Source organism: Lithobates pipiens, unplaced genomic scaffold (assembly GCF_037356315.1).
Source record: "Lithobates pipiens isolate NorthernLeopardFrog02 unplaced genomic scaffold, aLitPip1_a1.2 Scaffold_28, whole genome shotgun sequence".
In the NCBI taxonomy this organism is placed as follows: Eukaryota; Metazoa; Chordata; class Amphibia; order Anura; family Ranidae; genus Lithobates; species Lithobates pipiens.
The window spans coordinates 39623348-39767526 of NW_027507789.1; the positions used below are offsets into that span (position 1 = coordinate 39623348).

General features: G+C 44.8%; 1 protein-coding gene across 2 annotated transcripts; it reads left to right on the forward strand.

Annotated features, from left to right (window-relative positions):
- The first annotated feature begins 7424 nt into the window (after nucleotides 1-7424).
- Nucleotides 7425-73882, forward strand: DHX35 (DEAH-box helicase 35). 2 transcript variants are annotated; one of them, XM_077459124.1, is made up of 22 exons: nucleotides 7426-7693; nucleotides 15641-15768; nucleotides 17715-17807; nucleotides 22719-22796; nucleotides 26053-26157; nucleotides 29462-29523; nucleotides 33013-33082; nucleotides 33958-34017; nucleotides 38090-38202; nucleotides 38300-38396; nucleotides 44002-44160; nucleotides 47974-48184; nucleotides 55014-55138; nucleotides 56757-56811; nucleotides 60073-60168; nucleotides 62225-62319; nucleotides 64661-64738; nucleotides 66621-66750; nucleotides 69408-69489; nucleotides 70764-70835; nucleotides 71292-71403; nucleotides 73156-73882. In XM_077459124.1, exons 1-22 carry the CDS (start codon nucleotides 7507-7509, stop codon nucleotides 73198-73200), a joined length of 2253 nt encoding a protein of 750 aa, XP_077315250.1. In that variant the 5' UTR covers nucleotides 7426-7506; the 3' UTR covers nucleotides 73201-73882. The 2 variants fall into 2 exon arrangements, 1 of the variants encoding a protein (XP_077315250.1); XR_013263494.1 differs by lacking the exon at nucleotides 73156-73882 and having other exon boundaries at nucleotides 7425-7693; nucleotides 70769-70835.
- The last annotated feature ends 70297 nt before the right edge of the window (nucleotides 73883-144179 follow it).

The window sequence follows — 144179 nt, forward strand, 5'->3', positions numbered from 1 at the left end:
AATTTGGAAGATAAATGTTTTCAAGAGTAAAGGTCTGAGAATAAATTCCCTTTCAGGAGCAGGAATCTACCCTCCTGATCATGGTATTCATCAAGGAATTGCCAGGGAAGGGATTTGGATATAAGGATACTCGTCCCTTTAGATTTAGAGGATGAGGATGGACTATGTTAGGCCGTCGGAAAGTATTTGTTTAATAGTTTGGGTATTTTGTCTGCCCTAAAATGTGTCTCTTGGAGAAATGTAGTTTGTACCCTGTGTCTCTAAAGCTTGGCTAGATAACTAGTGCGCTTCCCCACGGAATTCAACCCCTTAATATTCCAAGAGAGGATCTTAACAGACATACTGCCATCTGCTACTGGGGTGTGAGAGGGGGTAGATAAGGGAAAGAAAAAAAAAGGAAGGGGGAGGGGAGAGGAGGCCCCTTCCCAGGGTAGGGATGAGATGCTGAAGGTGAAAAGAAGAAAGGGCCTAGGTACAAACTCTGCAGAGGAGAGCTACTGCCACCAGGGAAGAGTATGACCAGTGTGGGAAGCAGTAAGGCATGGATAAGCACATTCCCAGCATTACCTGGGAATGTAAGGTGGTAATTTTAAACCGACAAACAAAAACAGATTGAATAAGTTAGCATTAAACTGGGGAAGTAATTGCAGTTAGATAATTTGGTCAGTGAGTTCAGAATTAGAAGATTGTAAGGTTTGCACTGATTGAGACACTGCACTCTGTTCTTGCTCCACTACAGTAACACGAGTATCCAACTCAGACGTTGGCCCGGTCTTCTGTCGCTGTCGCTTTCTTCTCTTCTTCCTTGCGATGTTGACACAACACTCTCTCTGGCCACGCGTTGTGCAGCGACTTATATAGGGTCAAGGGGCGGGGTTACTGGGTGATGTCACAGTCCCAGCATCCTCCGGCCCTGCGGCCCCCCTTCCCCAAAGCACCCCCCCATGTTGAGGGCATGTGGCCTGGTACGGCTCAGGAGGGGGGGGGGCGCTCGCTTGTCCCCACCCCCTTTCCTGACTGGCCAGGCTACGTGCTCGGATAAGGGTCTGATATGGACTTTGCGGGGGACCCCACGCCGTTATTTGGGGGTAGGGTTTCCCCTTTAAGTCCATACCAGGTGACGGGGCCAGCAAGGTGTCAATCTCACCGATGGAGGCAGCGACATTGACTTCCTATGCTAATCCAGTCTACCTGGAGCCGCGTTCAAAATGAACAGACTTTTCTCCGTGTGTGGGCAAGTCTGTTCATTTCAAAAGTCCAGTCGTGTGTGGGCAGATCCGCTCGGGGGAAGTCCGGTGGCCCTCCGCTGCAAAGTCTGGCGGGTTGTCCGGCGGACTTCCGATCGTGTGCACGAGGCATAAGCATATCATTAGATCTGTTCTGTTTTCAGACTACACAAGGCCAATTTTTCTAGCCTTCTATTAGAGATCAGAAGTGAGACCTTCCATTCTTTCTATTATTAATTTTGATTCCTCTGTTCTCTCTTCCATGCCCTTCTTACACAGTCTGCCCAAAACTGTACCGTGCTTTTAAGACGCAGCTTTATAAATTATTTATATAAATACAATACCAAACCTGCATCACGTGTTCTATCTTATACATGCATTCCAAGATTTTATTTGTTTTTGCATTTCTGAAAGGGTATAGATTGGTATTATGGATGAACCAGCCCAAACCAGTCTGTCACCATACGAGTGAATCATAAACTAATTATCGATTGTTTCTTCAAGCAGAACTTCAATCTCCTGGCTTGGTGTGATGTTTACCATTAAGGGTGGTCATAAACATTCCAACCCTGCCGCCAATCCATTGTACAATAAAAGACTAGTGCCATTCAGGGATATCCTTGTGAATGAAGAGCGTTTCTGACCAATCAAAACCCTACCTAAACATCAGAAAAGATTTCCAAAATTTTGGCAAATATCTGAGCTTACCCTTTAGCCTCGGTTCACACTTGCTGGTCCACACCGATGTGAACCTGATAGGATTTAGATGGGTTCCAAAAAGCATAGATTTGCATGTCATCAGAATTAACATTGTTTTCAATGACTGTCGTTCACATCCATGCGCTGCGATTACGATGGGGTTAAAAAAAGGGCCCTGTGAGTGTTTAGTGCGATGCGGTGTGATTTTCATCTCCATAGACTGAAACCTAGGGAAACCCTGTGATCCGTGTTCATTTCTCGCACTGCATTCAAATCACACTGCCCTTGCGATTTACAGCGGGTGTCAGTGCAATCTTAACGACACCCCAAATGTAGTGACTTTGCCCACACAGGATCGCATGGTACAAAAGTACTATGCAATGATTGCAGTTTGGTTCCACAATTGGTACATGCATGAGTTTGGTGCAATTTGAGCTCATTTAAAAAGAATGGGCTCAAATCAGGCCTCACTGACTCGCATGTGAATTCAACAGGAATGTGGTGTGGTCCCTCTGAGATTCACGTGCGGTTCAGCAAGCAGCCTCTACATTTTCAGTAAATCAAACAGATGTGGGTGCAGATGTACCAAAGGCCCAGCCTTTGGACTTGGCAGAGACCTGCAGCACATCTGCGCATGCATGTACATAAAAAACGCACATGCGCAGCTGTGCCGAAGGTGGCCAGAGATATTTAGCACATCCGCAAAAGTGAATGCGAGCACTTCATCTTTTATCAGTCAAAAGCACTTAAAAAAAAAAAAAATAATCTAATTGTAAGAGAGGAAGGGGACTGGAGCCAGATGCAAATAATTTGTTTTTTGGGATAATGGTCTGCTTTAAGTGCAACTTCAAGAAAGCAGGGCTTTAACAGTTGAATCTGAAGTAGCTCAGGAATGACAGCCAGCCAGATTGATAAAAGCAATTAAGTAATTTATTTGAGAAACAGATAAACAAAAAAGCTTTCTTCAGCCATAATTGGTACATGAAACTCTACAGCAGGCTCACCGCCAATCTGTTGTTCCCACACTGAGGTAGGTTAGTGCTCCTCTATGGCAGGGTTGCTAGACAGGTCACAAAAGGGTTAGCAAACAATGGTTGCGATTTACTAAAGTTGGTACACACAGAATTGGGTGTAGCTCTGCATAGAAACCAATCAGCTTCCAGGTTTTATTGACAAAGCTTAATTGAACAAACTGAAGTTAGAAGCTGATTGGTTACTAGCAGTGGCGGCTGGTGGTAAATTTTTGGGGGGGCAAACACTGCACCCACAGGCAGTTAGTTGGGTCACCCGGAAACCCCCCCGGTCCGGTCGGTTGCATTATCTGCACAACCAGCCCCCCAACCCCCCCATGCTCTGCGCCCTGAGCCCACCCTTTTTTGAAGCCTATTAGAGCTTCTGGCTCAAATCACGTGCTTCAAAAAAGAAGAAAAACTCAGACTGGAATTCATGCGTCCGGTGCCCTGCATGTAGATTAGGGGCTGGACGCATGGATAGGATGGGCTGCACTCGTGCGCCATGCATTACGAGCCGACACTGGTTACTTGGCACAGCTGCACCTGATTCTGAGTGTAACAGTTTTAGCAAATCTCCCCCAATGTCTTAAGCCTCGTACACACAATCGGATTGTTGGCCAACAAAACCGAGGAATTTTGTTTGAAGGGTGTTGGCTCAAACTTGTCTTGCATACACACGGCCACACAATTACGAACACAGTGACATACTAGACACACTACGTGGTTTTTCAGCACTTTAGCGCCACCCTTTGGGCTCCTTCTGCTAATTTCGTGTTAGTAGAAGTTTGGTGAGTGTTGATTTGCGTTTTTCATTTCACACTTTTAGGTTAGTTTCTGAACAGCCGTTCGTCAACCAGACATGTTGCGGAATCGGAGGAGATAACGTGTTATTTATTATTGGCCTTGGAGTTATTGCTTTGACATTATTTTTTGGTTGAATAATGCTTTGATTTGGTATATTTTCTATATTTTTGGATGCATAGAATGCACATTTTGGTTAAGTTCTATTGCCAGATACCATGTCTAATTTTATTTGTTTTCTTTTTTTAATGCACAATAACCTAGTACATGAGCTCCCACTTCTGGGTAGGGTTCGCGCACGTGCCGCTGCTGGTCCGCTCCCGCTGTGATTATACACAGCAGGAGCTGATCTACAGGTACTGCAGACTCAATGTCCGCCAGCACCCACTGATCATTCGGTACATGGGCAGAACGGCAGTCTGCCTATGTAAACAAGGCAGATTGTCGTTCTGTCAGTGGGGAAGGCATGGATTCCTGCAAAGCAAGGACAAGTATCCATGGCTTCCCCTGGTAAAATCACCTCCCACACTGTACAAAAACGCTGGCTATCCACACAGTTAACTCTTTAATCGCCCCTGATGCTAACCCCTTCCCAGCCATTCATTAGTATAGTGACAGTGCATACTTTTAGCACTAATCACTGGTTCCCAAAAAAGTGTCAGTTAGTGTCCGATTTGTCCATCGCAACATTGCAGTCCTGCTATAAGTCGCCGATCCCCACCATTACTAGTAAAAAATAAATAAAAATTCTATAAATATAGGCTATAGTTTGTAGATGCTCTAACATTTGTGCAAACCAATCAGTATACGCTGATTGGGATTTTTTTTTACCAAAAATATGTAGCAGAATACATATTGGCCTAAATTGATGAAGTAATTAGATATTTTACATTTTTTTTATTGGACATGTTTTATAGCAGAAAGTAAAAAATATTGTTCTTTTTTTTTTTTTTTTATTGTTGGTTGTCCTTTGCTTATAGCGCAAAAAAAAAAAAAAAAAAAAGCAGCGGTGATCAAATACCACCAAAAGAAGGCTCTATTTGTGGGAAAAAAAGGACATACATTTTATTTTGGTACAGTGTCACACGACCGTGCAATTGTCAGTTGAAGTAACGGAGTGCTGTATCGCAAAAAATGACCAGGTCTGTAAGGGTGGGGGGGGGGGGGGGGGGTGTAAACCTTCCGGAGGTGAAGGTGAAGGGACCACAACCTAAATATCAGGGTTGTGGTCCTGCACACACTCCCGGTGTCCCGTAACACTCTCCCGGTGTCCCGTACACACTCTCTGTGTCCCGTACACACTCTCTGTGTCAGGTACACACTCTCTGTGTCAGGTACACACTCCCGGTGTCCTGTACACACTCCCGGTGACCTGTACACACTCTCTGTGACCTGTACACACTCTCTGTGACCTGTACACACTCTCTGTGACCTGTACACACTCCCGGTGACCTGTACACACTCCCGGTGACCTGTACACACTCTCTGTGACCTGTACACACTCTCTGTGACCTGTACACACTCCCGGTGACCTGTACACACTCCCGGTGACCTGTACACACTCCCGGTGACCTGTACACACTCTCTGTGACCTGTACACACTCTCTGTGACCTGTACACACTCTCTGTGACCTGTACACACTCCCGGTGACCTGTACACACTCCCGGTGACCTGTACACACTCCCGGTGACCTGTACACACTCTCTGTGACCTGTACACACTCTCTGTGACCTGTACACACTCTCTGTGACCTGTACACACTCTCTGTGACCTGTACACACTCCCGGTGTCCTGTACACACTCCCGGTGTCCTGTACACAATACTACACTACAGCTTCTTGCCAGTTCTATGCCATGCAAACTTTTTACAACTGCCATGAGAAATGGGGCCAATTTGGGCTGAGAGTTATTTCCTTATAATAATAATTATTATTTAAAAAAATGTTAATTAATAATGGGTGTTCCTATTTAGATATCTAATATGTTTATGTTTTCACATGTGCAGATCCAGGAATTCTGGATACCCTGCCCTTCAAATTGACATGCTTAGGATTTCCTATCTCACACGCTTGGAATGAGGGCAGCGGAATGCTCCAGAGTGTTATTCTTGTTGGTGGCTCAGTGCTTTCTCCACATAGAGCTTGAAGATAAACATTTCAGGTATCCACATCACCATCTATTGGTTTACTGCTGGCCAGTGGCGGCTGGTGGTCATTTTTTATTTGGGGTGGGGGGGTAGCAAACAGTGCCCTCCACATCTCCCCTCGGTACACTTACCTCAACCACAGGTGGCTTCCCCGACTCTCCTCCACGGGCATCACGAACGGGCAACTCCTTCCCCTACTCTGCGGCTTCCGCCTCCTCCTCGGCAGCCAATCAGAACGCTTCTCCTTTCAGCTAATCGGGAAACGTATCTCACACCCACACTTCCTGATTGGCGGAGAGGCAATTCAGTTAGACCCCTTTCACACTGGGGCGTTTTTCAGACGCTTTAGCATTAAAAAAAGCGCCTGTAAGAAGCCTCATCTGCAATCCCAAATGTGAAAGCCCGATTGCTTTCACACTCAGGTGCTGCGCTGGCAAGGCGTCAAAAAAAGTCCTGCAAGCAGCTTCTTTGCAGCGCTTTTGGAGCGGTGAATACACCAACAGGTGGTCCCGCGGAGTCGATGTCTACGGGGATAACTGCGATCGCCTCACAGAGAGGGAGAACGGGGAGATGATAATGTAAACAAGCATCTCCCCGTTCTGCCTAGTGACAGCGTCACTGATCTCTGCTCCCTGTGATCGGGAGCAGTGATCACTGTTGTGTCACACACAGCCCCTCCCCTCACAATTAGAGTCACTCCCTAGGGCACACTTAACCCCACCTAGTGTTAACCCCTTCACTGCCAGTCACATTTACACAGTAATCAATGCATTTTTAATCGCACTGATTGCTGTACAAATGACAATGGTTCCAAAATAGTGCCAAAAGTGTCTGATATGTCCGCCATAATGTCGCAGTCATGATAAAAATCGCAGATCGCCATTACTAGTAAAAAAATAAATAAAAAATTAATAAAAATGCCATAAATCTATCCCCTATTTTGTAGATGCTATAACTTTTGCGCAAACCAATCAATAAAGGCTTATTGTGATTTTTTTTAAACAAAAAATATGTCGAAGAATACGTATCGGCCTAAACTGAGGGAAAAAATGTTTTTTTATATATAATTTTTGGGGATATTTATTATAGCAAAAATTTAAAAATAATGCGTTTTTTTTCAAAATTGTCGCTCTATTTTTGTTTATAGTGCAAAAAATAAAAACCGCAGAGGTGATCAAATACTACCAAAAGAAAGCTCTATTTGTGGGGAAAAAAGGACGTCAAATTTGTTTGGGAGCCACGTCGCACGGCCGCGCAATTGTCAGTTAAACCAACGCAGTGCCGAATCGCAAAAAGTGCTCTGGTCTTTGGCCAGCCAAATCCTCCGGGGGGCTGAAGTGATTAAAGTGGGGGGTCACACAAAAATGGAACCTCCGCAGAACCCTGGGGGGGGGGGGGGCAGCACCAGACTACATAGACTCATAGACTACACAGTCGGTGATGGTCAGTGACGGTCGGTTGTCGGACACCTGATGATGGTGATCCCCGGAAATCCTCTCCCTCCCATGATGACCTCCCCCTTACATCACCATCCACTCCCCTCCCCCTCCTCCTCCTCCCGGCAGCCCTGTGCCCCTCTCCTCCCTCCTTCTCCCCCATCACCCCGCTGTGTACACCCCTATGCCTCGCACTCTGTCCGCTCTGCTGCTCGGCTATTGCATCTGCGATCTCTCCGACAAGCCGGAAGGAAACCATGGCGACTGTCCGTCACTCTCCTCCACGGCCTCCGCGCATGCTCACTTCCTCCGCCGTGCTCCCTCAACAAAGATGGCGGCGCCCGTGGGGCCGATCCGCTTCTGGAAGCCGGGTAAGAGAATGGCGGGCGAGGTGCGGGGAGGGATGAGCGGGGTGCCAGGTCTGGTGTGCGGGGAGCTCGGGGCTGAGCTGGAACCATCGTTATTGTCAGTCTGGAAGTACGTTATAGCACATTGCTGAGAAACAGTTCACAAGGGCTGAGGGGATCACTCAGCCAGATACTGGGGCAAATACTGCTTCCGGCTCCTGCCTGTGCTGCTCACTACAAGAGAACTGTGTACATTGTATGGTGGGAACTGAGGTTCATATCACCGCCATATCCTGACCGATCGCCACCACTGCCGCCCGCATCCTGACCGATCGTCACCACCAAGTCATGACTACTCGCTACGTCCTGACCAGTCGTCACCGCCTCCACGTCCTGACCAGTCGTCACCGCCTCCACGTCCTGACCAGTCGTCACCGCCTCCACGTCCTGACCAGTCGTCACCGCCTCCACATTTTGACCACTCGTCCTCACCGCCACGTCCTGACCAATCGTCACCGCCTCCACGTCCTGACCAATCGTCACCGCCTCCACGTCCTGACCAATCGTCACCGCCTCCACGTCCTGACCAATCGTCACCACCGCCACGTCCTGACCAATCGGCGTCACCGCAGCGTCCTGACCAGTCGTCACCGCCTCCACATTTTGACCACTCGTCGTCACTGCCACGTCCTGACCAATTGTCGCTACCGCCACGTCCTGACCAATTGGCGTCACCGCAGCGTCCTGACCAGTCGTCACCGCCTCCACATTTTGACCAATTGTCGCTACCGCCACATCCTGACCAATCGTCACCGCCTCCACGTTCTGACCAATGGTCACCACCGCCACGTCCTGACCAATCGGCGTCACCGCAGCGTCCTGACCAGTCGTCACCGCCTCCACATTTTGACCACTCGTCGTCACTGCCACGTCCTGACCAATTGTCGCTACCGTCACGTCCTGACCAATTGTCGCTACCGTCACGTCCTGACCAATTGGCGTCACCGCAGCGTCCTGACCAGTCGTCACCGCCTCCACATTTTGACCAATTGTCGCTACCGCCACATCCTGACCAATCGTCACCGCCTCCACGTTCTGACCAATGGTCACCACCGCCACGTCCTGACCAATCGGCTTCACCGCAGCGTCCTGGCCAATCGTCACCGCCAGCGCGTCCTGACCAATCGCCACCGTCGGCGCGTCCTGACCAGTCGTCACCTCCACTGCCACGTCCTGACCGCTTATCACCGACAAGTCCTGACCAATCACCACCCCCACTGCCACGTCCTGATCAATCGCCGCCACATCCTGACCAATTGTCATCACCGGCGCGCCCTGACCAGTCGTCACCGGTGCGCCGTGACCAGTCGCCACCCCCACTGCCACGTCCTGACCAGTCGTCACCGGCGCCGCGTCCTGACCAGTCGTCACCGGCGCCGCGTCCTGACCAGTCATCACCGGCGACGACTGGTCAGGACGCGGCGCCGGTGCCTCCACATTTTGACCACTCGTCGTCACCGCCATGTCCTGACCACTCGTCACCCCCACTGCCACGTCCTGACTGCTCGTCGCCAAATCCTGACTAGTTGTCACCCCCACTGCCACGACCTGACCACTAGTCGTCACCACCATGTCATGACCAGTCGCCACCCCCATTACCACATCCTGACCGCTCACCACCGATACGTTCTGACCAATCGCCACCCTCACTGCCACGTCCTGACCAATCGCCGGCGCGTCCTGACCAATCGTCACCGCCGGCGCGTCCTGACCAGTCGTCACCTCCACTGCCACGTCCTGACCATTTACCACCCCCACTGCCACGTCCTGATCAATCGCCGCCACGTCCTGACCAATTGTCAACACCGCCGCGCCCTGACCAGTCGTCACTGGCGCCGCGCCCTGACCAGTCGTCACTGGCGCCGCGCCCTGACCAGTCGTCACTGGCGCCGCGCCCTGACCAGTCGTCACTGGCGGCGCGTCCTGACCAGTCGTCACTGGCGCCGCGTCCTGACCAGTCGTCACTGGCGCCGCGTCCTGACCGCTCGTCGTCACCGCCGCGTCCTGACCAGTCGTCACTGGCGCCGCATCCTGACCGCTCGTCGTCACCGCCTCGTCCTGACCACTTGTCGTCACGTCTTGACCACTTGTCACCCCCACTGCTATGTCCTGATCAATCGTCACCCCCACTGCCACGTCCTAACCACTTATCGTCACCACCATGTCCTGAACAGTCGTCACCCTCACTACCACGTCCTGACCGTTCGTCGCCGCCAAGTCCTGACCAATCTCCATCCCCACTGCCACGTGCTGACCAATTGTCACCACCGGCGCGTCCTGACCAGTCGTCACCGCTGCGTCCTGACCAATCTCCGCCCCCACTGCCGCGTCCTGACCACTCGTCACCGCCACCGCGTCCTGACCACCGGTCGCCGCGTCCTGACCACCGGTCGCCGCGTCCTGACCACTTGTCGCCGCGCCACGTTCTGACCAATCCCCACCGCGTCCTGACCACTCGTTGACGCCCCCACATCTTGACCACTCGTCGTCGCCGCCACGTCCTGACCGCTTGTCGTCGCCGCCACGTCCTGACCACTCGTCACCTCCACTGCCACGTCCTGACCACTCATCGTCGCCACCATGTCCTGACCAGTGGTCACCCCCACTGCCACGTCCTGACCACTCGTCTCTGCCAAGTCGTGACCAATGGTCACCGCCTCCGTGTCCTGACCAGTGGTCACCGCCTCCGCGTCCTGACCAATGGTCACCTCCACCGCCGCATCCTGACCGCTCGTCACCGCCACGTCCTGACTGCTTGTCACCAATCATAAATGTGATCCTCAACCTTGTTACACAGCCTGCAAGGGCTGTTTATTCCCAGGACTGGATGGCCATAACTATGTATCATTTGGTAGGTACGGCAGCTTCTATACAGTGAGGGAAAAAAATATTTGATCCCCTGCTGATTTTGTAGGTTTTCCCACTGACAAAGAAATGCTTATTTAATGCTTGTCTATAATTTTACTGGTAGGTTTATTTTAACATTGAGAGACAGGATAACAACAAAAATATCCATCCAAACTCATTTCAAAAAAATTATAAATTGATTTGCATAATGAATGAAAGAAGTATTTGATCTAGCAATCTGCAAAGTTTCTGGCTCCCAGGTGTCTTCTATACAGGTAACAAGCTGAGATTAGGAGCACTGTCTTAAAGGGTGTGCTCCTAATCTCAGCTTTTTATCTGTATAAAAGACACCTCTCCACAGAAGCAATCGGTCATTTAGATTCCAATCTCTCCACCATGGCCAAGACCAAAGAGCTGTCCAAGGATGTCGGGGATGAGATTGTAGACCAAGGCTGGAATGACAGAGTGTGACAACAGTTGGTGTGATTGTTCGCAAATGTAAGAAACACAAAATAACTGTCAATCTCCCTCGATCTGGGGCTCTATGCAAGATCTCACCTCGTGGAGCTCAGTGATCATGAGAATGATGAGGAATCAGCCCAGAACTACACGGCAGAATCTTGTCAATGATCTCAAGGCAGCTGGGACCATAGTCACGAGAAGACAATTGGTAACACACTACGCAGCGAAGAACTGAAATTCTGCAGCAAGGTCCCCCTGCTGAAAAAGCACATGTACAGGCCCATCTGAAGTCTGCTAATGAACATCTGAATGATTCAGAGGAGAACTGGGTTAACAGTGTTGTGCTCAGATGAGACCAAAATCAAACTCTTTGGCATCAACTCGTGTTTGGAGGAGGGGGAATGCTGCCTATGACCCCAAGAACATCATCCCCACCATCATACATGGAGGTGGAAACATTATGCTTTGGGAGTGTTTACTGCTAAGGGGAAGGGAAAACTTTGCCACATCAAAGGGACGATGGACGCGACCGCGTACCGTCAAATCTTTGGTGAGAACCTCCTTCCCTCAGTTAGGGCATTGAAAATGGGTCATGATGGATATTCCAGCATGACAATGACCCAAAACGCACAGCCAAGGCAACAGCCAAGGAGTGGCTAAAGAAGAAGCACATTAAGGTCCTGGAGTGGCCTAGCCAGTCTCCAGACTTTAATCCCATAGAAAATATGTGGAGGGAGCTGAAGGTTCGAGTTACCAAACATCAGCCTCAAATCCTTAATGACTTGGAGAGGATCTGCAAAGAGGAGTGGGACAAAATCCCACCTGAGATGTGTGCAAACCCTGGGGGCCAACTACAAGAAACGTCTGACCTCTGTGATTGCCAACAAGAGTTTCTCCACCAAGTATTAAGTCATGTTTTGTGAAGGGGTCAAATACTTATTTCACTCATTAAAATGCAAATCAATTCATAACTTCTTGTTTTTTTTTGTTATTAAGTGATCTTGCATAGCAAGACCACTTACTGTTTTTTATATTTATATATATATATATATATATATATATATATATATATATATATATATATATATATATTCTTATTATAGCCAAATTTACCAACATAACTCCTCCCACAGCTTTTGCACTACATAGACAGTAATATACTGAAATGTGCGGATTGTTCCCGATTGGTGTGCTATTACATTGCGGAACGTTTCGTAGAATGGTTGACGAAATATTGTCGTTTTTGCGGTGAAATTTGTCCCATAGGAATGAATGGTGAAATGTTCGAAACCTAGAGTGGGAGGTGATAAAAGCTGACAACCCCATGATCAGCCAAAACATTATGACCACCCCATGATCAGCCAAAACATTATGACCACCACATAATCAGCCAAATAATTTATGACCACCCCATTATAAGCCAAAACATTATAATCACAACATGATCAGCCAAAATATTATGACCTCCCCCCAAGATCAGCCAAAACATTATGACCACCCCATGAAAAAAAATAATTGAAAAAAAATTTTTTACAAAAATAAATAAAAATTTTTGGAAAAAAAATATTTTTTACTACTATTTATACTTTTTTTTTTTTTTTTTTTTTTTAAATATTAAGCTTTTTAACACTTTTCACAGTTACTCCAGCCACTCCAACCACAGAAAAGTTACCCAAGCCACTCCACCCAGTTACTCCGCCCACTCCAGTAGGTGGAGGCAAGAACACTTCACACAATTTCCCCAGAAATTTTAGCTTTTCTAGTTCTATCTATAACTGTTAAAATAAACCTACCATTAAAAGTATAGACTGATCGTTTCTTTGTCAGTGGGCAAATGTACAAAATCAGCAGGGGATCAAATACCTTTCCCCCCCCCCCCCCCCCCCCCTCACTGTAGAATATGTGTATTTCACTTGGAGTTCAACTTTAAGCTCCTGAGCTTTTTAAAGATAATTTAAAGAAAACCCATCAGGATGCTTGAAAAGAAAAAAAATCTGTCATTAGAGAAATTCAAGTGTTGCAATTGCTGACCTGCTTGTGAAAATGCTAATTGCCTGGCTGTTATGTTAAAGGATACGTTCACCGTTAAAAAAATAAAAATAAATGCACTTCCATGTAAAAAAAAAATGCATTTTACTATTTTTTTTTTTTTTCTTAGGAGCCTGGAACACCTCACAACTGCGATCAGCAAATCGCAGGTGCAATGTCAGGCTCCTACAGATTGTCAGAGTAGCTGTGGGTATGGGCAGACACTTCAGCCTAGGAAGCTAAGTGAACTACGAGAGTGCTCACCAGCAGTTCATTGAGAACTACTAGCCGTCAGCTGAGGCATTTATTCAAAGTACTCTGTAATTGAATGATGCGGTCATGTGGGTGGGTGCAGAGATCCACAGCTCAGGTGGAAGATTCTGTCCACAGGACAACTATTAGTTGTGCACTTTACAAATCTGGCCTTTATGAAACCGTGGCAAGAAGAAAGCAATTGTTGAAAGAAATCCATAAGAAGTCATGTGGGGGACACAGCAAACATGTGGAAGAAGATGCTCTAGTCAGATGAGACCAAAATTGAACTTTTTGGCCTAAAAGCAAAACGCTATGTGTGGAGAAAAACTAACACTGCAAATCACCCTGAACACACCACCACCACTGTGAAACATGGTGGTGGCAGTATCCTGTTGTGGGGATGCTTTTCTTCAGCAGGGGCAGGGAAGTTGATGGGAAGATGGATGGAGCAAAATGCAGGGCAATCTTGGAAGAAAACCTGTTGAGAGTCTGGAAAAGACTTCAGACTGAGGCGGAGATTCACCTTCCAGCAGGACAACGACCCTAAACATACAGCTAGAGCTACAATGGAATGGTTTAGATCAAAACATATTCATGTGTTATGCCACGTACACACGATCGGACTTTCCAGAAGACTAGGTCCAACGGTCTTCCCAACGGAATTTCGGCGAAGGTCCGACGGACTTTCAGAATGAACAGACTTGCCTACACACGGACTAAAATCTGTTCATTTTGAACGTGACTTCAGGTACTACGGGACTAGAAAGGGAAGTCGATCTCACCACTTTCATCGGCGAGATTGACACCTTGCGAGCCCCGTCGCTTGGTATCGATTTTAAGGAAAACCCCCTACACTGAAAAACGGCGTGGGGGTCCCCCCAAAGTCCATACCAGACCCTTATCCGAGCACGCAGCTCGACCTATCAGGAAAGGGGGTGGGGGCGAGTGAGCGCCACCCCCCCCAAACCGTACCAGGCCGCATGCCCTCAACATGGAGGGGGGTGGTGATTTGGGGAAGGGGGACACCCTTCGGCCCTCTCCACCCCAAAGCATCTTGTCCCCATGTTGATGAGGACAAGGGCCTCTTCCCGACAACCCTGGCCGCTGGTTGGGGTCTGCGGGGGGCTTATTGGAATCTGGGAGCCCCCTTTAATAAGGGGGGCCCCAGATCCCGGGCCCCCACCCTATGTGAATAAGTATGGGGTATATCATACCCATTCCCCTGGGGGAAAAAGTTTCAATAAAAAAAACACACTACACAGGTTTTTAAAGTAGTTTTATTAGGCAGCTCTGGGGGTCTTCTTCCGACTTTGGGGGTCTTCTTCCGACTTTGGGGGTCTCTTCCAACTTCTCAGCGATTTCCAGTTCTTCTCCTGCTCTCCGATTCTTCTGCTGGGCTCCTCCGCTATCATTCTCACGGGCAGGTGCTGTAGCTGCCCTTGCATCATATTTTGGTTCACTGGACCAGCATACAGATGAACAAGCTTCCCGATAGGAACTGGGTTCGGCGGGAAGATTTAAAACATGTTTTATTTCTAGGTCCATCAGACTTTTGGGAAGAAGAACTCTGACGGAGCCCACACACTATGAAATTGTCCGACGGATTCCGGTCTGCCATACCAAGTCTGCCGGAAAGTCCGATCGTGTGTACGGGGCCCAGTCCACAATTAAATCCAACTGAGAATCTGTGGCAAGACATGAAAATTGCTGTTCAGACGCTCTCCATCCAATCTGACAGAGCTTGAGCTATTTTGCAAAGAAGAATGGACAAACATTTCACTCTAGATGTGCAAAGCTGGTAGAGACATCCCCAAAAAGACTTGCAGCTGTAATTGCAGCAAAAGGCGGTTCTACAAAGTATTGACTCAGGGGGGCTGAATACAAATGTACCCCACACTTTTCACATATTTATTGTAAAAAAATTTGAAAAACCATTTATCATCTTCCTTCCACTTCACAATTATGTGCCACTTTGTGTTGGTCTATCACATAAAATCCCAATAAAATACATTTACGTTTTTGGTTGTAATATGACAAAATGTGGAACATTTCAAGGGGTATGAATACTTTTCAAGGCATTGTATTCTACTGCGTTTTTAGCACCACTCACCTAGCTGGCGAGGGGGTGATACGCAGAGTCAAGTGAGTATGTTCTGTGCAGTTTTCTTGTCGCTAACAAGCTCATGGCAGCGTCAGGATTGCTGGTGTGATATGACCCTAATTAATCCCAAGAACAGGACAAAGTCTCCCCTTTTTTTTCTATTTAAAAAAGCTACTAAGGGTCCATCTATTTGACAATTGTGTGTGTTGTGTTTACAGGTACAGAGGGTCCTGGTGCCAACCTCGCTGAGGAGAGGCAAAGCAATGCTGAAGTGACTTCAGTTGTCTACAACCCACATGCCTCCCTTTCAATAGAACAACAAAGACAGAAGCTGCCCGTTTTTAAGGTAAAACAAAAATGTTGATTATGTATCTGAGCACCTTTAATTATTTTGAATGTACTCCCCCTCTAGTTAATGCGGGCTGTGGTCTAATCCTGTATGCTGTAAATTTGTACATGCTGCTGTCAAGGGGTACTTGGCATGTTCAGATGCCTGTGACCCTACCACATGTGGTTACTTCTTCTGATCGCTACATTACTACAGGACATGGCATTAGTGTAGGGGTCAGAGGATGGAGCCTAATGCCACGTACACACAACCAGACTTTCCGGCAGACTAGGTCCGAAGGGATTAGTCCGTTGGACAATCCGATCGTGTGTGGGCTAGTCCAATCGTTTTTCGAAACAAAATAAAATAAATCAGACGGACCTAGAAATAGAACATGTTTCAAATCTGTCCGACGGACTAAAATCTACCGTTCGTCTGTATGCTGGTCCAACGGACCAAATATGATGCAAGGGAAGCTATTGGCTACTGGCTATTGAACTTCCTTGTTTAATCCAGTTTACGTCATCACGTTCAAAACTAGCGGACTTTCGTGGCCAAGTCCGTTCGTTCGGAAGTCTGTCGAAAGTCCGTCGGACCTAGTCTGCTGGAAAGTGTGCGGTGGAGGACACAGGCATCTGACATTTACGGAATTGTTGAATGCTCTAGAGTCTTGTGCCCCATACACACGATCGGACTTTCTGCCAACAAAACCGTGGATTTTTGTTCGAAGTTTGTTGGCTCAAACTTGTCTTGCATACACACGGTCACACAAATGTTGGCCAACAATTCCCAACATGGGAACGTGGTGACATACAAGACATACGATGAGCCGAGAAAAAGGAAGTTCAATAGCCAGTGCGGCTCCTTCTGCTTGATTCCGAGCATGCGTGAACTTTTGTGCAACGGACTTGTGTACACATGATCTGACTTTCCGACAACAAAGTTTTGTTGGTGGAAAATTTGAGAACCTGCTTTCAAACATTTGTTGGCGGAAAGTCCGACAGCAAATGTTCAATGGAGCATACACATGTCCAAAAAAAAACGCATTAAAAAGGTTAGAAAAATTTGTGTGTAAAAAGCACTGAAGGAATGGATCAAAAGCAAACTGCATAGGTGTGACCCAATCCTTAGGCTGGCTGTGCGGGCAATGCATTGTGGGTGCGGGAATCGCATTGATACCCACAGCCGAATAGCACTGCTCTTGCAAGATGCACAGGGCTGCCATTCATTCTCAATGGCACCCCCCACGCATCTCAGCCCACAGTGCATTCGCGGGTGCAGGAACCGCATTGTCAAAAAGACCATGCGATTTCCCTCTGGCCACATTTTACAAGATGCATGCACCTTTTTTGTATATTCAAATGAACTGGCTGCCATGCCCGAGCAATCGTGGGATGCATAGCCCGCACTAGTGTAAATGGAACCTACGGAGGGATGATAAGAGACACAGGCTCCCAGAGAGATGAGAACAATACCTATGTGCGTCCTGCGTTTGCTCTGGCATGGCAGCTCATTCATTCCAATGGGCTGCTGTGCCACGTGAAATGCACAAAAAAAGTGCATGCATCTTTTTGACCATGTGGTTTCCCTGTGGGCTGAGATGCGTAGGGGTGCCATTCAAAATGAACAGCAGCCCCGCGCGTCTCGCCAAGAGAAGCGTGATTTGAGCGCGGGTATCAATGCGGTAACCGGAACGCACCGTGTGGGCTACTGTGGACCGACACTTATTGCAGACGTGCCATTGGTATTTTTTTAGGTACTTACGTTGTCTCTATTTAAGTAAGAAAACTTACTTAGACAGAGATTATTTTAACGTCAGCCAGCCTCCGGATGTTAATGCTTACACAGTATGTTTCCTAAATTTCCATCACCCAAAACAAAATAACTTTTTTTCTCTTTAAATTTCAGGAGTTCAGCAGCTGTTAGCTTTATGATGACCATGTTTTTTGTTTTTTACCTTGCAGCTCAGAAATCACATCCTTTACTTACTGGAGAATTACCAAACTGTGGTGATAATTGGAGAAACAGGATGTGGAAAAAGTACACAAATTCCCCAGGTACTTGCTTCATTATACAAATTTTGTGGATAAACTTTCAATTCAAAATGACCCAGGTGGTGCCATTTGGTACCACTTTGAAGGGAGAAAGGTTTAGATACATAGGCTGCTGAAAGAAAGAATTACCGTCTATTCACACAGGTGCAACATGACTTGCAGCGCGACTTTGGGAGGCAACTTGGACACGACTTGAGTATGAATCACAGCGCGACTTACAACACGACTTCAAGTCGCCCCCAGGCCAGGCGACTTTGGCCAATCACAGAAAAATCAGCTCTCGTGGGGGAACTCCATGCCAGATTTTAAATAAAAAACCAGCATGTGTTCCCCTCCAAGAGCATACCAGGCACATAGGTCTCGTATGGATTTTAAGGGGAACCCCCTACGCTGAAAAAACTGTGTGGAGGACCCCCCAAGATCCATACCAGACCGTTATCCGAGCACGCAGCCCGGCCGGTCAGGAAAGGGGGTGGGGATGAGTGAGCGCCCCCCCCTCCTGAACCGTACCAGGCCGCATGCCCTCAACATGGGGGGGTGGGTTCTTTGGTGAAGGGGGCACCCCGCTGCCCCCCCCACCCCAAAGCACCTTGTACCCATGTTGATGAGGACAAGGGCCTCTTCCCGACAACCCTGGCCGTTGGTTGTCAGAGTCTGCGGGCGGAGGGCTTATCGGAATCTGGGAGTCCCCTTTAAGAAGTGGGGGCCCCCCAGATCCCCGCTCCCCCACCCTATGTGAATGAGTATGAGGTACATCGTACCCCTACCCATTCACCTGAGGGAAAAAAAGTGTTAAAGTGGTTGTATACCCACATTTTTAACTTTTACCTACAGGAAAGCCTATAATAAGGCTTACCTGTAGGTAAAAAAAATATCTCCTAAACCTGTACGGTTTAGGAGATATTCCCCTCGGTATGCGCCGCTGACTGCAGCGGCGCATGCGCACAAGGGGTTTCTCGCCGTCAAAATCCGGCAGCAGCCGAGCGGCCGGACTGAAATCTCCCGCGCGCATGCACGGGAATGACGATATCGCGGCTCCGGCCACTCACAGCGCCGGAGCCGCGATACCCGGAAGAAACGCCGAGGGAGCATGTCAGCTCCCACGGTGTGGATCGGGCCAGATGTCGGGGCCTCGTTCTAAGGTAAGTATTTCATAATGAGCTAGTATGCGGTGCATACTAGCTCATTATGCCTTTTGCTTTGCAGGTTCAAAAAAAAAAAAAAAAATGTGCGAGTTTACTACCGCTTTAATAAAAAACACACTAGACAGGTTTTTAAAGTAATTTATTAGGCAGCTCTGGGGGTCTTCCTTTTCCGGCTTTGGGGGTCTCTTCTGACTTCTCCGCTTTCTTAGGCCTCTTCTCCCGGTGTCTGGTTCTTCTTCTCCTGCTCTCCGGCCTCTTCTTCAGGTCTCCGGTTCTTCTGCCGAACTCCTCCCACTATCTTCTGCTCTTTTGCTGCTCTTTTGCTAGCGGTGGCCCGGTCTTCTCTGTCGTCCTTGATCCCTCTTCTCTTCTTCCGATGTTGACACGACGTTCTCTCCTGCTGTAATGCCGTGTGCTAGTTGCGCAACGACTTATATAGGCATGGGGCGTGGTCACGGGTGATGTCACCCAGTGACCCCGCCCCTTATGAGGTCACAGTCCTGAGGCATGTTGGCCCCCCACCGCTGGCCAGTGGGAGCATGCGTGCTCCCAGAGGTGATGGAGCCCATTGTACACCTACGGCGATTCGCGCAGCCAAGCCAACCTGCAGCGGCTGGTCAGCAAGTGGTTGCATACCACCAAAAGAAAGCTCTATTTATGTGAGCAAAATTATTTTCATTTCATATGAGTACAGCGCTGCGTGACCGCCCAATTATAATTCGAGGTGTGACAGCGCTGAAAGCTGAAAATTGGCCTGGGCTGGAAGGGGGTGACTGTGTCTGGTGTTGAGGTGGTTAAATACATAAAATTGATAAAATTTTTTTTACATTTCAACGATTTAATCCGCGATTTTAATAAAGTGTATAATAAAATTGTATAGCTTTGCTTGAAGCAGCCATTCTCTTATTCCAAGGCTGAATACTTGAGTAAAGCTGAACCATTTCAAATGAATCTGTCATGGATGAAATATTTGCTTTGACATTCCTATTACCCTTTATAAATCCTAGATGACTGGCTGTCATACTGATGCTCCATCTTCACTGCTTGGGGAATAATTAGTTCCAACCACACTGGTTGCACATTTTGCTTGAGGTCAGTGACACGCTGGGAAGTAAATGCAACATCTCAGCAGCTGGCTGAGCAGCTAACACTTTTCTTTATAGTCTTTACCAAACGAATTGAGGCTCCCGCCAATAATTAAACACAGACGCACATTAATGGATCAGAAACCACCCAGCTATATATTAGGCTCCTTTCACACTGCTCAGTTGAATAAATACATCAAAAGCCTATATGCATTTTTGATGCGTTTCCGGTTGCCTGACTCCCAGCATGCACCTATGAAACATAGACATGACGGATGTGAATGTATAATACCGTATACCCTCACCGGCCACTTTATTGGGTACACCTGCTCAATTGCTTGGTAACACAAATTGCTAATCAGCCAATCGCATGGCAGCAACTCAATGCATTTAGGCATCTAGACGTGGTGAAGACGGCTTGCTGAAGTTCAAACCGAGCTTCAGAATGGTGAAGAAAGGGGATTAAAGCGACTTTAAAAGTGGGATGGTTGCTGGTGCCAGACAGGCTGGAGTATTTTAAAAACTACTGAATTACTGGAATTTTCACACACAACCATCTCTAGGGTGTAAAGAGAATGGTCCGATAAAGAGAAAATATCCAGTGAGCGGCAGTTGTGTGGAGGAAAATGTCTTGTTGATGTCAGAGGAGAATGGACAGACTGGCTCGAGATGATAGATAGGGAACAGTAAATCAAATAACCTCCTGCTACAACCAAGGTATGCAGAATACCATGTCTGAACTCGCAGCACATCGAACCTTGAAGCAAATGGGCTACAGCAGCAGAAGACCACACCGCGTGCCACTCCTGTCAGCTAAGAACAGGAAACTGAGGCTACAATTCACACAGGATCACCAAAATTGGACAATAGAAGATTAGAATAACGTTGCCTGGCCTGATCAGTCTGAATTTGGTGTAAACAACATGAAAGCATGGATCCTGCCTTGTATCAGCGGTTCAGGCTGGTGGTGTAATGGTGTGGGGGATATTTTCTTGGAACACTTTGGACCCCTTAGTACCAATTGAACATCATTTAAACACCAAGGCCTACCTGAGTATTGTTGCTGACCATGTCCATCCCTTTATGACTACAGTGTCCCCATCTTCTGATGGCTCCTTCCAGCAGGATAATGCACCATGTCACAAAGCGCCAATCATCTCACCACTGGTTTCTAGAACATCGCTGTCCTACAATGGCCTCCACAGTCACCAGATCTCATCCAGTAGAGCACCTTTGGGATGTGGTGGAATGGAAGATCTGCATCATGGATGTGTAGCCGTCAAATCTGCAGCAACTGCGTGATGCTACCATGTCACTATGGACCAAAATCTCTCAGGAATGTTTCCAACACCTTGTTGAATCTATGCCACGAAGAATTGAAGCAGTACTGAAGGCAAAAGGGTCCAAGCTGGTACTAGCAAGGTGTACCTAATAAAGTGGCCGGTGAGTGTATATGTAAAGCACAACAGTAAAGTTAGTCCAATTCTTTTGTATAATGTGACAGATGATGTTACGCCGAGTAAATGGATACCTTTTAAAATTGCGCACACTCATGGAATGGAGCCAAACTTCGGTACTTAAAAATCTACATAGGTGACGCTTTAAAAATGTTTACAGGTTACCCGTTTAGAGTTACAGAGGGGGTCTAGGGCTAGAATTATTGCTCTTGTTCTAACGTTTGTGGTGATATCTCATGTGTGTGCTTTGAACGTCGTTTACATATGCGTACGCGACCTACGTATGCGTTCACTTCTGTTTGTGCGCACACGGGGGGCGCTTAAATTTTCTATTATTTTTTTTTTTTTTTTTTTTTTACACTTTCCCTTTTAAAAAAAATAAAATAAAATAAAAAAAGAATCACTTTTATTGCTTTTACAAAGAATGTAAACATCCCTTGTAATAGGAATAGTGCATGACAGGTCCTCTTTATGGAGAGATCAAAAAAAAAAAAAAACAATCTCAGGCTTTCCAGCCGAGTCCCCAGCATTGTTTACTTCTGCCGGCCCTGACGTGACATGATAACCTGTGAGAGTCATAGAGACTATCGGGACCATATGGCCCTTGATTTGCTCTATGGCTAACTTCCTTCCCCCGGCTCGCCGACCGTCGGTAGAAGCGTGGGGGCCTCCTGTCACCTGTAAAAACGATCAAGTGGCTGAACAGCCACTATGATTGTTTTAATGGTGCAGGGAATCACTGGCTGAAACTAATTATATCTGAATGATCCCCACTGAAAGCCCAGGACGTCATATGACATTCAGCGGTATGGAAGTGATTAAGAAACGCAAATAACAGGTATGAAGGGTTCCATAGGATTTAAAGGGATGCATTTTTCTTCCACCCCCCCCCCCCCTTTTTTTTTTTTTCACCAAAAAATTGATCAGGGTGAAAGGACCATAAAGCAGAATAAAATATCTATAATTAAGCCCTGAACACATCAGTAGGTGGTGCTGGCTGGAAGCATCCTGGCAGCACCAGGATCAGAAAGGGTCAGACATTGCAGCCCTGGTGTTTACTACATTCTGGGCAGGAAGCTGACATGAGACATACAGTCCGGAGGAAGGTAATTGCAGCTTCCATCTGAAGCTTCTTACACAGGTACTTCACTTTATCTTTAGGCCCACAAATACTCCCTTTTGTAAAATGTATCTTTTTTTTTCTTTCTTTTTTTTCCTCTTATACAGTACCTTGCAGAAGCTGGGTGGACAGCAGAAGGGAAAGTAGTTGGAGTAACACAACCCCGGAGGGTGGCTGCAGTTTCGGTAAGCCAGATAGAAATGTATATTACAATTTAACCAAAGTTTTTTTTTTTTTTTTTTTTTTTTTTTTTTTTGTTCCAGGTTTTGTATTGAATTTGTTATAAATATTACATTTGGCAGTTTTCTGTTAATGCTCAAATAAGTATTCACAGATCTCTGTGAATGAATGGCCCAGCTGTGTGGGTGGAGCTTTGCAGGGCCATGTTCTTTTCAAATTGGGACAGCAGGTGCAGGGAGAAGATCCCCAATCACTGTCACAATGGGGGGGGGGGGGGGGGGGAGAATTGGTGAGAGGCTGCAGGAGTAGAAATATATTACTAAAAACAGGTGGTGTAACGTGTTCCCAAAGGTGGACGTATCCTTGAAGGATGTGCATTTGTACATGTTTCATTGATGGTGACACTTTAAAGCGGAGGTCCACCCTAAAGTGGACCTTCCGCTCATCGGAACCCTCCCCCCCTCCGGCGCCACAATTGCCACCTTTCAGGGGGGAGGGGGGTGCAGGTACCTGTACAGTACAGGTATCTGCACCCACTTCCGGGATAGCTCTCTGCAGAAAGGGGCGTAGATTACGCCCCTTTCCGAAAGTCCCCCGCTGCCTGCTGGGAAACACACAGATCCCAGAGGCAGCGGGTCCATCCTTATCGCGCAGAGCGACTCGCGCATGCGCAGTAGGGAACCAGGAAATGAAGCCAAAAGGCTCCACTTCCTGATTCCCATACCCAAGATGGCGGCGGCAGCACCCGAGAGACGATCGAGAGATCGGCTTCGGGTGCCGACATCACGGGCGCGCTGGACAGGTAAGTGTCACTATTTTAAAAGTCAGCAGCTGCAGTATTTGTAGCTGCTGGCTTTAAAAAAAAAAAAAAAAATGCGGAGTCCCGGCGGACTCCCGCTTTAATAAAAAATTGATCTGCTATCAGGTGTAAGGATGAGCTCTGACGTGTTGGCCTGGACCACATGCAGAGCCCGCCAGGAAGTCAGTGCAGCGCTGCGCTAATCACAGGCAGTGAGACATTGCCCCGATGTGCAGCTGATGATCGGGCAATGTCTCACTGCCTGTGATTAGCGCTGCAGCGAATTCCTGGCAGACTCTGAACGTTGACCATGTGAACACGCCTGAGCTCATCCAGTGGTGCCTTGCAAAAGTATTCACCCCCTTGCAATTTTTCGTGTTTTGTTGCCTCACAACCTGAAATTAACATGGATTGTTTTAGGATTTGCATCATTTAATTTACAGAACATGGGGATTTTTTTAAATTTTTTTTTTATTGTGAAGCAAAGCAAAAAATAGGACAAAATAACAGAAAAGGTCAATGTGCACAACTATTCACCCCACTAAGGTCAATACTTTGTAGAGCCACCTTTTGTGGCTATCACAGCTCCAAGTCACTTTGGATACGTCTCTATGAGCTTGCCAAATCTTACCACTGAGATTTTTGCCCACTCCTCCTTGCAAAACTGCTCCAGATCCTTCAAGTTGGATGAACAGTAATCTTTAAGTCTGGCCACAGATTTTCTATTGGATTGAGGTCTGGGCTTTGACTAGGCCATTCCAACACATTTACATGTTTCCCCTTAAACCACTCAAGTGTTGCTTTAGCAGTGTGTTTGGGGTCATTGTCTTGCTGGAAGGTGAACCTCCATCCTAGCCTCAAATCACACACTGTGGCAACATTATCCTTTTATTTAGTACCATCATCTTTCCTTCAACTCTGACCAGTTTCCCAGTCCCGACTTTATTTATCGTTACCGCTTGCCGTCAGTAAAACTTATACGGTGACAGAGCGGCCTCCCTGCGCTGGATCACATACATAGTACATGATCCGCGCCCACTGGCCCGGCTGTGTTGTGATTTATCGTAGCACATGCGGATCCCCGGGTCCCGGCCAATGATTGACCACTAGCACCGGTGATCGGCTCTGAGATTCACCGAAAACAGATCTGTGAGTGTAAACAACACAGAGCTGTGTTCAGTGACAGGGGATCTTATTGTTTGCTAAGCATGGAATCAAAACCACTAGATCCCCAGTAAAATCAGCACACAGTACACACACAAACACTGTTTAGGCACGTGTTTAAACCCTTGATCGGCCTAGATGTTAACCCCGTCCTGCTCAGTGTCATTAATACCGTGCATTTTATTAGCACTGGTTACTGTAATAATGTAACTGCTGTCAGTGGCAGTTAGTTCCCCCCAGTGTCAGTCAGTGTCAGGTTGACCACCGCATTATTGCAGTCCTGTTATAAGTCGCTGATTGCAGCTGATTACTAGTATAAAAAATAATTCCAGTATTTTATCCCATAGTTTGTAGACGCTATAACTTTCACACAAACCAATCAATATACACTTATTGGGATTTTTTTTTTTTTTTTACCAAAGCAGAATACATTTTGGCCAAAATTTATTAAGACTTGATTTTTTTTTTTTTTAATGGGACCCGTTTTTAAAGCAGAAAGTAAAAAAATCTATTAATATAGATCTATAAATCTATATAATCTATAGCTATAAATTTAAATATATATATATATATATATATATATATATATATATATATATATATATATATATATATATATATATATATATATAATTTCTGCTTTAAAACTGGTCCCATAAAAAAAAAAAAAAAAAATATATATATATATATATATATATATATATATATATATATATATATATATATATATATATATATATATATAATATATTATTATTATTATATATATTTTTTTTCTCTCCAAAATTGTTGGCCTTTTTTGTTTTATATAATAATAAAAAAAAAAAAGAGGTGATCAAATACCACCAAAAAAAGAAAGCTCTATTTGTGTGAAATGTTATACATTTTGTTAGGATACAGCGTTGCATGATCACAAAATTGTCAGTTAAACTAGTGCTGTGCCGCATAGCAAAAAATGGCCTGGTCATGAAGGGGGGCCTTCCGGAGCTGAAGTGGTTAATTCGATGTTTTATATAGTTTTATTTTACCTACGAGTGTTTGTGTGATCTCTCTTTGCACATCTTGAATAAAACCCCAAAACAAAAACGAAGTTCTTGAAATGTTGTAAACCAGTTGGTTCTTCCAAGGACAAAAAAACAAAACACCTTTGTCTGAAATTTGTACTGGATGAACTGTCCCTTATGAATAAATATGACTAATTTCTCAATCCAACTCCAAATTCATACAAAAGATGATGTAGAGATTATTGCAAAAGTTGTCTGTTCCCAAATGTCAGTAAGTGTGTTGTGTTGTAACAGGTGGCAGGGCGGGTGGCAGAGGAGCGAGGAGCTTTGCTGGGACACGAAGTTGGCTACTGCATACGCTTTGATGACTGTACTGACCCTCAGGCTACACGTATCAAGGTGAGATTGCAAATTACTTATGCCTGGTGTTATACAGTAGCTCACAAAAGTGAGTACACCCCTCACATTTTTGTATATATTTTATATCTTTTCATGTGGCGGCACTGAATAAATATCACTTTGCTACAATGTAAAGTAGTGAGTGTACAGCTTGTATAAATTTGTGTGTAAATTTGCTGTCCCCTCAAAATAACTCAACACACAGACATTAATGTCTAAACCACTGGCAACAAAAGTGAGTACACCCCTAAGTGAAAATGTCCAAATTGGGCCCAAAGTGTCAATATTTTGTGTGGCCACCATTATTTTCCAGAACTGCCTTAACCCTCTTGGGCATGGAGTTCACCAGAGCTTCACAGGTTGCTGCTGGAGTCCTCTTCCCCTCCTCTATGATGACATCACAAACCTGGTGAATGTTAGAGACCTTGCGCACCTCCACCTCCCGTTTGAGGATGCCCCACAGATTCTCAATAGGGTTTAGGTCTGGAGACATGCTTGGCCAGTCCATCACCTTTACCCTCAGCTTCTTTAACAAGGCAGTGGTCGCCTTGGAGGTGTGTTTGGGGTCATTATCATGTTGGAATACTGCCCTGCGGCCCAGTCTCCAAAGGGAGGGGATCATACTCTGCTTCAGTATGTCACAGTACATGTTGGAATTCATGGTTCCCTCAATGAACTGTAGCTCCTCAGTGCCAGCAGCACTCATGTAGCCCCAGACCATGACACTTCCATCACCATGCTTGACTGTCTTTGTACTCCTCACCTGGTTGCCACCACACACGCTTGACACCATCTGAACAAAATAAGTTTATCTTGGTCTCATCAGACCACAGGACATGGTTACAGTAATCCATGTCCTTAGTCTACTTGTCTTCAGCAAACTGTTTGCAGGCTTTCTTGTGCATCATCTTTAGAAGAGGCTTCCTTCTGGGACGACACCTATACAGACCAATTTGATGCAGCGTGCGGCGTATAGTCTGAGCACTGATGGGCTGATCCCCACCCCTTCAACCTATGCAGTAATGCTGGCAGCACTCATACATCTATTTCCCAAAGACAACTGGATATGATGCTGAGCACGTGCACTCAACTTCTTTGGTAAACCATGGTGAGGCCTGTTCTGAATGAAACCTGTCCTGTTAAACCTAAAATTCTTTTTTCCAGATCCTCAGAGAGTTCTTTACCATGAGGTGCCATGGTGAACTTCCAGTGACCAGTATGAGAGAGTTAAACACCAAATTTAACACACCTGCTCCCTATTCACACCGGAGACCTTGTAACACGAACAAGTCACATGACACCAGGAAGGGAAAATGGCTAATTGGGGCCCAATTTGGACATTTTCACTTAGGGGTGTATTCACTTTTGTTGCCAGCAGTTTAGACATTAATGACTGCGTGTTGTTATTTTGAGGGGACAGCAAATTTACACTGTTATACAAGCTGTACACTCACTACTTTACATTGTAGCAAAGTGTAATTTCTTCAGTGTTGTCACAGAAAAAGAGATGATAATAAATTTACAAAAATGTGAGGGGTGCACTCACTTTTGTGAGATACTTTGTTTGTCATATCAGTCTTGCAGCTCATAGCTCCTTCCATCTCAGAGGTTATTCTTATTAATGTTTGTGCTCATCAACACAATATCCAGTGTTGCTCTATATGCGGTGAGTCCAGCATAGATGACAGTGTCAGTGATTGCTAAAACCTTCTAAATGCATTGACTCACAGCTGCATCATTATAACCTTACATCGGCTCTCAGAGGATATTATGGGCAGATACAGATAAATGTGTGTCACATCCATTTAGTCATATCCGACTCTCAGTGATTCTATGGGGCAGCCCTCTGGGCACCATGTCTACTATGACTAAGGGCTTTTTTCTATATCATTATCTTGGCACGTTTTTTACGAGGTAGGTTGTAAGCTCTTTCCTAAACTCTTCCCATTGACTTGGAACCAACAAGCAGAATGTGATAAAACACATGCATAACTATTTTGTGCACACATACGAAGGCCCATTTTAGACAGTAGCCTATTTATTTTTATTTATTTTTTTGATTTACTAAACACAATTAGACTGTGTACTTTGCAAGTGTAGTTGCACTTATTTTCCCCAGAGCTTAGTAAATGTGGCAAAGCTCTGCTGGCTTTAATCATGCAATCATGTGCAAGCAAAAATGCTGTGTTATTTCCCCCTTGCACCTGATTTGGTATTATTTTTAAAGTAAAAAAACAACAAACAAAAATTCCCAGTTCACTTGCCAGCCTACAACAAACCGAATTATCCTGTCTAATAGTTCACTTTAAAACTAAGGGATTTCGTTTGCACACATTTTGCAAATACATGCGTAATCTGCAGCACCCCAGTGTACGGCAGTGCTAACTATAATTTTTAAGAATCTCCTTAATAGAAGCACATATATAATAATGAACAGATTAAGGACAGGTATGCCTGGAGGGAACCCACCTCTCTCTCTCTTTTTTTTTTTTTTTTTTTTTTTTGTGCCGAAACCCAGTAATGAACCAGGAAGCCCACCTCTCTTTAAAGGTACAGGCATGCACTGGACACCCAGCAATGGAACAATGGCAGCAAAGGTATCCTGTGTGCCCCCTCTTTATAAAGTGAAGCTTCGACACATTCACCAAACTCTGGGGAAAATGAGTGCAACTTCACTTACAAAGTGCACAGTCTATTTGCCTTCAGTAAACCAACCCCATAGTGTCCTGATGGAGAACTGAACCAAGGATTCCAGTGATGCAAGGTTTAAAGGAAGTATGTGTGTTTTTGTTTTTTTTGCAGATTCATACTTATCTAGGTGGATGCAGCATCAGACCGGCTCTGTGATGTCAGCTGACAGCAGGCTTCAGCCCGCTGTCTGCTGAAAACTGTCACAGGAGTGCTGAATGAACTGCACTCCCATGACTCACAGGAGAAGTACAGCCAAACAAGCTTTGTCTGTTCTTCTCCTTTAAGAGCCAGCTACTACGCCATTGTGCTACCCATAGATAAATACAGCCATACACAATATGATTTATAATAGGGAATCATTACTGCATGCAACATACAGAGAAGAATAACCAATAGTAGCCCAACACCTTTTAGTCTACAGACTGCACTGAACTGAAGAAAATGTGCAATCTGGTTGTCGGAGTTTCTTGTTCTTTACTGTCATGTTCAGCAAACGGCTGTGTATCTGGAGCTGCTTTTTACTGAGAATTATTTTGTGCTGTTTTTCCCCGACATTTGTGTTTGTTATGTAATGTGTTTATCTTTATTGGACTATTTTATTGTCTTTTTATAGTTTCTGACAGATGGCATGCTTGTCCGAGAAATGATGTCTGATCCATTGCTCACCAGATACAGGTAGATATTGTGTATGTTTGCACATAGGCTGTCCCTTTGCCACAGTGCTATGTGGAAACACACTGGCAACCTTTTAGAAATGTGGGAGAGGTGAATATTTAGGAATCTGACCACTAATTTTATAGCTGAAGCATATACCCTTTTTCCCTGAAAATAAGACCTAGCGTGATTGTCGGTGATGGCTGCAATATAAGCCCTACCACCCAAATAAGCCCTACCCTGTTTCCCCGAAAATAAGACCTACAAGGACTTTAACTAGGGCTTATTTGGGGAGTAGGGCTCATATTGCAGTCATCACCGACAATCACGCTAGGTCTTATTTTCGGGGAAACAGGGTAGCTCACATTGGAGCTATAGACATGAAAGATCGGTCTGTATCAGGCAGTCTATTAACGAATATTTCAGATGTGATCAAACACACACATACACACACATACACATACACACACACATACACACACACATACACACACACATACACACACACATACACACACACATACACACACACATACACACACACATACACACACACATACACACACACATACACACACACACACACACACACATACACACACACACATACACACACACACACACACACACACACATACACACACACACACATACACACACACACACATACACACACACACACATACACACACACACATACACACACACATACATACACACACACATACATACACACACACATACATACACACACACATACATACACACACACACATACATACACACACACATACATACACACACACATATACACACACATATACACACACATATACCACACATATACACACACTCACACATATAACGTTGCAGTGCATCCCCATGTGCTTTGCAGACATCCCTGCAGTCAGCCATATGTCTGGAGGGAAATTAAGCTACCAATGATACTCTACATCTCCATATCTTCTATGTTTGTATATCATTGGGATGGCCTTTGGAGATCATGGTCATTTGTATGTTCTTCAATGTATTGGGGTGCCTTAATGACCTCTATAGTGGAAAATGTTGTATTCTGTATATGGGTAAAGTATACAGTGGATATAAAGTCTACACGCCCCTGTTGAAATGTCAGGGTTATGTGAAAAATTAGACAAAGAGAAATCATTTCTGAGATTTTTTCACCTTTTTAATGTGACCTATAAACTGTACAACTCAATTGAAAAACAAACTGAAATCTTTTAGGGGGGGAGAAGTAAAAAAAAAATAATAATAATAATAACGTGGTTGCATATGTGTGCACACCCTCTTATAACTGAGGATGTAGCTGTGTTCAGAATAAGGCAAACACATTCAAACTCATGTTAAATATTAGTCGGTATACAGCTGCCATCATTTAAAGTGCCTCTGATTAACCCCAAATAAAGTTCAGCTGTTCCAGTAGGTCTTTCCTGACATTTTTATAGTCGCATCCTACCGCAAAAGCCATGGTCCGCAGAGAGCTTCCAAAGCATCAGAGGATCTCATTGTTAAAAGGTATCGGTAAGGAGAAGGGTAAAAAAGAATTTCCAAGGCGTTGGATATACCATGGAAGACAATAATCATCAAGTGGAGAAAATAAGGCACAACAGTGACATTACCAAGAACTGGACATCCCTCTAAAATTGATGAAAAGGACGAGAATAAAGCTGGTCAGGGAGGCTGCCAAAAGTCTGATAGCAACATTAAAGGAGCTGCAGGAATATCTAGCAAGTACTGGCTGAGTGGTACCTGTGACAACAATCTCCCGTATTCTTCATATGTCTGGGCTATGGGGTAGAGTGGCAAGACGGAAGCCTTTTTTTTTTACCAAGAAAAACATCCAAGCCTTGCTAAATTTTGCAAAAACACATCTGAAGTCTCCCAAAAGCATGTGGGAAAATGTGTTCTGGTCTGATGAAACCAAGGATTAATTTTTGCCATAATTCTAAAAACATATGTTTGGAGCAGAAATAACACTGCACATCACAAAAACACCATACCCACTGTGAAGCATGGTGGTGGCAGCATCATGCTTTGAAGCTGTTTTTCTTCAGCTGGAACAGGGGCCTTAGTCAAGGTAGAGGGAATTATGAACAGTTCCAAATACTAGAACCAATATTGGCACAAAACCTTCATGCTTCTGCTAGTGAGCTGAACATAAGGAGGAACGACGCATACATCGAAAATCAACAAAGGAATGGCTTCACCGGAAGAAGGGTTTAAAGTTGTGGAGTGGCCCAGCCAGAGCTCACACCTGAATCCGATTGAAAATCTGTGGGGTGATCGGAAGAGGGCTGTGCACAGGAGATGCCCTCGCAATCTGACATATTTGGAGTGTTTTTGCAAGGAAGAGTGGGCAAATTTTGCCAAGTCAAGAGGTGGCAGGCTGATGGACTCAAAAAGACTGAGTGCTGTAATAACATCAAAAGGTGATTCAAAAAAGTATTAGTTAAAGGGGGTTCACACTTATGCAGCCATATTATTATTATTATTATTATTTTATTTTTATTTTTTTACTTCCCTCCACCTAAAAGATTTCCGTTGTTTTTTCAACTGAGTTCTACAGTTAATAGGTCACATTAAAGGTGGAAAAAGTTTTGAAATGATTTAACTTTGTCTCATTTTGTTTTTTACATCACAGAAACCTGACATTTTAACAGGGTGTGTAGAATTTTTATATCCGCTGTATGTAAACCCCTTACCTTGTAAAACAACCTGTTCAGTTTTAAAATTAGAAATTAAAGGCAAAACATTTATGTATAGATATAAAAAAACACAAACATGTTTTTTTACTTCTAATGCCCTGTACACACGGTCGGACTTTCCAACGGAAAATGTGCGATTGGACTGTGTTGTCGGAAAATCTGACTTTTTCCATTGGAATTTCTGACACACAAAGTTTGAGAGCTGGATCTAAAATTTTCAGACAACAAAAGCCAATCCTTTAAATTCCGATTGTGTGTAGACAATTCCGACGCACACAGTGGCACACATGCTCAGAATAAATTACGAGACAAAAGCTATTGGCTACTGGCCTCTTTATAGTCCCATCATACGTGTTTTTTATGTCACCTCGTTCTGAACACAGCACTGTAAGCTCCTGATACCGTATGCTCAACTCAATGACCTCTGGTCATTAGAAGGTTATTAGTAAGGATGAGCTCAGGCGTGTTCACACAGCCCACGTGCAGAGCCCGCCAGGAAGTCTGCGCTGCGCTAATCACAGGCAGTGAGACATTGTCCCAATCTCTGCAGCCGCGTATCGGGACAATGTCTTACTGCCTGTGATTTGCGCAGCGCAGTGCTGACTTCCTGGTGGGCTCTGCACGTGGGCTGTGTGAACACGCCTGAGCTCATCCTTACTAATAACCTTCTAATGACCAGAGGTCATTGAGTTGAGCATACGGTATCAGGAGCTTACAGTGCTGTGGAACAAAAGATAAACTATCCACGTTTCTGAAACCTAATCTGTCTCTATCTTCCACAATACAGCGTGCTGATGTTAGATGAAGCTCATGAACGCACTCTCTATACAGACATCGCTATTGGCCTCCTGAAAAAGGTTAGTTTTTCAACAATATTAAAGCCTGTGACCTAGCCCATGCCGAGTAATGCGATAGTGTCTCTTCAAAGGGCCCTGCTCCGACTCCCCTATACTCGCCTAACCAGCGCTCCCTCACCCCCCCCCTCCTCCTGCAGACACTGTAATGGTTGGTGTGACAGTGACCCAAGAGATCACTTCCTTGGTCATCTGACAGTGAGGCTAGCAATTGGCTGCTAGAGCCAAGTACTGTCAGTGGGGAGAAGGTCGCATATTCCTCCATACGTAAAAGTGCCAGGTATTGCTGCCTAGGAGGAAAAAGCTTCAGGGGAGTGTTGGTAGGATTGATATATAGGGGGTATGGGGTGCTCTTTGCAGAGACACTGACACTTTGCCCTTCATGAGTAAGGTGACACTCTCTTTAAAGCATTTATTACATTTTACATCAGTATTTTGTTTGTTTTTTGTTTTTACGAGTATTTTTTTTCCTTTATTTATTTTATTTTTACACTGTCCCTTTAATTAAAAGCAGCATGTCACAAGGGATGTTTACATTCCTTGTGACATCAATAAAAGTGAACAGAAATACAAAAATGAAAGACAGTGTTAAAAAATAAAAATAAAAAAATAAAAAAATAATAATTTTAAAGCGCCCCATCCCTCCGTGCTCGCGCGCAGAAGCAAACACGTACATAAGTCACGCCCACAAATGCAAAGTGTTTAAACCACACATGTAAGGTATCGCTATGATCGTTAGAGCGAGAGCAATAATTCTTGGGCAAGACCTCCTCTGTAACTTTAAACAGGTAACCTGTAGAAGTGTTTAAAGTCATTCTGTTGTCTGTCATACATCAGTCAGATGCATCACCCCAGTTTCCTGTTTCTCACATCTGCAGGTTCAGAAGAAAAGAGGAGATTTGAGGCTGATCGTGGCTTCAGCAACACTTGATGCAGAGGTAACCTTATAAACTTTGTCTTATTTCAGTTCTGGAATTTACCTTTTCACATGGAGTTCCAGTAGCCTTACACAGTTTTGCAGCCTTGTTTATTCCTCATATATTGATGCATCAATTCTGGGGAGATTGTGCAGATCTCTGAGAACTGCTCCTCCACTGTATGTGATGATCCCCTTACCAGACATCATTGTCGCCATTTATTGATATTGATTATTCTGTAGATCAGTGATTCTCAACCAGGGTTCCGTGGAACCTTAGGGTTCTTCCAGAAGTTGCTAGGGGTTCCTTCAGCATTGGGCAATTTTTGCCTCTCTGATAATTTCCCACCGACACCATTGATCTTTTTAATTATCTGTAAGGAGGTAATTCTTCACAATGACCACAAGTGTAAGGACCATTCTTCCCACTGACCATCACACTAATGTATCATGATTTGTAGATTTCTAATTTTTAGCAGGGGTTCCTTGAGACCAGAGAACTATTTCAAGGGTTCCTCTGTGATGAGAAGGTTGAGAAAGGCTGCTGTAGATTGACAGATCTGGAAACCATTCCTAGGAACATGTTGGCTGGCATGAATGTTTTTCTTGAGCTGTTTGTAAGATTGTGCTTGAATTGCAATCTGTCACTGAGCCAACTGGCACTCAGCAATATAATGCACTCTCTTAATAATATTGGCTGTGCCTCAGATATTTTCTCTTTTGGAGATTCCAAGTATTACTACTTGTTTTGGATAGAGTGGAGATGGATTAGAACACTTGTCAGTTTTTATTGCTGTCTGTGCCCCTGTTATGGAGATTCACCCTCTCTATTTGTCCTGTTTACCATTGTTTCTGAAAGTGAAAGTAAAAAAAAAAAAATCGCACATTTTTGATTGTCCTCAGAAATGTAATGGAGGGGAAATCTTGTATCGGGGACATTCTGATGACCTGGGGGTCCCCAAGGAAAGTGTGCTGGGGGATCTAAAGTTGGCTGTAAAGAGTTTAACGCACTTAAGTGCGGACTATGGGTTGGAAGTGGAAGACTGACTCTTTAAAGCAGTGGGAGACGTGCCGCCAGGTGAAGCCATATATTAACAGGATAGACTGGGACCTCAACAGTGAAGGAGAGGAATCGCCAAGAACCCCCTAATGTACCAAGGATATGGGACCTATAGGATAAGTGAAAGGTCATTGATCTGGCCAGTTATGCCTAAGTGTGCAAATAGATAGCTATAAACTGAAACTAGAACCCAATAAGAGATAGTACACACAAGGCACTACATGAACTAAAATAGCACAAGACAGAGTGTTAAACAGCCTTTGTGGAGGAGTTGTCACGGCCCCCAGCCACATGCCAGGTAAATAGTAAAAAATAGAAAACTAAATAAAATAAAATAAAACAACCCTGGTCTATAGTGGGGAAGGGATGCAGTGCATCAGCCCCGTCCAGCTGCGGAGCACAACTGATCAGAACATTGCATGCATGTCAATCACATTAAAGAGCAAAACATGAGATAGTCTCTGTGAGCACCGATATTCCAGCTTGGTTGGGTAGCAAACAGCTGTTCAATCTCATGATGGCAAAGTGAGGAGCAGTGCCCCTACAGTTCTCAGGGTACTCGGTACCCGCAGGTATCACAAACAACTAGGTGGGCCAACTTTCTGGTGTCCAGTGGCCACTATGTAGCCTCCTACCACTCCACCACAGAAACAGGTGACAACTAGGGATGAGCGTCCAGTTAGACTCGAACATTGCCTGTTCGCCTGTTCAGCGAACAGTGAACAATTTGGGGTTTTCGTGGCAAATTCGAAAAGCCGTGGAACACCCTGTACAAGTCTAATATGCAAGTTATTGTCCTAAGAAAATGTTTGGGGACCTGGGTCCTGCCCCAGGGGACATGTATCAATGCAAAAAAAAAGTTTTAAAAACTGCTGTTTTTTTCGGGAGCAGTGATTTTAATAATGCTTAAAGTGAAACAATAAAAGTGTAATATATTTTATATTTATATATATATATATATATATATATATATATATATAATATATATTAGTATGCCTGTAAAGGAGCCCATGTTTCCCGTGCTTAGAACTGTCCCTGCACAAAGTTTAATTTCTGCAGGAAAAAAAGTCATTTAAAATCACTCGCGGCTATGATGAGTTGTCGGCTCCCGTAATACAGAGACAAGTCATTGATAAAAAAAAAGCGTGGGATTCCCCCAAATTCAATTACCAGGCCCGTCAGGTCTGGTATGGATTTTAAGGGGAACTCCACGCCAAATAAAAAAAAAAAGTGTGGAGTTCCCCCTAAAATCCATACCAGACCCTTTTATCCAAGCATGCAACCTGGCAGGCTGCAGGAAAAGAGGGGGGGGGGGGGCGAGAGAGCGCCCCCCCCCCCGGACCGTACCAGGCCACATGCCCTCAACATAGGGAGGATGCTTTGGGGGTCTGTGACCCCCTCAAAGCACCATATCCCCATGTTGATGAGGACAAGGGCCTCATCCCCACAACCCTGGCCGGTGGTTGTGGGGGTCTGCGGACGGGGGGCTTATCAGAATCTGGAAGCCCCCTTTTAACAAGGGGACCCCCAGATCCCGGCCCCCCCTTGTTTGAAATGGTAAGGGGGTACAAAAGTACCCCTACCATTTCACAAAGAAAGTGTAAAAGAATGTTAAAAAAGACACACACTTTTGAAAAAGTCCTTTATTAAAAAAAAAAAAAAAAAAAAAAAAAGATTCCAGCGGTGGTAATCCACTCTTGCTATCCAGCGATTGGATGATCATCTCTCTGGGGTCCAGCGATGGCTGATCTGATCCAGTGACGGGTGATCTCTCTGTCCAGCGCAGCGCAGTCCATCCATCCTCTGTCTCCACTGGCGGAGACACTGCGGGGATCCCGGTAGCCTGACGTTTCTTATGAGGAGGGCGGGGCCATCCGTCACCTGACCCCACCCTCCTCTGACGCAAGTGGGGAAGCCTGGCTTCCCCAATGACGTGTGGGTGACTCCGCCCACCTCTGATGTAACACAGGCTGTAACAATGGCGGCTGATAGGCAAGTGGTTAATTTGCAGGGATTTCCTCTCACTTCCTGTTTGGCTATAGGACAGGAAGTGAAGGGAAATCTCTACAATGGGACACAGATGGAGAAAAACAAAATCTAGGAGGGGTTATAAACCCTCTCTTACTCTTATCCAAAAAAAAAAAAAAAGTTTACCTTTGATTATACTTGAGATCGTAGGCAGAATCTTGAGCATCCATAATGTGTGGGTGTATCAGATGGCTGTATCCCCAGCCACACACTGGTTCCACTGGCTGGCCTTTGTGCCACTTCTGTATCTTAGTGACATAGTCATGATGTAGTGGCCAGCAAGTGGGACCATAAAAGCATCAAATGCTAAACCTTCTGTCAGTGGCTGTAGCTCTGCAAGAGATCAAAGGTCCTGGCAGCAGGATAGTTTATTATTTATTATTATTATTAGTGTTATTATTATTAGTGTTATTTAAAGTGTTTTTTCTTTTTATCTACAGTATTGCTTTAAACATACACAGACTCCGTGAGTAACCATTGTTTAGCGTGAAAAACTCATAGAAGTTTAAGTCCTGGTGCACACAGGTGCGATGCGGGAAATCCTGTGATTCAGTGCCGGCTCCGCGTTGCACCCGAATCGTGCACTGGTTGACACTAACATCTGCGAACTGCTGGGGGTATCAATGTAATGTTAATGACACCCACAGATAGGTTCACAGATCGCAGTGCGACCTGTCAAATGGTGCAGGAATTGGATCGCATGAGTGTGAACATCCATGCGATCCCATTCCAGTGTGGACCAAAAAGGGGTCCTGCACCATTTTGGTGCAAATGCGATTCAATTTCGGCCATACAGTTTGTATGGTTAAATTCACATTGCACGTGATCTGCACTGCCGTGCGAATCACATGCAATGTCTGTGATCGCACAAGTGTGAACCTAGCTTCAAGAGTACCTTTTGCATTGCGAGTATATGTATTTACTTTCTTGGGGAAACCACAATAATATGAGATATAAGTTGTGACCCTGTAATTTTTGCTAAAGGAAATTTACACCCCTCATACAGAAATTCAAGGCATTCTTCAATCAGAATGACACCAATGATCCCAACAGAGACACGTGTGCCATCCTCACAGTGGAAGGAAGGACGTTCCCTGTGGATATTTTCTATACTCAAAGGTCAGGATCTTTTTTCCCTCCTTTCTATCATAAAGAGTCTATTAATTTGTATTATATATTCCAATCTGCTCTCTATATACAATTTCTTTTTCACCAGCCCTGTTCCAGATTACTTGAAGTCTACAGTGCAGACGGTGATGAAGATCCATCAAAGTGACATGGATGGAGATATTCTTGCTTTCCTAACTGGCCAGGTATATTGCAGTCACTAAAATGTGAAAAAAATGACCCTGACCTCATCTCTCAATGAAAGGCCTCCCTGTAAAATATAAATCAATGTGCTATCCCTTTAAACTATGTAACTTCAGGCATGATCAGTATACATACAAAGCTAGAGCATATAGAGCGATATAAACACCATATAGAGTGATTCAGTCCAAATAGTGCAAATCCAAGAAACGTGGCATAAAAATGAATCCGCTGAAACGCAAGTGCCCCAATCTTCCAAATGAATCCCTTTTCTCCTCCACCAAATACAGTCCTAATCCTCTTAACAGAGGTAGAGACCCCAAGTTATAGGCAGTCAACGGTGTTTGAGGATATAAATAGCCACCGGGTTACCCATGGCTCAAGTTATCAACACGGACCACCAGCGTTTCAGTTTTCCACCACTTCTCATATATAGACAGCTAACGTGTATCTCTCATAGCAGAGATGTAAACACAACAGCGTTATGGTAACTCTGCATGCTACGTGGACTAGTGAAAAAGTGTGTATATGTATGTGTGTGTGTGTGTGTGTGTATATATATATATATATATATATATATATATATATATATATATATATAATATAATTATGTGTGTGTAATAATCAGTTTACTTAGGAATCCAAAATAAGTAAAAAATATCCTTGGTGTTCGTGTCTCAATGGTATTATATGCTCCTTACACTGTAATGAGGGGGGGGAAGTGATGTTCTGGCCAACAGTGGAAATAAAGTTGAGAAAGATCCACAGCATGGTAGACTGACAATTGCGCAGTCGTGCGACACTGTACCCAAATAAAATTCATGTCCTTTTTGTTTCCCACAAATAGAGCTTTCTTTTGGTGGTATTTGATCACCTTTTTTTTTATTTTTTGCGCTACAAACAAAAAAAAAGTTTGAGAAAAAAAAATATTTATTTTACTTTCTGTTATAAAACATTTCCAATAAAAAAAACAAAACAAAATCAAATTTCTTCATAAATTTAGGCCAATATGTATTCTGCTACATGTTTTTGGTAAAAAATCCCAATAAGCGTATATTGATTGGTTTGCACAAAAGGTATAGCGTCTACAAACTATGGGAAAGATTTAGGGACTTTTTAACTTTTTTTTTTTTTTACTAGTAATGGTAGCGATCAGCGTTTTTTTTTTTTTTTGTGGGACTGCAACATTGCGGCAGACAAATTGGACACTAAGCGACACTTTTTGAGGACCAGTGACACCAATACAGTGATCAGTGCTAAAACAATGCACTGGCACTGTATAAATGACACTGGCAGGGAAGGGGTTAACATCAGGGGTGATCAGAGGGTTAGATGTGTTCCCTATGTGTGCTTTCTAAATGTAGGGGGAGTGCTTTGACTAAAGCAAAAGAGAAATCCATGAGATCAACATTTTCCTTTCTGGCAGAGCAGCAGTCTGCCTTGTTTATATAGGCAGTCTGCTGTTCTGCCTCTCTACAAAGGATCGCTGAGTTCCTAGCAGCCATTGCGGCCGCCTGATACGCTGATTGGCTCCCGCTGTGTCCAATCAGTGGGAGCGGGGGCCAAAGACTAGAATCGCGTACGGGTGTGTGATCTTGCGCTAAAGGTACGCCGCCGCAGTAAATGTACGTGGGGCATTCCTTAAGCGGTTGATGAAGTACAGAATTGCTCTCCAGCACCCTTGCAGTTCGTTGAGAATTACAGTACAAACCTTTTGGCTGCGGTGGCCAACAGTACTTGTAGTTCATTTATTCACAAGACTGTGAATAAATGATGGGGCTGTGTGAGCGGAGCCCCGCATAGCTGCCCTGTTTGTTGTGACAGTGTGTGTGGAGAGAGGATCCCCTGCCCGCTGTCACAGGGAGGGGAAGCAGGAGCTGGAACGTGTTATATTTTCTATCCTAAGGTGAACTTGGCTTTTAGGGTACATGCACATGGTCGTGTTGAAAATACAGAAATTTGTATGCCGGATCTTGCTAGCACAAGCTGGTTGCAGGATCCTGCATGAAAAGCGCCCTGTACATTGTACACCTGTAACATTTGAGCAGTGTTTCCATGCATACAGCCTAAATGGCCCTGCCACTTACCAGAAGCATACTTGTATATCAAAGCGAATTTCCCAGGCGTTTAGTTCCATAACCATTCATTTATTCATAAGTCCTTTAGTTTATAGTCCATATAAAGAGATTATACCAATGTGATAAGTTGTGTAACCATAAAATGTCCATCCACAAAAGGAAGCCTCCACAAGGGGATTAGAAGCAAAATCCAGCAGCAGCTAGAGAGTATAAAAAAGGAGAGGCGCAGCAATATGGTTACCTTTTTAATGAAGGTAAAACATTTAGAAACTCACATCATTGATTAAAAGAGCCACATCTAAGTATGCAGGCATCTAGGGTAAATTTGTCTGCAACCGTGACTGGGAAGACTACCCTGCAGTAGAGTGATCTGAAAGCGAGGCTTGAACCGCTCGTGAAATGCAGCATGAAAGGGACGACGCCAGTGACTTTAAGGAGGACGGTCTATGTGGACATCTTTACCCCGGATGCCTGCATACTTAGATTTGCCTGTTTTAATCATCAATCATGTGAGTTTCGAAATATTGTACCTTCATTAATTGTAACCGTATTGCTACACTTAGAGGCGCCTCTCTTCTCTTTTATTCTCAGTTGGGACATGAGGCTACTTGTATATCAAGACAAAATTTATTGAAAAATTTAGCTTGTCTTGCAAAACGCTCTCAAACCAAGGTATTACTGTATATAGATTTAAATGCACAGCAAGTGTACTGATCTTTATGCAGCACTGTGCAAAGGTCCATAGAAAACAATAACCTGCATTCAAACCCTTAAAAAAAAAAAAGTTTACTCATACAAATGCTGTATTTTTTGGGGCCATATGCATAAACCCTAAAACAGCGATGATGAACCTTGGCACTCCAGATGTTTTGGAACTACAGTTCCTATGATGCTCAACTACACTGCAGAGTGCATGAGCATCATAGGAAATGTAGTTCCAAAACATCTGGGGTACCAAGGTTCGCCATCACTGCCTGAAAACACCTTTCTGCGCCTTTCTGAAACGTGTTTTACTTTGTTAGTGAAGGTTAATTGACTTCGGGGCTAGTAAAAAAAAATGGACAGTACGTTTCCACCCGGTCCTATTTTTTACCAAGACACAATCATAGCATTTGGGCTGGACCTTGTCCCAAAATCAGAGAAGTCCGCCCTTAACAACAAGGTAAAACCAGGATCAGAGCGGTGATCCAGAAGATGCTTCTTTTAGATGTGCATGTTCTACTATAAGACTTTACTCTTAAAAGTTCTATATGTCTCCTTTTAAAGACTATGGGGTTTATTTATTAAAGCTGGATAGTGCAAAATAAAGCTCACTTCTAGATGGAAACCAATCGGCTTTCAGGTTTTATTGCCAAAGCTTAATTGAACAAGCTGAGGTTAGAAGCTGATTGTCTTCAATGCAGAAGTGAGCCTGATTTTGCACTCTCCAGTTTTAGTAAACAAACCCCTATATCTGCTATGCTAATTTGCATTTAAACAGACCACAATGTAATTTCAGAAAATGAATGTTCCTTTTCGGTCAAAAGTTTATGGGATCCCTGTGCTTGTAACATTAATACGCATGGATCAATTAAATAATAATAGAAAAAAGGGACCTATGTGTGACCACTCCTCCTCTTTAGCATTTTATAGCTAAGTACGTAATGAGCCAGCAGTAACATGAATTACCTCTTTATGTGTCAGTCCTGATTATACGATGATGGGGATCAGTGCAAACTACTAGTCACAAAGCTTTGAGTGATATTAAAGCAGGATGGATAGAGACAACAAGTTTTTTGGGTGTGGTTTAGGATATCTGGTAATTTCATATGAACAGCTTCCCAGCTTCAGAAATTGAGGCTGAATTGCTGCAAAATAAGATATGCTATAGGAAAGCATTGAGAGTGTTGTTTTTTTTTTTTTTTTTTTTAAATCCAAAGTTCTTCCCTAAAGCACAGAGCCTTTAGCTTTTTTCGTGGGGGGTTCACCTATTAAGGGGGGGGGGGGGGTACACACTAATCAGAAGAAAAATTCCATACGAAGCATAATCGTTCGATTTTCATATTGTGTGTACACAACTTTCTACATCCGCTTCAGACTTTCCAAACAAAAATTTCCGAAGGGACAAACTTAAAAAATTTTCTCATACATAAAATAAAGATTTTTGTTTAATGTGTAATGTTTTTGTGTGGTTTTCAGACCAGAAAAATCGTATATAAAAAAAGAAAAAAAAAAACCCTTGTCATACAAGAATTTTTGTACAATTAGTACTATCCTGCCCGATCTCTGCAACCGCACATCGGGGCAATGTCTCACTGCCTGTGATTAGGGCAGCGCTGCGCCGACTTCCTGGCGGGCTCTGCACCTGTTTCATGCGAACACGCCTGAGCTCACCCCTAATCCTCAGTATCCTTGGCTGCAAAGCATCGAGGAAAACCAGAGATATAGTTCGTCAGATTTTCTTATGTGTACTCAGCCTTAAAGAAACTGCCCATACCGACGAGGGGCACCAGTAGTTTAAGTGCACTGTGCACTTGTAAAATATAGTTGGATGCAAATGCCATGCCTGTAGGTGTATTTTGTCCCCCTAGTAGCCTCCCTGAAATAATCCATTGTGTATATTCCTACATCCTGGGTTAATTGCAGGACACAGCAGCCATTGCCATTTGTGCCAGCATTGCAGAAGCGAACGCACTTCCTTTTTTAAAAGCTGCATAGAGCGTGCTTTCTGCCTGCGCCAGCAGTGTTGAACTCAATCGCTGCTGGGATAGGTGATGAAAGAGCACACACTGCTCTTGCACAGCTTTTGAAACAGGAAGCATGCTCACACAAGGGCTGCGGTTTCCTGCGATTAAACAGAGCGGGTCAGAAACAACCTACAGGTATTTCATCAGCATCTGACTATATTTTAATAAACTGCACAGTGCATTTAAAGCGGAGGTTCACACAAAAATTGAACCTCCGCTTTTTCTGTGGATCACTGGGTAAGAGCCTGAAGGAGTTAATCTGTGTTTGCCATTTGTGATCAAAACCAGGAACTGCACAGGCACCAGGATTTATAGGCCTGTGTTATTTCCAAGCCAGCTTCTCAGTCCAGGAAATAGATGCTGACCCTGGATACTATTTCAGCAAAGATGGCTCTGTCCTTCCAGAAAAGCAGATAAACGCATTTTCAGTGAGAGTACTGTGATCTCTTTGAGAGGTTATAAATGCTTATAAGCATTTCTTTGCATGCTCCTTGTGTGTGTGTGTGTGTGTCTGGGTGAAATAAAATATACGTGAGAGATCGCTGCACATTGTTCTGTTACTTTAAAATGCTGCAAATACAGAAAACACCCTGTTGATCTGCCAAAAATCCGGTGAGCGAACTTTCTGTTTAAACCGGCAAATAGCAGTTCCTCTTCTGCACTAAAATCCCAAGCAGTGTTGCTGACCCAGTTTCTATTTTGTGTGTGTGTGTGCGCAATTCCATCTCTTTTGTTCTCATTAACATTTGATGGTGTGTCAGCTCGGCATGTTTGCTGAAATGTTGTTTCTTCTCTCCCTTTGACAGGATGAGGTGGAAAGTGTGGTGTCCATGCTGGTTGAACAGGCCCGTACCCTTGCTCGTTCAGGCATGAAGAAACATCTCCGTGTTCTCCCCATGTATGCAGGACTTCCCACCGCTGAACAAATGAAAGTGTTTGAAAGGGTCTCTGCTAATGTCAGGAAGGTACGCTTAATTTTGTAAAACCGGACTCTAGGAGGATCCTAAAGGGTTGTTTTTTTGTTTTGTAAAAGGGCAGAGAAGGGTTAAACCCCCTTCAGTATATATATATATATATATATATATATATATATATATATATATATATATATGCTGAAGGGGGTTTAACCCTTCTATATATATATATATAGATATAGATATATAGATCTCTGTGTCTTGCTGGGAAGATCTCCACTTTCTGTCTCGGATATGCAACATAAGTTAGAGGAAATCTCACCGATCTCCGTAAAGAGCCGATGATGAGGCTCTTTACCCATGTGATCAGCTGTGTCCAATCGCAGCTGATCACATGTAAGTAAGAAAATTACATTTGTTGGCGTTCCTCTGCTCACGCTGACAGCGTGCGAGGAGAGCCGATTAGCAGCATTTCCTCACAGGAAAGAACTGAACAGATAATCAGTGCCCTGATGATCAGTGCAGCCCCAACAGTGCCCATCAGTGATGCCAGTCAGTGCCTGCCCATCAGTGCTGCACATTGGTGTCACCCCATCAGTGCAGCCTGTCAGTGCAGCCTCATCAGCAGACATCATTGAAGGAGAAAAATTACTTATTTACTAAATTTTATAACAGAAACCTAAGAGACTTTTTTTTTCACAATTTTCAGTCATATTTTTTCTAAAAACAAAAGCAAAACTTAGTGGTGAATTAATACCACCAAAATAAAGGTCTATTGGTTTCAACAAAATGATAACCATTGACTCCTGTTGCTGTCAATCAAACCCAGTGTGAAGGGGGCGAGGTAGAGCCAGGCTCTGTGTGTCCGTACACAGAGCCTGGCTCAGAAGCAAGCCTACAGTGTCTGCCCCCCATAGCAAGTGTAGGAGTGGACAGTACCAGCAGGGGACCTTGCACGAAGTAGGTATCGCTTTTGTTATTTTAATAAAAAAAACAAAAACCTTTTAGTGACAACTGTCACAAGGGCAAAAGGAACATTGCATCTCCCCAGTAAGGACACAGAACGCAACTGGGCAGAGAGCCTAACTCTTCCCCCACTTTCTGGTGATTCTACATGTTGTGTGTCTTTTGTTGGGAACTGAATGGAAATCTGCTTTATTGGATACAGAAAGCAAATTAAGAAAAAAAAATCTGACTGTTGTAAACATTCCCTGCTCCATACAAAACTAAGAAAAAAGTTTTGGCTTTATATAAACTTTAAATCACCTAGCATCTTCCTATGTCTGTCTGGGAACTTTACCGGTTACCGCATTGGCCATTACACAGAAGTCCCACTCATGTCTTTTCATGTGGTCGTAAAGGCTAAAAGTTCTTTACCTTATGGCATTCTCCTAAATGCTTCCCGGAGCCCAGATTCGTTCCAGCGTTGTTGTCAGGAACCATAAACCAGGCAGAGATAGAAAATGTAGCTAAAATCACACCTTTAATGTAGCAGCAAAAATAACAACAGTTCAGGAACCTAAAAAAAAAATAGCCATGGTTTGGAAGCCAGAGCGGGTAATCAGACGAGCCAGAATCAGGGAACCAGAAGTCAGCATTGTCAGGAGCAGGAATCGGAAGAGACGTAAGCCAGGCCAAGTCCTACACCGGAACACAGCAGGAACGCACTGGAGATGTTGACCATGCGAGGGCACGGAGGGAATGAGCAAAGCTGTTTAAGGGATTGGTTCACCTTTTTAAAAAAAATTTCAATAAATGCACATCTTTTTGCAGGTAAAAAAATGTGCGTTTTATTTTTTATTTTTATTTTTTATTGGGAGCCTGGAAAGCATTGCACTCACGATCAGCAGATTGTTGGTGCTTTGCAGGGCTCTTGCATGCTCCATGTGTGTAAGCTATACGGCCAAGCAGTTACACATTAACAGGAAACATCAATGATGGATTTGTAACATGTTACACCAAAAAGGTGAACTTATCGTTTAGGGCCAGTTCACACCAAATGCAGTCAGTGTGTGTTTTTTTTTTTTTTTTTTCGCCATCAAAAATGCATGGAAAGTAGGTTATATGGTTTTCAATGGCATAGTTCACACCAGTGCTTGCAGTTCCAGGGCGTTCCAGTTCCAGAGGAAAAAAAGTAAAACATGATCCATTTTTCCTGCACTGGACTGTACTGGGAACACATGTGCTTATTTAAGATTAGGAAAAAAGAGGGGGGGGGGGGGGGGGGGGGGAATGCACTGGAACGCACCAAAAATGCACACGCAGAAAAGCATCTGGAACACATCCGGACTGAGTTTGTGTGATGTGAGCTGGCCCTTAAATAGCCAAAAGGGACTTGGCTTTAGGCTAGTCTAAGTCACTGTGGAAACAATGAATGGCTGGTAATTAACCGACAGCTGAGCAGCCTCTGTGCACTGAAAGAAATAGCTGCTAGTAAATAGCAGGAGCCCAGCCCTGACCGCTGTGCTCAGAACAGTGTTGGTGTTCTCTCTCCCTCCTTACTGGATTCGGTGAGAGCACTGGGAGCCTTTGGCTCCTGCTGCTGTCAATCCAATCCAGTGGTAGGGTGGTGGGCCTGAGCCACACTGTGTGTGTCAATAGATAGGACAGAGTGTGGCTTGGGTGTGAGCCTGCACGGGTACACCCCCCTTGGCAAGCGGCTTTATAGGGGGGGTTAATGGAAGGCAGGAGGAGCCAGGAGTGCCAGTTGGTGACCCCAGAAGAGGAAGAATCAAGCTGCTCTGTGCAAAACTATTGTGCAGAGCAGGTAAGTATAATAGGTATGTTATTTAAATATATTTTTTTTATAGAACTTTCAATTATTTTTGTTATGGATAATGAAAGTGGAGGGATATACTGCAACCTCCAATGTAGTTAAGAACAACAGTGCTAAGGAAATGTCATCACAGATATCTCCAAAATATATATGAAGCCATCTGTTCCTTTTAGCCAAATTAGCTGTTTCTAAAAAATTGTTTGCTAGAGTATAACTAAACCCCTGTTTTGTTTTGGATAGAGTGGGGAATACTTAAAATCTTTGTCGGGTTTTTAGTTTTTTTTTGCTGTGTTACTTGGGGGAGATTTTATTTCACTTCGTGCCTGAAGACACAGCAGGAAGTGAAAGGAAACTTCTTCAGAGGAAGTCAAGTCCCCTCGTATAAGTGTTCCTACTGGAAGATTTTTCCCTCTCCCTATCCTGATGACAACTCAAAATTTTGGATTTTGGCTGATTTTTTTCAGATGGATTTTGACCCAAACTTGTCTTGCATACACACGGTCGGAAGTTGTCGGAAAATCCGATAGTTTAGAACGAGTTGACGTACAACACGTACCATGGGACTATAAAGAGGCCTGTAGCCAATGGCTTTTGTCTTGTAATTTATTCTGAGCATGTGTGGCACTTTGTGCGTCGGAATTGTCTACACACGATCGAAACTGAAACGATCGGATGTTGTTGTCAGAAAATTTTAGATCCAGATCTCAAACTTTGTGTGTCGGAAATTCCAACGGAAAAACTCAGATGGAGCCCTCACACCATCGAAATTTCCAAAAACACAGTCCGATCGCACGTTTTCCGTCTGAAAGTCCGACTGTGTGTACAGGGCATTACTGTTGATCCTGGTGACATTGGTTATCGGGATAAACTTAGTGGGTAAATCTCCCCAGCAGGAGCGAAAAAAATTTTATAAGAAAACTCCCACAGGGGGTTCTAACCTTTTCCCTGCTCTATTTAAAGCCAAAAAATATCGGTTTGGCTTTAGGTATACTTTAAGTCCCTGTTCTCATTTTTTTTTTTTTCTTCTGCATATTTATCTTTTTATTATTCACTTTCTTGTTCTTAATCGTATTGCTCTCTCCCTTCAGGTAGTTGTTGCCACTAACATTGCAGAGACATCCATCACTATAAACGGAATCTCCTTCGTTATAGACTGCGGATTTGTCAAGCTGCGAGCGTATGACCCCAAACGAGCGGTAGAATCTCTGGTCGTGGTTCCGGTGTCACAAGCCTCTGCTAATCAAAGAGCTGGCAGGGCTGGAAGAAACCGATCTGGCCAGTGTTATAGGCTCTATACAGGTGATAAATTATTGCAGCATATTAAGTTGGTGAAAAAGCTGCTAATGCTATTGTGGAAACTGCTGCTGTGTTAAGATATCAGAACATCTACTGCACTATCTAAAGGATGACCATACTACTATACTTTTTGTACAGTTGTGCTTTAGGTTCAGTTTACACCATAGAAATGCAATCCGTATGCGTTCCAGATGCTTTTCTGCATGCAAGTTTTTGGTGTGTTTTTGATGCAGTCCAGTGCTTCCCCCCCCCCTTTTTACTTAACTTTAAATAAGGACATGTGTGTTCCTGTGCGTTTTTGGTGCTTTAGGTGCGTTTTAATACAGTCCAGAACAGGAAAAATGCAGCATGTTCTACTTCTTTTTTTTTTTTTTTTTTCTGGAACTGAAACTGGTGTCATATAACCTACTTTCCATACATTTTTGATGCAGAAAAAAAAATGCACTGGACTGCATGTGTTGTGAACTGACCCTCAAAGTAGTTGTAAGACCCCTTTCACACTGAAGCATTTTACAGGGGTTATAGCATTAAAAATAGCGCCTGCAAAACGCCCTAAACGAGCTGCTCAATTCACTCCAGTGTGAAAGCCCGAGGGCTTTCACACTGGAGCGGTGCGTTGGCAGGGAGTCAGAAAAAGTCCTGCCAGGAGCTTCTTTGGAGCGGTGAACTAACCGCTCCTCCACCACTGCTCCCCATTGAAATCAATGGGGCAGCGCTGCAATACCGGCGGTGGTTTGCGGGCAGATTTAACCCCTTTTCGGCTGCTAAAATGATGCGAGTAACGGCTCGGTGTGAAAGGGGTCTAAAGGCACAGTTTTTTTTTTTGTTTTTTTTTAAATAACAAACATATTAATGTTACCAATGGTTTTGGACAGAGCAGTCCCGATCCTCCTCTTCTCAGGTCCCTGGTGCTCCTGCTCCCCCCTTCCCCCTGCTTTGTGCTCCCATAGCAGGTCGCTTGCTATAGAAGCACTCGTGCATGCTCGCTTCTAAGCCCAGCTGTGTGTGTCTGTAAGACACGCAGAGCGTGGATTGGCTCCACCCCCTGCTCACTCACTGACTGTGATTGATGGCAATGAGAGCCAATGACTCCTGCTGCTGTGTCTGAGCCAGTAAGGAAAGAGAGCTGAGAGAGCGTCTGCTCTTGTGAAAGTTGCTGGATCAAGATCAGGCTTAGGTAATTATAAGGGGGAGCTGCTTGCAGAAGTTTTTTTTTTAACCTTAATGCATTGATATGAAAACATCTTCTGCCTTTAGAGCCACTTTAAATAAGCTCCTTCATTCAAACATTCCCCCAAAACCTACACTTACCTGTCCCTGATCTACACTTTACTGCATGTTGAGAGCCCCACTGCCTTCTCATGAAAAGTCTACCAGATGGGCTGCACATGTACAATAGAATCTCCATTCATAGTCCCAATATTGGACAGCCTTTCTGTATAAATGAATGAGGATTCTACTGTGCATGTCCAGTCTCTCTCAATCTGCTGCATTTTCAATTTACCAGAAAGAAACCTCTTTATAATGGCAGCAACAGGGTGGCTGACCTGGGAATGCTGGGGTCCTAAAGAGGTTTAAGCAACCAGAGGGATGGTCCTACTGCCCACAGTATTTGACAGCTGACTATTTGGGATAATTTACTAAAACTGGAGCACTCAGAATCTGATGTAGCTGTGCATGGTAGCCAATCGGCTTCTAACATCATCTCATTCAATTAAGCTTTGGCAATAAAAACTGAACGCTGATTGGTTTCTATGCACAGCTGCACCAGATTTTGCACACTCCAGTTTTAGTAAATAAACCCCTTTTTATTCAGTATGATGGTATTAAAAGTAAGCAGTAAGTAAAACATTACACATGAGTCAAAATGGTACAAGCGTGAAGATCATCTGTATATATTCATGGAAAATATGACAGACTGATACGTTGCATACAATGGTACATACATTTTGGATGACAATGGTCCATGAAGAGGAATCGAAGGAAAAAAAAAAAGAGGGGGGGGGGGGTGACCTCCACATACTTTGTGGATAACATAAAGATCTAATACACATCAAATTGCAAGGAGTGCAAGCAAAGAATAAGCGCTCCATAGGGTAACACATAAAGGGCAGAACCACACATAGTTACATAGTTAGTCGGGTTGAAAAAAGACACAAGTCCATCCAGTTCAACCACAAAAAAAAGAAATGTATATATATATATATATAATAAATATCATACCAGCCCATATACCCAATTCTATACCCACAGTTGATCCAGAGGAAGGCAAAAAACCCCAGCAGAGCATGATCCAATTTGCTAAAGGAGGGGAAAAAATTCCTTCCTGATCCCCCGAGAGGCAATCGGATTTTCCCCGGATCAACCTTACCTATAAATTTTAGTACCCAGTTATATTATGTATACTTAGGAAATAATCCAGGCCTTTCTTAAAGCAATCCACTGAGCTGGCCATAACCACCTCTGCAGGGAGTCTATTCCACATTTTCACAGCTCTTACCGTGAAGAAACCTTTTCGTATTTGGAGATGAAATCTCTTTTCCTCTAGACGTAAAGAGTGCCCCCTTGTCCTCTGTGTTGGCTGTAAAGTGAATAACTCAACACCAAGTTCCCTATATGGACCCCTTATATATTTGTACATGTTTATCATATCCCCCTTAATCTCCTCTTATCAAGAGTGAACAAATTCAGTTCCTCTAATCTTTCCTCATAGCTGAGTTCCTCCATGCCTCTTATCAGTTTGGTTGCCCTTCTCTGCACTTTCTCCAGTTCACCGATATCCTTTTCCGCACGTCCTGAATAGAGTAAAGAAGAAAAGAGTAATGCCTCGTACACATGATCGGAATTCCTCGTCGGAAGAAGCTCTAATGGTTTTCCCAACGGAATTCCACTCAAGCTGTCTTGCCTACACACGGTCACACCAAATTCCGATCCTTTAGAACGCGGTGATGTACAACACATAGTGACGTGGACTAGAAAAAGGAAGTTCAATAGCCTGTAGCCAATAGTTTCTGCCTCTTAGTTGAATCTGCATGCGTGATTTTTGGCATGTTGGAATTGCATACACACGATCGGAATTTCAAAAGTTTTTTCGTCTGGAAAATTGAGAACATGCTATCAATTTTTGCTGGTGGAAATTCGGATAGCTAAATTTTGATATTGTAAAAAGAGAAAAAACAATAGGTGCAAAAGATATATCCAGCTCCTTAACTCAACGCAATGGTGTGATAAAATTCAAATAGACACAGAAAATAAGGAAAAAAAAAAAGTTTTCAGGTTTCCCTGTAGCAGCCGCTTACTACAAAAATACACAATATTCTCTCTATGATGAATACAACTTATAGATTCACAAATCATCAGATGTCATTCATCATTAGTGGCGCTTCTGTCAAAATGAAAAATGATCAGACTAATAATAGTAATGATATTCAATCAAACTTGTAATAAAACTTCTCAAGTTTAAAATACATAAACAGCTGAATAATCAACACTTGATAGCAATGTCAGATGGTGATTAAGAGAGAGAGAGAGAGAGTCCAGACATAGATGGTGATATCAATATTTGTCTGTTGAATGTGCACCCTTCTACCAGATCACTCCACACGTGGGTCACACACCCCTCTGGGGTCCCAACTCGCCACATTTCCAAGTTAAAAGAGCCTTGCTCAATCATCCCAGAGCTCTGCTTCCTTGTGCCACTTGATATTCACCACCAACGTGGCGTACCTACTCTCCGCACCAAGCTGCTGACAGTCCAATGGCGCTCGCTCAATTTTGTTTGAATATCATTACTATTATTAGTCTGATCATTTTTAATTTTGACAGAAGCGCCGCTAATGATGAATGACATCTGATGATTTGTGGATCTATAAATTGTATTTATCATAGAGAGAATATAGCTAAATTCCGATGGAGCATGCACACGGTCGCATTTTCCAATGAAAAGCTCTCATCGGTCTTTTTCTGTCCGGAATCCCGATTGTCTGAAAGCGGCATAAGAAGTTCAAGAACGGGAGATGAAAGAGTAGGAAGGCCAGTAGGCCAACAAGAGAGGAAGAGGGGGAGAGGGATCAGGGAAAGCGGTCAAGAAGGAGGGTGGCCGCCTACTCCCCAACTGAGCCGGGGACTATCCAAGTGCTATGGCAGTTTTGACAGCTGACTGTTCAGAATGGTATAATCACAGGGTGGTCATTGGGTTACAATCAGTATTTTAAGTGTTATTTTAACTAAACGACAAAAGGTTTTAATCTCCACAAAACCTCAGTTCTCAGGCCTATTGCATAATAGATCTGATGCTTTTATATGACTTTTTTATAATTTGTAAAAACACAAGCTTGCCTTGGCATTTTGTGAAAGCTATATTAATATAATATAATGTATGCATTACAAGAATTTAGATATTCTTGTTGGCGTGTTCTATTTCCAGTGATGATTTTGGCTTACTATACTCCCATTATCCTCTCTGCATGTGTCCCCTCGGGCTTCTTTATACAAATGTCTTGGGATTGTACAGGATATAAAATCCCATCCCTTGCAGTGTACTTGTTGTATCGTGTTCCCGCACCCCTCACACTCCAAGGTGTGTCCTTTTACAGCTTTTAAATAGCTGATGTAATAAACCGAGTTTGCCGCCTTCGCTTTTGAATTTTCAAATAATAACGCATTCGTTCATCCACTCAGCGTGTAGCTGTCTGATGTTATGAGAAGATCATTACAATCGGGGTATAGTTGGCAGGACAGAGAATGAAACTCCATCCCACCCACCACCATAAAGAGTTACAGTGATCTCTTATTTATGCAACGAATGCCAAAAGAACATACAGAACAAGAAGTAGGAGAGAGAAATTGAATGTGCTTAGGCGACGATGATAATACACAGATCAGGAGTTAACTAAGTTGAATAAAGATTCGTGTCTATGAAGTTTATGAGCAGTTTTCCTCCAGAGGAAGACGCAACTCCCTGGGCTTCTGTGACCAATGATGAAAATGTTTTTCAAAATTGTTCTACCCCCTTCAGCTCCTTGGCCTTGTCATAATCAACAAGGCCTGAGACGGCAAAAAAAATGTAACTTCCATGATTTAGCATAATCTTCCTCTATTCTTGAGGTATGCACACAGGGCGTTTTTACAGCTGCTTTTATCAGCCTCAGTCGCTTTTTATTTTTTTGCAGCTTAAAAACGCCTCTCCATGTTATTCCATGGCCTCAAGCACACATAGGCTTTTAGGAGCTGTACGTGGCATAGGCGTTTTCAAGCTGCAAAAAAAAAAAACCCAGGGCCAGCGTGTTCTGAGGACCACCCTTACAGCTGTAAAAACTTCTGGCGCTGCTGAACATGGCTTAAAGCAGAGGTCCACCCTAAAGTGGACCTTCCGCTGATTGGAATCCGATCCCCCCTCCGGCGCCACAATTGGCACCTTTCAGGGGGGAGGGGGGTGCTGGTACCTGTACAGTACAGGTATCTGCACCCACTTCCTGGATAGAGCTCTGCGGAAAGGGGCGTAGATTACGCCCCTTTCCGAAAGTCCCCCGCTGCCTGCTGGGAAACACACAGATCCCAGAGGCAGCGGGTCCATCCTCATTGCGCAGCGCGGCTCGCGCATGCGCAGTAGGGAACCGGGAAATGAAGCCGAAAGGCTCCACTTCCTGATTCCCATACCCAAGATGGCGGCGGCAGCACCCGAGAGACGATCGAGAGATCAGCTTCCGGTGCCGACATCGCGGGTGCGCTGGACAGGTAAGTGTCACTATTTTAAAAGTCAGCAGCTGCAGTATTTGTAGCTGCTGGCTTTAAAAAAAAAAAAAAAAAAAACGCGGAGTCCCGGCGGACTCCCGCTTTAACACTTTTTTTTTTTTTTTTTTCACATGTCAAAATCCATGGTTTCCTATGAGAGCCCATTGATTTGAGTAGAAGTCATGATCCGACTTGTCATGATGATCCAACTTGTGGTGCTCTAAAAGATCTTGAAGGGGATTAGCTGCATGCAGAAGTTTTTTTATTTTTTTTTTTTTTTTTTTGTACCTTACCTAATTAGTCTCCTGTTGCTCCTTCATTGTATTCTCAGTACACTTAAAGAGGGAGTCCACCGTTTTTTTCTTTTTTTTTTTTTTTTTTAAAAGCCAGCAGCTACAAATACTGCAGCTGCTGACTTTTAAAATAATGACACTTACCCACCCAGCGCACCCGCGATGTCGGCACCCGACGCCGATCATTCGATCGTCTCTCAGGTGCCTCCACCGCCATCTTGGGTATGGGAATCAGGAAGTGGAGCCTTGCAGCTTCATTTCCCGGTTCCCTACTGCGCATGCGCGAGTCGCGCTGCGCAATAAGGATGGTCCCCACTGTCTTGGATTCGTGTGTTTCCCAGCAGGCAGCGGGGGACCTCCGGAAAGGGGCGTAGATTCTGCGGAAAGGGGCGTGGCTTCTGCAGAATCTATGCCGGAAGTGGGTGCAGATACCTGTACTGTACAGGTACCTGCACTCCCCTCCCCCCTGAAAGGTGCCAATTGTTGCGCCGGAGGGGGGGGGGGGGTTCCAATGAGCGGAAGCTCCACTTTAGGGTGGACCTCCGCTTTAAAAAGGAAAGGATAACACTGAATCCCTTCTGTAGCCTATGACTGCAGCAAAGAATGTGGTGTATTCTGCGTCACTGTGCTGCGTAGTTGAGCTTTGTAAAACTCAGAACTGAATATACATACAGTTCCTTTGGCAAGTGTGCATGTTTCATTGTGTGTTTTAATTGACTTGACTTCAGTCTTAATCATTTTTTTTTCTATTCTTTTTACATTTTCTGAATTTACTGACTTCATTTATATTTTTATGCTCCTCACAGAGGAGGATTATCAAAAGCTTCCTCCTTCCACTGTCCCAGAAATGCAGAGAAGTAACCTGTCACCTGTGATCTTGCAGCTGAAAGCACTCGGCATAGACAATGTCCTGCGCTTCCATTTCTTATCGGTGAGCCGTGAGTACTGTTGATGTTGATGCATCTTAACCACTTTCCGCCCGCCAGCAGTACATTTTACATTTTCCGTGTGTAATGGTGAACTTTCTGGTTTAAAGGCGTGCATGCGTGCCCCCCTTGCTGGCCTGTGCTGTTATTGATTTTCATTTCTATTGCATGCATGGTACAAGTAAGTGGTCAGACCTGCATCTTTAGCTTTTCTCCAACTGTGTCTGCCAGGAAGAGGTCCTTGTCTTCATCAACTTGGGGACAAGGTGCTTTGGGTTGGGGGGCACAGGGTCCCCTCTGCCTCCCCCCCTCAATATTGAGGGCATGCAGCCTAGTATGGTTCAGGAGGGAAGGGGCTTTTCCCATCAGAACAGTGCAGGATTTGGCTCAAGCTACAGGGTTTCTTTTGGGTGGTACTACGAGGCAAGATTTGGCCTTAGCTTCAGGGTTTTGGATGTTACTACGAGGCAGGATTTGGCCACAGCTTCAGGGTTTTGTATGGTACTAGGAGGCAAGATTCAGCCATATCTTCAGGATTTTGGATGGTACCACGAGGCAGGATTCGGCCATATCTTCAGGATTTTGGATGGTACCACGAGGCAGGACTTGGCCATATCTTCAGGGATTAGGATGGTACTACGAGGCAGGATTCGGCCATAGCTTTAGGATTTTGGATGGTACTATGAGGCGGGATTCGGCCATAGCTTTAGGATTTTGGATGGCACTATGAGGCAGGATTCGGCCATAGCTTCAGGGTTTTGGATGGTACTTCAGGCAGCTGTATGTGAGACAGCTGCTCTTAAAGCACTAGTAAGAACTAAACTCTTACTTATTACCTCCTTTCCTGCAATGTGACAAGCTTCCTTGTAGGCTTTCACATCTCCCTGGCTTTTTTTTTAGGGTTCAAGGTCATCAGCCATCTTAATCGGTTGTAGTGAGGTGTCTTGGCTGCCACACATGGGAGTTAAAGACACCATAGATGATTCCATTTTCTTTCCTTAAACCACAATTGGAAGTAAAGAAATCTGCTTGCTCGTTGTCTTTGTCGATTCCCCCATCAACACAGTCAGTGCGGATGGGGGAATGCCTCCCACTGTGTCCCCAGCCAACAGAACACGATGATTACTGCTAGCAGCTATAGCCAACGGCAGTAATCAAATGTAAAAACATCTGACAGGCTGGTTGTATTAAAGTCGATTCATGGCTCAGCCTACCCATAGATAGATCAAATCTCGGCTATCCCCTAGCCAAATTTTGATTCATGTGTGGCTAACTTTTATTTCAGCTCAGCGCCTAGCAGATGTTGTGTATGCACACTGAGCTAAGCATGCACAGCTCAGTACATAGTGTAAAAAGATTGTAAGGAGGAAGGTAAGAAGCCTTTACTGTGGAAGAGACACTAGTATGTAAAAACCTTTCTGCTTGCACTTTTTTTGGTTTTGGGCCAAATCTCTACTTAAAAAAAAGAGAGGGGGGTGTTTGTCACTGTTAGCTAAATGGAGAGCTTGCGGCATCAGGGTTCTCTAACAGGCTTATTTAGCTTCTACAATTGTGATAATTACTGTGTAGTTTGTGCTGAATCCTATGCTAATGTGTTGTCTTTATCATTTTGTATTTGCACAGCCACCTCCTGCACAGTCAATGGTTCAAGCACTGGAGCTGCTGTATGCATTAGGAGGTACAGAACTTAATGTCTTTATCAGATGTCTTTGAATTTGTTCATCTGTTTTAATGGGCCGTTGAACCTGAATTGCAATCCAAATTGTATAACAGAATAAATAAGTATTCTTCTCCTAAGCAATTGATTAAAGAACTGAAAATAACTGACAATTTGGTACTGTACAAAATATATTTTATTATAGCTGAAATTCATACATAGTATCTTTTTTTTGGCAAAGTGGTTGTCATTCTGTTTAGCCAAACTTGTAAGGTTTATACCTCTGCTTTATGTACCTCTGCCACACTACACAGCCAGGAAGATTACTATTGTACATCCTGATTCAGGCCGGGGTCACACTGGTTCAACACCACAGTCATGCCACTTTGGATCCAACTTTGCCCTGCGACTTGCCATCCTACTTCAATGAACAAGGATCCGACTTTGATCCCCGACATTACCAGGCATTGTCTGGTATGAATCCTTAGGGGTAACTTCGCACACAGTGTAAAAAAACCTGGCATGGGTTCCCCCTACAAGAGCTTACCAGGCCCTTCAGTCTGGTAGGGATTTTCAGGGGAACCCCCACGCCAAAAAAACATGGGGGGGGGGGTCGGTGCTTTGTGGAAGGGGGGCCCCCCACCCCAAAGCACTTTGTCCCCATGTTGATGACAAGGGCCTCTTCCTGACAACCCTGCCGGTTGGTTGTCGGGGTCTGCAGGTGGGGGCTTATTGGAATCTGGAAGCCCCCTTTAACAAAGGGGTCCCCCAGATTCTGGGCCCCCACCCTATGTGAATGAGTATGGGGTACATTGTACCCCTACTCATTCACCTAAAAAAAAAATGTCAGAAATAAAACACATTACACAGATTTTTACAGTAATCTATTAAGGCAGCTCCGTCGTCTCTTCCGATGTCTTCTGCCTCTGCCGGCTCTTCTCCTCTCTCCGGGTCTTCTCTGCTCTGCACCGATTGTCTTCTAGCCCTCTCCGATTCTTCTCCCACTGTCCGCTGTCTTCTCCGCTGTCCGGGTCTGATGTTGACTCAATGCTCTCTCCCGCTCTAATGCTGGGTGCACGGCGTGCCACTACTTATATTGACATGGGACGGGGTCACCGGAGGCACGCCCCTTATGACGCCACCGCCACATTATGTCCCCGGGTGGTGATGCCATAAGGGGTGGGGCCTCCATATGACATCACTCGGTGACTCCGCCCATGCCAATATAAGTAGTGGCACACTGCGCACCCAGAATTAGGACGGGAGAGAGCATCGAGTCAACATCGGAAAAAGGACATAGGGAGAAGAACCATAGAGGGCTAGAAGACATCAGCGAAAAGTGGAGAAGACCCAGAGAGGGAAGAAGAACCTGCAGAGGCAGAAGATGTCAGTGGAGGAGGCAGAGGAAGGCGGAGAGGGGAGAAGAAATCGGAAGATGGAGCTGCCTTAATAAATTACTTTAAAAACCTGTGTAATGTGTTTGTTTTCTTTTTGACCTTTTTTTTTTTTTTTTAGGTGAATGGGTACCCCATACTCATTCACATAGGGTGGGGGCCGAAATTTGGGGATTAGATTCTGATAAGCCCCCCGCCTGCAGACCCCCAACAACCAATGGCCAGGGTTATTGGGATGAGGCCCTTGTCCTCATCAACATGAGCACATGTTGCATGCCAAAGTCGAGTCAGTTAAGACGGCGATCCGACTTTGATCCGACTTCAGTGGGCTGAACTAGGATCAAAGTCAGACCAACGTAATGCAGGGAGCATTTTCAAAGTCAAACCGACTTGTGTCAGACTAGTTAAGATGGCTCCCATAGGGAAACATTTATTTTCACATGTCATGCGACAAGAGCTCCCAATGTCAGAGCGTTTGTCGTACCAGCATGAACCCGGCCTTAGCTTTACTCCTTGATGGGTTACATCACAGCTAATTGGACTTGGGCGATGATGGTGATTTATAGTCTATTGAATAGACTGGAGTCAGGGAGGTAACATCTGAAACTGCATTGCAGGATAAGGGAATGTATGTTATAAGCCTGTCTGTAGGTTTGTAAATCACAACAAAATTGTTGACTGCGCACTTCAAAGTGGTCTACCTGTTAGCTTGGAGCTCAGATTTCATGACAGAATAGAGGTTGATTTACTAAAACTGGAGAGTGCAAAATCTGGTGCAATCAGCTCCCAACATCAGTTTGTCCAATTAAGCTTTGACAATAAAGCCTGGAAACTGATTTGTCTCTGTGCAGAGCTGCACCAAAGTTTGCACTCTCCATGTTTAGTAAATCAATCCCAATGCATCCTGACTTTTCTGTGCGTACCTGTTACACCCACTTGTGCAACCAAATTCTGGGGAATTCTGACAGCCAATGGTCCAACACTTCTGGGTAGAATCAGAGCTTGACATTGAGTCCTGCTCCTACACGTTCCTGTTAGCCCATCTCTATGATGGGCAGACTTACTGGCCAATGGATAATCCGCACCATTCTTCGGATAATCTGGTAGCGGAGCCGGCATTTTCCGCTTTCTCCTTGGGCGTTCTGTGGAGACCTCGGGTTCACATATTGTCCCCCTTCCCTGGTGCACCTTGGATATCTGACCACTATCCCTGGGTTGTTACCTGGCTAGATGTCTACTGGCTCCTCCAGACCCCAGGGGTGCCCGCAACATTCTATGCCTTGTGGAGGTGGGACAGCCATCCATCCAGCCTTCTGGCTCTTGAGTGAGTGTCAAAGCTACTGTGAGTGCAGGAGTCCACAGGGCATTTTTATTTCATTTTGTTTGGCTGACTACCATTTTTCCTATAAAGCTCCATTATCTGTTTAAGACTTATGACACATTTTTTATATTTGCCAATAAACTATTATGGTGAACACGGTTGTTATCTATGACATTTTACCATCAGCGCTCCCTGAGTTGTTTTTATTTGCTTGTCCTCATCTGGTCTTTTGGGTGCAGCGGCAAGAGTTTTGGTATTTCTCAAGGCTTCCTGGGTTTCCATTTGTACGCCTGGCTCGTTGTGGTATGCTGCAGCATTAACTGTACCCTTCAGCGGGAAACACCTGAACTCCATAATCGGGATGGGTTTCCACAAACTTTTGGCCATATAGTGTATCTTGGGGACTTCTGTGTTAAGATAAGCCGCCTAAAGTCTTTGCTATCCCTGCTGCAGCCAATAGAAAAACATGATGGTGTCAATCTTCTCTAATGGATTCTCCTAATATAGATAAACCAATGCTTATTATTGGTATAACCAAAAGAACCCTCTTTGAAATTTTTCTCTTAGGTCTGGATAAGCATTGCCGACTGACAGAACCTCTTGGTGTGCGAATGGCGGAGTTCCCTCTCAATCCTATGTTTGCCAAGATGCTTTTAGAATCAGGTAAATTTCAAATGAGCATTTACATCTGCTTGAAGGTAGTTTAACAATTTTTTTTCAAGAGTTGAAGTAAAACAAATATCCATAATGCTTACTGAAAATTTTTAAAGTATGGATTGATGAATGTTGTTGGAAGACCTCTCATTATTCATTGTGACCGAAGATCATTAACCTGTATTATTTCTTTTTTGGCTACCACACCAAAAATTGTGCATTATAGTTGTTACCAGTTTGCTTTCTTTTTCATTTTGCCATTCTAGGCTACAGGGCTGTGTATTTCTATTGATGCACACAGTGTGTGGAGACACAACTAGGTGCTTCAGGAGAAGGCGTTAGCCTAAATTGGCAAACCTGGGGCAGCTTAAAGTGTTTCTAAAGCCTTAAGGTTTTTTTTTTTTTTTTTTAACCTTAAAGCGGTAGTAAATTGCTGTTTTTTTTTTTTTTTTTTTTTGTTTTTTTTTTAAATCCTACAAGGCAATGCCATAATGTGCTAGTATGCATTGCATACTAGCACATTATGTGAAACTTACATTAAAACAAAGCACTCCAGCGACGTGCTGTCACTGCGGAAGGTGCTTCCATCTTCACCCGGTCTTTCTCCCGGGTTTGCGAACTCCAGCTGTGTGAGTAGCTGGACCCGCAATAGCATAACTCCCACGCATGCATGCAGGAGCCGCCATTTACAGCACAGTACTCCTGAAGGAATGGCACAGTATGCCATTCTTTCAGAGAGCGCATGTGCTGCTGACGTCACTGGCTGCATCAAAGTAAATATCTTCTTGCATGCTTAGGAGATATTTGCTGTACCTATAGGTAATCCTTACTATAGGCTAACCTATAGGTACAAGTCATGCATGTGAGTTTACTCCCACTTTTATATTTAAAGGTAAAAAAACCTTCTGTGACCAGTCTGCCTCCCAGCTCCCCTTTATACTTTCCAGAGCCCAATCTTGGTCCAGCAATGTTCACAAGAGCTGAGGCTCTCCTGGCTCTGTCCTGGTTCTCCTAGCTCTATCACTGGGCAGATTGGTAGGAGTAGGAGCCAATGGCTCCCTTTCCTGTAATCAAATCCTATGGTGAGGGAGCCAAGCCCTGCTGTCTGTCTCAATAGACATACAGCGAGGCTCAGGAGCGAGCCTGCCATGTGTGCCACCATAGGAAGTGGCTTCCTATGTGGCTCATGAGGAAGAGGAGGGACCAGAGGATTAGGGCTGCTCTGTGCTAATCCCCCCCCCCCCCCCCTTTTACAGCTCCTCTCCCTCCTGTCCTATACAGGAGATTACACAGAACTTAGATTCGCTGTACAGGGTTTGATTACTGCCCCCATCCACAATTTGTGCTGCCAGGCCATGAGCAGACTGGAGAGGAGGTGGGGGAGGTAATTAAGCCCTGTACAGTCCAATCTGAGAGCATTCTGTGTTAACTACTGTGTAGGGATGAGCTCAGGCGTGTTAGCATGGTCCACGTGCAGAGCCCCCGTCAGGAAGTCGGCGCAGCACTGCGCTAATCACAGGCAGTGGCACATTGCCCCGATCTCTGCAGCCGCACATCCCGGCAATGTCTCACTGCCTGTGATTAGCGCGATGCTGCACCGACTTCCTGGCGGGCTCTGCATGTGGACCATGCTAACACGCCTGAGCTCATCCCTACTACTGTGTACAGGGAGGAGGGAAAGAGCACAACCTGCACCTGCTCCTTGTTAAGGACAAGGCGGGTGGCCCACCCAGCATTCAGGGTTGCCGACAGAAGTAGTGAGAGGATGAGAGAGCCGGGAGGTGCGGATGGTGCTCTCGTCCTCCTCTCTGTACAAACAGATATGCAGTGATTTGTAACCAAGTAATGGGCAAAAGTCAGCTGCTGGGTGACCGCCCGCAATGCTGGGGATTGGTCCTATCCCCTCTGCCTGCCTTTTGCAAAAATGACTGCTGAATTTCTTTAAACTGACAACCATAAATACATCAAGATACATAAATACTTTAAGATGATCTCTTAATTTAAGGGGGGGGGGGGGTGTAAAAAAAAAAAAAAAAGTAAAACTATACATTTCATTTCTTTTAAGGCAATTTTGGATGCTCAGCTGAAATTTTAAGTATTGCAGCTATGATGCAAATTCAGAATGTCTTTGCTGTTCCTCCAAACCAGAAATCACAAGCGGTGAGTAAACTTTGTTATGAAATTTTATAATTGGAAGTCTAGTTGTCAAAGTTCAAAAACACAGGCAAAGAAGTTAATTTATTGTGCTTTTTTTATATCTTCATATGTAGAAAAGTGTCATTTTCAGTGCCTGCAAATTCGTAGTTTGGAGACAGGATGAGTTTGACAGTTACAAGACGTAGAAAGCATGGCGCAACTTTAAACTTGAACTCTACCCAAAGCTTTTCATTTCTTTTGGAGAGATGAATAGTTTGTTCTCTTCTAAACATAATTGCTGTCTATTGAGATTTCCCCCCCCTTTTTTTTAAACCCGTTCTGCCACCAGGATCACTGTGCTGAGGGTTGAAAGGGTTAAAAGGAGGGTTACAGGGTGCACTAGTATAAAGATTTTAGGTAGGGTAATAGAACATAGGCACTTCTGGATCCTGCATCAGTGTGAGTGGAGCCTTGGATTCCAAGAGTGTGGGCTGGAGGTGTAGAAACTAATAACACTGCCACCCAAGCAGCTCTTTTAAGAGTGGAAGCAACTCTGGCTGGCAAAGAGAGATTTGGAGAAGGCACTCCTAAGTGCAGTATTAAGCAGTTTATTAGACGATAAAATACAATTATGAGATGTAGGTGTATAATAGGCTCATCTGACAATCGGGAACTGAGACCAGGTTCTTCCCCCTTTGGCTCTGAGCCCCCTAGCCGACCTGCAGCAGTGGAAGAGATGAACCATTGCGAGGAGAATTTGTTGTTCTGGGGTTGCGGCGGAATGCACGCCACGGTCATGGAATGCACAGACCGGAAGTGACGTCAGGATGTGGTCGGTTACACATTTCAGAACATGCGCACAACGCTCCTTCCTCAGACCAAAAACCTTGGTCTGAGGAAGGAGCATTGTGTGCATGTTCTGAATTGTGTAACTGCCCACATCCTGACATCAGAGATCCGTTCATCCATCTCTCCCAGCAGCAGTGTGAGAGATGGATGAACCAATGGATGGATGGATGGATGAACCAACAGGAAGAGAATTTGTTGTTCTGGAACACGCGCCACGCTCGTGGACCACACAGACCGGAAGTGATGTCAAGATGTGGGCAGTTGCGCAATTTGGAGCATCCGCACAATGCTCCTTCCTTAGACCAAGATTTTTGGTCTGAGGAAGGAGCGTTGTGCGCATGCTCCGAAATGCGTAACCGACCACATCCTGGCGTCACTTTCGGTCTGTGTGGTGTGAGTTCCACTGCTACCCCCGGATGAAAGATCCTCCTATTGGTTCATACATCTCTCCCACCGGCATTGGCTAGGGAACTCTGAGCCACAGGGGCAGGAACCTGGTCTTGGTTTGTGATTGTCAGATGAGCCCTACACAAATATATCTTGTAAGTGTATTTTATTGTGTTGGTCTAATAAACTGTTTATTACCACACTTAGAAGCACCTTCTCCACCTCTCTCTTTATAGGTGGGGGAAAAGGAAGTGTAAGGTTTATTGGGAGCTTTAGTTTTAGAGTTGCATGGAGTGCTAGTGTCGGGGTTACTGGGAGTGCTAGTGTCGGGGTTACTGGGAGTGCTAGTGTCGGGGTTACTGGGAGTGCCAGTGTTGGGGGGGGGGGGGTTACTGGGAGTGCCAGTGTTGGGGGGGGGGGGGGGGGGGTTACTGGCTGGGAGTGCCAGTGTTAAAGTTACAGGAAAAATCGGTGTTGGTCATCCAGGGAGGGTTAGGGTTACTTGGAAGGTTAATGTGAGGGTTGCAGGAAGGCTGATTGCGTGGGTTAACAGGGCAGATTAGTATAGGTTACTAGAAAGGTTAGTATTGATGATAAGGTTGCAGGAAGGGTTAAGTACAGGAAAGAAGTAAAGGGCTCCTATGGGTTGGGGATCTGTGCCCACTGAAAACGGATTACTATTTCTTAGCCTAATGTGGCAAACAAGCTTCCTGGTCCCTCTCTATTTACTGTTTCCTGTTTTACTGTTGTGGATCATCTGGTAGGTTGCTAATGACACCAACATTATGTTGGCCCCCAGTTTTTCCCCATGGAAATATATAGATTATTCACTCAAAAGGGAAATGGCAAGGAGTTGAAGCCAGAGCCAATCCCTAGCAGTCACAGTAGGACCAGATATAGGGGGTGAACTCCACACTAAGAGTATATACTACAGTAATGCACAGGAAGACATTTTACAATGAAAATGATATGGCATTTCTGAAAATTGAAAAGAACAGGAAAAAGATTACCATTGGCTTTTTATAAATATCTTGACAGGACGGATAGTATGACATGTGCAAAAAGTATACATTTTGGAATGTATAAGTAGGACCTGTTTTTTTTTTTTCTTTAATATGTTTGTTAACAGATAAGGGAACATCGGAAATTTGCTGTAGAAGAGGGGGATCATCTAACCATGTTAAATGTGTATGAGGCCTTTATCAAGGTAGGAACTGTTTTTTTTTTTTTTTTTTTTTTTTGCATCTTTTCTCCATAACATACATTTATAATATACTGTGAGATCTATATATATATATTTGGACACAGGCAATTTTTTTTTTCAGGTATTTGCCAAAACATATTTAATCTATACAATATCTCACAAATACGAATACACCCCCTCACATTTTTGTAAATATTTTATTATATCTTTTTATGACACTTTGCTACAATGTAGTGAGTGTACAGCTTGTATAACAGTGTAAATTTGCTGTCCCCTCAAAATAACTCAACACACAGCCATTAATGTCTAAACCGCTGGTAATAAAAGTGAGTACACCCCTAAGTAAAAATCTCCAAATTGGGCTCAATTAGCCATTTTCCCTCCCCGGTGTCATGTGACTCGTTATTGTTACAAGGTCTCAGGTGTGAATGGAGAGCAGGTGTGTTAAATTTGGTGTTATCGCTCTAACTCATACTGGTCACTGGAAGTTCAACATGGCACCTCATGGCAAAGAACTCTCTGAGGAGCTGAAAAAAAGAATTGTTGCTCTACATAAAGATGGCCTAGGCTATAAGAGGATTGCCAAGACCCTGAAACTGAGCTGCAGCATGGTGGCCGAGACCATACAGCAGTATAACAGGACAGGTTCCACTCAGGCCTCACCATGGTCGACCAAAGAAGTTGAGTGCATGTGCTCAATGTCATATCCAGAGGTTGTCTTTGGGAAATAGACATATCAGTGCTGCCAGCATTGCTGCAGAGGTTGAAGAGGTGGGGGGGTCAGCCTGTCAGTGCTCAGATCATACGCTGCACACTGCATCAAATTGGTCTGCATGGCTGTCTTCCCAGTAGGAAGCTTCTTCTAAAGATGATGCAAAAGAAAGCCCAAAAACAGTTTGCTGAAGACAACCAGACTAAGGACATGGATTACTGGAACCATGTCTTGTGGTCTGATAAGACCAAGATAAACTTATTTGGTTCAGATGGTGTGAAGCGTGTGTGGCGGCAACCAGGTGAGGGGTACAAAGACAAGTGTGTCTTGCCTACAGTCAACCATGGTGGTGGGAGTGTCATAATCTGGGGCTGCATGAGTGCTGCTGGCACTGGGGAGCTACAGTTCATTGAGGGAACCATGAATGCCAACATGTACTGTGACATTATGAAGCAGAGCATGATCCCCTCCCTTCGGAGTCTGTGCCACAAAGCAGTATTCCAACATAACCCCAAACACACCTCCAAGATGACCACTGCTTTGCTAAAGAAGATGAGGTTAAAGGTGATGACTGGCCAAGCATGTCTCCAGAGCTAAACCCTATTGAGCATCTGTGGGGCATCCTCAAATGGAAGGTGGAGGAGAGTAAAGTCTCTAACATCCACCAGCTCTGTGATGTCATCATGGAGGAGGGGAAGAGGACTCCAGTGGTAACCTGTGAAGCTCTGGTGAACTCCATGCCCAAGAGGGTTAAGGCAGTGCTGGAAAATGATGGTGGCCACACAAAATATTGACACTTTGGGCCCAATTTGGACATTTTCACTTAGGGGTGTACTCACTTTTGTTGCCAGTGGTTTAGACAATAATGGCTGTGTGTCGAGTTATTTTGAGGGGACAGCAAATTTACACTAATACAAGCTGTACACTCACTACTTTACATTGTAGCAAAGTGATATTTCTTCAGTGCCGCCACATGAAAACATATAATAAAATATTTATAAAAATGTGAGGGGTGTACTCACTTTTGTGAGATACTATATATTCAAAGGCTGTAAGAGGCCACCCTGAAAATTGTGTTCACAGAAAGGGAGCCTTTATAGTGTGGGTGTTCTCCCATTCGTATGGATATCTTTATTCTAATTTTGTGTCAATTAACGGTTTCTGCCTTTTTAGTTTAACAAGAGCTCACAGTGGTGTCAGCAACACTTCCTGAACTACAAGGGGCTTCTGAGAGCGGTCACAGTGCGGGAACAGCTGAAGAAAATGCTCGGCAAGTTCAGAGTACCCAAAACTTCCAGTGAAGGTGAGACAGAGAGGGGACTGGGAGCTCAACCACTGGTGATAGCTGTACAAGAAATACATTCTCAGCACCTTCTGGCCTTAATTAACCTGGCTCTTAGACGGACGCAAAATCTTTACCATCACACTAATCTAAGCCCTAAAACTTAATCTAAACCCTAAATTAAAGCTGACGTTTAAACTAATTCTAAAGGTAATATATTACATTTATGTTTTCCGGTTTATTATTGCATTAAAGCGGTAGTAAACCCGCAAATTTTTTTTTTTAAACCTGCAAAGCAAAAGGCATAATGAGCTAGTATGCACAGCATACTAGCTCATTATGAAATACTTACCTTAGAACGAGGCCCCGACATCTGGCCCGATCCACGCCGAGGGAGCTGACATGCGTCTCTTCCGGGTATCGCGGCTCCGGCGCTGTGAGTGGCCGGAGCCGCGATATCATCACTCCCGCGCATGCGCGCGGGAGATTTCAGTCCGGCCGGACGAGCGCTGCCGGATTTTCACGCCGAGAACCCCCTTGTGCGCATGCGCCGCTGCAGTCAGCGGCGCATACCGAGGGGAATATCTCCTAAACCGTACAGGTTTAGGAGATATTTTTTTTTACCTACAGGTAAGCCTTATTATAGGCTTTCCTGTAGGTAAAAGTTAAAAAATTGACCATACAACCACTTTAATTCCTAATACCAAATTAACTCCTTGTAACCCAACATTATTTACACAATGGCAAAAGTATCTGAAACTTTAACCAGTTTTTGCCCGGCTGTCATTTTGCTATAGACCGGGTGGGAACTGATTAAAGTTACTCCCGGATTGCGCCTCGTGCGGGGCCGTACTGCGGGGCAATCTGCCGCTGGCTTTGTCCATTGAAGACAGTCGATGACTGATCAGTGTACTGGCCCACTGCCCAGTACCATGTGATTGCTGTGACCAATTACAGCAGATCACATGGTAATTGTAAAGCATGGATGGCTTCCTTTCATGCCATCCATTGTGTGCAACTGTGGTCACAGTGACCACATGGTAGAGACAGGGATAACCACAGCAAAACAAACTGAATCGATTTCATTCAGTAAAATGCTTGCTTATAGCAATGTTAGAAAGTTGGTACCTCGTGCCAAAAAAATAACGTAAATTAACAGCTGCTCCCCCAGCCAAGGTAGGTGAATCTACTTTAGATAATAGTGAGTGAGATATAAGGGGGCACTCATAGGGTTCAATGTAATGTGCAATGGTGTTTTACGTATTCCTATAAAGCAATACTTCTATATTAATATTAAAGTGCAATGTGCCATAGTAAAATGGATACAATCTGTATACATAATGTGAACAAAATAGTAAGAAATCAATAAAAGGTTGATGGCAAAAATGTCCTAGCAAATATGACTCCTCTGTGCTGATTATCTTCTAAGTGGCATCATTAGCGAACAGTCCATCACCAACTGGAATTAATGCGCCCAATGTGCTCCATATGTGGGTTCTGCTTACCAGATAGAAGTGACCTCCTTAATTAAAAAGCAGGTCAAGTAATGCTTTTAGCAAGATAAACTTGCTGCAATGAAGGAGACTGTTGAGGCAAAAATCCCTCCTCTGCAAGACCATGGGTGGGGTATGTGATAAAAGACTAAAAGGGAAGCATTTCCTGATGATGTAGCCATACAAAACGTACATCAAGGCGCTCCTTGGTCACGCTACTTGCAGTCCCCTTGGTTGATCGTGCTGGACTGTGGAACGCACGCCAGCAATGACCCCACCCATGGTCTTGTGGAGGAGGGATTTTTGCCTCAACTGTCTCCTTCATTGCAGCAAGTTTATCTTGCTAAAAGCTTTACTTTTTACTGCTTTTTCATTAAAGAGGTCACCTCTATCTGGTAAGCAGAACCCATGTATGGAGCACATTGGGTGTATTAATTCCAGTTGGTGATGGACTGTTCACTAATGATGTCACTTAGAAGATAATTGGCACAGAAGAGTCATATTTGCTAGGAGTTTTTTGCTATCAACCTTTTATTAATTTCTCACTATTTTGTTCACAGTTATGTATATGGATTGTATCTCTTTTACTATGGCACATTGCACTTTAATATGAATATAGAAGTATTGCTTTATAGGAAGACATAAACACCATTGCACATTACATTGAACCCTATGAGAACCCCCTCACATCTCACTTGCTTATAGCAATGACATTTACTGCTATAAGCAATCATAATGTTTAAAAAATAAATTGTGTATATATATATATATATAATCTCCCGATCACTATGGTAACATTGTATTGCTATGTTCAGTGTGTTTAAAAAGAAAATAATATAATTAAAAATTTCAATAGTTTTTTCTTCTTTTCATACGGTAACCATTCTGTGTCCTTGATCATCGCCACACCAGATATATGATGATTGTGTATTGCATTGGTGACTGTGTGTGTGTTTAAAAAAAAAAATACAACTTTAAAAAACTCGCCATGGTCCCGGTATGGAAGTGGTTAAAACATGAGAGCCTATTGCACAGTGCATATGCCACCCATGGTTACCTGTCAGTAGTTATGCCTGATGAGTACTGTTGAGAGTTTCCTGTCTTTTTAATTTTTTTTTTTTTTTTTCACAAAAAAAGGTCTTGCACAACTGAATAATTCACATTAAATGTCCACTTTCTATTTAGGTGATCCGGATCCCATATTAAGATGTATAGTGTCTGGATTCTTTGCCAATGCTGCCAAGCTTCATTCCACAGGTGCCTACAGGTAACTGAATACATTCAATAAAATACACAAGCTCCACTAATGTTTATCCGCTTGAATATAATGTGCAGTCCATTTGCTGTATGTTTTACTTGTTTAAAGTGGAAGTAAACCCTTCTATCTTTTTCCTCCAAGGAAGCTGCCATCTTGGCCTCGGTTTGATCTTCAACTGCCATGAAGCTGCACATGTGATCAGTTATGATAGTAGTCATTGGATCGTTTGACAATTTGTTTGCGAGCGCAACCAATGTGACAGTTACATTCTCGTCACATGCCGGAAATGCAACGGTCTCTTCAAATGGTTAAATTGATGGGTTTACTTGCACTTTTTTTTTTCTCCTGGTCTTCTTTGCTGTTTGACAGTCTAGATTGCCCAGGATGACTTGACGTCCATGCATGTGTTCCAGCACAAAATCACACAGACGCTGTACACTGAAAATTTCTGAGAGGCCAGGAAGAAACATTTTATATCATCGAGTCAATGATCCTGGCCCCTTACCACATGATCAGTTGTCAGCCAACGACAGCTGATCACGTGATGTAAACAGAAGATCGTTAATCGATCACCAGCTTCTGTGTAAAGGACATCGGTCCCGAAGAGGAAGAGGCACAGACGCCTCATCTGTGCCCACCAGTGCCACCTGCCAGTGCCCACACAGTGTATATCAGTGCCAACTATCAATGCCTACCAGTGGTGCCAATCACTGCCAGCTATCAGTGCCACCTATCAGTGCCCACCAATGCCACCTCATCAGTGCCCATCAATGCAGCCTATCGGTGCCTGTCAGTGCAGCCTCATCAGCATACATTAGTGAAGGAGAAAAATGACCTGTTTGAAAAATTTATAACAAAATATAAAACTATTTTGTATTTTTTATTTTTTTTCCAAATTTCCGGTCTTTTTTTTTTTTTTATAAAAAAAAAAAGAAAAACCCAGAGGTGATCAAATACCACCAAAAGGAAGCTCTATTTATGGGAAAAAAATGATAAAAATCTCATTTGGCTACAGTGTTGTATGACTGCGCAATTGTCATTCAAAGAGTGATAATGCTGAAAGCTAAAAATTGGTCTGGGCAGGAGGGGGGTTTAAATGCCCAGTAAGCAAGTGGTTAACTACTGTTACTGAAATCTTGACCCTACTGTGAAATTTCAAATAACTTTTCAGGTTTGAATTACTGAAGTAAATCTTGATCTCAATTTGTAATTATCAGTAGAGACCACCATACATAGTGCTGTTCTCCAGATGGTCATCATATGTTGTTTGTTTTTTCCCTAAGGACAGTTCGAGATGGCCATGAGTTACATATACACCCATCTTCAGTACTATATGCAGAGAAGCCTCCAAACTGGTGAGTGGTTTGTATCATTCATTTAAGTCTACTTATGTATCATCAGGCTCATGTTTCTTTAGAAAATCCTAATACCACATAAAAGGACCAGACACCGTTGGTGAATTGTAGAGGGCTGACCCACTTACTAAGTAGACTGACTAATCAGTGACATGTTACTGGACAAGGATAGTATTCATGTCTGCATTAAAAATAAAAAACACTTGTATAAGATAAATGTGCTATTCTCTCTATATATACAGTTGGATTGTAAGAATTATGTCTTGTAAAGAATATTTAAATACAGACCAAATTTTTTAAAATGAAAGGTAGTTTGGATTTTTTTAAGATGAAGTTAAAAAAAAAAAGTATTTACATTTTTTTTTATTTTTTTTTTTATATATATACTGATGATCTTTGCCAGGTGAGGTATCTGCATAGAGAAAGGTGATGCTCATATTCTTCTTTCTCCTACAGGGTGCTGTTTAGTGAGGTTGTCCAAACCAACAAGTACTACATGCGGGATGTGACAGCTGTTGAATCTGCATGGCTGTTGGAGCTAGCGCCACATTTTTACCAGCAGGGAACGGTATGTCTTAGCACACCTAATTTTTTTAACTGCTGTGTGTGATCATATCCAGTGCTATCCTAAATGAAAATATGGCTTGGCGATAAACAGAAAACCAAAAATACCATGACGTTAGCCCTGCAGCCTGCACCACGACATCGGCCTATGACATAAGCATAGCAACAAGCACCATGACATTGATTCTCTAGGGCAGGGATATGCAATTAGCGGACCTCCAGCTGTTGCAGAACTACAAATCCCATGAGGCATAGCAAGACTCTGACAGCCACAAGCATTACAGCCAGAGGCATGATGGGACTTGTAGTTTTGCAACAGCTGGTGGTCCGCTAATTGCAGATCCCTGCTCTAGGGCATGGCATGACATCACCTTCCATCAATACTCTGGCATCACCCTTTAAGTCTATACCATGACATTGGCCCACCAGGCTAATACCAATGGCATCAACACTCCAGCACATACCATGACTTCGGCCTTCCAGCCCATACGCCTGGTGCAGCTGGCTGGTATCATGGTGGGTGGGGAATACAAATGTCCTTTGTACATGAAATGAACTTATGCTTTGCCTCCCTGCTGCATATACTTGCCAAGCAATTCATTTGCCCTGTGTAAGTTCCAAGTCAATCGGGTATCTCTGAAGTTGGTCTTCCCACAATGCTAAGTTATCATTGAACTTGGAGGGCATATTTCGCTTGGGAGAGATCAGAATTTCACTACAGGAAATTCTGGGAAATGTTTGACAATGTTTTATTTCTGTCTGTGCCTTCCTGTCCCAATGAAAACTGCACCCCCATTGCTTGTAAGGGCATCACAGGAATAGGAAGTAAGGATGCACTGATGTCGGTGCTAATAACAAGCATTTGTGCGCATATCGGTACTCTTCCAAAAGCTCCCAATACCGAAACCGATACTTTGCAGCGCGATTTGTGTCTGAATCGCATGCAATTTCCCCCCACTGGTCGTGTGTGTGTAGAAAGGTATTAAAGCGCCCTCTGGTGGGCAGTTTAAAAAATGTTAGGACTCACAGAACATATGTAGCCACATGCAAAATGGTCTACATAGGCATCCTGGTCCATCGATGGTAGCAAATTAGGGCCGCTGAAGGAGATGTAGAGGCAGTCCACCCCCAACTTGACATCACTTCCGCCCTATATTCACAGGTACCCGGAACTACTCCTATGGCCCTGTGCGTACCTCCAGTGGCCCTGATTTGCTATCATTGGCGGACCGGGACACCTATGTTGATTGTAGATTATTTTGCATGTGGCCAAACATCTAACCTTTTCTTTAAACTGCCCACTAGGTGGTGCTTTAATCCCTTTCTATACACACACACGCAGTCGGGGAAATCTCATGCAATTCTTTGCAGTGCGTTCTGTGCCAATTTTATTGGGGTATTTACGCAAATCGCACCTGAAAGTATCAGTACATGTACTTGCTGATTTAAAAAGAAGCATCGGTGCAACCCTAATAGGGGGTGAAGGAGAATCTCCTCAAAGTGATCACAGACGAAAGTAAAAACTTGACAGAGATGTTAACTCTCCTCAACTCAATCTGAAGCTAAAATGAAGGGTAAGAATTCGACTTCAAACATCACTTCAGTACAGTAAATCCTAGAATGGAGAACCTTGACTGTAATAGTTTACAGGTTTAAAATTCATACAAAACTGTTGCGTTTAGCTGCATGCTACGAGACCTGTGAATTTAGCTGTGGTGCACTTGTATATCTCACTGAAATTCTCTTCTTTGGACAGCATCTATCTCGATCTTCCAAACGGGCCAAGATGGACAATTTATGAGCCTCGCCACATTTGTATGTAAGCTGTTGGAGAGAGAAATCCATCCAAAACCTCACCAACATTTCTACGTCTGACCTCAACAACCGCAGAGATTCACCTGCTCCTCTCTGGTGAGGACCAAGTTCTGGAACCTCTCAATGTCCAGCGGGATGGCTTCATAGCCTGGCGTTTTTGCATTCTCACATGTATGAGCCTGGGATCACGTCTGTCTGTGCCACTCCGCACAAGTCTCACTTAGGCACATCGTACATTGGTATATATGTGTATAAGAAATCCTTTTTTTATTTTTTTAAGTTGTAAATGATGGATGTGAATGAACAGAAGTGGAGAAATGGTAAGAGGATGCCATGCCTTTTTCACCTGAGTGCTGTGTTTGAGCCTTCCCGGCACCAAATAACTAGCCTTGTTACATATGTATCATGCGCATATTTGAACCCTTAACCTGATCTGCTGAAAGTGCCTCATTTCAAGCAGGTTCATATGTAGATGGCTTAAGCCCTGTTCTGCCCTGCCCGGTGCACATTGATATGACACAGAAATCAACTTTCTATTCCACCTGTGACACAGAGCTGAAAAACGCTTAGAAGAGTAACACAGATCTGCGTGGCTGTCCCTTATCACAAAACCATTTTTGCTTGTAAATATCTGTACATGTTCATAATAAACCACAGAGTACCTCACATATGCTGTTGTCTTCCTTTCTTTTTTGGTTTGTCTTATACTGGTCTTAAAGCTGCTTTAACTACTTCAGCTCTGGAAGATTTTCCCCCCTTCATGATCAGGCCATTTGTTGCTATTCAGCACTGCGCTACTTTAACTGGCAATTGTGCGGTCATTCAACACTGTAAGCAAACAAAATTTGTATAAACTTTCCCCCGCAAACAGAGCTTTCTTTTGGTGGTATTTGATCACTACTGGGTTTTACATTTTTTTTTTGCACTATATACGAAATAAATAGCAAACATTTTGAAAAGAAAAACAATATTTTTTACTTTCTGTTATAAAGCATATCCATTAAAAAAAAATGTAATTACATTTCTTCATACATTAGGGCAAAAATTTATTCTGCTTCTGTAGTGTCTTCAAACTATGACATATATACTGAAACTTATTTATTTATGATGATAAGGGACTATATACAAGATTTTAGTAATGAAAACGGTATCATTAGCAGTAATCCGCATGGATTCATGAAGAATCATTTTTGCCAAACCAATCTTCTATGAAGAGGTGAGCTGCCATCTAGATAAAGGAAGCCCCGTAGATGTGGTGTATCTGGATTTTGCAAAAGCATTTGACACTGTTCCCCGTAAAGGTTTACTGTACGAAGTAAGGTCCGTTGGCATGGCCCGTAGGGTGAGTACATGGATTGAAAATTTGCTATAAGGGAGATTTCAGAGGGCAGAGATAAATGGGGAGTACTCGGAATGGTCAGGGGTGGAAAGTGGGGTCCAACCGGGGTTCTTTCCTGGGACCAATCCTATTTTTAAATTTATTCATACATGACCTGGGGTATGGGGTGATTTGAATTGTATTTAGCTAAGCAGAGTAATAACTTCTCCGCAGGACAACTACATAGCAAATTAAAATAATGCAAAAATATGCAATCTACTCACGGGGGTCTGGGGGTCCTAGTATATGATAGGCTCAGCAATAGCATGCAATGCCAAGCTGCTGCTAACAAAGCAAACAGAATATTGGCATTATAAAGGCGATTAACTCCAGAGATAAAACGATAATTCTCCCGCTCTACAAAACTCTGGTCCGGCCTCACCTGGAGTATGCTGTCCAGTTCTGGGCACCAGTCCTCAGGAGGGATGTACTGTAAATGGAGCGTACAGAGAAGGGCAACAAAACGAATAAAGGGTCTGAAGGATGTTAGTTATGAGGAAAGGTTGCGAGCACTGAACTTATTCTCTCTGGAGAAGAGACGCTTAAGAGGTGATATGATTTCAATATACAAATTCCGTACTGGTGACCCCACAATAGGGATACAACTGTTTTTTTTTTTTTGTGATTTCTGCGGAAGGGAGTTTAAGAAGACACGTGGCCACTCATTAAAGTTAGAAGAAAAGAGGTTTAACCTTAAACTACTTAGAGGATTCTTTACTGTAGGAGCAGCAAAGATGTGGAATTCTCTTCCACAGGTGGTGGTGTCAGCGTGGGGCATCGATAGTTTCAAGAAACTATTAGATAAGCACCTGAACGACCACAACGTACACGGATATACAATCTAATACTGACATATAATCACACACATAGGTTGGACTTTTGTCTTTTTTCAACCTCACCTACTATGCAACTACAGTATGTAAACAATTGTTTTCCACATGCCCTTTGGTTTAGCTTGCATTACTCATTGCAAACACATGCACCTTATGTGAACGCACTCTAAGGCCCCTTTCACACAGGTATCCCAAACCAGTTTGCTTGTCTGTTTTTCAGAGGGACCCGATTGAAAGCTCCATGCAGCTTTATGGAAAGGTGAATGTGAATCGAATTTGTTTACACCTGAATCTTTCCAGATCTGGTAAAAAGAAACAGAACTTACAGCAGCCTTCAGCGCTATTTTAAACTTCTACAACAGCCTTATGCATATATGCGGCAACTTTATAGGCATCATTGTGTTGTTCTGGGGCATTCTCCATCAGCACACCCCAGTACTGTGACCAAACTCTCACCGAAAGTTCATGGTCAACTACAAATGATCAGGAGCCAGTAGGACGGGTTCCTGATTACACCATCAATGTGCAGCTAATCAAAGTGCCATCTGATTGAAAGCCCCTCCGATTGGCCTCATGCATCAAGGCCACTTAAAGTGCCAGAACTCAGCAGCAAAAAGTTACAGAACTATCATTTTTTTTTTCCACTGATCTGTCCCATGTGGAACAAAGTGCATGTAGTACTTCGTCCCATGTTGCTAGGTGCTTTGTAATCCTTGCTATAAGATCATGCTGGCCACCCCTCTTCCCCCTGTGGTTGTCTGACAACATAGCTAGAAAGGAGAGGGGCGCTTGCCTTGGCTCAGAGCAGTTTCCTGAGAAGTGGTGGCAAGAGAAATGCAGAGGGAGAGGGGACGTTGGTCCTTCTGCATTCCCCTTGCTGTCATTTGCATTCCCCTTGCTGTCATTTGTCTTGAAAAAGTGCTTGGAGTTGAGACAAGCAACTGGATATGGGGGTTGTGATAGAGTCACTGCTCAACTGATCTTTTTCCACCTAGCTCAGTCGAATTTTAAATTACATTATCAAGCAAGATGGTGCTTGCAGGGTCATCGATGGCTCAAATTTAGCCAATTCAACAGGAATTTGCAGCAATTTGATCCACCAATGACCAACCTTAAGGCCTGTACACACGATCTGACTTCTTGAAGACAAACATACAGATTAGCTGTTTTAAGGCAACATCAGACCGTGTGAATGCTCCATCGGACAAACTTTTTCGGTTTTCATCTGACTTTTGTTGGCTGTACAAACTTTTCGATAACATAAGGCTGGATTCACACCTATACAGTTTTAGTGCTTTTTGCATTTTGTAGATTTGCACTACAGTTTATTTAACATGGTTTCCTATAGAACACGTTCGGTAGTGCAAATCTGCAAAATGCAAAAAGCATTAAAAATGCATCGGTGTGATGGAGCAAAGTTCAATCGTGTGTACAGAAAACTATCGGACTTTACAAACACACATGCTCAAAACCAATGAAAAAGATCAGACAACAATACAGAAGTTGACCAAAGGTGGCGGTGAAGAGCAGAAAAACCACATGATTTGGTGAAAGTTGGCTGAAAAAGTCAGATCGCGTGTATGCATAACAAGTTCACGGGCAACGCCCTTTCTACAGAAATCCATGGGAAAGTTTGTATAAAGTCCGATCGTGTGTATGCGGCTTTAGATGTGCACCATTTGAAAGCAAGATTGCTACTGCTCAGTGTTAGCTGGTGTGATAAAACAAAAAAACAAAAAAAATCTCATCCTGAAATGTATTCCCTCCTTCTGGATTTGTAGAACACATGCACTGGTAATGGTACTAGGAGTAACGATCTTAAAACAGTGTGTTAGTTGTTGATTATGTTCTCTCGATCAAAACTTTTTCCTTTCCTTGTTTTGTGTCTGTGCATGAAACTTGCTAAGTAACATGCAAAAACTGTTGTTTGTTGCCTGCATCTTGCAAACACCTCCAGTGTAACAGCAGGAAGTATGTCTGCATATGTATTACAATGAGCCCAAAAAAATGCCGAGGCGTGATTAGATCAAGGGCGACGCGTGTGATTACAAGTGTAAATAAAGGCTGTTAATTTTCGTAACTTACTCAAAAGTAGTTATAAATATAACACTTTTTTTTTTTATATAATGTTTGCTGTGTTGTTGCCTTGGGGGTGGCAGTTTACACTGATAATACCATCCTGTTTCATGCCGAATGTGTGAGGGGAACATCCGAACCTGTATGTACAAAAAGCTAATAATCCCACCAGTGAAGTTCAATTCAAATGGACCATAACTAGCATGAAGAAAGGAAAACACAGATACATAATAGTATGGGCTTCTTTTCTGTGATGTTAGCTCAAGGGGTCAGTTACATATATAGTCAGTCTGGTTGAAAAAAGACACAAGGCCATCTAGTTCAAGCATTAAAAGGGGGAGACATTTTTTTACAATCCTATACACACACTTGATCCAGAGGAAGGCAAAAGCTGTTCTCTCCAGTGTCCCAGGGCCTGAATATACCCCATTTCTATTGTTGGTGTTATAGTGCTTGATGACCAACTGTGCCTTATGCCGCATACACACGATCGAATTGTCTGGCGTACTTAGTCCGACATACAATCCGGCGGATAGTCTGACGGACTTTCTACCGAACGGACTTGGCCACACACGGACACACAGTCCGCCGTACTAGCATACTGACAAACATATTGTCCGCTGAAACCCAAGTCTGACGGGAAGATTGGAGTGCAAAAATACTTTCTTAGTCCGCCGGACTTCACGCTGGAAAAGTCCGCTGAAGCCCACACACGATCGAATTGTCCGCTGAAATGCGTTTCGGCGGACTAAGTACGCCGGACAATCTGATCGTGTGTACGCGGCATTACAGGACATAAAGGTGATCACCCCAAACCATAGATATATTAAAGACCAAATGCAGAAAGGGACCTTGACCTATGCCCTCTCGCTTTATAGAGTTGTGTGAACACGGCCAGCATTTTGAGGGTGGGCAGGTAATGAGCAGCAAGTGGCTGGAGCTTCATGTCATTGGCCATGATGTGCATATCTGCCACAACTGTCAATGGGCTGATCCACTAACAAGAGCTCTGAGGAGGGTATGACATGGTGTGATGAGTATGGGGATGTATGGTGAGGTTTATTGATGTGTATAGTTGGGTGTGCTGATTGTATGGGGGTGCATGGTAAGGTAAGTTGCATGTAGCGGGGTGTATGGCGAGATGTGCTGGGTGCATGTAGGTAAAAGGTTGGCATGCTGAGTGTATCAAGGTACATGGTGAGCCATACGAAGTATATAGTAGTGCATGGTGTGGCATTCTGAGTTTGTTGGAGTACATGGTTGAGCTTGCTGTGTGTATTGAGCTATGTAACAAACCCTGCTGTGTGCATGGGGATGAAAGGTGGGGTGTACTAAGTGCATTGGGTTGTATGGTGTGGCATGCTAAATATATTAGGGTACATAGTGAAGCATGCTCAGTATATGAAGCTACATGGGAATTAATTGTGGGCTGTACTTACTGTATTGAGAGGCATGGTATTATATGCTGTCAATTGGGGTGCTTGGTGGTGCATGATGAGTGTATGGGGGTGCATAGTAGAGTATGCAGAGTGTAAAGGTGTGGATGATAGGGCATAAAGTGTATGGGGGTGCATGGTGTGGTAATCTGTGTGTATTAGGGTACATAAATGTTTGTGCTTTGTTTATAGGTGTGCTTGTTGTACAGGGGTGAGTGGTGTGGAATGTTTGATTTATCGGGGTGCATGCCGGGGTGTACTTTGTGTATGAAGGTCCATAGTGGAACGGGCTGAATGTATTTGGGTACATGGTGGGGCTTGCTGAGTGTATTGGGATGCACAGTGGTAAATAGTGATATATCCTGAGTGTATTCGGGAGCATGGTAGATGTGATGAGCGTATTGGGGTGATTAATTGGGTCTTATAGGGTATGGGGGTGAATAGTGGGGGTTTTCTCTCCCTACACAATGTTGTATGTAATATACTTCAGACTGTCCCATTTTGTACACTACAACACAGCCTATGTCAAAAGTTTGGGATCCGGAGCTTCCAAACCCTGAAATGGGTCACCTTCATGGAGGATGAGATGCTAAATGCCAGCTGCACAAACCCAAAGAAGAAGACTTGTTGCATTGTAAGAAAAGTCAAACACTTGTGACTTTAATCATCCAGGCAGCGTGAACCCGCCTGGCACTTCTGTTCTATTGGGTTTCACCCACAAGGATGGGCTCAATTGTAGAGGTGACCTATATTCCACAATTGGGCCCAGGCTTGTGGGTGAACCTCTTTGCAGGAGCTGGTCCTAGACATGGGCGCTCTGTTCATATTGTCCTTATGAATAAAGTTACCAGTGTTTGAATTTTCAACTAGTCTTTTCCTTTGGGTTTGTGTGGTCTCGTTCAGCTGAGAGCAGAAAAATTATGCCATTTTAGTTGTAACACCTGTGAATTGGGTGGCATTAGATTAAATTAGTGCCCAGTATGCTTGGTCTGTACATAGAGAGCCACAGTAGTGAGGACCCACAGTAAAAGAAAGGCCCTAATAGCAGGGAACAAACAGAGCTCACCTGACTCCACAAAGACAAAAATGTCAAGCAGTCTTTTGAAAGAGGAACATCATTAAGGATCGAAGTGCATTCATTTCACCATTTGCCACTTTTGTCTTTGTTACAAAGGTACTGTATAAATGGTTGGGAGTAGACAGTACATCATGGCTGATGTATGGGAAGGTACAACACCGATATCTAGAGTCTGTGCTTGAGGAGAACTACATATTTGGTTGTAGCATATACTGTACTGTATATATGGCTGCTGCGGGGGAAAAGTGCTGTAAAGGGTCAGTGGTTCTCCATGACCAGGGCATGGCATTCCTCTGACCAAGCCTTTAGCCAGCTCCAGATCCCCTAAGCTTTTACAGTGCCTCCCAGGTCTCATAGTGCCCCAACATTCCATCATGGACTTCAGTGCTCTTCAGCCTCCACAGCGCCCTTCCAACTTCCCAGAGCAGTCTTCAACCTCCCACAGTGCCCCCAAAGTTCCCAACCTCCTGGAGAGACCCCCAGCCCCTCCAGAGATCCCAGCCCCCATAGCCCACCCCTTCCAGAAAACTCATCCCTTACATGGCCACCAAGTCTGCTACAGAATCACAAATTCCCCCCTACAATGACATCCAGCCCCATACAGATCTTTCTAGCATTTTAAGGCATATTTTGAATTCCCATACTTTTATTGTGTGAGTGTGTGTATATATATATATATATATATATATATCATTTTTATTTTATTTTTTCTGTTGTGAAATGGAAGGTTCTGGAAGAATTTGCCAGGCCCCAGTTTTGGTAAGGCTGACAAACACTGGTAAAGATTACTGCTGTAAATGAGTGCTGTATATATGAGCTGTTGCAAGCACGGAGGAATGTACAGTATATGGCTGGAGGGTGCTAGATCAAGTCGAATTATTGCTAATCCTTAAAGTGGTTGTGAATGCACAAGGTTTGTTTAACTTCATGCAGTCTATGCATGAAGGTAGAAAACCTTCTTTGTGCAGCAGCCCTCCTAATACTGTACTTACCTGAGCCCCCTCTCGATCCAGCGAAGTCCACAAGTGCCTTACCTCTCTGGGGTCTCACACTCCTGATTGGCTTTAGGCTGTCATTCACAGCCAGTTAGACAATCGGGAGGAAACGGAGGGGCTCGGATCAGGAGAGCACTTTTTTTGGGTGCCTCCCTTGCTGTGGGGGCACCCAGCAGGTGGGAGGGGCCAGGAGCGCAGGCAGGGGGCCTAAGAAGAGGAGGATCAGGGCTGCTCTGTGCAAAACCACTGCACTGAGCAGGTAAGTATGATGTTTGTTATTAAAGTCTTGGTTTTTTTTTTAATATCAATTTACATCGTTAGGTTGAAAAAAAAGCACTGCTGAGTAACTAGGTTCACATTTCTGCTTTGCGGAAACACAAAATAACGCACTTTACTACAAAGCTCAAAAAATGTGCAGCCCTTTTGCAGATGAACGGTGGTGGCAGTAATACTTATTGGCATCGCCACGCATCTAGCTAACGTGCACAAAGTATCATGCATTTTGGTGCACTGTGATCTTTTTTAAAAGGACCATACACTTCTTTACACGTTATTCGTGTGTAGGGCAGCCAGTTGAAATGAATGGACTGCCCTAAATGCAATACATTAACATGTGCAAGCTCTGTTGCACCTGCATAGGTGTAAATGGACCCTACGTTTTGAAAAAGACATCAACTTAGAACAGTTCCAAGTTTCTGCCAGAAGGTGGCATTGTAACATCATATCACGGGTTTCTGTGTTTTCGCCAACTCTGTAAATGGTTCATCTACACTTTTAAAAAATAAGGGCAAGGATCTCGGAGAGAGTGGGGTCACACTTTTGCACCATGCCTTTTTAATAGTAGGCTTCTCGTTTTATGTATTTTTGTTGTGTCACGCTTTTAAAAAAATTATTAGAAGTGTAGCAGCTTACATTAAATGTATTTTTTCTTCCATTCACTACTTAGCGATAAGGGGAAAAAAAAAAAAAGATCTATGTCTGAAATTACTAAATAAATACTTCTGTTACAATTTTGTAGTCTGTCACAAAATGTGGTCATCTGGTCCCAGCTGTCCTTAAAGGGTAACTCCAGATCCGTGGGGGAAAGAAAAATAACAAAAAAAAATTAAAATAATCTATCATATACAACTGCTACACAAGTCATGCTGTAAATACCTTTCCTTTTGAATCTGCAGGTCTGTAATTTTCTGTAAAATTCTATGAAATATGGCAAGCTGGAGGTGTTACTTTGGTGTACAGAAATTTTAGGCATCCTCTGCAATAGAAATTTAATTTTTGGCGAGATAATCACCAAGTGTTAAAGTGGTAAATAATTAGGCTTACCTGTAGCTACCCAGGATATCTCCTAAGCCTGCATGGTTTAGGACAGGGATATGCAATTAGCGGACCTCCAGCTGTTGCAAAACTACAAGTCCCATCATGCCTCTGCCTCTGGGTGTCATGCTTGTGGCCGTCAGAGTTTGCTATGCCTCATGGGAATTGTAGTTTTGCAACAGCTGGAGGTCCGCTAAATGCATATCCCTGGTTTAGGAGATATCCGCTGTATTTGCATGTGCCAACGTCATCGGCAAATGCACACTGAAGTAAACTGAAGCAACGGCCAATCACAGCGCCAGAGCCGTAATACCCGGCAGTGATGTTGGCCTTCGGACTGGTGTACGGACACCGCAGCGAGGGCTTCGATCTCAAGTGAGTATTGCATATTGAGCTAGTATGCTATGCATAGTTGCTTATTATGCCTTTGTCTTGCAGGTATTAGTTAAAAAAAATGTAATTAAATAAAAAAAAAAAAAAGTGGGTTTACAACCACTTTAAACACCCTTACAGTGATAGAGACACTGCTTTTCTCATCGAAAAATGAAGAGTGCGCCAGGTGAATATAATGAACCAGACCCTCCCATTCAGAATCTCAAAGGTGAAACAAACCGCTATTTGTTCAGAGTAGTGATGGCCGAACGGTTCGCCCGGCGGTCGTTTCGCGGCGAATTTCCGACATTCGCGGTCCGCACGTTCGAACGCCTTTTTCCGTCGTTCGCCGCGGCGGACTTACGTGTTTAATGTATACAAGAACTTTAACCTTTGGTGACACGTTTATCATGTGATACAGGACAGCCAATTGAGACATGACAGCACATGGACACTTGTACATTCCCCCTAACCTATAAATACACCCGATCCGGTGGCCATTTTACATTCTTTCTTCTGTTAAGATAGGGACAGGTTCCTGTGTGGAGTAGGGAGAGATAAACCACTAGCTATTTGGTACACAAAAGTTCTTTTCAGGACTGGTATAGGTGTTAGGTGTTGATAGGTTTGCTGTGCTGCTGATTCTTGCAGCAGCCTGAGTGTCTTTTGTTAGTTTAGAGAAAGGGAAAGGACGGTGTATGCTACAGGGACAGCCAGATTAGTCTTTCATCATCATCATCATCATCATCATCATTAGCTGTTACTATCAAGGTCCACAAAAGAGCTGTTCCAGTAACCACTAATCGTTCTCTTTTTTTGCCAATTTGTATAGGGACAGGAAGGAAGCAGTGTTGTCAGGCAGTGAGGGTAATTTTAAAGACTTGCTGTTATTATTAGTTCCACAAAGGTTCTTTTCAGGACTGGTATCAGTGGTACAGTAATAGGCTTGTACATGTATAATATTCTTTCTTCCAAATATAGAAAGGATATTATACTTGACTGCTGCCCTTCTGCTGCAGTCTGCTAAACATTCACAACTCACTTGTTCCACAAAAGTTCTTATAAGGACTGGTAACTTGGTATAGGGTGCTACGGTACATAGGCTTGAGTGCGGTACAGTCTGCTGTTCTGTAAGGACCGCTATCGGTCCACAATAGATAGGGTTGACGTGCACCACTGCTGACCGCTGCCCTATACTGCAGCAGTCCTTCAGCGGTATAGGGACTGACGTACAGTCTGCTAATCACTAACACACAACCTGCTTGTTCCACAAAAGTTCTTATAAGGACTGGTAACTTGGTATAGGGTGCTACGGTACATAGGCTTGAGTGCGGTACAGTCTGCTGTTCTGTAAGGACCGCTATCGGTCCACAATAGATAGGGTTGACGTGCACCACTGCTGACCGCTGCCCTATACTGCAGCAGTCCTTCAGCGGTATAGGGACTGACGTACAGTCTGCTAAAAACTAATACACAACCTGCTTGGTCCACAAAAGTTCTTATAAGGACTGGTAACTTGGTATAGGGTGCTACGGTACATAGGCTTGAGTGCGGTACAGTCTGCTGTTCTGTAAGGACCGCTATCGGTCCACAATAGATAGGGTTGACGTGCACCACTGCTGACCGCTCACCTATACTGCAGCAGTCCTTCAGCGGTATAGGGACTGACGTACAGTCTGCTAAACACTAATACACAACCTGCTTGTTCCACAAAAGTTCTTATAAGGACTGGTAACTTGGTATAGGGTGCTACGGTACATAGGCTTGAGTGCGGTACAGTCTGCTGTTCTGTAAGGACCGCTATCGGTCCACAATAGATAGGGTTGACGTGCACCACTGCTGACCGCTCACCTATACTGCAGCAGTCCTTCAGCGGTATAGGGACTGACGTACAGTCTGCTAATCACTAACACACAACCTGCTTGTTCCACAAAAGTTCTTATAAGGACTGGTAACTTGGTATAGGGTGCTACGGTACATAGGCTTGAGTGCGGTACAGTCTGCTGTTCTGTAAGGACCGCTATCGGTCCACAATAGATAGGGTTGACGTGCACCACTGCTGACCGCTCACCTATACTGCAGCAGTCCTTCAGCGGTATAGGGACTGACGTACAGTCTGCTAAACACTAATACACAACCTGCTTGTTCCACAAAAGTTCTTATAAGGACTGGTAACTTGGTATAGGGTGCTACGGTACATAGGCTTGAGTGCGGTACAGTCTGCTGTTCTGTAAGGACCGCTATCGGTCCACAATAGATAGGGTTGACGTGCACCACTGCTGACCGCTGCCCTATACTGCAGCAGTCCTTCAGCGGTATAGGGACTGACGTACAGTCTGCTAAACACTAATACACAACCTGCTTGGTCCACAAAAGTTCTTATAAGGACTGGTAACTTGGTATAGGGTGCTACGGTACATAGGCTTGAGTGCGGTACAGTCTGCTGTTCTGTAAGGACCGCTATCGGTCCACAATAGATAGGGTTGACGTGCACCACTGCTGACCGCTCACCTATACTGCAGCAGTCCTTCAGCGGTATAGGGACTGACGTACAGTCTGCTAATCACTAACACACAACCTGCTTGTTCCACAAAAGTTCTTATAAGGACTGGTAACTTGGTATAGGGTGCTACGGTACATAGGCTTGAGTGCGGTACAGTCTGCTGTTCTGTAAGGACCGCTATCGGTCCACAATAGATAGGGTTGACGTGCACCACTGCTGACCGCTGCCCTATACTGCAGCAGTCCTTCAGCGGTATAGGGACTGACGTACAGTCTGCTAAACACTAATACACAACCTGCTTGGTCCACAAAAGTTCTTATAAGGACTGGTAACTTGGTATAGGGTGCTACGGTACATAGGCTTGAGTGCGGTACAGTCTGCTGTTCTGTAAGGACCGCTATCGGTCCACAATAGATAGGGTTGACGTGCACCACTGCTGACCGCTGCCCTATACTGCAGCAGTCCTTCAGCGGTATAGGGACTGACGTACAGTCTGCTAAACACTAATACACAACCTGCTTGGTCCACAAAAGTTCTTATAAGGACTGGTAACTTGGTATAGGGTGCTACGGTACATAGGCTTGAGTGCGGTACAGTCTGCTGTTCTGTAAGGACCGCTATCGGTCCACAATAGATAGGGTTGACGTGCACCACTGCTGACCGCTGCCCTATACTGCAGCAGTCCTTCAGCGGTATAGGGACTGACGTACAGTCTGCTAAACACTAATACACAACCTGCTTGGTCCACAAAAGTTCTTATAAGGACTGGTAACTTGGTATAGGGTGCTACGGTACATAGGCTTGAGTGCGGTACAGTCTGCTGTTCTGTAAGGACCGCTATAGGTCCACAATAGATAGGGTTGACGTGCACCACTGCTGACCGCTCACCTATACTGCAGCAGTCCTTCAGCGGTATAGGGACTAAGAGTTTTGTCACAGGGTCATTTAAAAAATGACATGCAGAGGAAGAGGCAGGCCCTTCCGCAGGGGTGGTAGGGGTAGGGCAGGAGCAACAGGCTTGAGCCAAAGTGGGAAGTTGCAGAAGGTGCGTTCAATTACTTTAAAGGATGCACCAGACTTGGTTGAGTGGCTCGCTCAGCCTTACTCTTCTGCACCCTCCTCATCCTCTCGATCTGCACCCTCTTCTTCACTCTCTGCTATGTGCACCCCCAAAGACACTACCACCAACAACACGACCACCACCACCACCACCACATACCTTCCGCTTGAGTCACTGGAATTATTTTCCGATCCATATCAAGAGGACATTTCTGATGCGCAGCCACTCTTGGTATTGGATCAGGAAGAGGAGGTAGCAACAAGCGCTACTCAGCAGTCTGACGCCAGTACCCAGATCAGCCCAAGGAGGAGGTTGGTCCCCGGTGTTGCTGCCTACTCCGAGATCTCTACTTATAGCGGTGGGGAAGGTGACGTTGATGATGACGTGTCTAGTGATGTCACGTGGGTGCCCACAAGAGAGGAAGAGGAGGGGAGTTCAGAGGGAGATATGGACCAGCAGATAGGGAGGAGAAGCAGCAATGACTTACATTGCACAGCAGGGACAAAGCAGACTGCAAATGTATCAGGAGCGAGTCATCGACCATGTACGGTCACATCTGGCGCTCCCAGGACACCGGCACATGGCTCCGCAGTGTGGGCTTTTTTTAACGTGTCCGCTGCTGACAATAGCGTTGCCATCTGCAATCTTTGCAGTCAACGCGTTAGTCGCGGTAAGCCCAATACTCACCTAGGGACGACCGCCTTAAGAAGGCACATGAGCAGCCATCACCGAGCCCAGTGGGAGCAACGGAACACACAAAGCCACACTGCAGGCTCTCACCGTCCAGCCTCGTCTTCTACTTCTCCTTCTCCTCTCTCCTCACAATTGTCCTCCACTCCACCTTCCATCACGCCAAGCTCACATTTTTCTGCAAAAAGGCAGGCTTCCGTGGGCCTAATGTTTGAGCGTAAAAAAATGATGATGCCGGATAACCCTCTTGCCCAACGGTTGGCGGCTGGCTTGTCAGAACTCATAGCCCGCCAACTACTGCCATATAAACTGGTGGACTCGGAGGCCTTTCGCAAATTTGTGGCCATTGGAACACCACAATGGAAGGTCCCAGGAAGGAAGTATTTCTCAGAGAAGGGCATCCCAGAGCTATATGGCCATGTTCAGCGGCAAGTGAATGTATCTCTGGCACACAGTGTCGGTGCCAAGATACATCTGACCACAGACACGTGGTCTAGCAAACACGGGCAGGGAAGGTATATCAGTTTTACTGCCCACTGGGTGAACCTTCTGACGGCCGTCAAGCATGTAACCCGTGGCACCCGTGTAGATTTGGTTTTACCGCCACGGATTGCATGCAGGCCTGACTCTTCTTCTCCTCCTCCTACTCCATCCTCCTCCCTCTCCTCCTCAGCTGCCTCCTCCTTTTCCGCTGCTAGCGTCTCTTCCACTGCACCGCCCAAGCTCCCCAGAACCTATTCCACATGCCAGGTGAGACGTTGCCATGCCGTGCTGCGTCTGTTGTGCCTGGAAGCAAAGAGCCACACTGGCCCGGCACTCCTTTCAGCTTTGCGTTCACAGGCAGATGAGTGGCTAACACCGCTCAATTTGACAGTTGGTAAAGTGGTGTGTGACAACGGTGCCAATCTGCTTAGCGCATTGAAACAGGGCAAAATCACGCACGTGCCGTGCATGGCACACGTCTTAAACTTGGTCGTGCAGCGATTCCTTGTCAAATACCCTGGGGTCCAGGACATCTTGCGGCAGGCAAGGAAAATCTCGGCCCATTTCAGAAGATCTTACACGGCCATGGCTCGCCTTGCTGACATTCAGCGGCGACACCATCTGCCGGTCAGACGTCTTATTTGCGATTGCCCGACGCGATGGAACTCAACCTTCTATATGCTTGATAGGCTGCTCCAGCAGAAACGTGCAGTTAACGTCTACCTGTATGAACTCTGCGAAAGAAACGGTTCTGGGGAGCTGGGTTTTTTTTCACCGCGCCAGTGGCTGCTCATGCGCGACACATGCAGACTTCTGCGGCCATTTGAGGAGATCACCAAACTGGTCAGTCGCAGCCATGGCGCCATCAGTGACATGGTACCTTATGCCTTCTTTCTGGAGCGTGCATTGCGTCGTGTCATTGATCAGGCTGTGGAGGAGCAGGAGCGGGAAGATGAGGAAGTCGCAATGCTGGATGAATTCCCAGGGGGGGCTACTCTATCTGAGACAAGTCAACAACAGGAGTCTGATGAGGAGTCAGAGGAGGATGGTGCCGGGGCGGATGAGCAGGAGCAAGAAGAGCATGCTTTAAACCTTTCTGGGATCCCTGTTGTGCGAGGATGGGGAGAGGAGAATGAAGAGGACGACATTATCCTGGATGATGAGCAGGAGCCAGGCCACCACACCGCTTCCACTTTAGTGCAAATGGGGGCCTTCATGCTCCAGTGTTTTAATAGGGACCCCCGTATAAAAAGCATGAGGGTCAAGGACCAGTACTGGGTGGCAACGTACTTAGACCCCCGGTACAAACACAAAATGGCGGAAATGTTACCGCCGTCGCAGAGGGCTGTCAGAATGCAGCACTTCCAGGCCTTGCTTCGAGAAATGCTGCATTCTGCTTTTGCGTGCGCTGGCAGAGGAGCAATTCCCACTCCCAGAGAAGGATTTGCGGGTACCAATCCAACAGCGCCTGCAAGAAGAGGCCGGTTTGAAGATGTGTTGGTGACTTCGGATATGAGGTCATTCTTTCAGCCGACCCATCGACAGGTGTCATCCGGATCCAGCATCAGGGAACGCCTAGACCGTCAGGTGTCCGACTACATTGGGTTAACGGCCGATGTGGACGCTCTGAGGAGTGATGAACCCCTAGACTACTGGGTGGGCAGGCTTGACCTCTGGCCAGAGCTTGCCCAATTTGCAATCGAACTGTTGGCTTGCCCCTCATCCAGTGTCCTGTCCGAAAGGACGTTCAGCGCAGCAGGGGGGATTGTGACCGATAAGCGTACTCGCCTAGCTCACCACAGTGTTAACTACCTCACATTTCTAAAAATGAATGAGGCATGGATCTCGGAGGAATTCAACACATGTGACCAGTAGACCATGTATATGTCTATAAACTATTTTTTTAATCAAGCACACAGACCTTCTTAATTCATTTGGCTCACTTCCTTGACCCAAAAAAGCACACCGTACTATATGCCCCTACCCTCCTCTTTGAAGAGGTTGAGCGGTGTCATATTTCTACTGGGGCTGCTTATGATATCCCTGTGCTGTGCTGACTTCCTCCTGGGGGTTCTTATTATGAAGGGATCACACTATCCCTGTGCTGTGCTGACTTCCTCCTGGGGGTTCTTATTATGAGGGGATCACACCATCCCTGTGCTGTGCTGACTTCCTCCTGGGGCTGCTTACGGTGCTGCTGTCAGTGCTGTATGTCACGGTGCTGCTGTCAGCGCTGTATGTCACGGTGCTGCTGTCAGCGCTGTATGTCACGGTGCTGCTGTCAGCGCTGTATGTCACGGTGCTGCTGTCAGCGCTGTATGTCACGGTGCTGCTGTCAGCGCTGTATGTCACGGTGCTGCTGTCAGCGCTGTATGTCACGGTGCTGCTGTCAGCGCTGTATGTCACGGTGCTGCTGTCAGCGCTGTATGTCACGGTGCTGCTGTCAGCGCTGTATGTCACGGTGCTGCTGTCAGCGCTGTATGTCACGGTGCTGCTGTCAGCGCTGTATGTCACGGTGCTGCTGTCAGTGCTCTGTATTACGGTGCTGCTGTCAGATGCCTCTATCACGGTGCATGTGTCATTCCGGTATGTCACGCTGCTGGTGATCATCTCCTGCACCCTCTTCTTTGCCTACCCTGGTCCCTGACCTTCCCTCTCCTCCATTGCCTTCATTAGCTCCATAGTCCTGAATTGTTAGAACAATTTCCCAAATAAAATAAAAATGCTTGTAGTTATCGATCCCAAATTCACCTCATACATGTATTATGTCATTGTCCAGATGGTGGGACTACGTTTTACCCCCTAATAATTACCACGTGGCCGCAAATTCGACATGAAGGTTTGCAAAGTTCGCCTCCCATTGAAGTCAATGGGGCCCGCGGCGAACGGTCGGTTTCGCGAACGTTTGGGTCCGTTCGCATTTCGCGTTCGCGAAACGTCCCGTCGGAAGTTCGTCCATCACTAGTTCAGAGCAACAAAAGGTAGCAATCTGCTACAAAGTTTATTAACCACCTTAATACAGGGCACTTACACCCCCTTCCTGACCAGACCAATTTTCAGCTTTCAGCGCTCTCACAGTTTGAATGACAATTACTCAGTCATGTAACACTGTACCCATATGAAACTTGCGTCCTTTTTTCCACACAAATAGAGCTTTCTTTTAGTGGTATTTAATCACTAGTGGGTTTTTTATTTTTTGTGCTATAAATAAAATAAAACGTAAATTTTGTGAAAAAAATGCCTTTTTCTTTGTTTCTGTCATAAGTTTTTGCTAATTAGTATATTTTCTTCATATGTTTTGGCCAAAATTTATACTGCTACATATCTTTGGTAAAAATAGCCCACATTAGTATATATTATTTGGTCTTTGTGAAAGTTATAGAGTCTACAAACTATGGTGCCAGTCGCTGAAAATTGATCACATCTGATCAGGCCTTCAGTACATCAGGTGTACCTCATTTCTTGAGACACTAACAAGTCAGGAAAGTACAAATACCCCCCAAATTACCCCTTTTTACAAAGTAGACATTCCAAGGTATTAAGTAAGTAGCATGGTGAGTTTTTTTAAGTTGTCATTTTTTCCCACAATTCTTTGCAAAATGAAGATTTTTTTTTATTATTATTTTTTTTTTTACAAAATTGTCATATTATCAGGTTATTTCTCACACACAACATATGCATACAACAAATTACACCCCAAAATACATTCTGCTACTCTTCCCGAGTACGGCGAAACCACATGTGTGAGACTTTTACACAGCCTGGCCACATACAGAGCACCAACATTGAAGTAGTACCTTCAGACGTTCTACGAGCAAAAATGACGCATCTCATTTCTCAACCACCTATTACATTTTTTAAGGCCCTGGAGTACCAGGACAATGGAATTTCCCATAAAATCACCCCATTTTGGAAAGCAAACACCCCAACGTATAATCTGTGAGGCATAATGAGTCTTTTGAACGGTTAATTTTTTTCCAGAAGTTTTTGGAATATGCGGGAAAAAATTAAAACGCATTTTTTTTTTTTACATAAAATTGTAAATTTATAAGATATTTCTAACACATAGCATGTATATAGCAAAAATGACACCCCAAAATACATTCTGCTACTCTTCCCGAGTATGGTGATACCACATGTGTAGGACTTTTACACAGCGTGGTCACATAAAGAGGCCGAACATTGACGTAGTACGTTCAGGCATTCTAGGAGCATAAATGACACATCTTATTTCATTCCTACCCATCACACTTTTGAAGATCCTGGACCACCAGGACAGTGAAATTACCCACAAAATGACCCCATTTTGGAAAGCAAACACCCCAACGTATATTCTATGAGACATGGGCTGCAAATAGGTACTCGGGTACTCTGATGGGCTGGAGATAGGTACTCTGGTACTCTGATGGCCTGGTGACAGGTACTCGGTTACTCTGATAGCCTGGTGGCAGGTACTTGGGTACTCTGATGGCCTGGTGACAGGTACTCGGGTATTTTGATGGCCTGGTGACAGGTACTCGGGTACTCTGATTGGCTGGTGACAGGTACTCTGATGGCTTGGTGACTGGTATTTGGGTACTCTGAAGGGCGGTGACAGGTACTCATATGGACTGTGACAGGTACTCGGGTACTCAGATGAACTGTGACAGGTACTCAGATGAACTGTGAAAGGTACTCGGGTACTCAGATGAACTGTGATAGGTACTCGGGTACTCAGATGAACTGTGACAGGTACTCGGGTACTCAGATGGACTGGGACAGGTACTCGGGTACTCAGATGGACTGGGACAGGTACTCTGGTACTCAGATGGACTGGGACAGGTACTCGGGTACTCAGATGGGCTGTGACAGGTACTCGGGTACTCAGATGGGCTGTGACAGGTACTCGGGTACTCGGATGAACCGTGACAGGTACGCGGGTACTTTGATGGGCTGTGACAGGTACTCGGGTACTTTGATGGGCTGTAACAGGTACTCGGGTACTTTGATGGGCTGTGACAGGTACTCGGGTACTCTGATGGACCGTGACAGATACTCGGGTACCATGATGGACTGTGACAGGTACTCGAGTACCCTGATGGACCGTGACAGGTACTCGGGTACCCTGATGGACCATGACAGGTACTCGGGTACCCTGATGGACCGTGACAGGTACTCGGGTATCCTGATGGACCGTGACAGGTACTCGGGTACTCTGATGTGCCGTGACAGGTACTCGGGTACTCTGATGTGCCGTGACAGGTACTCGGGTACTCAGATGAACTGTGACAGGTACTCGGGTACTCAGATGGACTGGGACAGGTACTCGGGTACTCAGATGGACTGGGACAGGTACTCGGGTACTCAGATGGACTGGGACAGGTACTCGGGTACTCTGATGGGCTGTGACAGGTACTCGGGTACTCTGATGGGCTGTGACAGGTACTCGGGTACTCAGATGAACTGTGACAGGTACTCGGGTACTCAGATGGACTGGGACAGGTACTCGGGTACTCTGATGGGCTGTGACAGGTACTCGGGTACTCAGATGGACAGGTACTCGGGTACTCTGATTGGCTGTGACAGGTACTCAAATACTCTGATGGACTGTGACAGGTACTCTGATGGACTGTGATTGACAGGTACTATGAGGGGTGGTCACAGGTCCTCTTTATTGGGTGGGGGGGCAATCCAATCAGTGTGATTGGTGTACACTGTAGGCGGTAACGAGATGTTACCGCAATCTCCTCCTCACACACGATCGGTGTGTGAGGAGGAGAACCCGGTAACATCTCGTTACTGCGGTTTGTTTACATTTTAGTGATCGGCTGTGAAAGGATCACAGCCGATCATGTGGGTAAACAGCCAGCCAATGGCTGTTTACCAGCATCGGTGACGAGCAGTGTTCCCGGGGAACACGCCGCTACCGACGTGCACGCGCAGCGCGCTCACGATCGCGTGCATGTGCCGTGCACAGTCGGGGTGTGACCATCTGTGATCGGCCGTGACTTCACCACGGCCAATCACGTGGTAAACAGCCATAACCAATGGCTGTTTACCCCCTTCGGTGGCGAGCGGTGTCTCCGTGACACGCCGCCACCGAAAAAACAGGGGTGCGCGCGCACGATCGCGCGCATTCCCTGTTTAAACACAATAGGTGCGCCACCTGGCCGTCATTGGACGGCCGGTGGTCAGCAACTAGTTAAAACCCCTGCAACGTACATAGATCACCCAGAGGTGATTTTTTTTTTTTCTTTTTTTTAACAAAGGTGGATTTACTCTTTAATGCTTTGACTTCTTGATCATAAAACAAAATCTGTCAGTAAGATTACAAGGCAATATACATAATTAATATTTTAAAAAAAACAATAAAAATAAAAAGCATTTCCTTTTAATATTAAAGTGTAGTACTTGAACTTCAGGCAAGTTGTAGTGCTTTGACTGAGAGCTGCAGTCTGGTAGAATATTACCAGTTTGCGGCAGGCAGATGTAATCATTAGAGATGGCCTTGCGGTTCGCCCGGCGGTTCACGGCAAATTTTGCATGTTCGCGATTTGCCAAACCGCCGGACTTCTGGCACTGTACGCCCGGCGGACATATGTGTTTACATTGTGAAAGAACTTTGACCCATGATGACACATCCATCATGGGGTACAGGACAGCCAATTGAGACATTTCAGGACATGGACAAATGGACGTTCCCCCTACCTTATAAATAGACCTGATCTGGCAGCCATTTTACATTCTGTCTTTTGTCAGTGTAGAGAGAGGTTGCTCTGTGGAGTAGGGACAGACTGTAGTGACACAAATCGCTAGTTATTAGGTCCACAAAAGTCCTTTTAAGGACTGGTATAGGTGTACAGTATATAGGGTTCTGGTGCACTGCTGCTGACTGATGATTGCTGAGTGCACTGCTGACTGATTCTGCAGCTGTCTTTTATCAGTGTCGGGACTGAGGGACAGTCTGCAAATCACTAGCTACTAGGTCCTTTTAAGGACTGGTATATGTGTACTATTTGGTGTGCAGCATATAGGGGTGTAATACACGTATAAAATACTTGCACATATAGAAAGCATAGTATAGTGCATTTCCACTGTGCAGCATTGTGACTGCTGAGCGGTGCTGCAGCGATACTACAAAGAGTGACAAACGCAATTAAAAAAAAGTATTATAACTGGTGTGGTAGACCAGTGGCCCCCAAAAATGACAGATTGAAGCGGGGTGTTATATACCTTCTTCCACATACATACTGCACTTCTCTAGAGACTTTTGTCACAGGGTCATTTAAAAAAAATGACAGGCAGGGGAAGAGGCAGGCCCTTCCGCAGGGGTGGTAGGGGTAGGGCAGGAGCAACAGACTTGAGCCAAAGTGGCAAATTGCAGAAGGTGCGATTACGTCAAAGGACGCACCAGACTTGGTTGAGTGGCTCACTCAGCCTTACTCTTCTGAACCCTCCTCATCCTCTCGATCTGCACCCTCTTCTTCACTCTCTGCTATGTGCACCTCCAAAGACACTACCACCAACACCAACACCACCACCATATACCTTCCACTTGAGTCACAGGAATTATTTTCCGATCCATCAAAAGACATTTCCGATGCGCAGCCATTCTTGGCATTGGATCAGGAAGAGGAGGTAGCAACAACCGCCACTCAGCAGTCTGATGACAGTACCCAGATCAGCCCAAGGAGGTTGGTCCCCGCTGTTACTGCCTACTCCGAGATCTCTAATTATAGCGGTGGGGAAGGTGACGTCAATGATGACGTGTCTAGTGATGTCACGTGGGTGCCCACAAGATCTCGGTGCTGGTGTCAGTGCTCTCTATCACGGTGCTGGTGTCAGTGCTCTCTATCTCTGTGCTGGTGTCAGTGCTCTCTATCTCGGTGCTGGTGTCAGTGCTCTCTATCACGGTGCTGGAGTCAGTGCTCTCTATCACGGTGCTGGTGTCAGTGCTCTCTATCACGGTGCTGGTGTCAGTGCTCTCTATCACGGTGCTGGTGTCAGTGCTCTCTATCTCGGTGCTGGTGTCAGTGCTCTCAATCTCGGTGCTGGTGGCAGTGCTCTCTATTATGGTGCTGGTGTCAGTGCTCAGTCTCTATTGTGGTGCTGGTTTCAGACAGTGAGGGAGATAGCAGCGGAGAAGACAAACAGCAGGCAGTGCCAGCACCATGGCTGAGAATCAGCACTGGACTGGCACCTCCGGACCACCGCAGTGGAGCCCTGCATAGGTGGGGGTAAGGGCCGGGCAGAGGGAGGGGCTCAAGCACAGGTTGGCAAACTGGGACACTGGCACAGGACTGCGCTGCCCTGACTGTGGCACTGATCATCTCCTGCACCCCCTTCATAGCCTGCCCTGAGCTTGCCTTTCCTCCATGGCCTTCATGCGCTCCTGAATTGTCAAAATTTCACAGATAAAAAAAGAATGCTTGTCGTTGTCGATCCCAGATTCATTTAATACTTTTGTTATGTCAGTGTCCATGTTGTGGGACTATGTGTACACAGCTAGTAAGTATTTTGGGGCTGAAAATATGACCTGTAGGTTTTTAAGGTTCGCCTGCCATTAAAGTCAATGGGGTCCACCGCAAACTTTCAGCCGTGTTCGCGGTTCGCGTTCGTGAAACGTCCCATCGAAAGTTCGTCCATCACTATTAATCATTTCCTCAGTCCCCTCTTCCCCAGTGATCATTGGTGCTGTAACATAGTACCTTTTCAGTGAGTGGCAGCTGTAGAGGAGGCTGATCTGTGTAAAATTAGTACACAGTCTTTCTGAACCTTAAAAACTCTTGAAAACTCTTAAAGTGATTGTAAAGTCTCGTTTTTTTCCCCCATAAAAATAACAAACATGTCATACTTACCTGCCCTCTTGCAATGGATTTACACAGAGCAGCTCTAATCCTCTTCTCAGGTCTCTTTGGCTCTCCTGGCCCCTCCCTCCTGTTGAGTGCCCCCACAGCAAGCAGCTGTCTATGGGGGCACCCGAGCTGAGTCACAGCTCCCTATGTCAAATTAGACAAGACCTTTCTCTTCCCTGATTGACTGACTGATTTTGACAGCAGCGGGAGCCAATGTTGCTGTGTCTCAGTCAATCAGGAGGGAGCGTTTTGGGCGGCCAATACATGCGTGGACCTCGCTGGACAGTGATGGGGCTCAGTTAAGTATTAGGGGGTGCTAGCGAAGTACATCAGCAGCTCAGCCCCCCTCCTCCTTCCTCTCCTTCTACCAGGCCAGTGAGAGAGCACAGCACGCTTTGTACGTGTGCAGTAGGGACCCGGCTGTGAAGGTTACACTGCTGGTTAACGTTATGAGCAATGACGGTGTTCAGCATCCGACCAGCCAATGTAAACATCAGCTACAGTGCCGACATCACTGGACTCCAGGACAAGTAAGTGTCCTAACATTAAAAGTCAGCAGCTACAGTATGTGTAGCTTCTGACTGTTAATTCTTTTTTTTTATCAAATAACTTTTTATTGTTTCCAACAATGCATTACACTTCATGCTGTATTACGTCACATTAGCTCAACAAGAAAGAAAATGAGCAATCGCTAGGGGCCTCTCGCCCGTTGACCCACCACAGGGAGCCTTCTGGAACAGGTACAGACCAGGCCAAAGAGACTCCTCCGCGATCAACTGGGCCATCACTGGATTTAGATATATAGTGCCACCCAACATAGGGTCCAGTGAGGTAGCCCAATAGATAGGTACAGATATCTACAAATGTTACTAACTGCTCACTCCAGTCGTTGTTTTCAAAGCAACTTTCTAGAGGAACGATAAAGCACATGGAAACGAGAGCCAAGGAGAATAGAGAAACAAGAAGATAAAAGGAAAGAGATACTAAGCAATAAAGGAAAAGAAAAGGGAGAGCAAAGGCTAGAGAATAGGAGATAAAAGGGATAAGAGAAGGGAGAGAGAACTTTAAGAAAATAGAAAAGGGGGGAGGGTTGGGAGGGAGGGTGGGGGAAGGAAGGGGAAGGGAAGAGGGGGTAATCACCGTGTGTGGTCCCCGCGCCAGATCACATCCGGTCCTCCCGAAGATTCCATGGGCTCCAGACCACATCATGAGCCTCAATCCGGTCCTGTATCCTGGCGGTCATCCTCTCCATCAACTCCACGTCCCTGATTCTAGTATGGAGCGCACCGAGGGTGAGGGGGCTGTACTTTTTTCCAATGTAGGGCAATTAGACACCTCGCCGCTGTCAGGATATGTCTTGACAGTTTCTTTCGGGACTTTGTCAAATTAGAAAAGGGGATGCCCAACAAGAAGGTCTTGGGGTCCAGTGCCACCTGCTGATCTAGGATAGTAGTCAAGAGGCGCTGGACCTCTTCCCAAAAGGGAACTATAATGGGGCATTGCAAGAAAATGTGGAACAAGGTACCTCTGTGGTCCAGGCACCGCCAGCATCTGTCGGAGGAGGTGGGGAAGATGGCGTGAAGAACGTCCGGGGTCATGTACCAGAAAAATAAAATTTTATACGCATTCTCCCTGTAGAGCGTGCACAGGGAGCTTTTCGAGGCCTGGGACCATATCGACTGCCACTGCTCCTCCGTGATCTCCTCACCCAACGCCTCCTCCCACTTGAGCATATAGGTATGCTTGCCTTTCAAAGCTTTAGGGGGGAGCTTTGATTATTTTATAAATGGCAGATATCAGTCCCCTTTGGGCTATGCCCGCTAGGATTACAGTCTCAAAGGTGGAGGGCGGGGAGAAGCGCAGGTCAGAAGATATGGTCTGGGCATAGTGTCGTATCTGTAAATAACTGTAAAAACTCTGTCGCGGGAGGTCGAATTTAGATTGAAGGTCGGCATATGGCATCAGTCTCCGTGATCTGGGGTCCACCAGGGTCCCCAGATGGAAAAGATTTAGGGATGACCACGGATGGGACATCGGGAATGTCAGGCTATCTGGCACCTTAGGGTGATATAAAAAGGACATCAGGAGCGACTTATCCGAGGACAAATTATATACCTTAGAGAGCTTACGCCATAGGCCCTGCAGGTGAGACATAGTTCCCAGTAACGCACTCCAGAGCATACTATTAGGGTGAGCTGGGGCCATCCAAAGTTTCTCGATTTCCGTCCATCTATTATACGACCGCTGGGTGAACCAGGAGGTCACTGCTCGGAGCTGGGCTGCCTGGTGATACTTAACCAGGTCCGGAACCGCCAGACCCCCGTCCGAGCGGGAGGCAGTCATTACAGAGCGAGGTATTCTATGGCGTTTGTAGTTCCACGTGAAGTTGAGCAGATCCGCTTGTAGTTTTTTCAGGTGGTGGTAAGGTATGGGGATAGGAAGGGTCTGGAAAAGGTAAAGGAGTTTCGGAAGGATCGTCATTTTTACCAAGGCTATCCTACTGAAGAGGGAAATCTGGTGCTTCCGCCATTGGGAGAGTAGCTGCCTGATAGTGCCATACAAGGGCGGGAAATTTGCCTGGTATAGGGAAGCGAAAGTCGGGGTAATATGTATCCCCAGGTATTTCAAGGAGGAGGTTTTCCAATGGTATGGGAAAGTGGATCGGAGATGGTCTACCTCCAGGGGTGGGATGTTTACCGGGAGGGCTTCCGATTTTGAGGCGTTAATTTTATAACCCGAGAGGGCACTGTAGCGATCTAGCTCTTTGTGTAAATTGGGCAGGGAAATCCTAGGTTGGGTCAGGGTAAGAATAACATCATCCGCGAACAGTGAGACCTTAAACTCCCTATCTCTAACCGGGATGCCCCTGATATCCGGATTCCGCCTAATGGACGCCGCCAGGGGTTCCACACAAAGGGCAAATAATAAGGGTGACAGGGGACATCCCTGGCGTGTGCCATTAGAGACAGAGAAGGTCGATGAAGTACCGAAGGGGGTCTTAACTTGAGAGGACGGGTTGGAGTAGAGGTGCCGTATAGCCTGCAGGAACGGTCCCCTCATCCCCATGTGTGTCAGCGTGGTGAACAGGAAGGGCCACCCCAGTCTATCAAATTCTTTTTCCGCGTCCAGACTCAGGAGGAGGGACGGGATAACCCCCCTATTCGCCACGTCGACCAAGTCTATAACCTTCCTGGTATTATCACCAGCTTGACGGAGAGGGACGAATCCCACCTGATCTTTATGTATAAGGGAAGGGAGGACCATGTTGAGCCGCAGGGATAGGAGTTTTGTAAAGATTTTCAGGTCTGCGTTCAAGAGCGCAATAGGCCTGTAGTTGGCACAGAGGATGGGGTCCTTATCCGGTTTGGGTATCAGGGTGAGAAAGGAGCGTTGCATATCAGGGGGGACCGGGGTATTCTGCAGGAACGCGTTAAACAATCTGCTCATGTGTGGAAGCAATAGGGGTAAGAATGATTTATAGTATTCATAGGGCAGGCCATCCGGACCCGGATACGACTTGATGGTTAGTTCTATTTCCTCCTCTGTAATGGGCGTATTCAAGGAGGCTAGATCCTGGGCTCGGATGCGGGGGATCCCGCTATCCATCAGGTATCGTCGCATGCGTTGGGAGAGCTCCACCGACAAGGGGTCACTGGGGATGTCACGACTGTTGTATAGCTCCTCATAGAAGCTTGCAAACGTGTCTACAACCTCCCTGGGGTGGGAGACCACAGTATTGGCTTTAGTTTTAATCTGATGCGGGGTAGACAAGAGGTTTTTATCTCTAAGTTTCCTTGCTAAAAGAGAGTGCGCTTTGTTGCCCCTGACGTAAAACATCTGTCTGATCCTCAAGAGGGTCTTTTCCACCCGGCGAAGCGCCAGATCCCTAAGCGCCATGCGGAGCTTCGTTATTTTTCTGAGGGTACGCAGTGAGGGGGAGGTTTGCATGTCCCGTTCTAATTGCCCGAGCTACCTTTCCGTTCGCAGATTAGTGGCCTCGGCGTCCTTCTTCAATGCTGAACAAAGGGCCATGCACTTACCGCGGATGACCGCTTTGTGGGCCTCCCACAATGTAGGGAGGGTAACATCTGGGGTTGCATTTTCAGCAAAGTAATATTTCAAAGTCGAGACTAGTTCTGCCTGGGAGGGAAGATGTTGCAGGAGGAAAGTATTTAGCTTCCAATTATAGGGCCTAACTACAGGGACACCCAGGTCCAGCGTCAGTAGGATCGGGGCATGATCTGACCATGAGATTGGTAGAACAAGGGCACTCCGGACCGTTCTCAGTGTAACATTGTTGGTGAAAAAGTAGTCTATACGGGAGTGCAGATGGTGGGGGGGCCGAGTAGTAAGTATACTGCCGATCTACTGGGTGGAGGGCACGGCAGGCGTCGGGTCAGTTGGCGAAAAAGTTTTGAGTCCCTAAGTGCTGTAGCTGAGGGCAGTTGGGGTATCGCCGCCAGGCGGTCCGCAGTTGCTGAATGGGCCAGGTTGAAGTCACCCCCCACCACCAGGTAACCGTGGTCCAACCTAAACAGTCGCAGCAAGAGTTTAGAGAGAAAACTGTGCTGACGGGTATTCGGGGCGTATAGGGTACACAGGGTGATCGGTTGGGACCGCCACGTGCCTTTAAGTATCAGGAAGCCTCTCCCGGGATCACTGTAATGATCAAGGTAGGTAAATGGGGCTCCGTGACGGATCAGGATGGCCACACCTGCTCTCTTATGAGACCCCCCGAGGATAGGTAAGCGAGAGGAAAATATCTAGAGGCAAAAGCAAAAGAACCCCCCTTATCAAAGTGTGTCTCCTGAACCAGGACAATGTCCACTCCAGACTGCCTGAATTCCCTCAGTGCCAGATGCGGTTTCTTGTTTGAGTTTAAGCCGTGGACATTTAGGGATAAAATTTTAGCCATCAGTCAAGTCGGGGGGGGGGGGGGAGTGTAAGCAAATTCTTACCCGGGTTACCACCTTTCAGGACGACCGCCAGGAGCCAGGAGCTTGCTTGTTCCGGTGGAGGGACCCGACAGGATGCGTCCTGATATCTACGGACCCCAACACGGTGGGATGGTAGGGAATGGAAGGGGGGGAGAGAGACAGAAAAAGAGAAAAGAAGAGAAGGTTAGAGCAGCAAACAAAAGAACTCATATCAAGCAGGAAACAGTTATACAACAAAACATACAACCACAAGAGACCATGAACAGGCAAATCGCTCAGGTCTAGACGGATTCCCAGGGGGCCACCAGATCCCGAACCCGAGGGCCGGGCCTGGCGGCCGCATGGGAGTCCAGCTCCCCCCGTCGGACTCTGCAAGTGGGGTGGGCAGCTAGAAACGGAGGGGAGCTGAGGAAATGCAATTGCGACGACAATCGCCAGACATTTCCTAGGGTTCCGGATACATCGCCAATGCATCCGGGAAGGAGGGGGGTGACACAAGAACATGAAGAAACCCACTTTCTCGGGTCTCCCACATGTACCAGCCTAAATGCAACATGTCAATAAGAAGGCACTTAGAGGGGCAGGAAGGGGACTCAGGGGGCAGTGCATGCGGGCAGGATCGTAATGTCCAGTCAACCGTCCATAGGCCAACCAACAAACAAAACGGGCCGTGTTCCCTTTCGCCACAAGGGCAAATGGAATCAAAAAAAGAGAAAAAAAACTATGCAAAAATAGCCTCTGTGCAATGCTTCAGCCATGTCCTTGTCGGGCCGATTTTTTAGGTGCTTCCCGGTTTCGAGGACGTTGTCGGGAGGGGACCTTCTGCCACAGTGTTGGAGGAGTCTGACTGTTAATTCTTAAAGGGGTGGGTGGAACTCCACTTTCAAGTGATTGTAAACGATCACCTTGTAAAACAATCCATTCAGTTTAAAATAGAATTGAAATGCAAACATTTTTGTATAGATGTAAAATAGGTATTTATCATTTTTTTATTTTTTTTTATAAGTGATCAAGTTCCCTCTTTTCTGCCAGGATGAGAAAGGGGTGACAGGAGAGATGTTCTGCCAGGATGGGAGAGGGGTGACAGGAGTGACATTCTGCCAGGACAGGAGAGGGGTGACGTTCTGCTAGTATGGGAGAGGGGTGACAAGCGAGACATTCTGGTAGTATGGGAGAGGTGTGACAGGAGAGATGTCCTGCTAGTATGGGAGAGGGGTGTGGGAGAGGGGTGACAGGGGAGATGTCCTGCTAGTATGGGAGAGGGGTGACAGGAGAGATGTCCTGCTAGTATGGGAGAGGAGTGACAGGAGAGATGTCCTGCTAGGATGGGAGAGGGGTGACAGGAGAGATGTCCTGCTAGTATGGAAGAGGAGTGACAGGAGAGATGTCCTGCTAGGATGGGAGAGGAGTGACAGGAGAGATGTCCTGCTAGGATGGGAGAGGGGTGACAGGAGAGATGTCCTGCTAATATGGAAGAGGAGTGACAGGAGAGATGTCCTGCTAGAATGGGAGAGGAGTGACAGGACAGATATCCTTCTAGGATGGGAGAGGAGTGACAGGAGAGATGTCCTGCTAGGATGGAAGAGGAGTGACAGGACAGATGTCCTGCAAGGATGGGAGAGGGGAGACAGGAGAGATATCCTGCTAGAATGGGAGAGGGGAGACAGGAGATATGTCCTGCAAGGATGGGAGAGGGGAGACAGGAGAGATGTCCTGCTATGATTTGAATGTTCTGCTAGGATGGGAGGGTGGGGGGGTGACAGGAGAGATGTTCTGACAGGACGGGAGAGGAGTGACAGGAGAGATGTTCTGCCAGGACGGGAGAGGAGTGACAGGAGAGATGTTCTGCCAGGACGGGAGAGGAGTGACAGGAGAGATGTTCTGCCAGGACGGGAGAGGAGTGACAGGAGAGATGTTCTGCCAGGATGGGAGAGGAGGGACAGGAGAGATGTTTTGCAGGCATGAGGGAGAGGTTACAGGTCAAAAGCCCCCCCCCCCCCCCATCACCCACAACGCTTTAATGTGGGCAGGGGTGTTGTGTGTATGGGGAATTAGTGTGTACAGGGGGCAGTGTGTGCTGAGGAAAAGTGGGGGAAATGTGTACGCTAGGTAGAATGTGTGCAGGGAAAAGGTTGTACGGTGTGTACAGTTCATACATATATTAAAACAAAGTGTGAAAAGACATAATAAAGCTAAAAGTACTAGGCTATCAATAATGAATTAGCAAGATTGAACACACAATGGAGTTACAAAATGAAACCATGTGTGTCACAGCATGTGAGCAATGTAGTTTAATGGCGATCTGTATAGACAATTCCAACGCGTTTATAGAGCATTGAATTACAAACATGTCATATAGCAAATGGCTGCCCATGTGGCAATGAGTCAGGCAGTTAGAATTATACTCACTCTGCCCAAGGATCCAAAACTGTAGCCAGCTGGCACATAAAAACAGGGTTGAAAGTAGTGTGAGTGACCATCAAACCCACACATTGAACATGTGGTGGACACACACCCAAGATGGAAAAATAGTGTACAGACAGATAGGTCTCAGAGGGTTGGGCAGGGAACCAGAGTCATGCACCCTGGGACCAAACGACGTTACTGAGGGGGGAAAGAAAAGCATTTGTGGGTTTAACAAATCTAGTTTTTTTTTGTACAATTCTCCTTTAAGGGGGTGTGGCAAGGGGTGTGTCCTATGCCTGCATACTTTTGCTGATAGGTGTCCCTCATTTCCATCTCAAAAGTTGGGAGGTATGTATAAGTGATGAATATAACTGGAGCTATATAATGTAACCATATTGTGCCTTCACATATAGATGTACCCAAAAAGTGGCACAATATGGTTACATTGCGTGTTCAATCTTGCTAATTCATTATTGATAGCCTAGTACTTTTAGCTTTAATCTGTCATTTCACATTTTGTTTTAATATATGTACTTTTGATACCGTTAAAATTCTATTTTATACAATTTTGTTACACGCCTGTGCCTTTAAATTCCAATTTTTCAGGGGGAAAAATGTTTTCATTGTTTTTAATTTTTTAATGTTTTTCATTTTTTTGTCACAATAAATATACATGCTTTACTAGTAACCTTTCCCTAAGAAAATAATTAATCATAACACTTAAAGCTGAAGTTTCCCAAAACAGTTACAGTATCTCTCACAAGTGAGTACACCCCTCACATTTTTTGTAAATATTTTATTATATTTTTTCATGTGACAACAGTGTACAGCTTGTATAACAGTGTGAATTTGCTGTCCCCTCAAAATAATTCAACACACAGACATTAATGTCTAAACCACTGGCAACAAAAGTGAGTACACCCCTAAGTGAAAATGTCCAAATTGGGCTCAAAGTGTCAATATTTTGTGTGGCCACCATTATTTTCCAGCACTGCCTTAACCCCCTTGGGCATTGAGTTCACCAGAGCTTCACCGGTTGCCACTGGAGTCCTCTTCCACTCCTCCATGATGACATCACAGAGCTGGTGGATGTTAGAGACCTTGCGTTCCTCCACCTTCCGTTTGAGGATGCCCCACAGATGCTCAATAAGGTTTAGGTCTGGAGACATGCTTGGCCAGTCCATCACCTTTACCCTCAGCTTCTTTAGGAAGACAGTGGTCATCTTGGAGTTGTGTTTGGGGTCATTATCATGTTGGAATTCTGCCCTGTTTCCCAGTCTCTGCTTCAGTATGTCACAGTACATGTTGGCATTCAAGGTAAGCCCCAGAGCATAGGAACTGAGTAGAGAGGCTGCATGACTGGGGGGACGCTGTTGTTAGTGGGGAAGGTATGTCGGGTCAGCCCGATCCCGTACCCTCCACCACCCCAGGCCAAGCGCCAAACCTCGGCTTTGGCTGAGGGGGGTGGGAGGAATCCCCATCACAGCCAGAACCCAGCCAGGAGAAAGGAGTCCCCTTCCCCATCCAGGCATGCAGCTGCATTGGAGCAGGACCAGGTGGCGGCACATACGGGGCCTTCTGCCCTGCATGGTGCAGCCTGGTGTGGTATAACTGCTGGAGCAGGCGCAGGCTACTCCCCCAGGGCGGCCGTGGCTATCGCTGGGAGAAGAAGAGGTCCACCTGCTGAAGATGTCGATTCCAGAGCGGCAGCTGCTGGTAAGCAGAGGGCCCCGCGCGAGAGGTCGGCGGCAGACAGATGGAGCAGGAGGAGGGCTTCTGATGTTCATCCTGCCCGGGATCGCCCGGCCCCTGCGGCTTCCTGAGGGAGAGGATCTGGAAGGGTGAATACATGGAGATCTTTTCGCTGCTGCCTCTGGAGAAGTTTAATTTGGATAAAGTGAAGCCGGACGGGAGCAAAAAGGACGTTTGCAAACTGGATGCAAGCTTTCAACATCTTAGCTAGCATTATTGGGGAAAAGGCACCAGAATATTTTTGGGCACCATTTTATTATTTTGATTCCATTAGTGAGGCCCACAGGGTGTATGGGGGGGAGGGGAGCATGGCTGCGCTAAGATGAGCAGTTCCAGCAAAGGAAGGCATTGAGACCAACATTGCTTTGGGATCACAAGGACATTGGGTTGTGGATGAAGCTCATGATGTAAGCCAGAGTCGTGCTGCAGCCCTTTCTTGGGGGGGCCGGAGGTGCCCAAGCCTCGTCACCCGATGCCATTAAGCGCAAGGGGTTCTGTTTACAGTTCAACAAGGGCACTTGCAAGTTTGGAGGATCATGTTGATTTGGACATGAATGTTCAGGATGTGGTGGTGCACATCCCCTGTCAAAATGCTTAAAAAAAAGAAAAAAAAAACAGGCGACGGAAAAAAGGAAGGTCGTGGATGGGCTTTAAGGATGGTTTCCCGATTCCCAGTGAATTGGCAGAAGTCCCTCCCATCGTGGCTAACCTGCCGTCGGCATATGATCACCCAGATGCGGTTTCTAGTAAACTGCGGAAGGAAGTAGCATTGGGCAGGATGGCTGGTCCATTCGGTGTAACACCATTGGGGGACTTGGTGATATCACCGTTGGGGGTGGTAACCAAGCGTGAACCGAATCAGTTCCAGCTCATTCATCGCCTCTCCTACCCGAAAGGTGGGTCGTGAATTATGCAATTGATCCAGTGCTATGCTCAGTGTCCTATGTCTCTTTTTTGATGAGGCGGTACAGTGGGTACAGCGGTTTGGGTAGGGAGCACTTATGGCAAAGACTGACATTGAGTCGACCTTTAGTCTGTTTCCGGTTTCCCATCTCCCATCAATGTAGCTGCCTGTTTAATGCCCATCTGCAGCCTCAACATCTCTCATCAATGCAGTGCAGGAAATCACAGAGCCGTCATCTCCTGCTTACTCGGCTCTCAGTCAGCAGTCACATACACAGTCCCGCCTCCGCCATCGGCATTGGACCAGCTCCTGTGATAGACAGAACACTGGTCCAATGCCGGTGGTGGGGCTGTGTGTGTGTGACGTGAGAACCGAGTAAACAGGAGATGATGGCTCGGTGAATTCCGGCGGCGCTTGTCCCCCTCCTTCCCCTCCAAGGTACACTATCGGCGTATAACACGCACCCATGATTTGCCCCTAATTTCCAGGGGAAAAAATGTGCGCGTTATCCGCTGATAAATACAGGTAATTTTTTTTTTCTCACTTCAATCTGAAGCTGCTGTAATTTTTAAAAAACTGTCAAAAAATTCAATGCACTATGTATAGAAAACCTGGAGGCATTCTGTACACCATTGGTGTACAGGACACCCCAGAAATAATATTTGCTGCTTGTGTTATTGGCCCACTAATTTCCTCAGTTGCCTTCACTAAGATACAAGTAAATATTTAGGCATCCCATGCAATAGGAGTTTTTAATTTTTGGCGAGATACTCTCTAAAGCCCCATACACACTATCAGTTTTTCTGCTGAGTTTTTCCTTCAGATTTACCAAAACCATATAATATGAGGTCAAACCTTAGGAGTTTCAGTTTGTATGCAATCAGGCAGGCCCTTACACTACATGGTTTTGGTAAACCTGAAGGGAAAACTCAGCAGAAAAACTGATAGTGTGTATGGGGCTTAAGGGTTAAGTATTTCCAAAGCGTTATGCCGCTTACACACAACCGTTTTTTTCCGGCAGAATAAACTCTGACGTTCTTTCGGACGGAGTTCCGCTGAAACTTGACTTGCCTACACACGATCACACCAAAGTCCGATCGTTTAGAATGTGGTGACGTACAACACGTATGACGGGACTAGAAAAAGGAAGTCCAATAGCCAGTAGCTGCCCTTGCGTCGTTTTTGGTCCGTCGGAACAGCAAACAGACAGACGGTTTTCCCGATAGGAATTGATTCCGTTGGAAAGATTTAAAACATGTTCTATTTCTAGATCCGTCAGAATCATCGAAAGAAAAAGTCAGATGAAGTCCACACACGATCGGAATATCCGATGAAATTATTCCGTCTGACCTTTTCTACTGGAAAATCCGACCGTGTGTATGCGGCATTACAGACACTACAACTTTTCTCATGTGAACACAAGAAGTTATAATGAACCAGACCCAGTCAGGAACCTCAAAAGGGCGTGGTGGAACAACACAGCTTTTTCTTCAGGAATCTGCTACAAAGTACGTTAAATTCCTTGCAATGTACATATATTACCCACAGGGGATTTTTATTTTCAACAAGTAGTGTTATACCTTAAAACCTATCCTCCCTCTTTTTAGTTGCCCTAACGTCCTAACACCAGTTTTGGCCCTTTTTCTGCATATATAGTACTGTTACCCTCTGCATAGATATCACATAGCATTGATGCTCCCACAGCCATCCTCCTGGCTCTACAAAAATAACTGCTTTGTAGGTCTTCGCTCACAGCTAGACCTCTGCATGTCTTCTGGTTTTACTAAATTGCATGCCTGCTAAAAAAGGCCATGAACTCTCTTGAGACTAAAGCTGTCCATACACCAGTGCTCTTGAGCTAACCTAGGTAGCCCACCCGATACCTTTCAGTCATGTAATTCTGCAGAGACTTTGTCATCCCTCTACACCTATTTAGTTGACAATTGATGAAGGAATCAATATACAGTACCTTAATGTATCCACTTGTCGGCCGCACATATACTGCGACAGTCAGGCTGGCTGTGCAGAATCACGTATATATATATATATATATATATATATATATATATACACATGATTCTGCATTTCCCGGTAGGGGGCCCAGCTGTACAGTGCTGTGGTCCATTGCAGCACATGCCGATCACTGGGTCCTGGTCAGTGATTGACCGCCAGCACCCAGTGATCGGCTCTGAGCTTCACCTAACACAGCTCTGTGAGCGTGAACAGTGTTGAGTGACAGGGGATCTAGTTGTTTTTTCATTCCCTGCTAAGCTGGGAATGAAAATGACTAGATCCTCAGTAAAATCAGCACACGGTAAACACATTGCTAGGCACACTTTGATTGCCTTAGATGTTAACCCCTTTCTGCACAGTGTCATTAGTACAGTGACATTTATTAGCACTGATCACTGTAATGACACTGGTAATGTCAGTGGCATTTAGTTCCCACAAAGTGTCAGTGTCCCGCTATAAGTCGCTGATCACCGACATTACTAGTATAAATTTTATTTTCAAAAATAACAATTCCAGTATATACTGTATACCATAGTTTGTAGACACTATAGCTTTCACGCAAACCGATCTATATACACTTATTGAGATTTTTTTTTATTTATCAAAGACATGTAGCAGAATACATTTTGGCCATAATGAATTAAGAGATTTTTTTTTTTTTTTTTTTTTTTTTATGGGATATGTTTTATAACAGAAAGTAGAAAATATTGTTATTTTTTTTCTAAAATGTTGGACTTTTTTCGTTTATATAATAAAAACAAAAAAACCGAGAGGTGATCAAATACCAAAAAAAGAAAGCTCTATGTGTATAACAAAAATGATATACGTTTTGTTTGATAACAGCGTTGCATGACCACGCAATTGTCAGTTAAAATAGTGCAGGATAACTAATAAACAGTATATTTTGTTGTACAACTCTACATTTATGCTTCATTAGAGGGAGCCTTTCCTGACACACAAGATATGGGAGAGTGCGTATTTTCATATGAGAATCCTAATATTTCAGCCTGCGCACACGGGTACACACAGTTACAGACATTCCAACAACAAAATCCGTCGGATTTTTTCCGACAGATTTTGGCCCAAACTTGTCTTGCATACACACGGTCGCACAAAGTTGGCGGAAAATCCGATCATTCAGAACGAGGTGACGTACACCACGTACAACGGTACTATAAAGAGGCCAGTAGCCAATAGCTTTCTTCTCGTAATGTATTCTGAGCATGCGTGGCACTTTGTCTGTCGGAATTGTCTATACACGATCGGAATTTAAAGGATCGGATTTTGTTGTTGGAAAATTTTACATCCAGCTCTCAAACTTTGTGTGTCGGAAAAAGTCCGATGGAGCCTACACACAATTGGATTTTCCAACAACACGATCCAATCGCACATTTTCCATCGGAAAAGTCTGACCGTGTTTACAGGGCATTAGAGTATCTCACCAAAAATGAAAAACTCCTATTGCATGGCATGCCTAAATATTTACTTGTGTAGGCAAGTCTGTTTCAGCAGAACTCCGTCCGAAAAACTGACAGAGTTTATTCTGATGAAAAAAACGGTCATGTGTACGCGGCATAACGCTTTGGAAATTCTTAACCCTTAGAGAGTATCTTACCAAAAATTAAAAACTCCTATTGCATGGCATGCCTAAATATTTACTTGCATCTTAGTGAAGGCAACTTAGTGGAGGAAATTAGTGGGCCAATAACACATTAGATTAGAGTGTAACAAGTTTAGAGTGCCTTGATTTTAGCTAGGTTGTTTTTATTGTGCTTTTGTTTCTGTTTTTTTTTTTTGCTATGCATTTGAGCCTTGGTATGCCCAATAGGCTCTGTTATGTTCTGTAAACTTTGAAACCTGCAATAAAAATAATTTTCAAAGAAAAAAAAATAGTTCAGTGCTTCAGAGCAAAACATGGCCTGGTCAGGATATATTATATATATTATTAATATATTAAATACCGGTACTTATTTGACCTTACTGGATTCCATCGTATCAACGTAATTGATAATGTATCTATTCTTTTTTTTTTTCTCTCTTTTCCTTTTTCTTTTCTTTGACTCCTCCCCCCAACTTTTTTTTTTTTTTTTTTTTTTTTATTATTTACCAGATGCTTAACTGGCTTTTTTAAATATTATTTACCAGATGCTTAACATCGTTTATTGATCACTATGGTCGATTGGGATGTTATTCTGTACCATTTTGATATATATATTTTTTTCCCCTCCCTTTTTCTATTTTCTGTATCCCTGTATGCTTTGGTTCTCAAAAACTGAAAATAATTCTAATAAAAATATATCGACTACTATTATAAAGAAAAATAATTGACTTCAATTTTGAACCCAACCTGTTGCAAATACTTCTTCGCTCACAACTGCTCTGCTATGTTTCAGCAAATGGATACAGCGCGGAAATACCGTACAGTTGAACACGTGTGATTTAGACTTTTTTTTACTTCCTTTTTTTTTTTTCTGTTGACTCACATCATTGCTCATATCTCGACCCACAGGCCAAGATCAGTAAATTTACAGGTGCGATTAACAATAAAATGCTAGATTACCAGGGGACAGTAAGCAGCGGTTAAAAGAAGATTTTGGAACAGGAGATAAACGCTGATCCATGTGGCCGTTTATCAGTAAGAGCATTAAAGAACAGAGAGGCACTTAAAGCAGGAGATATAGGGGACCCCAGTGCTGTATCGATCTTACGCAGAGCTGTTCAAGGCCAGAACTACTTATAAAGAAAGAGAGAGAGGGCACTGAATTATCACTACAGTTAAACTGGAGAGCGAGGCGGGGGATGATAAGCTGCGAAGGCATGATTGGCGCAAGAAATCATGTCACCTTTTTCACTCTGTTTGACATTTCACACCCTGTAATTTGCAACATGATTACAAAAAAAAGTAATGATGATATTTATCTGGATTGGATTAAAGATATAATTTATTGAAGAATGCCCCCGTGATTCTGTCTTTTGTGCAGTTTTTCTTGCATTTAAAGAGGAAAGAATTGCAATTGAGGTTAGAGGGCAGTTAATAAGATGCAGAGTGATCAGCAGTGATAAGGTAGGATATACACAGTATGTTGAAATGATACAGCAGATTTAATCATCATGTGCATTAACCACTTCAGCCCCGGAAGAATTGACCCCCTTCCTGACCAGAGCACTTTTTTGCGATTCGGCACTGTGTAGCTTTAACTTAAAATCGTGCGTCATTCGACGTTGCACCCAAACAAAATTGACGTCTTTTTTTTCCCATAAATAGAGCTTTCTTTTGGTGGTATTTGATCACCTCTGCGGTTTTTATTTTTTGCGCTATAAACAAAAGAATAACAACGCTTTTGAAAAAAACACATTATTTTTTACTTTTTGTTATAATAAATAACCCCAAAGAATATTTAAAAAAACGTTTTTTTTCCTCAAGTTTAGGCCGATACATATTCTTCTACATAGTTTTGGTAAAAAAAAAAATGCGATAAGCGTATACTGATTGGTTTTCACAAAAGTTATAGCGTCTACAAAATAGGTTTTATGGCATTTTTGTTGCAAATTTTTTTTTTTACTAGTAATGGCGGCGATCAGCGATTTTTATTATGACTGCAACATTATGGCGGACACATCGGACAATTTTGACACATTTTTGGGACCATTGGCATTAATGCAGCGATCAATGCTAAAAAACTGCATTGATTACTGTAAAAAATGTCACTGGCAGTGAAGGGGTTAATCACTAGGTGGCACTGTAGGGGTTAAGTGTGTCCTAGGGAGTTATTCTAACTATGGGAGGGAGGGGCTGTGTGTGACACATCACTGATCTCTGCTCCCGATCACAGAGAGAGCTGATCAGTGACAGTGTCACTAGGCAGAACGGGGAGATTCTTGTTTTACATTAGCATATCCCCGTTCTTCCTCACTGTTAGACGATCGGAGGTATCCCTGCGGACATTGAGTCTGTGGGACCCACGGTCACGAGCTCCCGCAAGCCGCCTCTTAAAGGGCAACGTACAGGTACGTTATTCTCCCTGTACGTGCCCTTCTGCTGCAGTATATCTGCGTGAGGCGGTCGGGAAACAGTTAAATATCGTATTTATCGGCATATAACAGGCACATTTATTTTAAGAGAGAAGTTTCAGGAAAAAAAATAATTTAATAATAATTTTAAATAAGGAACTTTGAAACAAAATGAGGGTCCGTGCCCATCTGTAGCCTCATCATTGCCATCAATGCAGCCTGATCAATGCCCATCTGCAGCCTCACAAGTGCCATCAATGCAGCAGCCTCACCATTTCCATCAAAGCAGCAACCTCACCATTGCCATCAATGCAGCAACCTCACCATTTCCATCAAAGCAGCAACCTCACCATTTCCATCAAAGCAGCAACCTCACTATTGCCATCAATGCTGCAGCCTCACTATTGCCTTCAGTGCAGCAGCCTCACCATTGGCATCAGTGCAGCTGCCTCACCATTGCCTTCAATGCAGTCTGATCGAGGCCCATCTGCAGCCTAGAGGGGACAGGGAGGGGGGTGGGACGAGTGCCGACAGATTACATAAAATGAGAATCTCCTATGATAGACAGAACAGTGGTCCAATGGCGCTCCAGGAGACGGGACTTCCTATTACAGAGGCCGCCAAGTAAACAGGAGATTTTCACTGTATGTAATCTGACGGCTCTTGTCCCGCCCCCCTCCCTGTCCCCTCCAAGGCAGTTAAAATTGAGGTATCGGTGTATAATACGCACACGCTATTTGCACCCGATTTTCATGGTGAAAAAGTGAGTGTTATATGCCAATAAATAATACTGCAAGAGGCAAAGTACTTGTTAAATCTTGCAGATGTTTTGCACCATGTCACCCTCTGTATATCTTGGCCTTTCCCTTTTGGGGTCAGTTGATGCTTTTGACATAGCTTAAGGGCTTGCACTTTGTTCAATAAATGTTGTTATGCATTGTATGGTTTACATTAGTATGATAAATTATTATTGAATGTAGTATGTACTATGATGGTATTGTTCTGTTGGGTAGAAGAGACTACAATAATTCTTTTGGAGGAAAAAAAACAAATACACTGTGTTGTTGAATCATTTGCATTCTTTGGGTGCACTTTGCAAATTATATAGAATTAATGGGGGGATTTCAATTTTTAGCACTAAGGTTTTTTTTAGCATCAATATTTATCTATGAATGCAACTTGGTGGTGAGTGGTCAGAACCCTTGTCAGGTTTTCATTGTTGTCTGATGGCAAACTATTTCTATTCGGCATCTATTTGGTCCTGGTATCTGGGACTAAAAATTAAAGTTGTTACTAAAAGAGGTATAGCAGCCTTCCTCAACCAGGATTCCGTAGAACTCTAGGGTTTCTCAAGTGGTTTCTATGGGTTCCTTGAGTATATAAGCAACTTCTTTTTAACTATCTGTAAAGGGGGTTTCCCCCTTATGACCACAAATGTAAGGAACATTCTTCCCAGTGACCATCCCACTAAAATACTTTGAGCTGTAAATATATATCTTTTTTTAAGCAGAGGTTCCTTGAGCCCATAAAGTTTTTTCCTGGCTTCCACCATGTTAAAAGAGAAAGGCTGAGGTAGAGTGAAAGTCTTTCAATGAAGATGCTTGCTATAGTTTCAACTGTCTAAACAGGAATTTACCTCACTTAGGAGAGATTTCCTTTCACTTTCTGATGTGTCATCAGAACAGGAAGTGAAAAAAAAAATTCTTGGGTGGGACACAGATGACAAAAAGAAACTCATGGGGTTTTAATTATTCCCTACTCAATCCAAGATGAAAAAGATGGCTTAGATATACTTTAACCACTTGCTTACAGGGCACTTAAACACCTTCCTGCCCAGACCAATTTTCAGCTTTCGGTGCTCTCACAATTTGAATGACAATTACTCAGTCATGCAACACTGTACCCAAATGAATTTTTTGTCCTTTTTTTCCCACAAATAGAGCTTTCTTTTGGTGGTATTTGATCACCTCTGGGGTTTTTATTTTTTGCGCTATAAATGAAAAAAGACCGAAAATTTTGAAAAAAAACGCATATTTCTTTGTTTCTGTGACAGAATTATGCAAATTATAAATTTTTCTTCATAAATTTTGGCCACAATTTATACTGCTACATGTCTTCGGTAAAAATAACCCAAATTAGTGGATATTATTTGGTCTTTGTGAAAGTTAGAGAGTCTACAAGCTGTGGTGCGAATCGCACAAAATTGATCACATCTGATGTACTGGTGGCCTATCTCGCTTCTTGTGACCCGAACAAGTCAGGAAAGTACAAATACCCCCCAAATGACCCCTTTTTGGAAAGTAGACATTCCAAGGTATTTAGTAAGAGGTATAGTGAGCTTTTTGATGTTGTCATTTTTTTCCCACAATTCTTTGCAAAATTAAGATTTTTCATTTTTTTTTTTTCTCCACAAAATTGTCATTGTAATAGGTTATTTCTCTCACGTGGCATGTGTATACCACAAATGACACCCCCCAAAAAATTCTGCTACTCCTCCTGAGTATTACAATACCACATGTGTGGGACTTTTTCACAGCCTGGCCACATAGAGAGGCCCAACATGCAGGTAGCGCCATCATGTGTTCTAGGAACATAAGTTACACATCTAACTTGTTGACTATTTATTACACTTTTGAAGCACCAGGACAATGACACGTGACACTGATGACAGATGGCACTGATACGTGGCAATGATGACAGGTGGCACTGATGACAGATGGCACTAATATGTGGCACTGATGACAGATGGCACTAATATGTGGCACTGATGACGCGTGGCACTTATACGTGGCACTGATGACACGTGGCACTAATACGTGGCACTGATGACACGTGGCACTGAAACGTGGCACCGATGACAGATGGCACTAATACGTGGCACTAATATGTGCCACCGATGACAGATGGCACTAATACATGGCACCGATGACGCATGACACTGATGACAGATGGCACTGATAAGTGGCATTGATGACACGTGACACTGACAACAGATGGCACGTGACACTGACAGGTGGCACTGATGACAAATGGCACTGATACGTGGCACTGATGACAGATGGCACTATGTGGCACTGATGACACGTGGCACTGACGGCAGGTGGCACTGACGGCAGGTGGCACTGGGGGCAGGTGGCACTGGGGGCAGGTGGCACTGGGGGCAGGTGGCACTGACGGCAGGTGGCACTGGGGTGGATGGCACTGGGGGCAGGTAGCACTGGGGTGGATGGCACTGGGGGCAGGTAGCACTGGGGTGGATGGCACTGGGGGCAGGTAGCACTGGGGTGGATGGCACTAGGGGCAGGTAGCACTGGGGTGGATGGCACTAGGGGCAGGTAGCAATGGGGTGGATGGCACTGGGGGCAGGTAGCACTGGGGTGGATGGCACTGGGGGCAGGTAGCACTGGGGTGGATGGCACTGGGGCAGATAGCACTGCTGGGGGCGGATGGCACTGCTGGGGGCGGATGGCACTGCTGGGGGCGGATGGCACTTTTTATTTCATTTTTTTAATTTTTTTTTTTTCCAGAATCAGAACGGCTGCCGCTGCAGCCGTTCATCTCTCCCCTCTCGCACTGTCTGTGCGAGGAAGGAGAGCGGCGCTGCGAGATGATCTCATATGTTTACATATGAGATCATCTCCCATTGGACACGCCGATCACGCTGTAAACGGCCGCTGTGATTGGCCGTTTACAGCGATCTGTGTTTGCCTGTCCCCGGGGGACACGGCGAACACAGAACTTCCGCGATGCGCGCCCGCGGCGGCGCGCATTGCGGAAGTAAACATCAGGCCGTCCAGGGACGACCGCCCGAACGAACGCGCCTGCTCTACGGCCGTAATTCGGCTATAGGGCGGGCGCGAGGAGGTTAATGTATTAGACATACCACTGTACAGTATGTTCTCTTAGCAATTAGTCAACAGTTAAAGTATTTGCAAACACTGATGTTGTGTACACACGAAGGGACTTTCCAGCAGAAAAGGTCCGACGGTCTTCCCGATGGACTTTCGATGGAGTTGTGATGGACTTCCGAACGAACGGACTTGCCCACACACAAACTCACTAAAGTCCGTTTGAAAGTCTGTTCGTTTTGAATGTGATGACGTATAACGGGACTAGAATGGAAGTTCAATAACCAGTAGGCAATAGCTGCCCTTACGTGGTATTTGGTCCGTTGGACCAGCATACAGATGAATGGTTTTCCCAATAGGAATTGAGTCCGTCTGAATTTTTTAAAGAAAAATTATCGGATTATCCCACACCGGAAAGTCCGGTCATGTGTACGCGGCATTACATATACCCAGTGAACAGCCTCAGATGATACACAGGGATGAAACAAATCTCCCTACATAATTTTACTTGTATATCCACAGTCTTCCCCTCTCTACACCCTTTCAAAATTGCAGATCATGTTAAAAATCTTTCTTCATCTGCCAGCAGCAGAGAAGAGGCTGCAATTTCATGGAAGAGCTTTATTCTGAATAGACAAGCTCTGTGATTATCTCCCTCCCCGACGCAAATTTTTAGCCTATATTATCTTGGAAGTGACTCTGCTGATAACAGATACAAAGCACCAGAGAGAAATGACACTTAGAGCTTTGGCGTGAGACAAGTAAACACTACAGATATACTGTATGTGCTTTTCTCAATTTCCATGACTGGGGTTTACAACCACTTTAAGGTTCCTCAAGGTATAGGTTAATATTTAGACCTCAGGTTCTGGCTTATGTTGACAGGATGTCAAGTTGTTGGTCAACCTTTAGGTTTTGGTTAGGGGCTGATTTAATGTAGAAATATATTCAGGCTCCTTTCTACAGTATGCACACAAGAATAATGATGCCTTATTAGGGCTGTTACTGATGAAAAATTTTGTGTTCGATTAATCGATTTTTTTAAATCGATTAATTGACTAATTTCGATTAATTATAACGCACATACAGATCCAACTACTTTTAGCTGATCTCCTTGCATTGCAACTCTGTATAAGTCAGTGGTAAATGTGGTATACACTATATACAATTACCTGACACTAGTTAGTTTCCACAATCCATGACTTAACTTCAAAGTTCACACAAACGTTTTAAATTCAAACTGTAGCACTGACGTAAGTAATTTTTTTTTCCCCAGTAGCGTAAAAAATCCCTCCACCTCCGGTCTAACTAATCACTCTCACCTTATGGCATGGATCCCTGTGCAAACAGGTGGTCATGCAAGCGGGGATCAAAAGGATTAACACGGACCATAAACTTCTCTCACAATCTCAGGTCGTGGGTAGAAAGAAAAGATCAAGTGCTCACCGCTTAAGTATAAGATTCCATTTTTTGTGTTCAAACACAAACTACTCACATAAAGATGATAAAAACACAGCATGTAAAGCCGACAATCGTGTTAGTCCCGTAGGGCAGCAGCGGGTGGTGTCATGCGTAGCTCCTCCCCCGTACACGTTAGGTTCAATCAGAAACTTCAACGTCACCGGACTCCTCCCCCCTTCCCTTCGTTAGCAGATGGAGGCACTTGGGGAAGGGGGAAGGAGTCCAGTGACATCACTGGATCTCCGGCGGAACTCCCTGAAGACCCGGGAAGTCGACGGAGAGGTGAGTACCGGTCAAAAGAATTTTGATCGATCAAAAAAATTAACGATTAATCGAGGAATTAATCTTTAATTTTCACAGCCCTACTTCTTATACTAGATATGGTTCTTGTGTCATATTTTCCTGCAAAAGGTATTTCCTTTAATGCCATAGCTAAGATTTCAAAGATGAAGCAGCCAACGGAAAAAAAAGAACTTTTGATTGTTAGGCATTGTGGTCATTCGGTGGGCCAAACAAACGGTCGAACACGCTGATAATTTGGTTGTTCGGTGAACGTGTGAACAGCCAATGTTTGGCCCCAACTCATGCTCGGGCTGAACCGTTCGCCCATTCCCTTAAGGGGAATGCGTAACTAGAACCTGAGTCTCTTGTTATATACAGTGCACATACTGTATAATGTATGCCACAGTCCTTGGATCCATAAAAAAGCTTTAATTACTGTGTCACAAGCAATTTTCTCACAGGCACACATAAACCTCTGAACCAAAATGCAATTTCAGATATGTGGCTGTCCTAGGAAAAAAAAATCTAGCTATGTGAGTGCCAAGGACAGATGGAAACCCTGGAGAAGTAAAGCCAGGATGGTGTGACTGTTTTAGGCCATTCATATGACACCTTAAAATGGTGGACTTTTAAAAAGAATTGTGTTTTAGGTAGGATATGGTACTCCTAGTTTTCCCAGCTAACAGTGGAATTTGACTGAAATCCTTAAAGAAGCGATACCCCCCCCCCCCCCCTGCCAGGGCCGTATTTAATATAGATTGGACCCTGGGAAAAATTATTCTTGGGGTTCCCCCCACCATGCAATTTCCCTCTCCACCTACTCTGAGACATACAATAAATAACAACTAGACTTAAAATCAGTTTTCTGTATCAGATCAGGCAGCGATTGCGATTGGTTGCCAGCAGTTACAGCATATCATTACTGCTTACTGACTAGTTGCTAGAGGTTACAGCACACATTACGGATCACTGATTAGTTGCTAGAGGTTACAGCACATCACCTCCTCACAGCAGGGGAGCATGATATACCTGAATGCCACCTTTATTTGCATATCAATGCAGCTGGCCGCAGCTACTTAGTATTGTCGCCGCTATTTACATACGAATGACGGTTATTTACATGTAAACACAGGGTCTGCAGGTGAGTCATCTGCACACAACAATAGGGCAGAGCTGGGCAGCATTAGTACCAGCACTTCACACTGAGATATTGGGACACAGCACAGGAATGAAACTTCAAGGGACAAGGGGATTTAAACCTGGATAGTTGGCAAGTATGAGGCAGCTGTTTTGGGCCCCACAACAATGACAGGGCCCAGGGCCTTTTGCCCTGCCTTAAAGACGGCCCTGCCCCCCGCACACAACAGCCACAACAGTGCAAATATGTTCATCTCCGGAATATCACATTGATGTATGCTGAGAACTCTGAGGCCCGGCATACAGTACCTTAACTATGTGCCTAAAGTATGATAAGCCAGTCATTTATCATGAAATTCGATTGCCTGAGAGTTGTGATCACAAAATCTGCCTTGTGGCATGCTATTATGTTAACTGCCATATAAAAGAACAGCAGCAGTAAAAATCAATATTGTCACAAACTGGTATCTCTTTACCATCCTTTTAGAGGGGTTACCAATCACTATTCCAATAATAATCTGGCAGGAAGCAAGTAGAGGTATATAAAAGCCCAGTTGTCATTGCTCTTTTAGTACTGGCCACCTGCACATCACTAAGGTAAGCACGTTGTTATCTATGCTTGCCAGTCTCTGCCTACTACTCAACCTTGCCTCTGGCTCATTGGCACTGGCACCAGCATCAACTTCTCCCAACTTTCTAAGCAAAGGGCCAGTTTATTGTCCTTCAAACTTCAGGGGGGCCAGACTGTGTATGAAGAAAAGAGTGGCTGCACACCGGAGTAACAAATGCCTTTTTTATTCCTCTTCTATAAAATGCAAAGAGTCACACACCACAGGAGCAAGTGCATCAGGTAGACACGTTTCACACAATTACATCATGCTTATTCATTACCATTATTCATTAATGAATAAGCACAATGTAACTGTGTGAAACGCGTCTGCCTTATGCACTTGCTACTATACTGTGGTGTGTGATTCTTTGCATTTTACGGAAGAGGAATAAAAGTACTTTTGTTACTCCGGTGTGCAGCCACTCTCTTCTTCATATACTTTGCACAGCAGGCAAGCTGTGGTTTGCACCCATGGGAGGAGTCCTCATCCCAGCTCACCTGGACTCACTCACCTAGAGTGTTGTTTCCCTTATCACCATTGTTTGGGGCTGGACTGTGGCGAGCTGGAGTGGAAATTTTCCTGGCATCAGAGGGAGTAAACATCGCCACATTTGGTATTAGGGGGAGGAACAATGCCCCATCATTGGTATCATTTGTAGGAATAGTACCCCATTTTTGGTGTCAACGAGATAAATGGTGCCCCATTATTGTCAGTTGGCAGAATAGTGTCTCCTATCAGTGGGAGGAATAGTGCCCCAAGGGCCAAATAAAGGCAAGCAACAGGAAAAATCATAGGGCACATGTCTTCCTTAAATGGAAGGTAGCAACATCCCTTTCTATAAACTTTTACACTAGCACTGTAGTACCATACTACCATAGGATTTTTTTGGTACCAATAAAGCAGCATTCACAATATACACTTCATACATTTATTGATCTATTTATAAAATTATTCTTTTAACCAGTTCCCGACCAGCGCACGCCCATGTACGTCGGCAGAATGGCACGGGCAGGCATATTGGCGTACAGGTACGTCCATTTTTATATGCGCCCTGCCACTGCATGCGCGCCGGCGGCGGCGCACTCACGTGCCGGTCGGGACCCCCCGTGAGTCCGGTAACGAGTCCCGCGGACACGATCACCGCAAGGATGCCCGCGATTGTCTCACAGGGAGGCTGAACGGGGAGATGCCGTTGTAAACAGCATCTCCCGTTCTGCCTAGCAACATGTGATTGGAGCAGAGATCAGTGTTCACTAACACAAAGCCCAGCCCCCCACAGTTAGTAACATGCCCCTAGGAACACTTAACCCCTACACTGCCACCCCCTGGATAACCCCTTCACTGCCAGTGTCATTTACATAGCAATCAGTGCATTTGTATAGCACTGATTGCTGTATAAATGACAATGGTCCCAAAAATGTGTCAAAAATTTACGATGTGTCCACCATAATGTCGCAGTCCCAATAAAAATCACTGATCGCCGCCATTACTAGTAAAAAAAAATTATTACTAAAATGCCATAAAACTATCCACTATTTTGTAAACGCTATAACTTTTGTGCAAACCAATCAATAATCACTTATTCCAATTTTTTTTAACAAAAATATGTGGAAGAATACGTATCGGCCTAAACCGAGGGAAAAAAATGTTTTTTTTATATATTTTTGGGGGATATTTATTATAACAAAAATTTAAAAAATAATGCGTTTTTTTCAAAATTGTGGCTCTATTTACGTTTATAGCGCAAAAAATAAAAACCGCAGGGGTGATCAAATACCACCAAAAGAAAGCTCTATTTGTGGCAAAAAAATCAGGTAAAAAATACTGGGGCCCCTAACCTTGGCCTTTGACTTTTGGTCCCTCAGACCATCTTACACGGTACCTCTGTGTTCATGCAGCCTTCCCAGCTTTCCTAGCTCTCTCAGCCTTTTCGGTTGCAACAATTTGCTCCACAGGCCCACTCTCTGCCCTCTCGGTAGAGGATCTCCTGACAACCTGGTCTCTCTAACTTCTTTGAGACTTCCAGATTTCCTCAGTCCCCTGGACTTGCTTAGTTGTCTCGGTTTTCTCAGTCTCCTAGACTCACTTAGCCATCTCTATTCTCTCAGTCCTATGGACAAGGAAACTCTCCTTAAGCACCATGGAGTGCTGTCTCTTGAGTGGAGCACACCCCTCTCCTAATGGGAGCTTGGAACTATGTCTAGTGCCTAGTACACACAATTGGACTATCCGGCAGACTTAGTCTGGCGGACAACCCACCAGACTTTACAGCAAAGGTCCGCTGGACTTTCCAAATGAGCGGACCTGCCCACACACACCCAGACTTTTCCAGCGGACTTGGTCCGGCGCACAGACTTTTGAAATGAACGGACTTGCCCACACATGGAGTAAAGTCCGTTAATTTTGAATGTGACTCCAGGTAGATGGAACTAGCGAAGGAAGTCAATGTCCCCGCCTCCATCGGCGAGATTGACACCTTGCCAGCCCCATCACCTGGTATGGATTTAAAGGGGAACCCCTACGCCGAAAAAATGTCGTGGGGGTCCCCCAAAGTCCATATCAGACCCTTATCCGAGCATGCAGCCCGGCCATTCAGGAAAGGGGGTGGGGACAAGTGAGCGCTCCCCCCGGAGCCGTACCAGGCCGCATGCCCTCGTCATTGGTCTTTGGTTGTCGGGGTTTGCGGGCGGGGGGCTTATCAGAATCTGGGAGCCCCCTTTAATAAGAGGGCTCCCAAATTCCAGCCCCCTACCCTATGTGAATGAGTATGGGGTACATGGTACCCCTACCCATTCACTCACCTGGGGAAAAAAAGTGTACATTAAAAAAAACACAACACAGGTTTTTAAAATACTTTATTAGCCAGCTCCGGGGGTCTTTTCTTCTTCCGTCTTCGGGGGTCTTCTCGTCAGACTCCTCCGCTATCTCTTTTACTAGCGGAGGGGCCCGGCTTTCTCCTTAATTGCCGCTGTCATCTGGGGGTCTTCTGCCGACTTCGGGGGTCTCGTCCCGCTCTTCAGTGGTCTTGTCCCGCTCTTCGGTTCTTCTTGCCGGGCCTCCGCTTTCTTCTTCCAACTAGCGTTGGCCCGGTCTTCTGTCGCCGCCGCTGCCGCCTTCTTCTGCTTCTTCTTCTTCCTTCTTCCGATGTTGACACGACACTCTCTCTGGCCGTAATGGCAGGGACACGTTGTGCGGCAAAATATATAGGGACAAGGGGCGGGGTCACCGTGTGATGTCAAAGTCCCAGCATCCTCCGGGACTGTGACATCATAAGGGGCAGGGTCACTATGTGGCATCACCCAATGACCCCACCCCTTGTCCCTATATAAGTCGCCGCACAACGCATCCCCAGCATTATGGCTAGAGAGAGTGTCGTGTCAACATCGGAAGAAAGAAGAAGAAGTAGAAGAAGGCGGCTACAGCGACAGAAGACCGGGCCAACGCTAGTAAAAGAGCTGGCAAGAAGAACCGAAGATCGGGACAAGACCCCCAAAGAGCAGGACAAGACCCCGAAGTTGGAAAAAGACCCCCGGGCGGCGACGAAGGAGAAAGCCGGGCCCCTCTGCTAGTAAAAGAGCTAGCACAAGATCGAGGAGGAGTCCGGCGAATAGACCCCCGAAGACGGAAGAAGAGAAGACCCTCGGAGCTGTCTAATAAAGTATTTTAATGTACACTTTTTTCCCCAGGTGAATGGGTAGGGGTACCATGTACCCCTACTCATTCACATAGAGTAGGGGGCTGGAATCTAGGGGTCCCCTTATTAAAGGGGGCTCCCAGATTCTGATAAGCCCCCCACCTTTCCAGGGTTGTCGGGTAGAGGCCCTTCTCCTCATCAACATGGGGACAAGGTGCTTTGGGGTGGGGGGGCCGCAGGCCTGGTGCGGCTCAGGAGGGAGCGCTCGCTCGTGCCCACCCCCTTTCCTGACCGGCCAGGCTGCGTGCTCGGATAAGGGTCTGGTGTGGACTTCGGGGGGACCTCCATGCCGTTTTTTCGGCGTAGGGCTTCCCCTTTAAATCCATACCAGGTGAGGGCTAGTAAGGTGTCAATCTCGCCGATGGAGGCGGCGACATTGGCTTCCTTTGCTAGTTCTACCTGGAGCCACGTTCCAAATGAATGGACTTTACTCCGTGTGTGGGCATGTTCGTTCATTTCAAAAGTCCGGCGGACTAGCACACAGACGGGCGTAGTCCGGCGGACAATTTTGAGCCAAAACTCCTTTCTAAGTCCGCTGCATAAGTCCTCCATTATAAGCACTGTGCACACCTGCACTCACAGCCTGCAGGTCTCCTGCAAGATTTGGACACTGGGTTGGAGATTGCTTCCCTCCCAAAACTCTTTGACATTTCCAAACTCCAGAACCCAATCCAGGAATACCAAAACCCAGAGAAAGTTGAAAAAAAAATACCGTTCTCTGTTCATAATCAATATTCCGGAGCCCCACACTCTGCATATGTTTGAACACTGTATCATATGTAATTCTGTTTTCTCTGTGGCAAGGGGTTGCATTATCACCAATTACAATGCTATAAAAAACATTGGAATCCCCATAATTTTATCAAGTATGTGTCACTTAGGCCGCGTACACACGCGCGGACTGTTCGCCCAACTTTGTCCGTCAAACAGTTTCGGCAAACAGTCCACTCAAAATTAGCATGGACGGACATGGCCACACACGACGGACGAACAGTTTGCTGAAACCGTGCGCGATGACGTGAACGGCACGTACGACGGGACGAAAAATACGACGTCCTATACACTGCATTATAACTTTCGGCGTGTAAATCCTTTCTGAGCATGCGCGGAACTTAGTTTGACGAACAAGCCTACACACGAGCGGACTGTTCGCTGAAACCTAGTTTCAGCGGACAGTTTTACGGAATTTCCGAAAAACCTTGTTCGTCAAACTGTCCGCTGAAACTGTCCGCTGAAAGCCCACACACGAGCGGACTGTCCGCCCAAACACTGTTCAGCGGACAAAGTTGGGCGAACAGTCCGCGCGTGTGTACGCGGCCTTACAGTTCATAATGCAACATTAAGATAAAGCTAGCCACAATTAAAACCAACATATAAATGACGTCTGTCCAAAGGTTGCGCCCCCAAGTGCCAAGGACAGATCAGAATAGCCTGAAGGAATACCATGGATGGCTACAATCTACAATATATCTAGCTGAGAAAACACAGATAGGGCCACCATTGTATTTGAAAACATGATTGAAAGTCCACCCTACCTTGAAATGTATCCTGGTTCTAGCCCAAAATTGCATTATACCAGTTCCTTAGCGACCAATGATGTATGTTGCTAATGTTATCATGCACCGGTACTTTTCTGTACTGTATTGTATGGTTTTATATCTGTATAGTTTACAACCTTAATAAAAATGATTGGAAAAGGAACGTATCCTGGCTCACTTCATGATTGGGCCACATGTTCTGACAGTTTGGTAGGGTTGAATACATGAAAATTGCTTGATTTATCTTGATATTACATTGTGAACTGTAAGTGACACAAGCTTGATTAAATTGTTGGGGATTCCAATGTTTTATAAAGTATTGTCATACCCCTTGAAATTTTCCACATTTTGTCATGCTACAACCAAAAACGTAAATGTATTTTATTGGGATTTTATTTCATAGGCCAACACAAAGTGGCACATAATTTAAAGTGGAAGGAAAATTATAAATGGTATTCAAAATAAATATGTGAAAAAAGTGTGGCGTGCATTTTCTATTCAGCCCCCCTAAATCAATACTTTGCAGAACCATCTTTCGCTGCAATTACAGCAGCAAGTCTTTTTGGGGATGTCTCTACCCAGAGGCGGGCTGGGCTGGGGGGCAGGGATGCAATTTCCCCCCAGGCTGCTCTGATTCCCCGTAAAAAGGCTGATATGCTGCCAACTGGGAAGTGAGCATGTGCAGTTAGCTGTGCGTTACTGCTCTGGTGACTCCGGGGGGAGGTTGGCAGTGGCTGGATAACAGCCCAGAAGCGTGCAGGAACGTTCGCGCTGTGAGCGATCATCTACCATGCTGTTTCCTGCTTCTGAGCTGACAGTCTGTGTCCATTGATTCCATTCAGACTGAGCACACAGCCGAATGGAAGAAGGTGGATCCACTCTGCCTCCTCCAGCCCCCTCTCTCACTGTGCCCGCCCACACTCCGGGCAGCCTGTGTGCTGCGTCTGTGTATAGAACGTGTGGGCAGGAACATTCAAACTGAGATCCTTCAGTGTTGTGTATGGGACGCTCAGGAAGCTGATAGCCGAGCCAGTGGGCCTTCTGCCTGCTGGGTCCTTCCAAGTGAGTGAGCTGTGACCGGCCTCTCCCCCTTCTCTCTGCAGATAAGGTTTCTTTCAGCAACCTGTGCAGTACCTGCTCCTATGTACTATGTGCTGGGCTCACACTGGTCTGCTGCAGTCTTGGTGATCTCACTGTCTTCCAGCATGTCCCATAGACTTCTATTCGTTTGCACATTTTTGCTGCATTTTCTGAAAGTGCACAAAAATAGCTGCATCTTTGGTGCGCTATAAAAAAAAACTGCAGCAAAAACGCACAGCCTAAAAGAAGCCTATGGGACTGCGGCTAAGGAAAACTGTGTACATAAGCACTGAGGCCAAACTGCAGCACACTAGTGTGCGCCCAAAGGCTGGCACACACTTGCAGCAAGCACTGCCACTCCACTGAAAAGTGATCAATGCTCAGGTCACTTTTGCTCATGCTCAGCGGCTCCAACAAGAGCTGCCAGTTTTTTTGTTTTTTTTGTTCAACTTTGCTGGATTGAGTAAAAAAAAAAAAAAAAAAAAACACAACTAGTAGTGTGTATGAGGCTTTACTATGTTGATAAAGAAATCAAGCAATTTTCTTGAGGAGTGTGGACAGTTTGTGTGGACAATTTGGAGTGATATATCTCTCTGTCAGTGGTGGCTGGTGCTCAAAATGTTTTTATGGTTTTTTTGGGGGGTGCAAACTAAAAAATACTGAAAAGAAACCCCATCAATTGCAGCCTCACTCTGCCATCCATTGCAGCTTTGCTGTGCCCATCAATTGCAGCCAATGTTACCCCCCATCGGCATTTAACCAGCACCCCACCTTGCCTGCTGTCTGACCAGCACTTACCCCATCTTAGTGGCGGGTCAGGCAGCGAGTGACAGCGGGGAGCTGTGTGACAGGCAGTGGCTCCTGTGTTCTCTATGCCTCCCCCATGCTTTTCCTCTTGCTAGACATCCTATAGGAGTGCCTGTCCTTTCAGCCAATCAGGTGACAGGTATCAGACCCACTCTTCCTGATTGGCACAGAGACGGTTCATTGTTAGAAAAGCAAATGTTAATTTGGTTTTCTAACACACCTGGGTGGGCTCTGAAAGCAATGCTCTGCGCTCCGAGTCCACCCTATTTTGAAGCCTATTAGAGCCTATGGTCAAGCTGCCTGAGGTGATGTTTGGGAGCAGTGAATGAATTAGAACATTCGTGTGTCATGGGAGCATGAGCCGGCAGCAGAGGAGGAGATCACATCCTTAAATCTCAGCCAGGGTTCATGCTGGGACTTGTAGTCCTTTACTTTTGGGGATGTGACACCCCAAAAGTGAAGGACTAAAGGTCCCAGCATGAACCCCTCAGAGCTCAGGATGTGTCACACACCCCTGCCTGCTCCCAACTAGTGAAGGACTACAGGTCCCACTGTCCCAGCTTAAACCCATCAGAGCTGAGGATGTGTCACCCCCCATTAGTGAAGGACTACAGGGCACAGCATGTACCCGTGGGACCTAATGGGACACATCTTTAGATCTCAGGGGTTTATGCTAGGACTTGTAGTTTGTCTATTTGCGGGGGGGGGGGGGGGGGGGTCAGGTCCTCAGCTATGAGGGATTCATACAAGGACTTGCTTGCACCTTAGTTCCTGGAGGCCATGGTAGTACGAGTCCCCCACAGGCTCTGGAGGGCCACATTGTACTCCCTGCCCCCCCACCTTTGTGATCACGAAAAACCTTAGAGACTGTTTTCCCGATCCATCACTTTGTTACCACTGGTTCTATGGGCCACTTGACTGGACTTGCCCCCCAGACCTAAGGCTGCCAGCCCTCCCCTGTCTCTACCAGCTTTGCACATCTATAGAGTGATGTTTTTGCCCATTATTCTTTGCAAAATAGCTCAAGCTCTGTCAGATTGGATGGAGAGCGTCTGTGAACAGCAACTTTCAAGTCTTGCCACTGATTCTCGATTGGATTTAGGTCTGGACTTTGACTGGGCCATTCTAACACATGAATATGCTTTGATCTAAGCCATTCCATTGTAGCTCTGGCTGCATGTTTAGGATCATTGTACTGCAGGAAGGTGAACCTCCACCCCAGTCTCAAGTCTTTTGCAGACTCTAACAGGTTTTCTTCTAATCCATCTTCCCATCAACTCTGACGAGCTTCCCTGTCCCTGCTGAAGAAAAGCATCCCCACAACATGATGCTGCCACCACCATGTTTCAGGGTGGGGATGGTGTGTTCAGGGTGATGTGCAGTGTTAGTTTTCCGCCACACATAGCGTTTTGTTTTTAGGGGACAAAGTTCATTTTGGTCTCATTTGACTAGAGCACTTTCTTCCACATGTTTGCTGTGTCCCCCTCATGGCTTCTCACAAACTGCAAACAGGACTTCTTATGGCTTTCTTTCACCAATGTCTTTCTTCTTGCCACTCTTCCATAAAGACCAGATTTGTGGAGAGCACGACTAATAGTTGTCCTGTGGACAGATTCTCCCACCTGAGCTGTGGATCTCTGCAGCTCCTCCAGAGTTACCATGGTCCTCTTGGCTGCTTCTCTGATCCTCGGCCTGTCAGTTTAGGTGGACGGCCATGTCTTGCTAGGTTTGCAGTTGTACCATACTCTTTCCATTTTTGGATAATGGATTGAAGAGTGCTCTGTGAGATGTTCCAAGCTTGGGATAATTTTTTATAACCTAACCCTGCTTTAAACTTCTCCACAACTTTATCCCTGACCTGTCTGGTGTGTTCCTTGGCCTTAATGATGCTGTTTGTTCACTAAGGTTCGCTAAAAAACAAAGGGCTTCACAGAACAGCTGTATTTATACTAAGATTAAATTGCACACAGGTGGGCTCTATTTACTAATTAGGTGACTTCTGAAGGCAATTGATTCCACTAGATTTTAGTTAGGGGTAAAAGGGGCTAATATGCATGCCACATTTTTCAGATATTTATTTGTAAAAAAAAAAAAATTAAAACCATTTATCATTTTCCTTCCACTTCACAATTATGTGCCACTTTGTGTTGGTCTATCACATAAAATCCCAATAAAATACATTTATGTTTTGGTTATAATATGACAAAATGTGGAAAATTTCAAGGGGTGTGAATACTTTTTCAAGGCACTGTATAGATACATTTCTCTCTGTCCCATTCCATTGGTAACAACGGAAACACTGATTGCTAAGGGAAATAGATATACTCTAATAATGAGTAGTGTATTTTAGGAGGAGGGAGTGGTACTCAAGCAGACTCAGACACACAATATGGAACAATTAGGATTTCATCTCTCAAAGAGAGGTGAACAATCAAAGGCCAGGAATGACCTTTATACCTTCAGAATATAACACAATGCTAGACGAAGTAGGCCATCTTGGGCAGAGCATGACCGGTCTCAATCAGGGTCAATTCCAAGGCTACACATAATAAAACAAACACGTCCCTGGAGTGTAGTTCATCATGTATTTTGCTGAAGCTTAATTTACTTGACAATATATATATTACTACAAAGGTGTAACTCAGGAGAGGCAGTGGGGTCAGCTGCCTGGGGCATTGATAAAATATGGGGTGCATTATCACACTGAAAAAAAAAAATCATCTGTGTATTGCCTGTCAATGAAATCAAACTTACAATTATAGCTTTGCCAAAATTGCCACCACAATGTCTGTGGTCATTGCATATATCCCTCAAGAGGGACGTGTTGTTATGAAAATGACCACAAGTAGAGCAGAGAATGTGAGGCCACATTTTCCGATATTTACAATGTGCACAAAGTAATGCCTAACTGTTCGCTGCATTTGACTGACCTTATCATCGATGGATTTGATATTGCTTTCCATCTATAATCATGCCATAGTTTAATATGTAAAGAAAAAAATGTACAGTATGTGTTTATTTTATATGCAGCATCTTCCAGAGTACTCTAGCATTAGACTGAAGCTACATGGAGGTGTCGGATGGAATGAGATGGAATAACAACATCATTACTGGTTTGCTTTAGTACATCTAGTACAGACAGGGGAGGGCTGGGCCAGGGGGCAGGGATGCAATTGCCCCCTGGGCTGCTCTGATATGCGGTGGCAAAGGCTGCTGTGTCGTCAGCTCAAAACCGCAACATGCACAGTTCTTGAGCTGGCCGAGTCCAGTACTGTGAGCCAGCGATGTCTTCATGTCAGGGCTGACAGTCTGTGTTACACAGCACAGCCCCCCCCCAGCCCTCCCTACTCCACACCATTGGCTGGCAGAGGCTGGACCTGCTCTCTGCTCAATCTGAGTAGTTGGCTGGAATCCAGTGAGGCTCCTGGGAGGCTGGGACCATCCAAGTAAGTGAGCTGCTCCTCTCTCCTCCTCCCTGCAGCCAAAGAGTTTTTTTTCTAGCAGCCTGTGCCAGTACCTTGCCCTCCTAGGGCTAGGTGGTATGATGAGGGCTCTCACTGACATGCTGCAGTTTGGCTGCAGTGCTGGTGTACTGGCAGTCATCCTGCATGTTGCCCCTGGGACATAGATGATGCACATTTTTACTGCATGTTCTGAAAGTGCACAAAACGTCCTGCATGCTGCATGTTTGGTGCACTTTCAGAACATGCAGCAACAATGAGTAACCTAAAAGAAGTCTGAGGGGGTGTGACACCCGCCAGTACACCCGCACTGCAGCCAAACCGCAGCACACCAGTGTGAGCCTAAATGCTTGTATTCACTTGCAGCAGCCACTGCCACTCCTCTGAAAAGTGATCCATGCTCAGGTCACTTTTCAGAAGCATTTGACAGGCAGTGAATAGTTGATATCACATTTCATCCCTGCCTGCTTTAAGCCCCCTAAATGCCAATCCCTGCAGGTAATGACACAGTTCACTTTGAACTCCACCTTATTTCCATTACTCTCTGTAGGTATTAGATGTGGTCTCACCTTTTTGTTTGCACATCAAATACCAAAGGGTACTTTCACACTGGGGCGATGTGGGCGGTAGTGGTACAGCGCTGCTCGTTTTAGTGGCGCTTTATCATTGTTTTAGTGGCGCTAGCGGGGCACTTTTAACCCCCACTAGTGGCCAAAGAAAGTGTTAAAAAGGGCCGTGTTGCATTCATTTCTATAGGCTGGGCGAGGTGCCCCAATAATGCTGCTTGCTGGACTTTTCAGAATGTCCTTCAAGCGCACCTCCCCAGTGCGAAACCTGGGGTGGCATAAGAAGCGCTTTACAGGTGCTATTTTTTAGCACTAAAACGCCTGTACAGCGCCTTCGGTGTTAAAGGACACTAAAGAGAGTTCTGGAAATAAGGTGGAGTTCAAAGTGAATTTCTACACCTAAGTGGAACCCCACTTTCAGAAGATTTGAGGATATTATTAAACCGAGAGACTGGTGGACTTAGGCCACAATAGACAGATTGAAATTCTGCTGGTTCAGCAGACATTTCAATCTATCTCTGTGCAGACTGGTTGTACAGAATTTGACTCCATCAACTGACAGTACAACCAGCATGTCTTTATGTTTTTTAGCAATCAGTGCTGGCTGCTATAGCTGCCAGCAGTGATCGCTGTATTCTGATGGCTTGGAAGCTTTCACCTCAGAGCACACACCGACACATGGCTCTTACGGAAGCTTGGTAATTCAAGTTCTGGGCTTCCCTAACATTACAGCCCTGTGGGGCTGTGACCAAGTCTGGGCAAGAGCTGGGATATGACATTACTTACCTCATATCCCTGCCACTCCTAAACCTGCTCCACTGCAGCACCAGGCCCATAATGCCCTTAATCTGGCCTGTGCTCCGGCATGTGCATTTCTTACTATCCGCAATTGAGACAGTAGGAACCTGCACCCTGGTGAATCTGGTGTTCATGCTGGGGAGACAGCAGGACTTGCGTGTTTAGCCTGCTGCGCTCACTGTGACTCTCAGCTACTCTGCTTGCTTGGCTTGCCCAGTGGTGTGGTGCTCACTCACCAGAGAAGCTCCGGACTCCACAGGTAGTGCTTAGTGTGGTGGCAGTGACAGCACAGTCTTTAGTCTTCATCTTCCTGCAGTCTCATTGGTCTGTGTACTGGGTGTGGGAAAGGGGCCAGCTCTTTTTCTCAGTCTCTCTGGGGGCAATCATGCAGTCTCTTTCTGAGAGACTGCTCCATTCTCTGAGAGACCGCTCCACTTCACACTTCCTGTACAGAGACTGACTGCTTCACAGTGCCTGCACAGAAAGTGACTGCTCTCTCTGTGCAGGCAGTGTGAAGCGAGGTCTGTGCAGGCAGTGTGAAGCAGGGTCTCTCTTTGTGGAGGCAGTGTGAAGCGGGGTCTCTCTCTGTGCAGGCAGTGTGAAGCAGTCTCTCTCTCTTTGGGGCAATGTGGAGCAGTCTCCCTCTCTCTCTGTACAGGGAATGTGGTGAGCTGATTCAGTGGTTCAATGGGCCACTTGACTGGACTTGCCCCCCAGGCCTAAGGCTGCCAGCCCTCCCCTGAGTACAGAGGTCTCCAAACTGCGGCCTGGGGGCCGGATGTGGCCCCCTTTGCTTGATTTTATCTGGCCCTTGGGATATTCTTCCCCCCACAGCCAGCAACAGTTGGATATTCGCTGCCACTTTTACTGGAAATGGGACCCTATGCTTTCCATTGATATCAATAATGGGACACTATTCCTCCCACTGACACCAATGATAGGGCACTATTCCTCCCACTGACATCAATGATGGAACACTATTCCTCCTACTGACACCAATGATAGGGCACCATTCCTCCCACTGACACTAAAGATGGGACACTATTCCTCCCACTGACATCAATGATGGGACACTATTCCTCCTACTGACACCAATGATAGGGCACCATTCCTCCCACTGACACTAAAGATGGGACACTATTCCTCCCACTGACACTAAAGATGGGGCACTATTCCTCCTACTGACACTAATTTTGGTACACTATTCTTGCCACCGATACCAATTGTGGACATCAATGATGAGGCACTATTCTTCCCAGGGACACCAATGGTGGGGCACTATTCCTCCCAATGACACTAATTATGGGGCACCATTTCTCTCATTGATACCAATGATAGGGCACCATTACTGCAACTGACACCAATGATGGGATACTATTCCTCTCACTGACACCAATAATGAGACACTACTCCTCCCATTGATACTAACAATGGGGCACTATTCCTCCCCCTATTACCAATGTTTGGGCATTGGTTACGCCCACTGCCGCCAAGACATTTTCTTCCCCCACTGGCCACCATCCGGCCCCTCTAAAGTTTGAATGAGAGTAAAGTTTGGAGACCCCTGATCTAGTATATCTCAGGCCGCGTACACACGGGCGGACTGTTCGCCCAACTTTGTCCGCTGAACAGTGTTTGGGCGGACAGTCCGCTCGTGTGTGGGCTTTCAGCGGACAGTTTCAGCGGACAGTTGGACGGACAAGGTTTTTCGGAAATTCCGAAAAACTGTCCGCTGAAACCTTGTTTGAGCGAACAGTCCGCCCGTGTGTAGGCTTGTTCGTCAAACAAAGTTGCGCGCATGCTCAGAAAGGATTTTCACGCCGAAAGCTATAATGCAGTGTATAGGACGTCGTATTTTTCGTCCCGTCGTACGTGCCGTTCACGTCATCGCGCACGGTTTCAGCAAACTGTTCGTCCGTCGTGTGTGGCCATGTCCGTCCATGCTAAGTTTGAGCGGACTGTTTGCCGAAACTGTTGGACGGACAAAGTTGGGCGAACAGTCCGCGCGTGTGTACGCGGCCTAACTCTTACTTTGGAACTTCCGCTAAAACATTTTCCTAGTTTTGATTTAAGTGAGGAAAGGATGGAGTCTCTGTCAGGTGTTTACTGCTAAATTAAATAAATAGGCAGCACCATAAGGGTTTACTTCCTCTTTAAGAACATTCATTTGACTTTCTAATCGTTAGTTGGGTTGTTCTGCTTCCGCAATCTAAGCACTGAATGTGTGACCTTTACAGCTGATTCAGCTGTGAGATAGCCTTAACTTACATTCTCAGTAGCTTGGATTACAGCAACTGGATCCAAATGACATCTTGCAGATTGTAGAAAGCTTTAATCCAGAAACTTGTGCAGATCATAAAAGATGAGCATCAGATATGTAGGGAGTGAGGTAGGGACAAAACTATTAAAGCTGAACTACACTGCATCTGAGCACCACAAACCAAAAACACTATTTAATTCATTTTTAATATTTAAACCAAACTCACCCATCCACCCATGCTTCCATGTTTTATTTTGCTGAGAAATAACTTTGCAAAAATAACAAATAACAATAATGCAAAAATAACCCTAGCATTTCTGGCCATGACCATCTTAAGTAAGGGAAGATTATTCATGTAGTATTTCCTGGAATCCATTTGCCCTTAGCTCAGGCATGCAGGCAGGAGAGTATGCTTAGCTGAGAAAACCCCTCCTCTCCTTCTGAAGACTTCTGGGATGTATGACATAATTTGCCTAAGCCTGGAAACCAGAAAGTAAAGAAATGTAAGTGAAGTTCCACTTTAAAGGCAAACAAACAACAATGCATGTTTAATATGATAAGGGTCAAATCAAAGCTCATTATCACCCATAATAATTGGAAAATTAAAAGTAGCAGATTGGGAATTTTTTCTCGAATGAACAAATTTCTAACAGTGAATGTGGTTTTCAGTGGGGAAAGTCTGTTCATTCCAAAATCCAATGTCAAAAGCAAATCATATCGCAAAAGTGATAGGACAGTGCAGAACACTTTTGCATTAAGGCTCTGTTTCCACTACTGCGAGTTGTTGTGTGACTTGACACATGTGAAGTTGCATGACAAGTCAAAATCCATGTATTTCAATGGTCTCCGTTCTAATTGGTGTGACTCAAGTCGCAGCGACTCCAAAAAAGCTTTTTGTACTACCTTGTTCTGTCTTCGGTGCGACTTGTTCTCCATAGAAAGTAATTAAGTCGCAATGCAGTCGCATTGACATATATGTCACCGTGACTTTGTTGCGACTTCCACGGAAGTCTGCGGAAACACATGATCCCTGCTCCTCCCAAAGACATCACTTCCTACATGGATGTACGTGAGTGTGGAAGACAGCAGGAAGCTTGCCCAGGGATAGAAAGAATAAACGACAAGTTTATGATAATGAAGAAATCATTTGGCTTGTCAGACAACGTACGGCAATATATGACCTCAGAGATCCATGTTACAAAGATCATGTAAAGAAGGAGATAGCATGGTTGGAAGTTGCTCAGATGTATTATGATACCTGGGACTCTTTATCAGCTACAGAATGGTCTGCAAAAAGTAAGGGGTTGATATATGCTGCTTAGCACTTTTCAGCTTGCACCTATTTATTCCTATAGCGGGGGCAGGACCAAAGCAGCTTGCAGAGGAGGACACAGGGTGAGTTGCTGGCAATGGATGAATAGTAATAATGTGCAGTAACCTCTAGCAACCAATGGGTGTGTGGTAATAATGTGCAGTAACCTCTAGCAACCAATGGGTGTGTGGTAATAATGTGCACTGTGTTTTCTTAATAATAATTTTGCCCAGGATCCAAACAATATAAAAGATGGCCCTGACCACATGCTTCAGCACATCACAAATTCTGCAGGTATCATGGATGATATAGCTTGCGGTTGTTTTCCCACCATAAACATCAATTATGCAGCCTAGCAAATGAATGACCTATGGCCAGTTAATAAAGAAACATTTTTTTGAACTTGGTCTTGTCTTTATATTTTGCAGTGCACTCGTTACAAACTCGATGGAGAAGTCTCAAAGACTGTTACAACCAGTACTTACTAAAATGAAAAGAAGAAAGGAGTGGTTCCGGTGTTGTGCCATACAATGTCCGGCCATCATATAGTGTCCGCTGTGTACTGCGCATGCGCAGTACGGAGCAGACGAAGCTTCGGAAAATCTCCGAAGCTGAAGGGCGCCCTGATAGCCTCACCATCCAAGCAGAAATAGGGTTGTGAATATTAGAGGGCCCCTCGCGGGCGAGCTTCGCTCGCCACGCTTCGCTCGCCACGCTTCGGGCTCGGCCTCACTGCGCTCGGCTCTTTTATATTCCTACTCTATGTCCACTTGGATAGTGGGGATAGAACCTGGACTCGCGGCGCAGGCGCCGTTCATCCTCTGCAATTTTCAGAATCTGTGTTGGTGTGTACTGTGCATGCGCAGTACACAGCGGACACTATCGGATGGAGGACCTTATATGATAAGACACCGGCTCTAAAAGATTAGCCCCATATGCCCATGCCGGGGATCTAGAATTTTTAAAACCGGTGTTGGAAATGCGAGAATAAGTTACCAGCAGGCATATATGCAGGATTTGACACATAAAATTGTAATGCTTCCTTTAAAAATTTGTTATTCGTATTTCAGAACCCAAGCAAGCTGGGAAGATAGCACAAAGGGTTTGCCACCAGAAGATGAGTCAGAGGAGGCTGCTGCTGTGGAGGAGGAGGAAGAATTCCAAGACACTGTTGACAAAGAACAGTTTGTAGATGAAAGAAGGTCATCAACAAACACCATTAATGAAGAGAAGGCTGAACCAGGGCCTAGCAATGTCTCTAGGCTTCTGCATAGATCTACAAGGGGAAGTGCCAGGGCTGGGAAACCCATGGATCAAATCTTACATGTGGTCAATGAGATGTTCACTAAAATAAAAAAATATGCACTCAGGATGGCTTTGATGTCAACTGCTCAATCCTTTGTGGGTGAGGAGCCAACAACATCCTGAGCATTAATGCAACCCCCCTCCCCATATCCCCTTTATCATCAGTACCTTCACTTTCCAAGTACACAGTATGCCCCACCAATAAACCACCCATACTGTGTCAAGTATGGTAATATGCTGAATCCCTCAAGGCAATGCATGGTACATCCAATTCCTGCCCCCACTAACACTACCCCCACCCACTCACCAACTTATACAGCCTACACCAAGTCAGGTTCCGCCTTTTCAGGAAAGGCAATACAATCCAGGAACATCAGTGGATTACCCTTCCACTAGTTCAGGATCTGGGACTACTGAACCAAAAACATACCAGCAATTGTAAGGTTTTTGTATTTTTGGTGTTGTTTTGATACTTGTCCATTTATGTTTCTTTGTTGTGGTTGCCAAAAAAAAAAACAACCAAAAATGGTGTAGTCCACCGAAAAACAACTTTTATTTTTGGTGCATTCTTGCAAAAAGATTTTGTTGCTAAAAAACATGCAGATTATATATTGTTATTTTTTTTGCTGCCTTTTTTTGGTGTTCAAAATATATATAGTTGAATTTATTTTTCTTTGTTGTGGTTGGCAAAAATAAACAACCAAAACATGGTGTAGTAAAACAAAAAAAAACTTATTTTTTGTGCATTCTATAAAAAAATATTCTGGTTACATTTTTTTTTTATTATCCCTTTTTTGTTTTTTTGTTAAAGATCTGTTATTCAGCATTTGAATGCAATTACACATAACAGACATATAACCAAATTTAAACAAAAAAAAGACAAAATTGGAGTCTAAAAAATGGCACCTGGGTGGCTTAACAAAAAAAAAAAAAAAAAAACAGCCTGGGTGGCTTAACAAAAAATATAGTAATGCAGTATAGTCAATTATATGAAGCACATCTACCTTGTACCAGATGATTAGGGGACATGTCCATAAAATAGGTGACAAATCTATATGTAAACATAAGAAAACAGAAAATGCATGACATACATTAAGCGATAACATCCTACTGCCAGGGGACAAAACCAGCAGCAGATATGAAAAACGATGTGAAACCCTCACGCACAGTGGCACCATTGCTGGTGCCCCTACTGGCACTCCATTGTGCACCCTCCATATCATGCATGAGGGAATCTTCAAAAAAATACCCATCACAAATTCGGACACAGTTATGAAGCACACATGCTGGTTTTACCGCAGATATTGCATTCTCCATTTTCAAATTTATAGGTTTATGTAGGAACCGCTACTTGTTAGATAAAATGCCAAAAGCACATTTCACAACTCGTCTTGCCCTCATTAAGCGGTAGTTGAAGATTCTCTTCTCTTCACACAAAAACTAATTGGAATAAAGCCTTAGTAGATGGTCACTGAGAGCAAAGGCCTCATCCCCAACATAGACAAATTACAATTTTCCGTGGCGGTGGACAGTCCTGTGGCAGGTCCAGGCCATTTTCCTCTCAACATTCTTCCAAAAGATGATCATGCAAAAATACGTCTGAGTCTGAGCTTCTGCCATACGATCCTATGTCTATATAGCTAATACAATAATTGGCATCAGCCACTGCTAGTAAGACAAAAAAAAAATATTTTTAGAATTGAAGAATTTGGTTCCACTGCCAATAGGCATCACTACTCTTATATGTTTGATGTCAACTGCTCCGACACAATTTGCAAAATTGCATCAGTCCCAGAAAACTTCTGCTATAGTTACATAGTTAGTAAGGTTGAATAAAGACACCAGTCCATCCAGTTCAACCTGAGTGAGTGTCTACAATTGTCCCTATCCATTGCACACTCACATCAGTCCCTACCCTCAAGGAGCCTACAGTCCAAGGTCCCCATTCATATACTAGGGCCAATTTTTGGACAGAAGCCAATTAACCTATCTGCATGTCTTTGGAGTGTGGGAGGAAACCAGAGTGTCTGGAGGAAACCCATGCAGGCACAGGGAGAACATGCAAGCTCCAGGCAGGTAGTGTCGTGGTTGAGATTCGAACCAGTGACCCTTTTTACTGCTAGGTGAGAGTGCTAACCACTACACCACTGTGCCGCCCCTATCTTGCACCAATCTTTGGAAGTGGGCTTCTTCAGGGTCAAATCTCTAAGAACATTCCAGATGTCTCTGCAGGTATCATGTACAATATTGCTGGCAGTAGTTTTGCCAACCAAGAACTCAAAATGCAAACTTGCAAAGGAATGTCCAGTTCCCAGGTACCTAAAATGGCAGTAAATACAGTTTATTAGAATGATGCATATTAACAATAAGCTACTTCTACATTAGAAATAAAAACTAGCTTGGAAAGAGGTGCCTGAGGAAGTGAAGGAAAAAGAGGAGCAGGAGAAAGACACTGATGATGTGCAGGGACAATTGATATGCTAAACACAATTACATGCTAGTATTTATTATTTCAATTCATGTAAAAAGGATCAATTAAATTAAATGAATTCAGAAGATGTCACATTCACACCAGTGCAACACGGATGCCCAGGTGTCTTGGCTGCTGCATCGGAGGAACCTTCCTGGTTGCTACCTTGGACTGACACCTTTAAAGTGGTTGTAAACCCTCCCCCAAAACTTTGTCCCATGTAAATCAGCATAAAAAACCCTAATGAACACTGCTTGTAGATATCTCCTTACTTGCTTAGTATTGTTGTAATCCTTTTTGTTCTTTAGAATTACATCACTGAGCATGCCCAGATCTCCCCTGATTTACGGCACACTCTCTATGTGCTTATCTATCTGTTATCAGGACTTCCTACGGCACACCACTGATATCTCAGGAGGCTGCAGAATCATTCAGAGCTTCCTCCTACACACCATGTGACCATGTGTCCTCACATGCGGTGTAAAGCAGGACATGGGACAGCATTACTGCAGACTTACCAGCTGAAGCTGATAGGACTCACACAGGCAAACACTAGATAATCAGCACAAGTAAATACTATGAAATAAAACAAGTCAGCTATGAACAGGGAAGCAGGGTTGCCATAGAAACGTTGGATTGAGAAGGAGGCTTGGTTAACCTACAGGAAGTGCTCAATGTAAGGGCAGAAATACACTCCACAAGTTTCTTTAAACAGTAAGTAATATGCAATTTGGGCTGGATTACAGTGGCTATAGCTTGATAATTACATATTATAATGGATTAAATGAAAATAAGCATTAGAGTGGGAGAGTTTACTTCCTCTTTAACTGACCACCACCACTTCTATTCTGAATCAGCTGCTACAGAGATTTCCCCAGGTATAGGCTGAACAAAGATGTAATATCAGTTCTGCTTCCATCCAGCATATTGTAAGGCTTTACTGCTGTATCTGACTGAATTAAAGTGGATGTAAACCCTCGCATATACCCAGTGACCTGAACAGCCTCAGATGATACACAGGGATGAAACATCTCCCTACATAAGTTTTACAGGTATATCTGCTGTCTTCATCTTTATATAGGTTTAGAAAGTGCACATTATCTTAGAATATTTTCTCTTCCTGTTCAACACTGCAGTGAAGCCTGGGCATACAACCAAGACAGCTGATTGGAGGAAAGGCACACACCCCCTCTCCTCATAGGTAGAGACTTTCAGCTGTTTGTTGAATAGTTCAGGGCTCTGCTAATCTATTTATAGCATTATTCACAACACAAAACTCCAGCTGCTTTTATCATGTGTCAGAGAACTTGTCAGGAATTATCAGGTTGATACAGAAGAATTGAGCAGGAGACATAGTGCTTTGAAGAAAGATAACAAAACACCGCAGATATATGTTCCCAGCTCAAATTTAACCACTTCCATACTGGGCCTATTCTGGCACTCCTCTCCTATATGTAAAAATCATATTTTTTTGCTAGAAAATTACAAATTACTCAGAACCCCAAAACATGATATATATATTTTTGTAGCAGACACCCTAGGGAATAAAATGGTGGTCATTGCAACTTTTTTTCTCGCACGGTATTTGTGCAACAATTTTTCAAACGTGCTTTTTTGTGTCATGATTTAAAAAATAACAAAACAGTAAAGTTAGCCCAATTTTTTAATATAATGTGAAAGATGATGTTACACCGAGTAAATAGATACCCAACATGACATGCTTTAATATTGTGCACACTCGTGGAATTTACAGGTTACATGTTTAGAGTTACAGAGGAGGTCTAGTGCTATAATTGTTGCTCATGCTCTAACGCACGTGGTGATAACTCAAATGTGTGGTTTGAACGGTGTTTACATATGTGAGCGGGACTAATGTGTGCGTTCGCTTCTGAGCGTGAGCTACCGGGACAGGGGCATTTTAAAAAAAATATATATTTTTTTATTTTCATTCTTTTACAACTTTTTTTTTGATCACTTTTATTCCTATTGCAAGGAATGTAAACATCCCTTGTAATAGGAATCATTCATGACATGTCCTCTTTATGGAGAGATGCGGGATCAATAAGATCCCATATTTCTCCTCCAGGCTGGAAAGCATGAGATCAGAAAAAAAAATCCACGATCCCATGCTTACCAGCAGCGATCGCGGCTTCGATTACAACCGCGGCCCAGACTTGACATCATAACTTTGCGCGCGGGTCTCCGACGGCCATGGCGGAAATCTCTGAGCTCGCCATCCAGCGGTGGGCGATTCTTTCTCCGGGTCCTGATGGCACGGGAGAGCCCGGAGAAGCACCGGATGGCGGCAGGAGGGGGGTTTTCCCCTCCCGTCGCCTGTAAGAATGATCAACTGCCGCTATGATCGTTCTTATGGTGCACAGAATCGCCGGCTGCAAACAAGGATATCTGAATGATGCCTATAGCAGGCATCATTCAGATATTCACACTGAAAGTCCAGGATGTCATATGATGCCCTTGGCCATGAAATGTTTAATGTATCAAGTTTACATCCACTTTAAAGCAATGGCATCCACTTTACATGCTGCCATTTACACACAACATTAAAGTGGTTCTACAGACAGAAGTTTTTTGATCTTAAAGTGGTGGTTGTAAACCTAATTACACCACTTTTACCTACAGGTAAGCCTATAATTAAGGCTTATATAAAAAAAATGGAGGTCATCAACTCACTATTGTATGTCTGCTGCACCACTGATAGATTGTGCATATAGATGCTGCGTCCCCAAACTTACAGACTCACCAATTAAGGTGTGGTCTTCGAGGCTGGAATTAATAAATTTAATAATATGAAACAGGGGGCAAAGAAACCCTCTGAAAAGAGTCTTGGGTAGACAAAGCTGTTTAAGAAAGGGTATATTTTATTGCACAATTAATATATTTCTCATAGCAAAAAACTGGGTACCCACCACCAACACCTGGATATTATTAAAAATAAGATAAATTTGTCTATTAAAAAGCAGCTGCGTCAAGCATGCAGCAAGCACACACCATTTACAGAGAATAAGTTTCAAAAATCTAAAGTTCAAACAGATGACAATAGATTGGCTCATAGGTCCCGGTGATAAAACACAGTGAAACTATGTATACAATCAATTACTGTAAGTAGAATAAGCCCCCAACTGGAGGATACAATGGTATATGGTCCATTGATTACACTTGAATGACGAAGATCCCAGAAGTAAGCATAGCACCAATAAATTTGTTAAATGGTTATAGCTTATAATATACCCTTTATGGAAAGCAACATACAGTCACTGATAGTGGTTAGTCCTGATGGCTATTGTAGGTTGAACCATGTAAATCAAAGCCCATAAGTTTAAGGCAGTCAATTAAAGGTAATCACAGGTAGGAACGAGCATGTAATTATAGATGCAGTGAAATGTTAAAGGACCGACGGTCCGCTCACCCGACCGTTATATGCAAGAGACTTTGGATTCAGACAGATGTCCCTTATAGTTCCAAGTTTGTTTCTGCCATGGGAGAGGGTCACACTCTGCATAAGTTATATCATCCGGGGTCTTCTATTGCCATGCGGTAATTTAGGGAGCTTACTGGCTGCAATATTGCAGTGTGGATCCTCTGTATAGCTGCTCGAACCCTTCAGCTAAACATGGCTGCTGCCAACTTCAAAAAGTGTACTGGGCTTGCGCCAGCGTATCGTGATGCGCCATCCGTGATGTGAAAAACATCACTGCCGTGGTGTTGTTACCGACATGTTTCACCCATCACGTGGGTTTTATCAAGGATGGGAGGGATCAGTAACTATCATCAATTTACACTGTGCTTGTATAGCGCTGTGCTATAATAACTATAATAATGCTCACCTGTAGGTGGCGGAAATATCTCCAAAACCTGTACGGTTTAGGAGATATTTACCATATATACGCCTGCGCCAATGTCATTGGTGCATGCGCACTGAAGAAAGGTCACGAAGGACCCGTGCCATGACCGACGGCTCCTGTGCAGAGCCAGAGTCCACGGCCCCGGAAGGAAGAGGGGTGAAGATGGATGCGGTCACCAGCGGTGACATCCTGGGCTTCATTTGCAGTTAAGTGCAACATAATGGACTAGTATGCGATGCATACTAGCCCATTATGCTTTAACTTTGCAGGGGACAAAAGTGGAAGTAAAACCCATCAGAGTTTACTTCTTCTTTAATGCATTCTATGCATTAAGATAAAAAAACTTCAGTGCGTAGCCGCCCCCCTAATACTTACCTGAGCCTGATCTCAATACAGTGATGTTGCACCAGAGCCTTGGCTGTCTGGGTCTCTCCCTTCTGATTGGCTGAGAAACAGCAGCGGACACCAGAGAGGGGGCAGGGCTGAGCCGTGGCTCCGTGTCTGAATGGACACACAGAGCAGCGGTTCAGATCGGGTGCCCCATAGCAATCTGGTTGCTGTGGGGGCACTTGGCAGGAGGGAAGGGCCAGGAGCACCAGAAAGGGGAACCGAGAAGGTTCTGGGGTGCTCTGTGCAAAACCCACTGCACAGAGCAGATAAGTATATCAAGACTTTAATATTACTTTAAATGGAAGTGAAGTTTTGTTTCTTCAACTAATTTACAAAATGATTTATCGTGAATAAACTATACAAACACATGGTAAAAAAACTCCATGATATAATCCACACAGATGGTACAATAACCTTCCAAACGATTGGTAGGCAACAGCTCCGATAAAGAGTAATCGTCAAATCGAACTTAGGAACTCATAGTTCATTTGTAACTTGGTCCCAGAATCAGGTGTCAAGGGTGGGGGGGGGGGGGGGTGCTGCAGTGCTTTTACTCATTATCAAACCATGGCTGTAGTTCTTCTTTTAGTTGAGGAAAGTGGAAAGATAGCACTGGACCTGTAGGGTTATCCTACTGGTATTGTTAACTTCAGTATTGATATCGGTGTACATTATCTGGTTCCTGGTCAGGCAGCTTCTACCCCCAAGAGGAATCTCCACAGCCTCCTTGGCTTATAAGCTAAGGAAAGGAGAATTAAAATTGTAGTGCTACACCGCTGCTAAGATGTCCAGATACAACTTTATTCCATTAAGAGCCCTTTCACGCTTACAGCGCAGCCGCATCAGAGGTGAAGCTTCGCTAGTTTTAGCGGAGCTTTACCGTCGTTGTAGAGGTGCTTTTCAGTTGATAACAGGGCACTTTTAACCCCCGCTAGCGACCGATTAAAGGGTTAAAAGCGCCCGCAAAGCCCCGCTGAAAATGGGCAGGGGGCGTTTTAGGAGGTGTG

Coding starts and splice junctions, on each gene's coding strand:
- DHX35 (XM_077459124.1), top strand. CDS start 7,507: ATGCCTCGCACTCTGTCCGCTCTGCTGCTCGGCTATTGCATCTGCGAT. Junction 7,694..15,640: donor GATCCGCTTCTGGAAGCCGG/GTAAGAGAATGG, acceptor TTGTGTTTACAG/GTACAGAGGGTCCTGGTGCC. Junction 44,161..47,973: donor TCTCTGCTAATGTCAGGAAG/GTACGCTTAATT, acceptor CTCTCCCTTCAG/GTAGTTGTTGCCACTAACAT.